The sequence below is a fragment of the Podarcis raffonei genome, chromosome 13 (genome assembly GCF_027172205.1).
Source record: "Podarcis raffonei isolate rPodRaf1 chromosome 13, rPodRaf1.pri, whole genome shotgun sequence".
Lineage (NCBI taxonomy): Eukaryota > Metazoa > Chordata > Lepidosauria > Squamata > Lacertidae > Podarcis > Podarcis raffonei.
Window position 1 is genome coordinate 9,476,818 of NC_070614.1, and position 142,678 is coordinate 9,619,495.

Sequence of the window (142,678 nt, forward strand, 5' to 3'; positions counted from 1 at the left end):
GATGGTGCTTTGGGTCCCTTCCAACTCTTCTGTTTCAGTGATTCACCCGCTAACTAATAGGTTCAAATAGGTATGCCAAAGGGCAGGTGCTGAGGATAATCTGAGACCTCATGAAAGTCAGGCGATTTCAGCAGAGAATTTACATTTATGATTTCACCAGCTGAAGGTTTGAAGTCATTCTCGGAATATAAAAGGCTGAAAGGTGAGAGAGGAGCAGCTGGTTTGATCTATGGTATAAAGGGGAACAATAAGTAAAGCAATTAAACAGCATCAAAGGGGAGCAATCAATGTGAATTTCCCCAGAAGTGAAGTTTGCTTTTTTTCCTCTCCCCGCTGTGTGGTTATATATATATTTTAATTAGACACTGTGATATACCTCTTCTATCTGTTAAGAACTGGACCACCACCCAGATTTCGTAGGTGGGGCGAAATAGAAGCAAATCCTTTAATCTGCTAAAATGGATAATTTCTAGAAGATCAAACAATGGGCTCTCCCGCAACTGAGCTACTGAACCAGAGTTTAGACCTTTCTCTAATTGAAAACCTCGCAATGGTGTCTTCACCTCAAGCACTCATGGCAAATAGTCCATATCAGCTGATCATGATCTCTGATATCCTAATTGGCTTTAAAAAAAAACACAAAAAACACGCCCAGAGGGTGAACATCCACAGAAGATTAATCCAGAGATTGTCTTGACAAATACTGGCGTTCCTGAAGAATGGTCTTTCTTCAGTTTCAACCAAGAGCTTGTTATCTTTTAATAAATTCAATAGCTTGCAAACTTTTCTGCTTGCCCACTTTGGAAAAAAAGTTCATAGCCAAGATAATAATAATAATAATAATAATAATAATAATAATAATAATAAATTTTTATTTATATCCCGCCCTCCCCAGCCGAAGCCGGGCTCAGGGCGGCTAACAACAATAAAATAATACAACATTCTAAAATCATTTCATTATAAAATTAATTCAACTCAAAATGATGGCAACCATTAGGCTAACGTTCTGTGAGGATTGCCAAAGGAGGGAGTCAGGCTGTGCCCTGGCCAAAGGCCTGGGGGAACAGCTCTGTCTTGCAGGCCCTTCAGAAGGTGTCAAGTCCCGCAGGGCCCTCGTCTCTTGTGACAGAGCGTTCCCCCAGATTGGGGCCACGGCCGAAAAAGCCCTGGCTCTGGTCGAGGCCAGCCTAACCTCTCTGTGGCCCCAGAGATGTTTTTATTTGAAGACCGTAAGTTCCTCCGTGGGACATACCAGGAGAGGCGGTCCCGTAGGTACGAGGGTCCTAAGCCGTGTAGGGCTTTAAAGGTTAAAACCAGCACCTTAAACCTGATCCTGTACTCCACCGGGAGCCAGTGCAGCTGGTATAGCACCGGGTGAATGTGATCCCGTAAGGGACCCCGTAAGGAGTCTCGCTGCGGCATTCTGCACCCGCTGGAGTTTCTGGGTCAGTCTCAAGGGCAGCCCCACGTAGAGCGAGTTACAATAATCCAGTCTGGAGGTGACCGTCGTGTGGATCACAGTGGCTAGGTCAGGGCGAGAGAGGTAAGGAGCCAACTGCTTAGCTTGGCGGAGATGTGTGTGTGTGTGCATGGTCTAATACTTATCTGTGAAGATTCAGCTATGTAGCCGTGTTGGTCTGACACAGTCGAAATAAAAATTAAAAAATTGTCCAGTAACACCAAATAAATTTGTTCTGAGTATAAGCTTTCGTGTGCATGCACACTTCTTCAGATACCCTTAGTTGGTCTCTAAGGTGCTACTGGACACTTTTTAAATTTTTTATCTGTCAAGGATCGCCTCTACCCGGGCTTGTTAGCTGTTTTTTGTATCCTTGCCTTTAATACATCTGATATGCATAGCTTAAGCAGGTGGAATTCCACCACACACACCCCCCTCATCTTCAAGCCAGGAAGCAGCTGCATCTGAATACCAGGCTACTGTAAAAGGTAGAGGGGTGGGGGTCTGTTAAAAATAACGATCAGGCATCCTAATTTTACCTGCAGGCACAATTCCCAGCCACTCCATTGGTATATAATCTACTATCAGAGACAGTCAGCAATCAGAGTCTCTTGAGCCAAATCCACCCCAGGGATATCTGTTTCTCTGCTACCACTTAAGATGCAAAAGAGGCCGTAGATTTGCAGAGGGGCAGCTGCAGAAACAGGAGTTTCCTGCAGGGATTTTGCAGGGGGAGGGCAGAGGTAAGGATAGCCCACATGGGATTCACCATCCCCCTTTCTCCCCAAAGTGCCCCAGAGCAAAAAGTTCGCTGCTGACCTGTTTTACTTATTTATTTTCCCCTCCAAAAATGAAGGGGAAATGTGTGTGCGTCCTGTGGGGCGAATGCAGGCTTTCGCTTAAGCCTGAAGAGCGAGAGGGGTCAGTGCGCACCGACCCCTCTCGCTCTCCAGGCTTCAGGAGGCTATCCGCATGCCTTGGGAGCCCGCCGGGAGTTCCCGCCGGGGTCCCAAGGCTTGCGAACAGCAGACTGCAGCCCGAAACCCGGGGAGCGCAGTGGAGCACACCCCAGGCTTTGGGCAGCTCTCCGCAAGCCTTGGGAGCCCAGCGCGACTGCCCCCCGGGCTCCCAAGGTTTGCGGACAGCAGCCTGCAGCCCAAAACCCGGTGAGTGCAGCGGGGCGCACCCCGGGCTTTGGGCAGCTCTCCGCAAGCCTTGGGAGCCCACGGGAGTTCCCGCCGGGCTCCCAAGGTTTGCGGATAGCAGCCTGTTCTGGGGGCTGGGGTCGGGGGAAGCTCAGGCTTCCCCTGCCCCAACCCCGTGCCTGGGGGGGAAATAATTTTTTTTCTTTATTTCCCCCCCAAAAAACTAGGTGCGCTCTATGGGCCGGTGTGCCCTATAGGGCAAAAAATACGATATATCATTCTGGCTCCAACTGAAGGATCACTCTGCTTTTGAATTTCTGGGCCATGGCAGGTCTCAGGGTAAATACCGTATTTTGTGCTCCATAAGAAGCACTTTTTTCCTCCTAAAAAGTAAGGGGCGAAAAGCAGATCATGCTTTTTTTTTCTTTTTAGAAACAGGGAAGGGAGTGTTGAAACGAAGCCGCTGAGCAGCTGATTGGTAAGTGATCAGGAGGGAGATAAGGGACACTAGTGATAAAGGAGGCTGCCTGGGAGGGGGAAGGTAAAAGCACATGGATCCTCGGGATTTTTGCATTGGGTCACCCCAAATTCACCATCAGATCACATAGCATGTCCATGGCTACAGCCTGCACCAAAAAAACCACGCATCCACTGTTTCATGGGGCCGCAATGGCATAAAAACGTGGTTACAAAGCACAGATTCACATGGATCGGATCCTCAGGAATTTTGCACTGGGTCACCCCAAATTCACTATCAGATCACATAGCATGTCGACGTCCAGATATTACTTTGGCTTCCTTGCCACTGCTGCAGCTGATACCTCTTGCCGATTCTGCCTCTTGGTGCGAGATGGAGAGGGCAGTAGTGCAGAGTGGAACAAGATGTGTTTACGGGCAGTTTGCAGAACAATGAATATGCTTTAATTCTACAACTGCCAAGTTAAGGCAAGGATAGGTAAGTGGAATACCTAACCTTGTTTTAAAGGTAAAGGTAAAGGGACCCCTGACCATTAGGTCTAGTCGTGACCGACTCTGGGGTTGTGGCGCTCATCTCGCTTTACTGGCCGAGGGAGCCGGCATACAGCTTCCGGGTCCTGTGGCCAGCATGACTAAGCTGCTTCTGGCGAACCAGAGCAGTGCGTGGAAACACCGTTTACCTTCCTGCTGGAGCGGTACCTATTTATCTACTTGCACTTTAACATGCTTTCAAACTGCTAGGTTGGCAGGGGAAGGGACAGAGCAACAGGAGCTCACCCTGTCGTGGGGATTCGAACCGCCAACCTTCTGATCGGCAAGTCCTAGACCCAATTCAGCCACCATATGAAGAACAGCTGCCACCTTCTGAGTGAGCTCAGCCTACAGTCAGGTAGACCTTTCAGTTTTGGCTTTTGATCAGTTTCTAATTTTTCCAAAGTTAAATTCACTTATTTCTGTACCAGTTCGCACCTGTTGTGCCTCAGTGACACAGGAGATTGTCTTCATTAATATGGCCGGCTGCTCCAGGCAAATATCTCACCACATAGAAACATCCCTGTCATAGGTCCCAAATCTCTGGGGCCCTGGGGGCCTGAGCACCCACAAAATTCCTCATAAAAAGTGGCCAGGCACCCACAAATTTCAGTGCCAGGTCCTTGCACACTGCATGGCACTCATGACCCCTGTGGCACTTCTGATGCTTGTGAAGTCTGATTTAAAGTAAGCAGCTATGACAGATGTTACTGCTCTTTGCTAGCCATCATTGTTGCTGTATACAGTTGTACCTTGGATCTCTAATGCCTTGCGACTCAAACGTTTTGGCTCCCAAAACCAGTGTGATGTAGTGGTTAAGAGCAGTGGACTCGTAATCTGGTGAACCGGGTTCGCTTCCCCGCTCCTCCACATGCAGCTGCTGGGTGACCTTGGGCTAGTCACACTTCTCTGAAGTCTCTCAGCCCCACTCACCTCACAGAGTGTTTGTTGTGGGGGAGGAAGGGAAAGGAGATTGTTAGCTGCTTTGAGACTCCTTAGGGTAGTGATAAAGCAGGATATCAAATCCAAACTCTTCTTCTTCTTCCCAAATGCCGCAGACCCGGAAGTGAGTGTTCCGGTTTGTGAACGTTCTTTGGAACCCAAACATCTGACACAGCTTCCGATTGAGTGCAGGAACCTCCTGCAGCCAATTGGAAGCCATGCTTTAGTTTTTGAACGTTTTCGGAAGTCGAACACACTTCCGGAACGGTTTCTGTCTGAGAACCAAGGTACGACTGTATAGTGGTACCTTGGGTTAAGTACTTAATTCGTTCCGGAGGTCCGTTCTTAACCTGAAACTGTTCTTAACCTGAAGAACCACTTTAGCTAATGGGGCCTCCTGAGGAGATTTCACCCCTCCCATATCCAAGAATCTCCTGATGAGTCTGCTGATTCTCCAGAGAGGAGGGGCAGTGTTCTGCTCTCTACTTATTCTGCTCCAGCACCACATCAAAGAGCCAGTCAGTCAGTCAGTCAGTCAGTGTGTCGGAGAGAGAGAGACTGAGTGTTAGAGACAGATCGTGTGTAGAGATAAGGTTGCTGCTAAGAGCAGCTGCAGACACTCAGTGCAGTGCAGCATTCATTTATGCTTAGACCTATTTAGCTCTGTATATAGTTGTGCATAATAGTTGTAGATAGAATAAAGAAGATATTCTACAGAGCTGCTCTCCGAGTCGTTCATACTCTGCTAGACTCTGCTATACTCTGCTGTGCGACGACTGTCTTCTTGTTGGAGTGAATCCGGTGCTCACAGCTCTAAGCTGTGAGTCCACAGCACTTTGACCTGTTCCTGTGCAGAAGGTGGTCTCTGGAAGTGCTACCCAGCTTGCCTAGCCCAGTCGGGGCTGAGTGGATGAGTCCAGTTGGTGGCACTGGCTCAAGGGCGATGCTGACACCTCGTGCTGCCGCCGCGCCACCGCTGCTCAATTTCTGTTCTCATCCTGAAGCAAAGTTCTTAGCCCAAGGTACTATTTCTGGGTTAGCGGAGTCTGTAACCTGAAGCGTATGTAACCTGAGGTACCACTCTATTGGGAAATGGAATCCAATTGGCCCTCCTCGCTCATATGAAACAGAAGGAGCCCACAACTCTGACATTCAATAGTGCTGTTGCCTAGTGTGAAATGCATATAGTCCCCTCCTTCAACTGGTGGTCTCAATGGATAAAAGACGGCGTATAAATCAAGCTCCCTGGCATCTGATACATATCCTATGAGTGTAATCGAGGTGCTGATGTAAAAGTGATGCTGGGCGTGGGGGGGACGACAAAAGACACACCTGAACCTTTGTTGTGTTCCACATGGTCGGTGTCTCATTTAAACCAGCTTTCCTTGTCTGCATCAGACGGTCAGGGATCCGTGGCTTGTGAATGCACCACCCTTGAATCAGAACCCAGTTTAAGCAAGATGACAGCAGGGGACATTTTATCATATGTGATGGGATTGTAAGGTAATTTTAAAAAATTGGGAAATGATATATAACGAATTGAAGAAAATGTTCCATTTAACATTTGTTTAAAAACCTGAAGCATTTTTATTAGGGATAGTAGGAAAAGATCTGCCAAAAAAGCTCAAAACATCTTCATGTATGCGACAACGGCAGCGAGAGTTTTAATAGCACAAGGATGGAAGACTGAAGAAACCCCAACTAAAGAATCACGGCAAGAAAAATTGATGGACTATGCAGGACTGGCAAAACTGACATACAAGCTACGGGATAAGGATAACTGACTGGGAACCCTTTACAAAGTATTTGAAGAAGCAACAAAGCGAACTGGACTCCTTGGTTGGTTTTGAATAAACATTCACAAACTTTAATTATTACTTAAATAGTTTGAGGATCTATACAACTGTGTAACATGCAGAAAACAGCATTTTTAGAGAAATCAAAGACTGGAACTGAGGGAAGTCTGGGGGTGGGGGTGGGTGGGTTCTGTTGCGGGGAGGGAGGAAAAAAGGGGGAAAATAAGGATGATATGTTTCTGGATAATATGCCTTGTTTTAATTTTGAATAAAAAAGTAATTAAAAAAAAAGCAAGACGACAGCTGCACAGAGTGCTGCATGGACAACTTTTCACAAAACAGTTGGAGGCAACGAGGGGATCAATGGGGAAAGCTGAACGCAACGCAAGGAGCCACCTGGACTCGGCTGAGATTGCTCTTTGCTATGGGCGCCCAAACCCGATGCTTAGAATGTTCAGACAGGAATTATAGGTGATTTTCTGCCCGCCTTAAAACTCCTGTTCACACACCTGAATCATAAGTGACTAATGCTCTTTGATCTAGGCTGGCAGGGACTGACTCCTCTTTTTAAATTAAGGTATTCTAGCGTAAGAACATAAAAAAAATATAGCCTGCTGGTTTAGGCTGATGGCCCGTCTGGTCCAGCATGCACTTCTCACGGAGGCCACCCAGTTCCCTGTGGGAAACCCGCAAGTGGGATTCGAACACAAGAGCACACTCCCTTCCATTAACTGGTAGTCAGAAGCATCAATGCCTCCCACTGTGAAGTCAGAGCACAGCCATCACAGCAAGTACCATATTTTTCCATCTATAAGATGCCTCCATGTATAAGGCGCCCCCAATTTGGGGGGAGTCAATTTTAAGACAAAATGTGCTCAATGGGGTCTGTGTGACTCAGTAACCAGGGCCGTCTTAAGCATATCCAGCGCCATGGTGCAAAGATCCCTCCGGCGCCTGCCATCCCCCTTTCCCAGAGTTGCCAACCTTTTGCAGGGAGGATGGCGCTGCCGGCGACGCGCCCAGCTTTGCGGGACTGGAGGAGGCTGGCAGCAGCTGGAGGGCAGCCCCTCTGGCCGGGAAGAGGTGGAGGCTGGTGAGGGCTGCAAGCTGATGACATTGCCTGTGCCTCTTCCCTGGCACCCTCCAGAACTTGGCGCCCTGGCGCCCTGCAACACTTGCCTCTATGGGTAAGACACCCCTGTCGGTAACTCTGTGTAAGCTCTGAAGCTAGTTTAATTTTCTGTTCACTATCCTGTTATTTGCAAACAAATTTATTGTAACCCAGAACAGTCGTACCTCGGGATGAATAGGCTTAAGCATTTTCGGCTTGTGCTCCGCGGTGACCCGGAAGTAACGGAGCGCGTTACTACCGGGTTTCGCCGTGCGTGCATGCGCAGACGCTCAAAATGACATCACGTGCATGTGCAGAAACGCAGAAACGTGGCCCGCAGACGCGCAGGCATGGGTTACTGTCAGAGCTGCCCGAGGTCCCAGCTCACAAAGGACCAACGCTGCTTCGTTGTTAAGTACAAAAGTCTTTATTGAAGTTCAGTTTCACTTCCAGAGCCGCAGCGCGCAGCTCTACGTCTCAACTGTTAGACCACTGATGCTCCGTCTGAGTCTCCTCCCCCTTGACACCAATTTAAGATTCTAGCCTTGCTCCACCTTTTCCGCTGCTCTTTCCTCCTCTGGGTCCGCCTGCCCGCCGGGGTCTCGCCCTTTCTAGCCTCTTCTGACGCTGATTCCCCTGAGCCTTCTCCCTCCCTCGGGCGGGCTTTAGGAGCTGGTTCCCTATCCGGGTCTCCTGCTGTCCCGCGCGCCTGCACATTTGAACTTGGCGCGCGCGCCCAGCCAGCAGCTTTCCTCCTGACCGTTTCACTGCTGCTGTCACTGCTTCCCCCTTCGGGGGGGCTAGCTGCAACTGACCTCCCTTCCGTTCCCCCACTCTCCGATGGAGGCGTGGTCAGCCCTGACTCCCTCTCTGGAGGAGACGCTGGCCCTGACACATGTGACTCTTCCCCCCCCACTACGCTCTGGTGGGGAAACTGGTCCCGATCCTCCACTGCTGCTTTGGGTTTCCCCTCTGGCTCCTTGTTTCTGGTGCGTCCCCCCTGGGACCCCCTTGCCCTGACCATCGGCGCCCCCTTCTGGGAATCTTCTGATTCGCTGGAGAAGCTCATGGAATCTCTCGGGCCACTGTCATACTCCCCTACGCTGCCCTCGGATTCTTCCCCTTCGCTCTCCACTTCCTCTCTCCCCAGTGCTCCTGCTCCTGATTCCCTGACAGTTACGTTTGCTTCAGGATGCAAATGAGGGCTCCAGAACGGATCCCATTCGCATCCCGAGGTACCACTGTAAAGCTTTTATTCTTTCACTGAAGAAGACTCTGCATTATTAATTTACGCTGTGCGTCAAATGGGTAAGGCTGGGCAATTACGTGAAATGATAGGAACATAATGAAATATTGTTGAAGCAGAAAAACATGGAAGTGTGAAGCTGGAAGGGACACCCCCCCCCAGGTCATTTTTCTATTTTTTTAAAAAAGAAATATTTATTGAAGTTTTACAAAAACATAAATACAAGAACACATAATAAAAGAAAAAAGAAAAATAAAGATACAACATATAAAAGCACAGAAAAAATAAGAAAAATTAAAAACAATTCCATTTTTCATAACTTAAAACTCATTTGCTTGTTTCTTTGACCTCCTCACACCTCCCCTTCTTGTATTCCCATTTAAATAATCAAATCAGCAAATCCTTACCCTCTTTCATTTATCTTAACTCTATATCTTAACATTTTATAACTCTGTATTTTCATCCATTATCAATTCATTTTTGCATATTCTTATTTCCAATCCAACATCATTTTAACATTCATTAATTTTACAATGTTTCTGCAAATAATCTTTAAATTTCTTCCAGTCTTCCTCCACCAACTCTTCTCCCGAGTCTCGGATTCTGCCAGTCATTTCCGCCAATTCCATAAAGTCCATCACTTTCATCTGCCACTCTTCCAGGGTGGGTAGATCTTGTGTCTTCCATCCCAGGTCATTTTTCTAGTGCAACCCCCTACAATGCGGGAAACTCAGCTAAAGTTGAATATATCTGAAGGAGCGTCTCCACCCCCATCGTTCTTGTTGTTGCGGCCGCCAGTGCTGGGCCCGGTGACAGCATAGGCCTGACTCTGCAAGGTGCAGGGTGCAATTCACCCCAGCGCCTAGTGGATCAGGGCCTTCAGATGTTGCCAAGGGGCGCAGGACCGTAGGCAACATCAGCCTGGCTCTGCAAGATGTGAGGTGAAATCCACCCCAGCACCTAGCCGAGAGGGGTCGTCTGGTGCTGCTAGTAAATAACTAAGTGTCTACTCAGAAGAAAGCCGTACTGAGTTCAGTAGGCCTTACTCCCAGGTAAGGGTGTGGGGGGCTATAGTGTTTAATCTAGGCAGCCAGGGCTCCTTCGGATGACAAGATCTTTTTGCACCAGGCACTGGAGGAGGAAGAGGCGTGCGGGGGGGAGCACACCGCCCCCAGCAGAGTGATCCCAGCGGGGTGCCATCATGGCTCCCCCCCCACTTGTGCTGGGCACCACGCCCCTATGGGCGGCACACCACGCTCCTGTGGGCGGCGTGCCACACCCCCAGGACGTGCGCCAGCCCTGCCCCCCCTGCTCTCCGCCCCCCCCAAGTGCCAGAGCATGAAGCTCCACCACTGGCACCAAGTCAGTGAGGACCACTTGCGTTTTAAAATTCTCCCAAATATACAGAACTCCCTGTTTGTCTTTTGGCCTGTATCTGTAGGTTTCCCCCTCTGTGTCCAATAACTGGGGTCAAATAAGTGTTGTTCACTTGTTATAATACATGGATGGTTGATGTCCCTCCAGAGGTTCTGGATTCTCCTTCCTTGGAGGTTTTTAAGCAGAGGTTGGATGTCCATCTGTCATGGATGCTTAATAATAATAATAATAATAATAATAATAATAATAATAATAATAATTTATTATTTATACCCCAGCCACCCTGGGCAGCTTCCAACAAAATATCATAATACCATAATACATCAAACATTAAAAGCTTCCCTAAACAGGGCTGCCTTCAGAGGTCTTCTAAAAGTTTGGTAGTTATTTTTCTCTTTGACATCTGGTGGGAGGGCGTTCCATAGGGCGGGTGCCACTACCGAGAAGGCCCTCTGCCTGGTTCCCTGTAGCTTTGCTTCCCGCAGTGAGGAAACCGCCAGAAGGCCCTCGGCACTGGACCTCAGTGTCCGGGCAGAACGATGGGGGTGGAGACGCTCCTTCAGATATACTCAGCTTTAGCTGAGTTTCCCGCATTGTAGGGGGTTGCACTAGAAAAATGACCTGGGGGGGGGGGTGTCCCTTCCAGCTTCACACTTCCATGTTTTTTGGCTTCAACAATATTTCATTATGTTCCTATCATTTTACGTAATTGTATTTTGAATAATTACAAAAAATAATAATAATACATGTTCTATTTACAAACAAAAACATTTAAATAGCTACCTTTCTACCGGTAGGACGGGGTGAGGGCATGGGCGTAGCCAGGATTTTTTCGGGGGGGCAGGCTTTTGTTAGGGGGCAGATGTGTATTGATTTTTACTTATGGGGGGTCAGCTGCCCCCTGCCTACACCCATGGGGGGCACATGAGGGAAACCAGGTCGGAAGGGGGCCACAATCAGAAAAGCATTGTGAAACAGTGCTCTATATGACTCTGGGCCAGTTTGACCCATCCGTCTTCCTCTAAACGTTTCGGTAGCTGCCTCGCCAAAACTGTAAATAAAACAGCAAGTTGGCGTTCCCTCCCCCTTGATCCCTTCAGCTGAAATAAGTCTGAATTTAATCCTGATGCATAGCTCTTCTTTGCCCTGTTCCTTCCTTCACCTGTTGACAGGTACTTGCCAGGTTACCTTTGATATCACTGTAACAGCATCTCAGTACTTTGGGCGCCTCTTGGCCTATAATCCTCTCAGAAGCCTCCTTCAGTTTGTAGAGTAACCAGAGAAGGATTTCTTCCTTCCCCACGGTGTCATTTATTGTTCACACAACAAACAAAGCACAGAGCAGCAGCAGCAATCACATGGAGTCTACTTCCTCAAAATTCTTGAGAATTTATTCGAACCAAATATCTGAAGAGGTTTGGTTAGAGGCTGGCAGTTTGGCATGCAACTAGTCAAGTGGTTTCAATAGAGGACGGCGAAAGTATGCCGAGTTGAAGCAATATTATGTCTGGCCTATTCAATAGTTAGTGGTTTGCTAAATGCTTCACTGGGACGCGGGTGGCGCTGTGGGTTAAACCACAGAGCCTAGGACTTGCCGATCAGAAGGTCGGCGGTTCGAATCCCTGCGACGGGGTGAGCTCTTGTTGCTCGGTCCCAGCTCCTGCCAACCTAGCAGTTCGAAAGCACGTCAAAGTGCAAGCAGATAAATAGGTACCGCTCCAGCGGTAAGGTAAACAGCATTTCCGTGCGCTGCTCTGGTTCGCCAGAAGCGGCTTAGTCATGCTGGCCACATGACCCGGAAGCTGTACGCTGGCTCCCTCGGCTAGTAAAGCGAGATGAGCGCCGCAACCCCAGAGTTGGTCACGACTGGACTTAATGGTCAGGGTCCCTTTACCTTTTTTAAATGCTTCACTAACGCAAACAAACCGACCCATTTCTAGGGATTAACAGTATGACAGGCAAACGCGATAATAGACAATATGCGACAACAGAGTTATTGAAAGTACCTGAGCTGTATTCCTCTCAGCCTGGACAACTCTAGTTTTGCAGTTCAGTCAAGCAATGCGTTCAGAACACCATCTAGTCTTATTTTTATGAGATGAAGTTCAGCGACCGCTGCTTGAAGATGTGGAGAGATGCGGTCTTTCTCTGTCCCCTTTTATAACATCCAACAGAAGCAGACTTCTGTCCCAGAAGTTAATAGGTGCCTCACAGCACAAAGGAACAGTTTGAGACTTGCTCCTAGGATGATAAACTTTGTTGGACCCCAAGGGTTACAAGAACTATTAGCTGCTTGCAAATATACAATTGTTGGGCAAGGCGCTTGAGCAGGTGCTTGCACAAAACATTTAGACCAGGGGTCAGCAAGGTTTATCTCGCCTGGGCCAGTTCACTCCAGCAGAGATCCCTCCATGGGCCGGAGGGCAATTTCCAGAGTCTGCGTCTGCACAGACATGATTTCTGGCGCCACAGAAACGAGTCCTCATGCCACACTGTACTGGTTTAGCGCCGTGCGCAGGGACTCGCCAAGTGGGCGGCTCGGTTTGGGGGCGGCTCGTGGGCTGGTCAAACGACCCCCATGGGCTACTTGTGGCCCATGGGCCTTAGGTTGCAGACCCCTGCATTAGACACTCTTGAATGAGACCAGTTATCTGGTCCATTTCAAACCAGTTTCAGCCCTGGGCTTGGCAAATAAACTGCCTTGTTCAGATCCTACATAAAAAACTGATGATGGGGGGTGTCATCTTGGTCCTGTAGTAGCATTAGAATAATACAGTGGTATAATAATAATAATAATAATAATAATAATAATAATAATAATAATTTATTATTTATACCCCGCCCATCTGGCTGGGCCTCCCCAGCCACTCTGGGCGGCTTCCATAAAAACCAAAAATACAGTAAAATATCACACGTTAAAAACTTCCCTGAACAGGGCTGCCTTAAGATGTCTTCTGAATGTCAGGTAGTTGTTTATCGCTTTGACATCTGCTGGAAGGGCGTTCCACAGGGCGGGCGCCACTACCGAGAAGGCCCTCTGCCTGGTTCCCTGTAACTTGGCTTCTCGCAGTGAGGGAACTGCCAGAAGGCCCTCGGCGCTGGACCTCAGCATCCGGGCAGAATGATGGGGGTGGAGACGCTCCTTCAAGTATACTGGACCGAGGCCGTTTAGGGCTTTAAAGGTCAGCACCAACACTTTGAATTGTGCTCGGAAACGTACTGGGAGCCAATGTAGGTCTTTCAAGACTGGTGTTATATGGTCTCGGCGGCCGCCCCCAGTCACCAGTCTAGCTGCCGCATTCTGGATTAGTTGTAGTGTACCTCGGGTTAAGAACTTAATTTGTTCTGGAGGTCCATTCTTAACCTGAAACTGTTCTTAACCTTTAAAGGTACCACTTTAGCTAATGGGGCCCTAATCCGGCCCAATCACTTTCTAAATCTGGCCCATGGACGGTCCGGGAATCGGCGTGTTTTTACATGAGCAGAATGTGTCCTTTTATTTAAAATGCATCTCTGGGTTATTTGTGGGGCATAGGAATTTGTTCACCCCCCCCCAAAAAAAATAGTCTGGCCCCCCACAAGGTCTGAGGGACAGTGGACCGGCCCCCTGCTGAAAAAGTTTGCTGACCTCTGGATTTCTAAAAGGGGGTGGACCTTAGGGGAGATGGTCTCCAGTCAGAAGCTGAAAGGGTCTCAGTTCACTTCTGTGGCGATCACACACAGGGCCCCCAGACGTTTGATGGTCTATTGACCCTGTGCCGCCACTGCGATTGCTTTTTCCGTTGCCGCCACCCCGTATCTCACGGGGACACACGGAGTCCAGTCAGTTGTTAACATAAACAAATAATCAAGTTTCTTTTTAAATACAGGAACAAGCTTACGGTTACAGTTAATTTTACTTGGCAGTTTCTTATTCTTAGTTCCTAACAACTCCAAACTGATTATCCCCAACTCTCTATCTGACTCCACCTAACAATTCCTCTCACTCTCTCACAATACAACTCCACCAACCCACTCCTAAACCTCCCTCTTCCTTCTTCAACTCCCAAACCTCAACTCTCAACTCAACTCAACTCCACTCAATTGACTTTCAAAACCTCCCACTCTAACTTTTATTCCCCCCATGCATTCTCACTGGCCAATCACATCACATCTATTTTAACCCTTTCCTTATGACCCATCCTAGGAGGCCACAACTTCCAACCTTGTTTCTCACCAGGAGCTCTCCATGGTGCTGCAACAACTAAGCAACTTGGCCATCTTTCTCCGTGGTTTCCTCTATGGGACCAGAGTAGGGCAAATAGCCCCATATACAAGTGTGCCTCAGTTCTCCTGTAAAAAGAGGTCAGCCATCATGATTTGGTATGCTGCCTTAAGATAGCTAGCTGTCGAATAAATCTTCGTTTGCTAGACACCTGTATGCTGTCTAACACACCTCTGTTCCAGTTCTGTTTGATGCCACAGTCCTAATAACTGTTATGTCGCTTTATAATTATAGAGTGCGTCTGAAGTGCTTCTCATACATTACAGTGGTACCTCGGGTTACATCCGCTTCAGGTTATATACACTTCAGGTTACAGACTTTGCTAACCCAGAAATAGTACCTTGGGTTAAGAACTTTGCTTCAGGATGAGAACAGAAATCGTGCTCCAGCGGCACAGCAGCAGCAGGAGGCCCCATTAGCTAAAGTGGTGCTTCAGGTTAAGAACAGTTTCAGGTTAAGAACGGACCTCCGGAACGAATTAAGTACATAACCAGAGGTACCACTGTATCTCAAAACAAAAAATTTTTTTTCCTTCCAGTAGCACCTTAAAGACCAACTAAGTTAGTTCTTGGTATGAGCTTTCGTGTGCATGCACACTTCTTCAGATACCGTATCTGAAGAATTGTGCATGCACACGAAAGCTCATACCAAGAACTAACTTAGTTGGTCTTTAAGGTGCTACTGGAAGGAAAAATTTTTGTTTTGTTTTGACTATGGCAGACCAACACGGCTACCTATCTGTCACTGTATCTCAATAATTCTTAGGACAGGCCTGTAAAGGAGGCCAGCATTATTATTCGAATACAGGGAATGAAGAGGTTGGGGCTAAGAGACAGTGACTAGCCAGAAGCCATCTCATGAAGTTATAGCCACTGGCGGAGGAAGATGGGGGCGGGGGGAGTGTAACCATGGTTCCCCCCCCCTGCACACTGGGCCACGCCCCTGCAGGCGGTGCACCACACTCCCAGGATGCGCACCACGCCCCTGTAGGCAGCGTGCCACACCCCCGGGACACCCCCCAGCCACACCCCACCTGCTCTCTGCCCCCCGGTGCATGAAGCTCCGCCACTGGTTATAGCTGAGATTAAAATTAAAACAGGGAACCCCGGTTTACAGTCCCTAGTCTTGGTGATTTCATTGCACCAGTGAAGAAGGCCCAAACTTAGTGCTGTGAAATAATTATACCGAAATCAGAGAAGTATAGAAAGCTTAATTAAACACACACACATGCCTTTTTGCAAATGTTTTTTTAATATATGAAAACTCAACAAAAACTAACACTCATATAGTGTATTTATTTTAAAAATGCTCAAGGTGGTAGATAAGATAAAGGAAACCGGGGGACTTGGGTTTGCAGTGAGGAAATGAGGGAAAGGTGACCTTTCTAGAGAGAAGACAAACATTTCAGAATTCATGGCAGAGTCGGACTAAGATGGTTGGTTCCCCTGATATTCCTAAAACACCCTCAGCCATACAATCCTTCACTGAAGCAAATACCAGAGGAAAGGAAAGCCTATTGCAAGTGACATTGCTCATCCCGTTGGTCAAATTCTCAGCCCTCATGGGAATTCGATCACATCCGGCTTCTTCTGTCATTGAAAAACAGGGTGGTTTGCTGCTTGCTTCATATTCTCTGGCCCATTAAAAACAGCTGGGCCACTGCTTGAGCTGTGAAGAAATGTGGCAAACTGGTATGCAGGATTATTTATTCACCACTTCAATGGGAAATACAGTGGTACCTCGGTTTAAGAACAGCCCTGTTTACGAACGATTTGGTTTACGAACTCTGCAAAACCGGAAGTAGCGTCCCGGTTAGCGAACTTTACCTCGGTCTAAGAACAGAAGCCAGTGGTGGGAGGCCCCATCAGGGAAAGTGCCCCTCGGTTTAAGAACAGTTTCGGTTTAAGAATGGACTTCCGGGGATTGTAGGAAAAGACTTGCCAAGCAAGCTGAAAAATATCTTTATGTATGCGACAACGGCGGCAAGAGTCTTAATAGCAGAAGGTTGGAAAAATGAAGAAATCCTGACCAAAGAACCGTAGCAAGGGAAACTGATGGACTAAGCAGAACTGGCAAAACTGACACATAAATTACATGACAAGGATAACTGTGACTTTATTAATTTTTTTTGTAAGATATTTATTAGCATTTTCCATTTTTTACAAACAATAAAAAGAAAAAATTAAAAAGGAAAAATAATAAAAAAAACACATAACATTCAAAACTTATTTTTCAATCACATCTTTCACTGACCTCCTCATACCTCCCCTTCTTGTATTCCAGTTCAAATTGTTTATCCAGCAAATCCTTGTCTCCCAGCATTACAGATAAACCCCTTATTTTCTAACCATCCTCTTATATTATTATATCTTAAACTCTTGATTATATACCAAGAAAAAAGGGACCATTTTTTCATAATCTTATTACCATTACAGCTAGAAACCAATTAATTTCAATCCTGCATCATTCAACATTCATTAATATTGCAATATTTTTGTAGATAGTCCTTAAATTTCTTTCATTCTTCTTCTGCCGACTCTTCTCCCTGGTCACGGATTCTGCCAGTCATTTCTGCCAATCCCATAAAGTCAATCAACTTCGTTTGCCATTCTTCCAGAGTGGGTAGATCTTGCGTCTTCCAATACTTTGCAATAAGTATTCTTGCTGCTGTTGTGGCATACATAAAGAAAGTTCTATCCTTTTTCGACACCAATTGGCTGACCATGCCCAAGAGAAAGGCCTCTGGTTTCTTCACGAAGGTATATTTAAATACCTTTTTCAATTCATTATAAATCATTTCCCAGAAAGCCTTAATCTTAGGGCACGTCCAGATAACTGTGACTTTAAAGATGAATGGGAACCCTTTACAAAATACTTAAAGAAGCAACAAAATGAATTGGACTCCTTGGCAGGTTTTAAATAAACATACACAAACTTTTTTATTGATAACATTTAGATAGATAAATTAAGGATCTGTACAATTTTGTAACATGCAGAGAATAACAAATGCTGAAAATATTTCATTATTTTTTTTTAAAAAAAGAATGGACTTCCGGAACGGATTAAGTTCGTAAACCAAGGTACCACTGTAGAGTAAGCCTGCAACTTACATGGGGGTTACGTTCTGGGGATCACACCCAAAGCCAAACTTTTGTATAGTCAAAACGCATTGGGTTCAGTAGTGGGTGGGGTTGCCAAACTCTTTCCCCCCAGATGCCCACCCCCTTTCTGCCCCTATTTATTTATTTCGCTGAATGCATGCAAGTTAAATGTGCATAAGTTACAGGCTTAATGTATAATAAACACAGATTCTTTGGAACAGGGGGATCACAATACTGTCACTGAAAGGTAGACCCTTTGCAAATCCTGTAAGAAAGTTCTACCCCCAGAAAGTATCACCACATTTGCCCCCCACAAAAGGACAGTGAATTGGAGGAGAGCTTTTCTGGCCTTAATCAGTACGGTGTTGATCAAGTAAGCTAACCAGTTTTTAGTAAATCCAGCCAGTTTCTCATAGCTCGTCGCAGGGCATTGAATTGTGGCTGATTGAGCTGAAATGAATGGGGTGGAAGCAGATCTCTTCATCAGAAGCAGAATCAATCAGACCAAAGTAAAGATGTTGTTGTTGTTGTTGTTTAGTCGTTTAGTCGTTTAGTCGTTTAGTCGTGTCCGACCCTTCGTGACCCCATGGACCAGAGCACGCCAGGCACTCCTGTCTTCCACTGCCTCCCACAGTTTGGTCAGACTCGTGTTGGTCACTTCAAGAATACTGTCCAACCACCTCGTCCTTTGTCGTCCCCTTCTCCTTGTGCCCTCCATCTTTCCCAACATCAGGGTCTTTTCCAGGGAGTCTTCTCTTCTCATGAGGTGGCCAAAGTATTGGAGCCTCAGCTTCACGATCTGTCCTTCCAATGAGCACTCAGGGCTGATTTCCTAAAGAATGGAGAGGTTTGATCTTCTTGCAGTCCATGAGACTCTCAAGAGTCTCCTCCAGCACCATAATTCAAAAGCATCAATTCTTCGGCGATCAGCTTTCTTTATGGTCCAGCTCTCACTTCCATACATCACTGCTGGGAAAACCCTAGCTTTAACTATACGGACCTTTGTTGGCAAGGTGATGTCTCTGCTTTTTAAGATGCTGTAAAGATGATGAGAAAAATTGTGTAGATTCTGTGTTTCTGCTCTTGAAGAGCTCTGGTAAATGAAATAAAATAAATCTCTGAGAGTCCCTGCAGACTGATCTTCCATTACGACTACAGAGATAGCTTGTCTGATTTGTTCTGTTTGCTGTGATCCACTTAACCAAGGCACTTCGGCCTCCAGCCATATTACACTGATACCCATTTCTTCTTCCTTCCAATATCCACTTTCCTCCTTTTGTATCGTGTCTATTCTATTCAATCATAAGCCATTCCGGAAGTGGCTGCGGTTGCATCCTATTAGGTCTACTTTGTGAAGTTTGTTCCATTATCTTTCTCTCCCCACCCCCACCCCGCATTTGTTAATCAAATTTTAAAAATTGATTTTCCACATTTAACAAATATAACATATAAAACACACAAAAGAAAACACATTACAATACTAAAAGAAAAAAGAAAGAAAAATATAAACACATTACTTGTAAAACCCATTTTAACTTTCATTTTTATCTGACTTCCTCAAATCCCCCCTAACTGAATTTCATTATATCCCCTTGTAACAGTTCTCCAAAATCATCTTTCTAATAAAATTAACTCCTTCAATTTACTATCTTCTTCTCTTTTCTTATTAGTCTAAATCCATAATACTTTACAACTCATTCTTATTCTAAGCCTAAGCCTATTTGATACTTTCAAGTGACTTCTAATTATCTTATATTACAATATTTAGCTAGATAATCTTCAAATTTCTTCCAGTCTTCTTAGTATTCCTCTTCTTTCTGATCGTGTATTCTCCCAGTCAGGTCGGTCAGCTCCAAAAAGTCCAACATCTTCATCTGCCATTCTTCCACAGTTGGTATTTCTTGAGATTTCCAGTTTTTAGCTAATAGCAATCTTGCCGCTGTAGTGGCATACAAAAATAATCTAACATCTTTTTTGGGCAATTCCAATCCTATTATTCCAAGTAAAAAGGCTTCTGGTTTCTTAACAAATGTATTTTTCAACACTTTTCCCAACTCATTATAAATCTTTTCCCAGAAGTCCTTAGCCTTGGGACACTTCCACCACATATGATAACAGGTACCTTTTTTTCCTTTACACTTCCAACATAAGTTATCAGTTGTGTGATAAATCTTTGCTAATTTTACCGGGGTTAAGTACCACCTATACATCATTTTCATAATGTTTTCTTTTAATACCGTACGTGCAGTAAACATAACCCCTTTCTTCCACCACCTTTCCCAATCAAAGTTTGTTCCATTATCATCATCCTCTGAACATATCTGCTTGGAAAACAAACACCCGAAGCAGGGACAAAATCACGATTAGGCTTTTCAAGATGCTCAGGGAGAAAGAGCAGAAGGAAAGGAGAAAGGCAGACGAACGAGCAGTGTGGGTGCTATAAAAGAGCATGAATTTGGCGTGCATGCTTTTTTTGTGCATTTCAGATGCTTTCTAGTGTCTTCTGAGAGATGACGTGAGATCACATCTCTGAGCCTTCATCACCTCAGAAGTTAACCACGACGGAATGGATACCTCAAGTCTTTAGACTCTTAACAAAGCCTTGGATATTTGATACGAAGAAGCACTGGGCCACGGGTATGTTTACCTTAGACTGAGTGACTGAAAACGTTTTCAAGAGAATATGTTTCCTCTCCAAGGTAATGAGGGGGGGAAGAGGCCATTAACAGCAGGTGTGAAACCCCCCCCCCAATTTAAATATTTTTAACTTTTCACGTAGCTTTTCTAAATAAACCTTTAGGTGTGCTTTACAATCACTCTTACACTACACCTTTGATTTTAATATTAAGCATAAGGAAGTAAATATACGGCTTTGCTCGAAATGAGGCAATGTGTTCCTCCATTTGAAACTAATGCCTATCTGATAGGCGTGTTTGCTGCTGAAATTTGATGAAATATTATTATTCTGTTTGCTGTTTTCGAGTTAGTCACTTGTGTGTTATTTGGTTATCCCTTCCAGGCCTTCATGACAGAGTGGCTCCTCTATATGAATGAATGATCTTTCTACACAGGAAAGCAAATGGTTCCAGTAGTAACATGAAATAGGTTCTTTTTGGAGGAAGCATGGGGTATAAATTTAATGAATAAAAGGAAGAGATATGAACACAACCAACCATTGTTCGAGGACTCTTCACTTTTTATGTTTTTTAAGCATATTTCTTAGTCGTCGTCCCCCGCCATACTCACATTTTATAATCACTTGGTAACTGCATGTTATTTTATTTTATTTATAAAAGTAGTTGTGTACCGTCAGTTCATACAATACAACACGGTTCACAAAATATATACAGGGGGAAAAGAACACCATAAAAACAGTATAAATGATTGCTAAAAGACCTGTTTGGAAACCACCAAGAAGACTGCAGAATGACAGGATGATACCACATGCTAGAACAACCTGAGTGCTGGGCGGTGAAAGAATAGCTATACTGCATATGTGACCATGCAGGCACATATATTTGCATGATAAATAAAACATCATGCATGGAGACAAAACATACAACAAAAAGGGGATTTTTAAAAATCCTCTAGCCGTGTGGCCACAAAACTGCAGTGTATGATAATATAAAGGTAAAGGTAAAGGGACCCCTGACCATTAGGTCCAGTCGTGGCCGACTCTGGGGTTGCGGCACTCATCTCGCTTTATTGGCCGAGGGAGCCGGCGTAAAGCTTCCGGGTCATGTGGCCAGCATGACTAAGCCGCTTCTGGTGAACCAGAGGAGCACACGGAAACGCCGTTTACCTTCCCGCCGGAGCGGTACCTATTCATCTACTTGCACTTTGACGTGCTTTCGAACTGCTAGGTTGGCAGGAGCAGGGACCGAGCAATGGGAGCCCACCCCATCATGGGGATTCGAACCGCCGACCTTCTGATTGGCAAGCCTAGGCTCTGTGGTTTAACCCACAGCACCACCTGTGTCCCTGTATGAAAATATACCCACAAACAAAATGCAATGTGAGCTATGCTCATACCACCTGTAAATGTATTGTGACTGAGTACAAGGCCTAATATGTTTAGTGTACATTGCAGGCACATGTCTCATGTACATACGTTCATTGGGACTGATAGTGGCACCCAGCTGAATGTAATTTCACTGGCAAACTGGAGCTTGCTATCGTGTAACGGCCCTGTTAGTGCAACACAGCAAGCCATAAACCATAAAGAACAAACCTTGGCTTAACGCCATTGTTTACTAGGAGAGCAACAAACCATGAGTGCTGATTCCCATGTCTTGGTAGACCACTGACTCGCTGGATCATCACCTTGTCGTGGTGAGTGGGCTTGCACATTCCTATGACCCTTGTGAGCAAAGCCATCGGGAATCTCGTACTCCCAGTAGGGTCACCCAAGGCAGTAAGGTCCAAGGGAAGGAGCTAGACAAAGAATGATCCAAGAAGTCCTCAACGACAGAACAGGCAGATGATAACAAGCGGTATGTTACAATGGCTGTGAAGGCGGATGAAGGCTACAGCAGATAAGAATCTACCAGTTGTTGTCACTACTCATGCCATCGGAACAGAGCCTTACTGCAAAGACTGTGCGCTGGTCAGCGTGCACTGATCTACACACATAAAACAAATTCACGCACAGGCGTCTTCCAAAAACCCACCCCAAACCCAAACCCCCAAAGTCCCATGGCGATCGGCAAATGGTAACGGAATCAGGATCGTGAAATCTGGAAGCCCCTAGTCATGAACCGGCACATGGGCGGTGGATACAGATTCAGTCGTTCTGACTCAAGGAACAAGGCAGTTGAATTGATGGCCCAGAAATGGAAGCAATAGGAGCTACCTACGTTAGAAGAATGGAGAATGAAGATGATGGACTATGCAGAACTTGATAGATTGACAGGAAGGATCCGAAATCGACGAGATCAGAGATTTACAGAAGATTGGGAAAAGTTTATAGAATATATGCATAAATTAAGTGATAATCAAATAACGTTTGTAAGTTTTAGTGAAGCTCTGTGAGAAGAAACGTTAGACTGTGAGCAAAAATAAGAACCAATTTATAAAAAACAATGGAAGTAAGATTTTAGAAATGTGTAAGAAATTAAGAAGGGAAGGAGTATCAGTCAAGTTGAGGTAAGTCAAAAAGAGAATGGAGTTAAAAAAAAGATGTATGAATTGTATAAATTTTGTTTTGGAAAAATGAATAAAAATATTATATATATATATAAAAAAGGAATGAGGCAGTTGAGCAGCTCGGTAGCTGTATCCATGACTGAGCAGCCCTTTTTAGGATCCACTCTGCTCACCCCACTGTGGGTTAAACCACAGAGCCTAGGACTTGCTGATCAGAAGGTCGGCGGTTCGAATCCCCACAACAGGGTGAGCTCCCGTTGCTCGGTCCCTGCTCCTGCCAACCTAGCAGTTCGAAAGCACGTCAAAGTGCAAGTAGATAAATAGGTACCACTCCGGCGGGAAGGTAAACAGCGTTTCCGTGCACTGCTCTGGTTCGCCAGAAGCGGCTTAGTCATGCTGGCCACATGACCCGAAAGCTGTACGCCAGCTCCCTCAGCCAGTAAAGCGAGATGAGCGCCGCAACCCCAGAGTCGGCCACAACTGGACCTAATGGTCAGGGGTCCCTTTACCTTTACCTGCTCACCCTGAAAAGGGGGCGGGGCTAGAAAAGGTGCCCTAAACATAGCCTGCCTGCCTTTTCCCCTGACTGGATTACTGCGCACAGTGGGGTCACCACCCAGCGGTCATAAAAGACAATTAAACATGGTAGACCACAACCGTGGTTTGCTGCTTCCGGCCTGACAAAGCGAGGAAAACAACAGGAGCGGTTCAGCATTCTTTCTTGTTAACACCAACATACCGCTTGTTCATGGCAAGCCATGGTTTATGTTGCATACTGGACAAAAGTGTGAAAAGGCCCTCAAGCCAGCAAGGCTTTAACTAAATAAGCATTAAGAGTGCTCAGAATCCATCAGCTCAGCAATGCTCATGCTAACCCCTTGAAACTAAGAAATAAATACAACACATACATTTGCCAGTAGGGGGTGGGGGAAAAAGGACACAAGCCATCACATTGAGCGCATCCCTAAGAGTTTCTGTTATTAAATCGTAATCGGGGTTTGACCTCGTACTGCCCAAATAATCTGTCAACACTTAAACAGATTTTCTCTTCTCAAATTCTTCTCCCTGGGTGCCCTGTTAACACAAGTAGAGATCGCTCCACAGATTACGTGTGTTGTATGGTCTTATTGCTCAGAATCGGGGTATTGCTTGCTCTCTTTTTTAGCTTTCAGCATTTTTAAAAAGCCATTAGGATAACAAGCTATTATTTCCATCTGGATGGAAATTTGTTTACCAAAAGGTGGTGGAGGTTTTTAACACCTCTAATGTCTTCGAGTTGTCTTCAGTCTCAAAAAGCAGCAGTAAAAGCAGTTTTTAAAAAAGTACGGAAGGACAAGAGAGATGCCTGGGCAAAGTTACTTGAGCCGTAGCCATGGAACAGCCTGCAGACGAAGGCTCTTCAAAAAATATCCCAGGTCCTTTCCCAGATTTTCAATTTGGCCTTCTTTATTTCAACATCCAGATGTTTGTATGTGTGCGTGACATTTAAAAATCTACAGGCTGGGGAAAAAATAAGTCAAAAACTGAAGGACTCGGAACAATTTTGAGAGAGATGAGTAATATATAATTATTACTCAACCTCCAGCCCTTTTGCTCACAGAGACAAGGGAAAATATGTGGGCAGGATTCTACCCAGTTTGTTCAGGAAACCTCTCTGTGCTTTCCATTGTTCTGATACTCCATAAATGCAAAGGGTGAAGAACAAACAGACTTTGGTACTTCTAACTCAACATTGAGCTATTGCCTTTCTTCTTCATCAGCAGATATGGGCCGTCTGAAGGCAGCAGTCTGAAAGACTGCCTCCTGCCAACAGTCCCTATCAGGTGTTAAGATGGGCAAAAGGGACCCTCTTGCGAATTCTGCCATCCTCAGAAGCTCTGGGTGGCAGTGGCCCAGGAGAAGGCAGCTCCTAAGCTGTGGAAGTCCCTCTCCAAAGAGGTTCATCTTCATTATACAATGGTACCTCGGGTTAAGAACTTTATTCGTTCTGGAGGTCCGTTCTTAACCTGGAACTGTTCTTAACCTGAGGTACCACTTTAGCTAATGGGGCCTCCCGCTGCTGCCGCGCTGCCGCCACATGATTTCTGTTCTCATCCTGAAGCAAAGTTCTTAACCTGAAGCACTGTTTCTGGGTTAGCGGAGTCTGTAACCTGAAGCGTCTGTAACCTGAAGTATCTGTAACCCGAGGTACCACTGTACAGTTTTTAGCAGATGATGATATACCTCTTCACCCTTGCCAATGACAACTGCGATGAACATTTTTGTGGACCAACCCTACTTTTTGGTTGCATTTTCCCTTCTGTTGTAAGCTTTGGAAACTGTTTTATTGATGTATTTTAGATGGTTGTAACTCACACTAGGACCTTAACACGAAGGGCGGGTCATGCTTATTAAAATAATAACGATGATAAAACAACAACAGCTTTTGTGCATTTATGTATTTGTTGTACCTAATGGGCTGTATGCCCCCAACTTTGTTTGATGTTCAGCTCTACACAGAAATGGGTAACTTAAGCCAATTTGAATGAGACCCACCAAGGAAATTGAAGAACATTTTCATGTATGCGACAATGCACAAGGATGGAAGAGCGAAGAAATCCCGACCAAAAAACCGTGGCAAGAGAAACTAATGGACTATGCAGAATTGGCGCAATTGACACACAAACTGCATGATAAGGACAACTGTGACTTTAAAGAAGAATGGGAACCTTTTACAAAATACTTGAAGAAACAACAAACCGAATTGGACTCCTTGGCAGGTTTTGAATAAACATACACAAACTTATTATTGGTAACATATAGATAGATAAATTAAGGATCTTTACAATTTTATAATATGCAGAGATTAACATGTGCTGAGAAACCAAAGAGAGGAGCTGAGGGAAATCTGGGGGGTGGGAGGGTGGGTTTCCGGTTTGGGAAGGGGGGAGGGAAAAATAGGAGGGGGGATGAGGATGATATGTTTTTGATAAATTGTTATGTTATCTGAAATGTGTATGTTTGTATGTATTGGTTTCTGCATGTGCTGTAGAGGGAAGTGAGGGACAGATGGGACTTGTCAATCTGAGAAGGTAAGTCATCTAGGAGAAGGAAAACGCTTATCCCCAACCTCTGCTGCCTTGTGGAACATCTTCAGCAGAAGAAAAGGCTAAGGAATAAATCCTACACAAATCTGGAGTCGAGTCCCTAAGATGGTTGGATGGCACCTTATATGGCCTCCTTCCTGCAGCTATCTAGCTGTGGTTGCCTGAAGGAGTTTTCAGTTGTAGTGCCTAACACCTATCGTATCTTCCATTTTAACAACTGGTATTCAAGGAATTCTGCAAAGAAAGGAGGAAAATTCCGTTTTGTTGACGTGGGAATTTAAGTAGTACTCTTGGGGTCAAGAGGAAGAGAACCTGCTTCCTTATAGGGTGTTTTTGGTTTATGGCAGGGGTTGGTTCCTAATTAATTGAGCGAACGCTTAAATCCCAGGCCTGGGGGGTTTCCCATCAGGGGCCTTAGCCAGATTAGGAAGGAAGTAGATTGTAATCCCTTTAATGCGAGCTGAGATCTTTCTCCTGTTGTTTTGGGCAATCCTAGGCAGCCGGCAGGATCCCAGGTTTCAGAAAAATGCTACTTTGTTGTTGGAACTGTAATATTAAGTAAAGAACACTGCAAAGTGTCATTCATCGAAGTTCTGCGGTGCTAAATTTTCACTTGGGAGGAAGTTCTGCCGGCACCAGTGAAATTTACTTCCCAGTAAACACCATGGAGTTTCCACAAATTAAAGATTGAAAGTACAGTGGTACCTTGGGTTAAGTACTTAATTCGTTCCGGAGGTCCGTTCTTAACCTAAAACTGTTCTTAACCTGAAGCACCACTTTAGCTAATGGGGCCTCCTGCTGCTGCCGCACCGCCGGAGCCCGATTTCTGTTCTTATCCTGAAGCAAAGTTCTTAACCTGAAGCACTATTTCTGGGTTAGCGGAGTGTGTAACCTGAAGCGTATGTAACCTGAAGCGTATGTAACCTGAGGTACCACTGTATGGGATATATTGTATAGGATAAAGTTAATACACTCCAGGCATTAGTCAGAAAAACTGTTACTCAGAGGAGACCCATTTAAATTAATGCACCTGGTTCCTAATTTTTATGGGTTTACTCTGAGTAAAACTTAGCTGAATGCCACCCAACGTGAGCTTCTGATAAAGCCGTAAAGGAATTATTACTATTACAAGCTTGAACTGTTTGGGGGTTCCAAGCAGTAAAAAAAATTTTAAAAATCAAAATCAAAGGCGGAAAGCCAAAATTTTTATTAGGCATAGCAAGCCTTCAACCAGGGCCGGCCCACCCATGAGGCAAGGTGACGCGATCACCTCAGGTGGTAGGATCCACAGGGGCAGCAGATCTGATCTCCAAGGAATGCATGGCAGCCATCCCCAGTGCTGCCTCTACAGTGACCTCTTGGGGAATAGGAATCACTGCTGGAATCACTTGGGGAATAGGAATCCTTTTCCCCTCAGAGATCTTCACTCACCCCTTCTTCCCAGGTGGAGGGTGGGGCGCCATTTTGTGGTTTGCCTCAGGTGCCAAAATGTCTTGGTCCGGCCCTGCCCTTGGCTATGCCAAAAGTACAGGTGAAACTCGGAAAATTAGAATATCGTGGGAAAGTTCATTGACCCTGGACTTAATGAAGCACAGTGGACCAACACCAGCCGATGACATGGCTCCCCAAATCTCTTTTCTGGTGAGAGCAGCTTTTGCATCTCATTTGGAAACCAAGGACCCAGAGTCTGGAGGAAGAATGGGGAGGCACACAATGCCAGTGTGAAGTTTCCACAGTCTGTGTTGATTTGGGGAGCCATGTCATCAGCTGGTGTTGGTCCACTGTGCTTCATTGAGTCCAGGGTCAACGCAGCCGTCTACCAGGAGATTTTGGAGCACTTCATGCTTCCTTCCGCAGACGAGCTTTATGGGGATGCTGACTTCATTTTCCAGCAGGACTTTGGCACCTGCCCACATTGCCAAAAGTACCAAAAACTGGTACAATGCCCATGGGATTACTGTGCTTGATTGGCCAGCAAACTCGCCTGACCTGAACCCCATAGAGAATCTATGGGGCATTGCCAAGAGACAGATGAGAGAGATGAGACCAAGCAATACAGAAGAGCTGAAGTCTGCTATTGAAGCATCCTGGTCTTCCATAAGACCTCAGCAGTGCCACAGGCTGATAGCATCCATGCCACACCGCATTGAGGCAGTAATTGATGCAAAAGGGGCCCAAACCAAGTACTGAGTACATATGCATGCTTCTACTTCTCAGAGGTCCAATATTGCTCTATTTTCAGTCCTTGTTTTGCTGCTTTCATTTAATATTCTAATTTTCTGAGATTGTTAATTTGGGGTAGGCTTGACATATCTCGCTTTGCATGTCATGAGTCTATCTCATATCTTAGTTTCACCTTTTAATTTGAATTAATGAAATAAATGAACTTTTCCACGATATTCTCATTTTCCGAGTTTCATCTGTATTTTGTAGCATACCATTTGTAACATACCAAACACATGTTTAAATCCGAACTGTCTCAAAACTAAGCCTCGCCTATTCCTTCAAATACCATCAGGAGGAGAATTTTTGACTTTTGTCATTGGGTGGTGTCTCTTCTGGCCTGAGGAACCATGGAGAAGGAAAGAGGCAGGGCCATTTTGTTTCCGTGGCATCAGATTGCTCTGGAACGTGCTAAGAGCTCCAATACCTCATAAAGGGTGAACATTCTTCTGCCTCTTCAGAAAGAGCCCAGCCTTATACTCTTGGCCTAGCAAAGCCCGGTCAAGCAATACCACCACAATGCCAGAACAGCAGCAGTCAAGACCCCAGCTCAGAGGTAACAGCTCTTTCGCTTCCTTAGGGTGCGAGGGCTGGCTAGCAACAAGGTGCTGAAGTGTCCCCAAAGCCCTCTTAGCTATAGTGTGAAGTCACTGGTGGTGACTCTCCATCGCCATACGCTCGACCATAGTCAACTTCTTTGTGGTGCCAAAGCTCACCTGGCCATAGAAGACGTGCAAGTGTTAGGCCTAGGAGGAATTCTGAAAGGGCTTTTCAGTTGAGGGTAGTAGACACCAAGAAGGGACGCGGGTGGCACTGTGGTCTAAACCACAGAGCCTCTTGGCTTGCTGATCAGAAGGTTGGCGGTTCAAATCCTCACACCAGAATGAGCTCCTGTTGCTCAGTCCCTGCTCCTGCCAACCTAGCAGTTCGAAAGCATGCCAGTGCAAGTAGATAAATAGGTACCGTTGCAGCAGTAAAGTAAACAGCGTTCCTATGCGCTCTGGTTTCCATAAGTTGTTCCATTGCACCAGAAGCGGTTTAGTCCTGCTGGCCACATGACCTGGAAAGCTGTCTGTGGACAAATGCTGGCTCCCTCAGCCTGAAAGCGAGATGAATGCCACAACCCCATAGTCGCCTTTGACTGGACTTAACCGTCCAGGGGTCCTTTACCTTTACCTTAGTAGACACCACTCTTACCACTACCACTCCCCTCCGGGAGGTGCCACATCCAGCCTCCACCTCTTCCCTGGCGCCCTTCAGAACTTGGCGCCCTGGCGCCCCGTGGCACTAGCCTCTATGGGTAAGACGCCCCTGCCAAGAGCTCTCATCTAATCCAACAGCGGCTAAAGAAAGCGCACATTCCAACATCAGCAAAGTTCTGCAAACCATCACCAGGCACATTTTGAACTGTGGTAAGTCATACAACAGGGGGCGGAAATCCCTTAATGGCTCCGTTGCCGTTTTTCTTTGTTCCAGAGAACCAGTGCAACATGACGGACATAATGCAAAGAATTGCCCTTTCCAAGGTAAGACATACCAGTAAATCGGTGTTTTTACACCTTGTCCCCAAGGTTGAAGGTTCAATCTCTGTATGGGACAGGTGCATATTCCTGCATTGCGGGGCGTGATTCTCGGGGTCCCTTCCAACTCTATGATTCTGTGATGCTAAAACAGGCCAAATTTTCAAAACCTACTTTAGGGAGATTAAAGGTAAAACGCTTGCTAGGCATATTTAAAACAGGGAATCTCTCTCCTGGGTTGTTTCTACCCAATTTGCCATGGTGCTGCAGATGTCCAAGGCATAGCTGCGCTGCCAACTTTTCCCTTTTCTTGCGAGGAATCCTATTCGGAATAAGGGAATTTCCCTTTAAAAAAGGGAAATGTTGACAGCTACGGTCCAAGGTGCGGGGAGGCTCAGTCACATTTTCCCCCCATGTGCAAAATACGACACACCACCCCACCCCCCAGATTTCGCCAAAATTGCTGTTTTCATGCACTTGTTGCATTGCACACTCCTGTACATCAACCCCTGCTTTTGATTATAGGAGGTAGGATAATGCAATGCTATATTAGGGGGGATAGGTGAATACTAAGGGGAAAATGGCTCAGTAATCTTATGCTGTTTGTTTACACTAGGGACCCCAATAGTTTGGCACCCTTGCTTTAGAAGCAGACAGCAGAAAATAGGGAAAATGCAAAATCCGTCACTTGTGTCTTAGGAATCTTTAACACAAGCTTACCTGGCTTAAAATAATCGGGAAAATCGAGTGGTTTGGAATATGTGGCTTTCCCTTCCTATAGACTTGGACTGACATGGCTGCTACTGTTACAAGCGTCGCTCTTTTTCTCCATGGCTGCTCCTCCCACACCAGTCTAGGCATGTGGAAAAAGGCTTCTTTTACCTCGGTGGTTTGCCTTCCTTGCAAACCTTCCTTCCTATTCTTTTTTTGCAATGTGTTTAGGGGGGAAAGGGGGGAAATTTGTGTGTCATGGAAGAACTTAGAACCTCTCCTTTCTGCTGCAGCTTTACTGAGCAATAATGGAAACCATAATAATTTGAATGATCCCTTTCTCCCCCCCCCTTCTCCCCCAATGCTCAGCCACCTGTGAACAAGGATATGTACAACACCTTGTACACTAAGGACTACATACACTATGATGACTATCACTACCAGGTGCCGACAATGGATGCTTCACAGGTAGGCAACGTTCTTCTCAACCGTTTTCTGATTTGATCCCAGAATGTCCCGCTTCTCCTTATAGTAAAGGTAAAGGTACCCCTGCCCGTACGGGCCAGTCTTGCCAGACTCTGGGGTTGTGCGCCCATCTCACTCAAGAGGCCGGGGGCCAGCGCTGTCCGGAGACACTTCCGGGTCACGTGGCCAGCATGACATCGCTGCTCTGGCGAGCCAGAGCCACACACGGAAATGCCGTTTACCTTCCCGCTAGTAAGCGGTCCCTATTTATCTACTTGCACTTTGACGTGCTTTCGAACTGCTAGGTTGGCAGGCGCTGGGACCGAGCAACGGGAGCGCACCCCGCTGCGGGGATTCGAACCGCCGACCTTTCGATCGGCAAGTCCTAGGCGCTGAGGCTTTTAACCACAGCGCCACCCGCGTCCCATCGCTTCTCCTTAGGACGTCCCTATTTTCATCAGAGAAATGTTGGAGGGTATGGAGTTATGTGACCCCCGGATCAAGGAGATATGTAACTACACAACCTTTGGAAGACATCTGAAGGCAGCCCTGTACAGTGGTACCTCGGTTTACAAACAGTCCTGTTTATGAACTATTCGGTTTACGAACTCTGCAAAACCAGAAGTAGTGTCCCGGTTTGCGAACTTTACCTCGGTCTACGAACGGAAGCCGAACGGTGGAAGGGCACCGGTGGCGGGAGGCCTCATTAGGGAAAGCACGCCTCGGTTTAAGAATGGATTTGGTTTAAGAATGGACTTCAGGAACAGATTAAGTTCATAAACCGAGGTACCACTGTACAGGGAAGCTTTTTAATGTTTTGTTATGTTTTTCTGTATGTTGGAATCCACCCAGAGTGGCTGGGGCAACCCAGTCAGATAGGGCATGCCTATATTCTTCAGAGAAATGGTGGACACTGAGCATTGTGCTTGCAGGAAGTTTCTAATGAAACTTCCCCGCCAGATCCACAGCTTGTGTGAATTGTTTGTGCAGATGCTGAAACTGGAAGCCCAGTTGAAGGCCAAGGAGTTCCATACACCTGTTGAGCCTGAACCTGTGAAATACGTTGAAGCAGCTGGCTGCCAAGAAGTTCGACCACCTTATCCTATGGACCTGGGCCGGAGGCTGACCACAAGCCAAGCGGCTCCACCACCATTTCAGCAGGTCCAAGAAGATCCACAGGTTTGCCACCTTCTTCCCAAACAAAGCGCAGTACAGAAGATGGAGGCGGAGAGACTAGCTCAACAGGCAGATGCATGTATTCCACCAGGTAAAGAGTCCTGCAGTTCTTTGCGGTGTGAGTAAGGAGATCACTGTGAGATCCAGCCAAAGCCACATCTAAACCAGCATTCTGTTCCCACAGTGGCCAGCAAGCATGACCTGAGCGGTTGGAGGGTGGATGGCGGCTAACAGATTGAGGTTGAATCCTGACAAGACAGAAGTACTGTTTTTGGGGGACAGGAGGCGGGCAGGTGTGGAGGATTCCCTGGTCCTGAATGGGGTAACTGTGCCCCTGAAGGACCAGGTGCGCAGCCTGGGAGTCATTCTGGACTCACAGCTGTCCATGGAGGCACAGGTCAAATCTGTGTCCAGGGCAGCTGTTTACCAGCTCCATCTGGTACGCAGGCTGAGACCCTACCTGCCTGCAGACTGTCTCGCCAGAGTGGTGCATGCTCTGGTTATCTCCCGCTTGGACTAGTGCAATACGCTTTACGTGGGGCTACCTTTGAAGGTGACTCGGAAACTACAACTAATCCAGAATGCGGCAGCTAGACTGGTGACTGGGGGCGGCCGCCAAGACCATATAACACCGGTCTTGAAAGACCTACATTGGCTCCCAGTACGTTTCCGAGCACAATTCAAAGTGTTGGTGCTGACCTTTAAAGCCCTAAACAGCCTTTGTCCAGTATACCTGAAGGAGCGTCTCCACCCCCATCATTCTGCCCGGACGCTGAGGTCCAGCGCTGAGGGCCTTCTGGCAGTTCCCTCATTGCGAGAAGCAAAGCTACAGGGAACCAGGCAGAGGGCCTTCTCGGTAGTGGCGCCCGCCCTGTGGAACACCCTTCCAGCAGATGTCAAAGCGATAAACAACTACCTGACATTCAGAAGACATCTTAAGGCAGCCCTGTTCAGGGAAGTTTTTAACGTGTGATATTTTACTGTATTTTTGGTTTTTATGGAAGCCGCCCAGAGTGGCTGGGGAGGCCCAGCCAGATGGGCAGGGTGTAAATAATAAATTATTATTATGATGAGCACTGTAGCATGCATTCTCACATTCATGATCTCCAGCGACTGCCTGTAATACTGGAGGCTATATCATTATGTATTATAATATTCATTTCATTTCTATACCACTTCATATTTTTAAGGAAAACCTTTTTAAATAAATAATAATAATTTTAATTGTTAAGTGGGGAGGGGACCAACACAATATATTTCTCCATTTATAGCCTCCATAAATTTGTCTACCGTAATTCTGTTTTCAACCTGTCCAAGTTGGTAGCCGTGACTACATCTTATACAGTGGTACCTCGGGTTACAGACTCCGCTAACCTGGAAGTAGTACCTCGGGTTAAGAACTTTGCCTCAGGATGAGAACAGAAATCGTGTGGCAGTGGCGCGGCGGCAGCAGGAGGCCCCATTAGCTAAAGTGGTACCTCAGGTTAAGAATGGTTTCAGGTTAAGAACGGACCTCTGGAAGAAATTAAGTATGTAACCAGAGGTACCACTGTATTTTGATTATCCAAACCAAAGGGCAGATATTCTTTCCATTCTTTACCCACTCAGCTTTTGCAACTAAGGGACCCAACACTGTTAGCAAACCTTTCTTTTCTAGCATTTATTTTTTTTAAAGAGAAAGCTGTGGTTGTTTTCCCATCACCTAGCAAAACCTACAATAGCCTCTTAGCACAGGTCATTGTTGTAGTAGAGAATTCCATAGTTTAAATATGTTTCTTGCAAGAAGGATAGGGTAAGTGAGATATAGGGTGGATCTACACACAGAAAAAATACTGTAAATAAGTCAAAAATTAAATTGCTGTAACAAAAGAAAAAAAAAACCCTATATAGAAATCGCATAGAAAAATTGTTTGCTCTCTGGCGCCATCTGGTGCTGCATGTTTATAATGCATTCAAAGCGTTGTTTTTTGACTAACGTAGCCGAGTCCGTAGAAATGAAGTCTTCCTGGGGAGCTAAACCTTTCCTCTGAGTATGACTGATTCTTTGGTGACTAACAGGCAATATAGTCGGCCTTTTGGGCATGAGTGAAGAACAACTAATTTTGCAGTGTCTTTCAAGACAACAATGCCCATTTACACCACAAAGAACTCATAACCCACCTACTTTCAGCAGCCAGAAACACCATAACCAGACACTGGAGAGACCTGTCAGGAGTAAGCATGGACCAATGGTACCAAATAGTATGGGAAACAGCCCTACTAGAAAAATTAACCAATAAACTGAAACTGACACGAGGACAAACAGAAGAAGACGCCTTTACCCCGGTATGGCTCCCCTTTATCACATACACAGCCCAACAAGACAAGGACAAAACTCCACCAACGGCATACAAATCAATATGGCTAAAGGTAAAGGTAAAGGTACCCCTGCCCGTACGGGCCAGTCTTGACAGACTCTGGGGTTGTGCGCCCATCTCACTCAAGAGGCCGGGGGCCAGCGCTGTCCGGAGACACTTCCGGGTCACGTGGCCAGCGTGACAAAGCTGCATCTGGCGAGCCAGCGCAGCACACGGAACGCCGTTTACTTTCCCGCTGGTAAGCGGTCCCTATTTATCTACTTGCACCCGGAGGTGCTTTCGAACTGCTAGGTTGGCAGGCGCTGGGACCGAGCAGCGGGAGCGCACCCCGCCGCGGGGATTCGAACCGCCGACCTTTCGATCAGCAAGTCCTAGGTGCTGAGGCTTTTACCCACAGCACCACCCGCATCCCTCAATATGGCTAACCTGATCCAAAAACACCCACCCACCCCACTCACGCACGAAAACAAAGATCACCACAGCCAACCACAAATGAACAGCCACACCCTAGGCCAACCCCAACCTCTCTCACCACCAAAGGAACACAAATGAACAACACGAGCAACGCTGACACCAAACCCTACATACATTAAGCAAAATAGAAACATCGCCACCCGACCCCCCCACCTTCCCTCCCTCCCCCCCCCTCCCCCCCAACGTCTCAACAAATGAAACTGATTTGTAAAAATGTTAAATGGAAAAAATACGAGAGACATTACACATACTTCTGTAAAACAAGAAAATCTTTAATACAAACAAACAAACAAAACTAATTTTGCAGTGCCCGTCTTACAAATGTGGTCTTGCCCCTTCCCCAGATCAAGTACCGTCTTCTTGCGTCTGCCCAGAACAGGGCCAGAACTGGAGCGACTATCAACAGTTTCTCTTGGAAACGCAGCGAGCTACTCAGATGCAACTTCGTGAAATTAAGAAATCACATGTGGGATCTACTGTGTTTCAGCCAGGTCAGTTGAGTTAAATTAAACACACACGACCGCTTGAGGATATTTTGGTAAATATTCCCAAAGAAATACAAGATGATGTATAATACTCTTAATGACAGCAGAAGACATACAAACTGTGCCAACTCCAGTTGGTGGCTGAATATTCTCTCTTTTCATAGAAGTTTATCCCAGGACTGAACCAAGTACTTACCAAAGAGATTATGTACCCTGGCCCAGACTACGAAGTGGATTTTGTAGCGCAAATAGGAATTTCTCCAATCTTGTCTTTGATGATGGCTACTACACTGAGTAAGAGTCTTTGCAAATACTTTATGGGGTGGGAGGACTAAGGGAAGCAACAGAACAGTAACATTTACACTCATACATTACATTATGGGTCTCAGGATCAGTTCAATGCAAGGTCTCTTTTGTTGGCAGTTTGCGTGTCCAAAAGGATATCCAAAGGAGATGGACAATTATAAGATGTACAGTGGTACCTCGGAAGCCAAATGTTTTGCTGATAACCTGGAAGTAAATGCTTCCATTTTCAAATGCGCCTCAGAAGTCAAACAGCTTCCACTGTGTGTTTTTCAATTTTCTCAATAGAACCTGCAGCCAGACCTTTGGGCCTCGGTTTTCGAATGTTTCGGAAGTCGAACGGTCTTCCGGAATGGATTACATTTGAGAACCGAGGTACCACTGTCCTTTAAAATGCAGTAAATTCTTTAAACCACTGCATCATGAATGGTGGGCGTTTGTTCTTCCAAACTCAAATCAGCGCTGTGTTGCCAGAATCTGCCTGAACTAGTCCATCAATTTGGCCTTAAAGCTCCACCAAAAGACTGCAGAAATTAAATAGCCCACTTCCAGAAGTTACTGGTGCTGGAGCCATTTTCTTCATGCAATGGGATTCCCACGAACAACAGTGCAACTGAGCAGAAGGCTACAAAGTTATCTGACTTAGTTGAAATATACTCAGAGTCAAGAGTGGATTTCATGCTCTTTATTCAGCTCATAGTGGTGAGGAGGAATGAATGTCCCCCTCAAAGTATCTGCTTTATATACATTATTTACACAATGGGCTGCACGTGATTGGCTAATTCCAGAATTCTCTTGTAGGCCAATTAGGTTGTGGATTCACTTCCATCTGGAGCTGGATTGGGTGGCTCCTGCAGACCAATCATACTGCTGCATTGTTCTCGGACTAATCAGAATGCTGCATTCTGAATCCTATTGTTCTAGGACCAATCAGTCTGCTGCATTTTGGATGCTATTCAAGTCAGTACATAACATTAGCCATATGGCTTCTAAAGTTAAGAGGACACACACACACACACACACACACACACCCCGGATTCTCCATTTTATTCTGCCATGACTCTCCCTCACTCTTTCTCTCTCCTCCCTCCCCCCAATATAGGAACCCTTGGGTATCAGAGTACATGGACAACTACAATATTTTCTTGAAGAAGCTGAACTGGAAGAATCGGAACCCTGTGTCATCTTTCTGCTCAGCAGTGAAGCCTGTAACCAATTTCTGTCACCGGATGCCATCTCAAACACCAACAGCACCTTGAAAGTGTACAGCGATAGTTATTATGGTATGTTCTAAATTGGACCCTGTGATATCAGGGGTGCCATTGCCAACAGTAATTGAATGTGGGGGCCCAGTCCACGGTGTGTGGATTTGGCTGTCGGCTCTACTTACAAAAGAGGGCACACACTTGCATAAAATGCTTGTGTTCTTTGCGTCTTGTGCAAATTTGTGTCCTCTTTTGCAAGCAGGGTGAAGGGCTACCCCCACCCCCCACCCGTGCCGGATTTACGTACTGTATAAGCTAAACAAGCTATAGTTTAGGGCTCCGCTCTCTTGGGGCCCCCCCAAAAAAATTAAAGGGGAAAAAACTGGACGTACATTTCCAAAATATAAGATAAAAAACAAGTAAAATGGCTTTAGATCAGGTCCATAAATTACCATATAGCATATATTCAACACAAAAAACAGCAGCAATTTGTTGTTGACAAAGGACAGCTGGACATATAAAGGGCCCCATTACCTTCAGTAGCTTAAAGGTAAAGGTACCCCTGATTGTTAGGTCCAGTCGTGGATGACTCAGGGGTTGCAGCGCTCATCTCGCTTTATTGGCCAAGGGAGCCGGCGTACAGCTTCCAGGTCATGTGGCCAGCATGACTAAGCCACTTCTGGTGAGCCACAGGAGCACACGGAAACGCCGTATACCTTCCCGCTGGAGTGGTACCTATTTATCTACTTGCACTTCGTGCTTTCGAACTGCTAGGTTGGCAGGAGCAGGGACCGAGCAATGGGAGCTCAGTCCATCGTGGGGATTCGAACCACTGACCTTCTGATCAGCAAGCTTAGGACCTCATCAAACCTAAATCCAGCCCTTCCCCATGCCCAACTAATCAGTGGCCACATCCAAGTTATAAAACATCGAACAGACAGTGTGTCACCAGGTGAAGCTTTTTCTAGAATTATTTCCATACTAGAAAAAGGCTATTGTGTCAAATTTCTGCCTGTTTAAAGACATAATATCCCTGCTTTCTCTCTTTGCCAACCCTAAATCATGTAAAGAATTCTAGAAGTGGTAAAACAGTTGTGATATTGTAGATCAGGGGTGGGAAACCATTTTTTGGCTTTGCAGGTTGGGCAAGACTATCCACCTGTCAGTTATCTGGCACCACAATCATGTGATTGGGTGCTTTGAAGTCCCAAAGTCAGAGCTTCAAATCACCACACACAGCCCAGTTTGCCCTATACGAACTGAAATGCAGCTAGCCTTTGAAATCCGCACGTCTCCAAATTTTGCAATGCAGTTCTCCAAACAATAACATGTGGAAAAAAATCTGTGAAACTGCATCTAAAAATGAACATATCAGTGAAAGTAACATGCAAAACATGGCACTTAAGGCTGGAAAAATCAGAAACAGAAAGAAAAGGGAGTGGACAAATCTATCCATCTCTGCTCCCAAGTGAAACTTGCATAGGAGAATTTTGTAGTGAAACGTTCACAGAAGGTATGAGGATTTCTTATCTGGAAATGATCCAGCTGTACTAAGATCATTTAAACTATTGATGGGTCAAAAGAAGTCTCAGCAGTTCTTGACACTTCAGTCTGTTGGCTTTGATTGTGAGGAGATACAGCAAGCAGATTCTTTTATATTTAAGCATGTATGCCTTATGGGACGTGGGTGGTGCTGTGGGTTAAACCACAGAGCCTAGGACTTGCTGATCAGAAGGTCAGTGGTTCGAATCCCCGCGATAGACTGAGCTCCCATTGCTCAGTCCCTGCTCCTGCCAACCTAGCAGTTCGAAAGCACGAAGTGCAAGTAGATAAATAGGTACCGCTCCAGCGGGAAGGTAAACGGCGTTTCTGTGTGCTCCTCTGGCTCACCAGAAGCGGCTTAGTCAAGCTGACCACATCACCTGGAAGCTGTACGCTGGCTCCCTCGGCCAATAAAGCGAGATGAGCACTGCAACCCCAGAGTCGTCTGCGACTGGACCTAATGGTCAGGGTTCCCTTTACCTTTACCTATGTATGCCTTGCTGGTTCATTCTACATGCTAAAGTGACACAGAAAGAGATGGATTCATTAATCCCTGGCTCAATTTAGCTAGCACGAATTTGTCGAATACTGTATTGAAGCCCTCTATGCCAGTGATGTCACATCTTGTGGCAGTGGGTTCCATAAGTTAATTATGTAATCGGTGAAGAAGAACTCCCTCTCTTTCCTGCATAGAGTTCTGCATTTATTCCCATTGTGAAAGTTATTGTTTTAGCTTCTGGAAGTATCCATCCCTGAAATGCACCTTAGATATATTTATTTTATTTTATTTTTCTTTCTGGTTATAGTTCCGCAAGCAACACAGGATACCAGCCATGGACATTTGGACACAGGACCTTGGAGGCCTGAAGACCTGTTATATACCAGAGACAGTTGTTTATATTTAGTGTATTTATACATTTGTGTATATCATAGCAGGGATATGATATATCTGCTTACCAAAGTAAAACCAGAGCCCTAATTTGAACTGTGTATTGAAATGGACAGTACCACTGTGCAATGCATGTATCTTAGAATCAATAATCAAAGATAGAATTGTTCAGGTCACTGTGCCTTTTAAATAAACAACAAATGGACAAAACAAACTGGGATGGCTTGCTGCACTCATTTTGCATAAGACTGTGTTTGGCCACCTGAATGGTTCTTCGTGGCTGGCTTGGGGTTTTTTAAAATAAAATTGTTCTGTTCTTATTTTTTTTAAAAAAATAATATTTATTAAAAATTTAATAATTACAAAAAGAAGAAAAAGAGTTAAACAAAGCAAAACAATACAATACAATACATAAAAAGCAAAAAAAGAAAAACACTGCTTATCTTAACAAAACAAAAACAAATACAAAGACAGAAACAATTAAAAACACATCCAATATTTTCATATCTTATCTTTCATTTACTTGTTTCGACGACCTCCTCACACCTCCCTTTTTTGTATTCTAGTTCAATTAGCTATTTCAGCAAATACTTTCCATCTTTCCCAGTTTTTGTCCTATAGTTTATCTTAACACAATCTAACCTTATTTTTTTCCCCTTTGACCCATTAACAGTCTATTTTTACTTAATTCTTTATAACATTTCTGCTAAAGCCATATAACTTCATTCCAGCATCCTTCTAACATTCATTAATTTTACAGTGTTTCTGCAAATAGTCTTTAAATTTTTTCCAATCTTCTTCCACCGACTCTTCTCCCTGGTCTTGGATTCTGCCAGTCATTTCCGCCAGTTCCATGCAGTCCATCAACTTCATCTGCCATTCTTCCTGGGTGGGTAAATCTTGTGTCTTCCAACACTTTGCGATAAGTATTTTTGCTGCTGTTGTAGCATACTGTTCCGTTCTTATTTTTAGCTGTAAGTCACCTTGAGTCCTGGTCAGGGGAAAAGGTGGGGTAATACTAATACTAATATTAATACTACTACTAATAATAATAATAGTTCCCCCTCCCCATTCAGCATGCTTCTAGGAGTTCTCTGAACCTTGCATGTTGGACTCTCAAAATTCATTTGGAATAAACATCCTGAGCAGTTTTGAGAATTAGATTCAGGTAGGTAGCCGTGTTGGTCTGACGCAGTTGAAATATATAAGAAAATTGTCCAGTAGCACCTTAGAGACCAACTAAGTTTGTTCTTGGTATAAATGCATGCACATGAAAGCTTATACCAAGAACAAACTTAGTTGGTCTCTAAGGTGCTAAAGGTAAAGGTAAAGTGACCCCTGACCATTAGATCCAGTCGTGGATGACTCTGGGGTTGCGGCGCTCATCTCGCTTTATTGGCCGAGGGAGCTGGCGTACAGCTTCTGGGTCATGTGGCCAGCATGACTAAGCCGCTTCTGGCGAACCAGAGCAGCGCACAGAAATGCCATTTACCTTCCCACCGGAGTGGTACCTATTTATCTACTTGCACTTTGACGTGCTTTCGAACTGCTAGGTTGGCAGGAGCAGGGACCGAGCAACGGGCGCTCACCCCGTTGCGGGGATTCGAACCGCCGACCTTCTGATCAGCAAGCCCTAGGCTCTGTGGTTTAACCCACAGCGCCACCCATGTCCCTCCTCTCTAAGGTGCTACTGGACAATTTTTTTATAAGCTTTGAGAATTCTTAGCTAGGGTGGGGTGGAGGGATCAGGCCTTTACATTCATCTTAGATTTCAAACAGAAAGACCTGGCGCTGTTCCAAATGCTCCGTCTCAGCCTTCCAAAATCCCAGCTTTAACTGCTGCCCTTGTCTAGCAACAGAGTCACAGAGGAGCCAAACCAGGTGTACAATTTCTAGAATTGTATATGCTGCCTTCCTTCCTGCAGGTGGTGCTGTTTCCATGCTGATCTTTATATAACCAATACTAAAAGTGTTCAGAGAGGATAATTTCAATACAGTGGTACCTCTGGTTATGAACGCTCTGGTTACAAATGCTTCAGGTTATGAGCTCTGCTAACCCGGAAGTAGCTGCTCCTGGTTGCAAACTTTGCCCCAGGTTGCGAACAGAAATCGCGCACCAGAGGCCCCATTAGTGAAAGCGCGCCTCAGGATAAGAATGGTTTCAGCTTAAGAACGAACCTCCAGAACGAATTAAGTTCATAACCAGAGGTTGTTGTTGCTATTGTTTAGTCATTTAGTCGTGTCCGACTCTTCGTGACCCCATGGACCAGAACACGCCAGGTACTTCTGTCTTCCACTGCCTCTCGCAGTTTGGTCAAACTCATGCTGGTAGCTTTGAGAACACTGTCCAACCATCTTGTCCTCTGTCGTCCCCTTCTCTTTGTGCCCTCCATCTTTCCCAACATCAGGGTCTTTTCCAGGGAGTATTCTCTTCTCATGAGGTGGCCAAAGTATTGGAGCCTCAGCTTCAGGATCTGTCCTTCCAGTGAGCACTCCGGGCTGATTTCCTTAAGAATCGATAAGTCTGATCTTCTTGCAGTCCATGGGACTCTCAAGAGTCTCCTCCAGTACCATAACCAGAGGTAACCAGAGGTACCACTGTATAAATAACCGATATTGCATAAGCCTTGGCTGCATCCCATACACCAATCTGCCTCCTCAGTGGACTTACATGAGAGGAGAAAGACAAATACAGTGGTACCTCGGGTTACATAAGCTTCAGGTTACACACAACCACTCCCCTCTCTTGGAGGGAGGAGAGTCTTTATCCAACCGCATCTTAAAAAAACATCTTTGGACCTGGCCACTATGGCCAACCATCGCTCCGTCTCAAATTTGTGAAGGGAGCTCTGTGGTGTGGCAAAGGTTCAAAGCTCTCATGCAGGGGGAGAGGGAGAAATCATTTCGTTTGAGAAGGAAAGGGAAGGACTAAGCTAAACAACAACAGAAGCCACAATTACACTAGGAAGGCCAGGTCTGTTTTCAGTATTACTACTATCTCAGCAGGGGAGAACATTCAGGCCATCACCTTTTAAACACGGGACTATTTTCAGATGTCAGCATTCGGCCATACAGGTGAAACTCGGAAAATTAGAATATCGTGGAAAAGCTCTTCTGCATTGCTCGGTCTCATGTCTCTCATCTGTCTCTTGGCAAATCTCTTTTCTGATGAGAGCAGCTTTTGCATCTCATTTGGAAACCAAGGACCCAGAGTCTGGAGGAAGAATGGGGAGGCAACACAATGCCAGATGCTTGAAGTCCAGTGTGAAGTTTCCACAGTCTGGGTTGATTTGGGGAGCCATGTCATCAGCTGGTGTTGGTCCACTGTGCTTCATTGAGTCCAGGGTCAACGCAGCCGTCTACCAGGAGATTTTGGAGCACTTCATGCTTCCTTCCGCAGACGAGCTTTATGGGGATGCTGACTTCATTTTCCAGCAGGACTTTGGCACCTGCCCACACTGCCCAAAGTACCAAAACCTGGTTCAATGTCCATGGGATTACTGTGCTTGATTGGCCAGCAAATTCACCTGACCTTGCCAAGAGAAAGATGTGAGACATGAGACCGAGCAGCGCAGAAGAGCTGAAGGCTGCTATTGAAGCTTCCTGGTCTTCCATAACACCTCAGCAGTGCCACAGGCTGATCGCATCCATGCCACGCCGCATTGAGGCAGTAATTGATGCAAAAGGGGCCCAAACCAAGTACTGAGTACATATGCATGCTTCTACTTCTCAGAGGTCCAATATTGCTCTATTTGCAGTCCTTGTTTTGCTGATTTCATTTAATATTCTAATTTTCTGAGATTGTTAATTTGGGGTTTTCATCAGCTGTACACCATGACCATCACAATTATTACAAATAAAGGCTTGACATATTTCGCTTTGCATGTCATGAGTCTATCTCATATATTAGTGTCACCTTGTAAGTTGAATTACTGAAATAAATGAAGTTTTCCACGATATTCTAATTTTCCGAGTTTCACCTGTAATCAGCTCCGACATCACAAAAGAACATCGTGATTTAATTTTGCCGACAACTAAGCTGCAGCAACACGATAGCCCCCATCTTGCCATGTTTACCAGGACGGAAGTCCCACTATGGTTTTTTAATGCTACTTCTGGCAGAAATGTGCTTAGGATGGACCTATGCCAAGTGTGTTTAGGAAGAGACCACCCTTCAGAAATCATAGAATTGCAGAGTTGAAAGGGATCTGTTATGTACTAAGCCTGGATCCCAGAACAATAGGCAAGTAGGATCCTAGAATGCAACAACTGATTGGCCTGCAGGAAAAGACCAATCAGGCTCCAGGAGGGAATCAGCCAATCAGATGGGACTCATTGTGTAAATAATGTATATAAAAGTTTGGGGGGCAATTCAATCACCATTTTACAAGCTGCAATAAAGAGTATGAAATCACTACAAGACTCCGAGTATATTTCAGGATCCCAAGAATCATCTAGTCCAACTCCTTGCAATGCAGCAATCAAAGAGGGGAAAAATATTTTGCCTTTTAAAACCCCATCATGGTTTCTGGTTCATTCTGCACTGCCAGATGCGCTCAGCTTTCATCTTTGAAAATTATGAACCTTGAGAGAAATCAGGTTTGGAAGCCGTTCTATTAGATTTCTTCTGCTCCAAACATCCTGTCTTGCCTGCTTTATTTCAATTTCCTGTTGCATCGCTTTCGAGTTCATGCTATTATTCCTCAGACATGCTGGCATTTGTGCTATTCTTGGTTCTGTGAAGGTTTTTCTCCTCCACGATGCCCCTATTTCTGTTCCTGCCGCTTCAAAGTGGCCTTTAAATTATTGTGCTACAGTTTACGAAAGCTCTGTGCCAAGCTAACAGCTTTCTTCCTTTAGTTCTTCCTTCCACACCAGGGGTAGCTAACTTGCAAATTTCCAAGTAATGTTGGCTCCCCATTTCCCATCATTCCCGGAGCGTGGCCAGCTATGATGGGAGTTGTAGTCCAACAATACCCCTGTTCTACATAGAGTTCATGCAGTTCAACAAACAAACCCAAGTCTCCAATATTATCTCCATGGAGATTTATGTGGGATTTATTTCTGTCATGCTCGTTTATAAGCCCTGCTTTCCTTTAATGCAAAGGTCGACGACATGTCATCTTCCAAGCTTTGTTGGACTACAATTCCCATCATCCTTGGTTAGGACTGATGGGAGCTGAAGTCTGCAATATCTGGAGTATATCATGCTGGCTTCCCCTGCTCCATTCACCCATTGCCAAAACAGCTAATTCAATTTCTTTTTTAAAAATGTATTTTATTGGCTATATTAAGAAGGTTGATTGCCAAAGAATTGAAGCGTTTCAATTATGGTGCTGGAAGAGACTCTTGAGAGTCCCATGGACTGCAAGATGCTATTACTATCCTAGCTGCGGTGACCTCATTTCAGAAAATTCTTTTTTCGATTTCGGTATTTCTTTTCCTAAAAGGCCCAGTAGGTAAGCCTCTGAGATTTTAAGCATTTTTTTCAACTCCTCAGCATCAGGTGTTTCTATGAGGTGTGATCTGATAGATCCTCTGATCCATGGGACCTGATCCCAGGGAGCCATACAAGTGCAGCTAAAAGCATTCTGTTTGAAGTTCCCAATGAAAATTTCTGCATTCTATCATTTCTGACAGCTTTGCAGACCTTGATTTCTTTCTCTGTGATGATCTTTACATATGCAGTTGCAGTCTATCCCTGAATGAACCATGATGACCATATTTTAAAGTAAAAGATCCCTGTGCACTCAGTTTACAAACCGTCTCACGGACCATTCAGCTGCCCTGGTGCATCAATAGCAATTGGCCAGGTGCCACAACAAAGGATGGCATTGCAATTCAGTTGGGAAATGGCCACAAACTGGGTCTTTTTTCCAAATTTTTTTGAAGAGGACAGCAAACCCATTGCCAGAACAAATGAGTGTGAGGAGAAGCCAGATGGAGAACAGTCTGTTAAATAGGGAAGAGAACAGTTATGTAAATTATAAAAAGAAATGGTTTGCTTGATTTTATACTAGTTGGGTTTCCAGTAACAGGATGAAAGTAGGTAGTTTTAGGATTCTAAATTATCGATTGTGTTCAGTGGGTCTTTCTTCCAGATAACTGCAAAGGACTGGAGCATCACCAGCTTATTTCCTAGTAGTGGGTTTAGTTTAAATTTGTTATAAGAAACAGACATTAAAGGCAGCAAATATGAAGATGGCATTCTTCTCATATTTTCCCAATTTGCAAGGAGTGTCTCAGTAAGTGGGCACATTTTTCCATTATATTTTTCACACACACACCCAAAAAAACCCCAGAATCATGCCCCCTCCTTATGGAAGTAAAGGTAAAGGTAAAGGGACCATTAGGTCCAGTCGTGGCCAACTCTGGGGTTGCAGCGCTCATCTCGCTTTATTGGCTGAGGTAGCCGGCGTACAGCTTCCGGGTCATGTGGCCAGCAGGACTAAACCGCTTCTGGCGAACCAGAGCAGCACACAGAAACGCCGTTTACCTTCCCGCCGGAGAGGAACCTATTTATCTACTTGCACTTTTGAGGCACTTTCGAACTGCTAGGTTGGCAGGAGCAGGGACCGGGCAATGGGAGCTCACCCCGTCGCGGGGATTCAAACCGCCGACCTTCTGATCGGCAAGCCCTAGGCTCTGTGGTTTAACCCACAGCGCCACCTGCGTCCCCCTTATGGAAGTGGTCTATATTCAAGGGCCAAACTACATGCTATATACTAACAGTGCTGTGTGCAGCTTTGCCTCCCAGTTTCCTTGAATTTCTAGAGGAACAGGGGCATTTGGGAAGGTGCAACAGAGAAATGGGATTTATTCCTTCCCATCAACAGCTCCTCTCCGAAATGTCCAGGCACCCCAGGCTACAAGTGATGGGGAGGAGGCCCTGTTCTTGCTTGCTCCAGGTCTGACTCCAGTATCTATTGGAGTGGACAGGATACGGCCTTCAGGAGAGATCTCCAGACTCAGTAACAGAAAGTCAGCACACAAATTTCATAATTTCCTTCTCCCCCCATTCTTTTTAGATATATAGTCTGTTAAAAGTGGGATGCGGGTGGTGCTGTGGGTTAAACCACAGAGCCTAGGACTTGCCGATCAGAAGGTCAGTGGTTCGAATCCCTGCAATGGGGTGAGCTCCTGTTGCTCGGTCCCTGCTCCTGCCAACCTAGCAGTTCGAAAGCATGTCAAAATGCAAGTAGATAAATAGGTACCGCTCCGGCGGGAAGGTAAACGGCGTTTCCGTGCGCTACTCTGGTTTGCCAGAAGCGGCTTAGTCATGCTGGCCACATGACCCGGAAACTGTACGCCGGCTCCCTCAGCCAATAAAGCAAGATGAGCGCCGCAACCCCAAAGTCAGTCACGACTGGACCTAATGGTCTGGGGTCCCTTTACCTTTTACTGTTAAAAGTATGAGCCATTGTTTTAAACTAAACTTCCGATGTATGGAAGTGAAAGCTGGACCATCAAGTAGGCTGATTGCCGAAAAATTGATGCTTTTGAATTATGGTGCTGGAGGAGACTCTTGAGAGTCCCATGGACTGCAAGAAGATCAAACCTATCCATTCTGAAGGAAATCAGCCCTGAGTGCTCACTGGAAGGACAGATCCTGAAGCTGAGGCTCCAATGCTTTGGCCACCTCATGAGAAGAGAAGACTCCCTGGAAAAGACCCTGATGTTGGGAAAGATGGAGGGCACAAGGAGAAGGGGACGACAGAGGACGAGATGGTTGGACAGTGTTCTCGAAGCTACAAACATGAGTTTGACCAAACTGCGGGAGGCAGTGGAAGACAGGAGTGCCTGGCGTGCTCTGGTCCATGGGGTCACGAAGAGTTGGAAACGACTAAACCACTAAACAACAACAAAACTTCAGATGTTGACAGAAAGACAGTGTTTGTGCGTGTGAATTCAGGGAAACCTTTTGTGGCAAGAGGTTGTACCTTTGAGGGTAACAGGCCCTCTTGTGATGATCTGGTGTGAGTCACTTGAAAAAGATGCTTGTATTTATACCTCCCAACCGCCCGACTCTTCATCTCTTCGATTCAGCTGCCGGCATAGAAGTGGAAGTTTTCCCCCCATCCTTTTTTCAAATGAGCGTTGGGAGAAATATCAGATTACAACCAACTCTGTTGCAGAGGAGGTGGATTAATCATGCACACTCGCTGAAAGAGACTCTGCTTTTTCCGGCAAGCCAGAGAACAGCCTAGTGCTGAAATCAGATTTTAAAAAATGTAATACCATCATTACCAAAGAGAGACGAGAGAAAGGTGAGTCCCTTTAGCATCAGACTTCCTTCATTGTCATTGCATTTCTGCATTTAGTTTCCTATCCAGTGCTGATTTTATCTGGGAGTGTATTGTGGATGTGTGTTTTCCTTCTTTCAAATTCCATCTGATTTTTACCATACAGCTTTAATGGCAAAGGAGGAAGCCAGTTTGTAACAGGAACGTTGTACATCGCAGAAATTCGTGTATATGTTGTTTCGATGTATGTACTGAAAAACAGAAGGTGAGCAGAGCTGTGCATTTTTTAATCAAATATCCAAAAATATTGGGCATTTTGACCGCTTCTAAAGTATATGGAAGTTTTGCAAACATGCAACTTCAAAGGCTGTCGTATGAGTCAGAAAAGAAGAACAAAAAAGAGCAAAGCTTAGAAGCATACACACTCTCAAAAGTCCAGCAGGTTTGGTGATTGGTTATTTTGGGGGGGGGGGGGTTTGCATTGCTCTCAGTCACTAATGTATCCAGCAGTATTTCATTCGAAGGACAGAATCGTGTCTTTCTTTTCCATCCAAATCTTGGAGCCAGTCCTCCACGCTCTCCTGATCTGGAGGATAATCAACCATCTACAGCCTAGAAACACCCATTTTGATAGCCAAATTTTGATTTGGGGGGGGGGGATTTGGTCCTGTTATTATTTTCAAGTATTATTCAGTGTTGTGCCTGCTCTCCCTACTCTGAAGATGCTGTCCTCAAAGAGGACATTCATGGTGCCGTAGGAATCAGAGACGACGGTATTAAAGCACCATCTCCATACCCACTACAATATCAACAAATTGGGAAAACAGGGGTTTCCTGGCTCATTGTGGCCGGTTCCTGCTGAGGAGGTGTGCCACATACAGTTGACTGATTGCTGTAATTTGAAGCTTCTTTTATTTGGCCTTCCTTGCCGACACTGCTAGCTTGCACCTTTAACTAATGGATGAAGTGGCTCATTCACCACAAAAGTCTTTCATCCGTTATCCTGTGCATACTATGAATGTTGTTGTTGTTTAGTTGTTTAGTCGTGTCCGACTCTTCGTGACCCCATGGACCAGAGCACTCCAGGCACTCCTGTCTTCCACTGCCTCCCGCAGTTTGGTCAAATGAATAGATTTCTATGAATAAAAAGGTACAGTGGCACCTCGGGTTAAGAACTTAATTCATTCTGGAGGTCTGTTCTTAACCTGAAACTGTTCTTAACCTGAAGTGCCACTGTAGCTAATGGGGCCTCCTGCTGTTGCGCCGCCGCATGATTTCTGTTCTCATCCTGAAGCAAAGTTCTTAACCCGAGGTACTATTTCTGGGTTAGCGGAGTCTGTAACCTGAAGCATCTGTAACCTGAAGCATATGTAACCCGAGGTACCACTGTAAAGGTAAAAGATCTCTGACAGTTAAATCCAGTCACAGACGGCTCTGGGGTTGTGGTGCTCATCTCGCTTTACAGGCCCAGGGAGCCAGCGTTTGTCTGCAGTTTTCCCAGGTCATGTGGCCAGCATGACTGAGCTGCTTCTGGCGAAACCAGAGCAGCACACAGAAACGCCGTTTACCTTCCTGCCGGAGCAGTACCTATTAAACTACTTCCACTTTGAAGTGCTAGGTTGGCAGGAGCAGGGACCGAGCAACGGGAGCTCACCTCGTCGTGGGGATTTGAACCGCCAGCCTTCTGATCGGCAAGCCCAAGAGGCTCAGTGGTTTAGACCACAGTGCCACCCGTGTCCCCTTTCTATGAATAGATAATGACAAGTTGCTCAATACAGTGGTACCTCGGGTTACATACGCTTCAGGTTACAGACTCCGCTAACCCAGAAATATTACCTCAGGTTAAAAACTTTGCTTCAGGATGGGAACAGAAATTACCCGGCGGCATGGCAGCAGCGGGAGGCCCCATTAGCTAAAGTGGTGCTTCAGGTTAAGAACAGTTTCAGGTTAAGAACGGACCTCCGGAACGAATTAAGTACATAACCAGAGGTTGTTGTTGTTTATTCGTTTAGTCGTGTCCGACTCTTCGTGACCCCATGGACCAGAGCACGCCAGGCACTCCTATCTTCCACTACCTCCCGCGGTACCACTGTATATTGAATCACCTCTGTTAGTGAATAAAACAGTCCCCTTCCCTCTCTTTTCACAGACTTGGCTTCGATGCCCTTGGTTTCTTCGGCTTTAAGCCCAACTAGAAGAGATGGATATAAATATCTCTTTACTATCCAATATCTGTTCAGCCACCTTGTCCTTGGTGAAAGCAGGTGCCAATCAGACAGAAGCAGGCATTGGATTCCAGCAGGTGGCAATCGGACTGATACTCGCTTTTATAGATTTGGCGACTCTTTTGGGAAACACAGTGGTGTTTATCTGTCCCTTGATGGAGAAGAGGCTCCGGACAGTTACCTATATGTTTATCATGTCCTTAGCAATGGCAGATTTTCTTGTGGCTTGCCTGGTGATGCCATTTAGGTAAGAAATCTGACAAAGGTAAGCTGCTTCCTGGGGTTTGGGGTTTAATCTATTTTATTAAAAAAAAAATAATGTTCATTAAATTTTCCATTTTAACAATCCAATCCAACCACATTAAGTATTCCAAATTATACGAATACATATCATATAGTCCAAATATTCTGCCAAATTATAAATTTTTGTTGGGGTTTCCCATGCTTCAGGTTCAGTGGGGTTCTAATCATCTTATGTTTCTACTGCCTTGAGTTTCCAATAGTTCCTTCTTTAAATCTTTCTGTTGTTATCCTTCCTTCTTTCGTAGCCTCTGAGTTGTTTCACAGGTGAGTTGAAGTAAACAATAATGTGCTTCTGTGTGAAATTTGTATGACTCTCCTTTTTTTTTTTTTTGCAGCTGGTATGTTTGTTGTTTGCAGAATGTCCTCACATGCTGGTGTTTATGCCGAATCAATCCAAAAGTCCTTCTCTGGTGGCAGACGCCATCTTCACTCAGTTCCGATGAAATAAAATCTGGGCGTTTGCTCATCAATTTTCTCAGACAGGTTGCATCAAACATTAGTCTTTCAGTGTGGTGTAGTGGTTAAGAGCGGTAGTCACGTAATCTGGGAAACCGGGTTCGCGTCTCTGCTCCTCCACATGCAGCTGCTGGGTGACCTTGGGTCAGTCACACTTCTTTGAAGTCTCTCAGCCCCACTCACCTCACAGAGTGTTTGTTGTGGGGGAGGAAGGGAAAGGAGAATGTTAGCCGCTTTGAGACTCCTGAAGGGGAGTGAAAGGCGGGATATCAAATCCAAACTCTTCTTCTTCTTCTTCTTCTAGGGGAGATTTACCAAATTGGACTTGAAGTACAGATATAATAACAAATTAAGAGCTCACCTCCCCCAAGACTATTTATCTCTGCAACTTGTTCTTCCCCATAATGGCGGATCCCAATTAAAGAACGCATCACATCACCCTTCTCAGAATCCGTCCAAAGTTTTTTGGTGTCTCCCCAGCGGCTAACGGGAGCCTGCTTCTTTCTAATATCAATATTTGGAGAGTCTTTTATCTTCTTCCAAACATTTCAAAAAACAAAAGCTTTAGTTATATAGTATTATTATTTCCAGGGACGCGGGGTGGTGCTGTGGGTTAAATCACAGAGCCTAGGACTTGCCGATCAGCAGGTCAGCAGTTCGAATCCCCGCGATGGGGTGAGTTCCCGCTACTCGGTCCCTGCTCCTGCCAACCTAGCACTTCAAAAGCACGTCAAAGTGCAAGTAGATAAATAGGTACCACTCCGGCGGGAAGGTAAACGGCGTTTCCGTGCGCTGCTCTGGTTCGCCAGAAGCGGCTTAGTCATGCTGGCCACATGACCCGGAAGCTGTATGCCAGCTCCCTCGGCCAATAAAGCGAGATGAGCGCCGCAAGCCCAGAGTCGGTCACGACTGGACCTAATGGTCAGGGGTCCCTTTACCTTACTATTATTATTTCCACACAGTTTATATTTTCCCATCTCACTTGCTGTAAATAATGTAAATGGTTCTTCGGGGGGGGGGAGGTTGTTAGGTATTATCATAGTAGATTGGGGTTTAATCTAGCTGCTCGTTGCTATTCCCTGTGCCATTGATGCTGAAAGCATAGAATAGATGGTTAGAAATAAGCTGGAAATATTTTACCAACACACAGTGTCAGGAAAGAGCTGGGCATCTTCTAGAATGCCTTCAGTTCACACAAGGTCAACAATAAATCTGGCCACGTCCCTGTGTGCCATTGACCATGTTCCAGAATCCACAGCTGGCATGCAAGCCATTTCTATGCAGACAAACAAAGGTGGCATGTTTTCCCTCGAGATGCAAAGCTTGAAAATCAGTCTTGGAAAAAACCCAACTCAATATTTAAGTGATTGTAGAGCGTGCTGAGTGAACTGGCTCAAAAGGAATGCCATTAGAAAGCCCTGATGCTAGTATAACTGAAGGAGCGTCTCCACCCCCATCGTTCAGCCTGGACACTGAGATCCAGCTCTGAGGGCCTTCTGGCGGTTCCCTCACTGTGAGAAGTGAAGTTACAGGGAACCAGGCAGAGGGCCTTCTCGGTAGTGGTGGCCGCCCTGCCCTGTGGAACACCCTCCCACCAGATGTCAAGGAAATACAGTCGTACCTTGGAAGTCTAAAGGAATCTGTTCCGGAAGTCCATTCGACTTTCAAAACGTTGAGAAACCAAAGCGTGGCTTCTGATTGGCTGTAGGAAGTTTCTGCAGCCAATCGGAAGCCACGGAAGCCCCGTTGGATGTTCAGCTTCCAAAAATCATTCGGAAACCAGAACACTCACTTCTGGGTTTTGATTGTTTGGGAGCTAAGGCATTCGAGGTCCAAGGTACAGTGGTGCCTCGCAAGACAAAATTAATCCGTTCCGCGAGTCTCTTCGTCTTGCGGTTTTTTCGTCTTGCGAAGCACGGCTATTAACGGCTTAGCGGCTTAAAGAAAAAGGAAACAAACTCGCAAGAACTCGCAAGACGTTTCGTCTTGCGAAGCAAGCCCATAGGGAAATTCGTCTTGCGGAACGACTAAAAAAACGGAAAACCCTTTCGTCTAGCGAGTTTTTCGTCTTGCGAGGCATTTGTCTTGCGGGGCACCACTGTACAACTGTAAAAAACTATCAGATTTTTATAAGACATCTGAAGGCAGCCCTGTTTAGGGAAGTTTTTAATGTTTGATTAATAATAATAATAACAATAATAATAGTTTATTATTTATACCCCACCCATCTGGCTGGGTTTCCCCAGCCACTCTGGGCGGCTTCCAACAAAACACTATAATACAATAACCTATTAAACATTAAAAGCTTCCCTAAACAGGGCTGCCTTCAGATGTCTTCTAAAAGTTTGGTAGTTGTTGTTCTCTTTGACATCTGGTGGGAGAGCGTTCCACAGGGCGGGCGCCACTACAGAGAAGGCCCTCTGCCTGGTTCCCTGTAACTTGGCTTTATCGTGTTTTTAATATTCTGTTGGGAGCCGCCCTGAGTGGCTGAGGAAACCCAACCAGATGGGCGGAGTATAAATAATAAGTTATTATTAATTATTCTTATTAGACCTATGTTCGGTATTCTCCCCGCATAGTTGTGATGTGAAGGCTGGGAGGAAAACAGCGAAGTGGCCCCAGCCATCAACTTAAGCTTCATCTCTTGGTCTCTCCTTTCAGCATCGTTTATGAAGTGACTGGCATGTGGATGTTTGGGAGAGAGTTCTGCAAAGTCTGGATCTCATTCGACGTCATGTTCTGCACGGCTTCCATAGTCACATTGTGTTTCATCAGCCTGGACAGATACTGTTCTGTCGTAACACCCTATCGTTATTCAAAGAGGATGTCGCGGCAAAGGCAAGTATGTTTGGTCCCCCTTGTTGGAGCAGAGGTGCCGAAGCCTCTTTGGAACACGGACAAAGCTTCTGTTGCAAAACCTGATTTGCAGGTTTGAAGGATTGAGAAATGAAAATGCCATTGTTGCTCTTGCAACTCAGGAGGAAATGAAAACATAGGAGCCATTTTATTAATACCTTTCAGCCTCAAAATATAAGCTGTCATCAAATATACATATATGTAACTGTTTTATGGAGGGACGCAGGTGGCGCTGTGGATTAAACCACAGAGCCTAGGACTTGCTGATCAGAAGGTTGGCAGTTCAAATCCCTGTGACGGGGTGAGCTCCCGTTGCTCAGTCCCAGCTCCTGCCAACCTAGCAGTTCGAAAGCACGTCAAAGTGCAAATAGATAGATAGGTACCATTCCGGCGGGAAGGTAAACGGCGTTTCCATGTGCTGCTCTGGTTCACCAGAAGCGGCTTAGTCATGCTGGCCACATGACCCGGAAGCTGTACGCAGGCTCCCTTGGCCAGTAAAGCGAGATGAGTGCCGCAACCCCAGAGTCGGTCACGACTGGACTAATGGTCAGGGGTCCCTTTACCTGAAGTGCTCCGTTACTTCCGGGTCACTGCGGAGCGCAACCCAAAAATATTTAAGCTGAAGCGTATTCATCCTGAGGTATGACTGTACAGGATAAGCAAAGAGAGTGACAACTGTACTAAGATCATGTGAACATCCTTGAACATTCTAAATCAGTCTGTACATGACAAATATTCTATTGACAATAAAGCAATGTTTTCCTTTTGGCAACCCTGGAGCAGAAGCATGCATCGAAAATCCTGATCTTTCCTCATTTTCCATCCGCAATGTGGCCAAAAGCTTTGGCTCATCTTCAGCACCTGTGCACCAGTTACAGCAAGTGGGATGCAGAAGCAGGTATCCCAATAATTCTTTTCTTTTCATTCACAGGTGCGTCATAATGACCTGCGCTGTCTGGATCTATTCTTCCCTGATTTCCTTTTTGCCCGTCATGAAAGGCTGGAATGAGATACCCGGCGTGGATTTTGACGCTACCAAAGAGTGCGTCTTTGTCACCAACTGGGTTTTCGCCATTGTAGCTTCAGCTCTGGCCTTCTTCATCCCCTTCGCCATCATGTGCAGTATGTACTTCTTCATCTACCGCGCATCCAGACTCAAGGCCTCCCGCATCGTCTCTCAGACCCTCGACCTTCACTACCACCCACAGAGTAAACGCCAGAACAGCCTGCAGCTGGAAAACAAGGCCACTCGCACCATCAGCATCCTCATCTCAGTCTTTATACTGTGTTGGCTGCCATATTTTGTCTTCAACGTATGGTTGGCCACCAAAGGGGCCAATTCCACCAGCAAAGTTCTTGTTGGCACTTTCAAGATCATCACCTGGCTGGGCTATTGCAATTCCACAATCAACCCAATGCTCTATGCTTTCCTCAACTGGGACTTTCAGCGAGCTCTGAAGAAACTGCTGACCTGCAGGCGCGGGTCTCAAGTGGTCATGGGCGAGGATATCGTTTCGATAGTGACGTTCACAAAGACAGCTCAAGACCCCAGAGCGCAAGGGGAAAGAAGATCTATGTTCTGCAACTCTGAATAAGTCTTCACACATGTGGGCAGTAGGAGAGTCACTGGAATCCTTCACCACCCAGTATGGGAACCCTAGATATGAAATGGATTTTGGGCTGAATTTGTATTGCAAAACATAAGCATGGTGAAGTTTTTTCTTCTCCAGCAGGTGAATAGCTACAGGGGGAAATAGCTAGAATATGCAAACAAAAGAAGCCATTGATTATTCTAGCCAGGGCTGGATTCAAGCCCTTTCAGTGCCAAATGTAGCAGAGTACCAGTTAGATCCATTAAGCTACAGACCTGGGTTTTAGCTTTCTATAAAACACAGCCATTCTGAAAGGTTGTCTGCAACAGCCTTTGCCACTACTGTTATTCCCTTTGGCTCAGTTTCTCCACCGCTATTTTCGATGCTGTCTCCAGCTTAAATCACCGCTTGAATCAATGGCTAGGTAGGGTTGATATTCCTTTTGTCTGTTTTTGTTCCTCGCTAGTGTCCTTCTTAAACCTCTGAAGGGACAACTGCAGTAAACTTTGAGAATCAAGACCTTTCTGGTCAACCCCCTGGTCTTAGTAGGCATGTTGGTGTTCAGCAGAGACTATATACCGTATTTTTTGCTCTATAAGACGCACCAGACCACAAGACACACCTAGTTTTTGGAGGAGGAAAACAAGAAAAAAAATATTCTGAATCTCAGAAGCCAGAACAGCAAGAGGAATCACTGCACAGTGAAAGCAGCAATCCCTCTTGTTGTTCTGGCTTCTGGGATAGCTGCGCAGCCTGCATTCACTCCATAAGACGCGCACACATTTCCCCTTACTTTTTAGGAGGGAATAAGTGAGTCTTATAGAGCAAAAAATACGGTAAATTGCATTATACTTTGTAAATGGCAGCAGAAATCAGAATATACTGTCTAGGATCCAAAAGGTCATTTGTGCTACGGGATGTTTTCAGTTCTTCTTCCTGCAAAAGAAAAGGTTAGTATGGCTTGAGTAACCCTCCAGAGTTAGGTACAATGTGAAGGATGCGATCCACCTGTGAGACAGAGAAATATTTGGCAAAGATGCATGGCTCTTTGGATTGCAGCCAATGGAAAACGGCAAAAGGAGTTACACTGGTTATTATTTAAGGGGAGGGGGAAAAAACTGCATCTAAATAAAAAAAGACTTTATTAAATCAGACTTGAAAAAAGTCACAGTAATTAAATGCACCTAACAATTGTTCCAAGTGCATACTGTACACCGCCAACCCAAATGGATTGATCTTGCCATTTTATAAATAAAATTAACATATTTACAGTGAGAAAAGGGTGTTATTAAGCAATAACATCCTGGTAAAGAAATGTGTCAGAATGATTACCACAAGCCTGCAAGATTACAGTGGATGCTACATCCAGGAAATACAAAAAATAATAAAGAATTAATGCTTAATTTGTTATTGTTGTAATTCGAACCCAGGTTCAACCAGATTTTTTATTACTAAATCTTCTTCCATCTTCATCTAAACACTTTTCAATAACTTCTACTGTGTAGAAACAAATCACCATTTGCTCTAGAACTGGCTACCAATAGTAAAACTATTCTTACTTTATCCTCCAGGGACAAAATATAGAGGGTTTTTATTATATATTTTAAGCTTGTTTTAAAGGTCTTCATGTCTTAAATGAATGTAATCAGGACCTAGATGTCAGAGTTAGAGAGACCACTTGGTTCTATAAAAATACAGAATTTAATTCTATTTACATAACAGGCGTCCTTTCCAAATTCCCTAGAAAATATTAGCACAATCCAAACACCAAAGGGTGTATTGCAGCTAAGGTAGGCCAAGTTATGGTGTGAAAGTCATCTGAAAAGCGTTAAACAGAAACGATTAGCTTCGTCCCATGATAATTTTGTGCATAAAACTGAAATGAGAAAATAAAGCTCTGAGCAGGAATATTCCAGTGACATTGCTTGATGCTGGATTACCCTGCTGGGTGACCGCTCTGAGATCTGTCCAGTGTGCTCATAATAATTGTGCCATCTTGTTTACTCAGCTATCTTGAATGTTTCATTCCGGATGTACTCATTGTCCGTGACCTTTGCCTGAGCACTGGCGTTGCTGGGAACTCGACATCTTCAAATAAAGGGTTTTCGATGATGTCTGCAGCCTCTGGTCTTTCCGTAGGGCTTGGAGACAGCATGTGTTTTACCATTGCATACTAAATGGAAAATAGGGGGAATCTGTGAGATTTCAGACAGTGGAGATGTTTTCAGTTATCCTCAGCTCTAGTCTCCTTCCCGACTACAAAAGAAATGCAAAGACTGCCTTTGCACTGCATTTGAGAAGCAATTTGGGCTTCTCAATCTTTTATTTTTAAATTCCAGTGATTAAATACTGTATTTTTCGCTCCATAAGATGCACTTTTTTCCTCCTAAAAAGTAAGGGGAAATGTGTGTTCGTCTTATGAAGCAAATGGTGCTGCGCAGAGAGGGAGAGCGGCGCAGCGCCCCTTCAGCAAAGTGGGAGGAGAAACGGAGTCCCTTCCGTTTCTCTTCCTGCTTCGCTGGAGAGGTGCTGCACAGAGATGGAGAGATTTTTTTTCTTGTTTTCCTTCTCTAAAACTAGATGCGTCTTATGGTCGGGTGCGTCTTATGGAGTGAAAAATATGGCACCTGTTTTATTTATTACCTACCGTATTTTTCGCCCTATAGGACGCACTTTTCCCCCTCCAAAAATGAAGGGGAAATCTGGGTGCGTCCTATGGGGCGAATGCAGGCTTTCGCTGAAGCGGGAGGTCCCGCAGGGCTGTCTAGGCTGCGGATAGCAGCCTGCTTCCCGGAGCGTCGGGCGCCCTGAAAGCAGAGCACCTGGCGCTTCGGGAAGACATCCGCAGCCTCGGCTGTCTAGGCTGCGGATAGCAGCCTGTCGCCCAGCGGGAGGGGCGCCGTGAAGCAGAGCGCCCCTCGCGCCGGGCATACTTCCGCAGCGTGGGGAGCCCTGCAGGAGTTCCCCGCAGGGCTTCCCATGCTGCGGATAGCAGCCAGCCGCCCAGTGGACGGGGCGCCCTGAAGCAGGGCGCCCCTCGCGCCGGGCGGACATCGGCCAGCCCCACAAGCTCGGGGGACAGCGGGGAGGCGCAGCACCGCCATCCTGCTGTTCCCCGACCTGGTTCGGTTTCCCCAACCTGCTTTTGGGGGGGAAATAAAGGAAAAAAATTTTTCCTTTATTTCCCCCCCAAAAAACTAGGTGCATCCTATGGGACGGAGCGTCCTATGGGACGAAAAATACGGTACTTCTCTTGGAGGTCTTAAGACTCCTTTTTTCCTTTGCAAAACTCTAAGGGATTTTTTACAAAAATGAACCATTTGCTCAATGAAATGAATTATAATTAACTTAAGTTTTTGCCCAACGGATGGTAGGGAGGTACCTGATATTTCTATCTCTGAAGCTAAGATAGAAAACTGCTGGTGCAGTTTTGACTACATAAGCATGTGACTGGGAATACTTAAATCGGTAATTAAAAGGACTGGATTGCTTGTGCATAGCAAATAAAAGGGTGGGCAAAATACATTAATTTTAATGCGGTGCCAGTCTTAAATAAATGATTTAACGACACACAGTACTAGTGTTAGGAGAGCAAGCATAAACCAGAAATGAAGCCTAAATAAGATGCAATGGAATCCCTTTCAACATTTATTTCTTAAGGACTTATTTCACTAACATCAATTGACGTCATGATAAAAATCGTTCCCTTTTGAAATCACAATAAGACATGTGAATTTTCTAATGAAGTGATGCACCACCATTATTTATTTCGGCTTGTTAAAATGTTATCCCCCAAGATAAAAAAAAAATCCACAGCTTAAAATTATAATCCAAGCAAAGTTTGAAAATAAACCACACAACCAGACCAAAGTTATATTAAAACTTACCTCCTGTGGATATTTCTGAATGAAGAGTGGAGGGAAAGTCAAATTCCTTACTTCGCTCAATGTCTGTAACAAGAAAAAAAAATTAAGCCTCTGTATTGTCATTTGAAACATTGTTCTTTACAAGCCATACACTTGCTTTAGTGTGAAGCCCTGAACTATACTTCTTTAGATAACAAAAGCAGAAATCACATTTTCCACAGTGCACAGAATCATGCAGATCCTAAACTATGTAAGCTGCCCCGCATTTCTCGCAGTGCCGAGGGCCTTCTGGTGGTTCCCTCCCTGTGAAAAGTGAGGTTACAGGGAACCAGGCAGAGGGCCTTCTCGGTGGTGGCGCCCTCCCATCAGATGACAAGAAAATAAACAACTATCTGACTTTTAGAAGACACCTGAAGGCAGCCTTGTTTAGGGAAGTTTTTAATGTTTGATGTTTTATTGTGTTTTTAATATCCTGTTGGGAGCCGACCAGAGTGGCTGGGGAGGCCCAGCCAGGTATAAGTAATATATTATTATTGTTATTATTGTTATTTATTATTATTGTTATTATTGTTATTTATTAATTGTTGTTGTTGTTGTTGTTGTTGTTTTGTTGTTTTGTTGTTGTTGTTGTTATAGCACTACCTCTGTTATTTATCCCATCACACATTGAGTTTTAGAATGAAAACCAATCACCTTCTCAATCCAGCCTGCGGACGGTGCAGGAATCAGCGTTTTTTTACATGAGTAGAATGTGTGCTTTTATTTAAAATGCATCTCTGGGTTATTTCTGGGGCATAGGAATTCGTTCATTTCTCCTCCCCCGCCCCCAAAATAGAGTCTGGCCCACAGCTGAAAAAGGTTGCTGACCCCTGTCCTGGATACATAAAAATGCAAGGTGCCATCACACTTTGCAGTTCATTTGACTGCCAATAGGTGGTCACAGTAACTGCCATGGATGCTGTAGTTCAGATTCCTGCATTACAAGGGGTTGGACTAGATGATCCCTGGGGTGACCCCCATCTCTACAATTCTATGGATGGCCAACCCAGGAGAGCTGTTTACTGAAGGAGGGGAGCAGGCACTGTGCTGGATCCAGTCTCTCTCTCCCCCCCCCATTTAATGCTTTTGGGTTTAATACACATTTCAGGTTCCATGGAAGCTCGTATCCTTTTTATATGTAACATTTGGGGGTTTCCCTTTAGTGGACAAACATATTTAAAAAAGAAGAATTTACAAAATCAAGACCAGCAATTACCAGAGCAAAGGCCCATTGTTATGCTCCTTATTTTGGGGTGGTGATAGTGGAGAGATCATTAACACAGAAGCATTTAAAATGTACCATGGGGATAATTATGAAAAGTCACATCTTGCTTCTGGTGCAAGAAAGTTTCCCAAAATAGGTATTGCAACCATCATTCCCTTTATATCGTACAAGCTTTCAAAAGTATACAATACAAAAAACTGATATGAAAACCAGCCCCAACTTGGGCTCAGTTTGAGCACTTGGCGTAGTCTACAATCCACATGGCAACAGACTTTGACGGGTGTCCCTGCCTATGGTATCTCCAGAACACCCGAGGTGTATTTAGTTTGCTTCTCCAGCGATATTGTAAACCCACAACTCCATGCCAATGATTCTGTAGTATTCTGCACACCCAACTTTTAGCTTATTGCTAAGTTAAAATCTACTTTCTCACTGGGAAGAGAGAAGGATAGCTTCTAGCAGGAGGTACCTACCCGGACTCTCTCCATTTGAGTGCTGAAAGGGTAAAGGAGCTCAAACAAGATCAGCCCCAAAGAAAAGATATCCACTTTGTGTGAATAAGCGTTTCCATAGACCTAGAGAATTCAAGACAAAAACAGGGGTGGTCAAGCAATTGGATCTTTGGAACTCACACAGGCCACAATTATTCCTTCCTACACCTGTCTCTGACCAAACCCAACAAAATATACAGAATTGGAGCGAACTGTGTATCAGCCGATATCTAATCATCTTTAGCTGGTTTTAATAAACGTTAATGGATAATAATTTCACTGTAAGACACCACAATTACTTGAAGAGCCTGAAAATGGTACAGACTTACTAGGCCTGTAACTCAAAAATCTACTTCATAACAGCAGCCAACTAATACATGCAACAAAACTGAGGAATGTGGGAAACCCCTTCACACATATACACCAAGCCATGGTGTGTATTTTCGAATAAAACGTTATTCGCAACAGTAACTCTCCCTCTAATAAACTGTAACCAAGTGGCACCAACTGAGAAGAGATTGGGATGTTCAGGGGTACCATGAGGCTGCAGAGATAAGCATCTTCAGAAAGAACCCTAAGGGACTCCGGCTCAAAACAGACCAGTGAGGACAGCGCATCCACTAAGAGTCCCTTGAAGGGTGAATGGATAGCAGGGACAGGATGGACTATCAGGCAAGAAGGTATGGCTGGCTGGACAGGAAACAGGGGCACTTCACACTGCAATGTTTTATTGCAGGCCACACTTGCAAATATCTGTTCCTTGACACCCTATACAGTGCTCACTGGAAGGACAGATCCTGAAGCTGAGGCTCCAATACTTTGGCCACCTCATGAGAAGAGAAGACTCCCTGGAAAAGACCCTGATGTTGGGAAAGATGTAGGGCACAAGGAGAAGGGGACCACAGAGGACGATATGGTTGGACAGTGTTTTCGAAGCTACCAGCATGAGTTTGACCAAACTGCGGGAGGCAGTGGAAGACGGGAGTGCCTGGCGTGCTCTGGTCCATGGGGTCACGAAGAGTCGGACACGACTAAACAACAACAACTGTCTGAAAACACGTAATGACACCCAGAAATATTTTAAAACATTATTCTACATTTACAAAAAGTTGAAGTTATATGATTCTCCAGTGTACAGAATTTTTAAAAACCTGCCACCAATGAATGTAATGAAAGCCAATATAATATTTAAAGCCTGAAAAGGTTGCACATACACCACACACACTCTCAGCAATCCTCACTACAACCTTGTAAATGGATCAGAAATATTATTATTTTTATTTATTGAATTTATATACCACCTTATACCCGGAGGTCCCTATTCCCATATTGTAGAGGAGTGCTGAGACTGGCAAAAAAAGAGTTGTTTGTCCAATGTCACTCAGTTAGCTTGTACCCGAGACAAGATTAAAAAAAAAAAAAAACAGCTTCCTGGTTCACAGTTCATATTTACAGTCAATAAGCTGTTTTAGCATCTAGGTTTTAATAATTAAAGTGGCATTTAGCTCTGCTGATTAAAACCAAGGCATAGAGCGCACCTGTTCTGGGCTCATGTAGAGCTTGGTCCCAACTTGCCCCGTGTGCCTGTCATAAGCTGGCATTGGTGTTAGAACAGAGTTGTCTTCTTCGTCTTGGTCCATTTCAGTCACAAGCCCGAAATCCCCAACTTTTACTATGTCATCCATTGTGAAAAATATGTTGGAGGGCTAGAAGAAAAACAGATCCGGTGAGCACGTGGAGGACCAAGTCAATATATTAAGTAAGACCTAGCTTGCTGTCCACCTCTAGCAGGTCCTGTTCAATTGTGTCAATACATTTTCCTAATTTGCTGACCCCTACAACATTTGGGACGCGGGTGGCACTGTGGGTTAAACCACAGAGCCTAGGACTTGCCGATCAGAAGGTCGGCGGTTCGAATCCCCGCGATGGGGTGAGCTCCCGTTGCTCGGTCCCTGCTCCTGCCAACCTAGCAGTTCGAAAGCACGTCAAAGTGCAAGTAGATAAATAGGTACTGCTCCAGCAGGAAAGTAAACGGCGTTTCTGTGCACTGCTCTGGTTCGCCAGAAGTGGCTTAGTCAAAGTGCAAGTAGATAAATAGGTACTGCTACGGTGGGAAGGTAAACAGCGTTTCTGTTTGCTGCTCTGGTTCGCCAGAAGCAGCTTAGTCATGCTGGCCACATGACCCGGAAGCTGTACGCCGGCTCCCTCGGCCAATAAAGCGAGATAAGCGCCACAACCCCAGAGTCAGCCACGACTGGACCTAATGGTGAGGGGTTCTTTACTTAAGTGCATAAGCCAGAAATAAATACTCTAGTGCCCAATAAAATGGGGAACCTGCTATTACAAGTTTTGGGATTGTAGTCAACTTAGTTCTACTCAGAGAAGGCCCACCAAGTAAGGCATGCATTGAATGGGTCGACTCTGAATTTGACTAAGCTCCCTCTTAAATCACACTGCCTTGAAAATACTCCTTCTCAGATACTTTTCAGTTTATAGACATGCTAGAGGATGAAGGGACATGCGAAGATATACAAAGGGGAACAACTGAAAGCTTAAGCTGCACGTGTAACACACATCTACAACTAATGAACAGGAAGGATGCTCTGATGCAGGTAGAATGCACAAGAAGAAATAATCATATGGAGAAAGAAATCTGAATCGATGTAACCAACTGCTTCAGATCCTATCAAGTACATTTCAAAGAGAACAATGGTTTCTTAAGGTCATGTCAGAACAGCAGTTCCTTGAAGCTGTACAGTGGTACCTCGGGTTAAGTACTTAATTCGTTCCGGAGGTCCGTTCTTAACCTGAAACTGTTCTTAACCTGAAGCACCACTTTAGCTAATGGGGTCTCCCGCTGCTGCCGCACTGCTGGAGCACAATTTCTGTTCTCATCCTGAGGCAAAGTTCTTAACCTGAAGCACTATTTCTGGGTTAGCAGAGTCTGTAACCTGAAATGTCTGTAACCTGAAGTGTATGTAACCCGAAGTACCACTGTATCTTAAATCAAACAGAGTGAAGTTGCACAAGGAAGATGTAGCAACTACTGTGGGAGCATTGTGCTACAGTTCCCAGTTTGGACTCTGGGTCAGCCACACTAATCCCTCATTTGATACTCTGCTAAAGGGCAAAGGGACGCGGGTGGCGCTGTGGGTAAAACCTCAGCGACTAGGACTTGCCGATCGCATGGTCGGCGGTTCGAATCCCCGCGGCGGGGTGCGCTCCCGTTGCTTGGTCCCAGCGCCTGCCAACCTAGCAGTTCGAAAGCACCCCTGGGTGCAAGTAGATAAATAGGGACCGCTTTCTAGCAGGAAGGTAAACGGCTTTTCCGTGCGCTGCGCTGGCTCGCCAGAGCAGCTTCGTCACGCTGGCCACGTGACCTGGAAGTGTCTCCGGACAGCGCTGGCTCCCGGCCTCTAGAGTGAGATGAGCGCACAACCCCAGAGTCTGTCAAGACTGGCCCGTACCGGCAGGGGTACCTTTACCTTTAAAGGGCAAAGAGCAATGAACACAATTCATGGGGTTCCCAAGCATGCACATGCAGACTCCTAACCAGCTTGTGCTAAGGAACTGAAAGTTTATAGTCAACGGTGTTGTTTTCCGGTACAAACCTTGAGGTCCCGATGCATTAGCCCTTTCCCATGCAGAAACTGAACAGCTTCTGCTATCTGTAGAAAGATGAGCAGGCAATCTGTCCTGTCTCTCTCCTCTATCGTACATCTTCTGTTCATCCAGTCTTTGAGGTTTTCTTTCCTACAGAGCTGCATCTGAATGTAAAGGTACACTTTTGGAGTGGTCGGCATGGCTTTTTGTGCAGAGTTCTTAGAGAAGTCTAGACTTAAGGTCGTTGGTCTTGGCGGAGAAACAGACAAAGGGCTTGTTGAAGAGGACTTCTTGTTACTAGATCCTTTTGTGCTTGTTGCTTTATCCTCACAGTGGCTATTGTCAAGTGAGCCGTCCGTGTTGCTTTCTTTACTAGAAGTATTATCACAACCGGAGTCTTCAAAGACAATAGACGAAGAGGTCCTCTCCCTCACTCTCACTGTTGGCATGGCTGGAAGACAAAGTTCAAAGGAGTTTCCAGGATCATTTTCATCAACAGTACTACCCTCCATATCACAGTCGGCAAGGAAGCTGTCTTGCATGTTTGACACAGGATCTGCCAACTGGCTCAAGTCTCCGTTATCAATGGCAGAGAATTCCAAAGGGGAGAACTGGCTCTCTGATGAATCCGATTGGCCACAAGGTATCCCAACAGAAAGCAAGGTCTTCCTTTCTACAGATGTAGCAATAACTTCAATGTGTTCCTTTGCAGAGAATGGCTCAGTTCTAATTTTAAATGATGGCACTTCCATTGGGCTGGGAGAACTGAGTGGCCAATCAGTACTTAATTAAAAAAAAAAAAAGAACAGAACATTACAAAACTTTTGGTCATTTAAAAATGCATTACCTAAAGAACAGTATCAGCATAGCTTTGGATTTTCTTTCTCAAAATACTGTAGAAGTATAAACAAGTTAAACTAATATAAAGAAAACTGTCACCAGCTACTGGGAACCACCATCAAATATTTTTTCACCATTATTTTTTCAACCATCAGCGTTTTACCTTTTTTTTACCTATGGACAAAACAAAAATTTTTTTTCCTTCCAGTAGCACCTTAAAGACCAACTAAGTTAGTTCTTGGTATGAGCTTTCGTGTGCATGCTGGAAAGAGAAGCTGCTGAATTGCAACTCATTACCAAACTTAAAACCATGGAGAGACCTGGTCTGAACAAAGACATTGGATTCTTATCTCATTATACATGACAAAGCCATTTTTCACCTTCTCACCCCTTGCTTTTTCCTGTAAGACCTATTGCAGTCGTTAAGAGTCGTCAACAGGCTCATCACAGCTATCTGCCAATCACCCATTCCCACCACCCTTCTGAGTAATACCCCTCCCCACCGTCTCACTATATAGAGGGATCTGGCAACTTCTGTTTCAGTGTATCTGAAGAAGTGTGCATGCACACGAAAGCTCATACCAAGAACTAACTTAGTTGGTCTTTAAGGTGCTACTGGAAGGAAAAAAAATTTTTGTTTTGACTATGGCAGACCAACACGGCTACCTATCTGTAACTTACCTATGGACAGTATAACAAGGAATGTCCCCCTGAACCCTTTTGATACTTCCCTGTGAGGTGGCACTCCTACCACCAAATGTTCCAGAAAACCACATCACTGATTGGACAGGACACAGCATCAGGTTACATCCTCACCCCTTTTCTAATCTCCCCCTATTAAAGAATCTAGGGCAGGTAATTCTTTAAAAAGCAATATAGTCAAAATTTTAACTTACTTTGTGCAAAAACAAATTTGAGATAGCCAATGTTTGCTTATCCCTAACCTTCAATCTGTTCTAGGTTCCCCTGTAAGTCAATTCCTTATAAGCCATTTCTAAGTCTACAGTGTGCCGCAGTCACCTTCTATTGGAAATAAGTGCAGGTTACTTACCTGTAACGCACATTCTTCAAGTGGCCTTCTGCAAAGGTACACATACAGAAATTGCAGCTCCACAGAGCAGCATCCTGGAAACTTCTAAAGCTAAAAATGGTGGGAGATTGTTACCCCTTCCCTGGAGAAAGAAGTTCACTACATTACGCCTGTGCCTTGCTGCGCAGGTGAGTGAGTGCCTTCCCATTCCGAAGTACCCACTTCTGGAGTGTGAAGACCAGCTGAAAAGAGAGCCTGCGGGGGGAAGGAGTAACTGAACAGAAGACAGTCAAAGAATCTTCCTTACAAGTAAGCAACCTGTCTTGCCTTGTTTGAAGTTTCTTACAGGCACACATATGGCAGAGTAGCTGGCTGGCTTACTGGTGGTGAGTGAATACTAATCAGCTGAAAACACTACAGGGACCACCATTCCGAACACATGCATATAGAATGGACCAAAAGGATGCTGTCTTGCCAAATGTTTGAACGTCCAAAATGTGGAATGTCCACTCCACATCATTCCTAGCGTCAGAAAAGAACACAGGAAGGACCAAGTCCCGATTCAAAAGTGATGACTAGTTGCACTTGAGCAAAGAGCCTGCAACATTCTGCCAAAATGATAACAACCCAAAAAAGCAGTTTTGTGAGACATAACTGCGGTTCACAGGTAGCCAGAGGCTAAAACAGGCAGCTGCAAGTTAAGCCCAAGCTCCATAAAGGGATGGACACATAGGCAGGAGAATGGGAGTTACAAAATAATTTCAGAAGATGAGACCACACTGAGTAGTAATAAATTGAACAGCAATAGGCTGATAAGCAGAAAAGTGAAGAGGCAGGGAGGAGATAGCCAGATCCAGGTCATGTTCCAAAATCAACGGGGGCAACTAAAGGCAATGCATCCTATGCAGCCATATATGATTTCTGAGTACCTAGCTTCTACAAGTTCAAAAGTACCATAGATGTAAAGGGACCCCTGACCGTTAGGTCCAGTTGCAAACAACTATGGAGTTACGGCGCTCATCTCACTTTACTGGCCGAGGGAGCTGGCGTACAGCCTCCGGGTCACGTGGCCAGCATGACTAAGCCACTTCTGGCGAACCAGAGCAGCGCACGGAAACACCGTTTACCTTCCCGCCGGAGCGGTACCTATTTATCTACTTGCACTTTGACGTGCTTTCGACCTGCTAGGTTGGCAGGAGCAGGGACCGAGCAACGGGAGCTTACCCTGTTGCGGGGACTCGAACCGCCGACCTTCTGATCGGCAATCCCAAGGCTCTGTGGTTTAACCCACAGCGCCACCCGCATCCCTTCAAAAGTACCATACCCCAAGGTTAAATAGGGTCTGAAAGCTTCTACTGCACAAAGAAGTAGCAGCCCAGGTGCAAATGAGCACCATGAGTCGGCATGCAAAGTTTTGGTGGGCCAAAGATACTAGCATTGTTTTTATACTTCTTGTTATGTGCAAATGATGCCACTCAGTAGCTTTGGAGCACTTTGAGATACTTGGATCCCATGTCCTGGTAACCACAGAAGCCAAAAATGCTCATTGTGCATGAAGGGGTGTATTCTCCCACATTCAGAGGCATGGTGCCCATTGCAGGCATGTCTTAAATATTTTTCATGTCTTCTATTTATTAATCATCACTTCATTTGACATTCATTCAATGTTCTTCTTATCATTCCATCTGCACTCAGGCTCAGATATTCCGTAAGTGGGTTGTGCAACTGACTCAGCTTGCCCTTCTTCCTCTGAGTCAGTGTCCAAGCCACTGTCGGTTGCCTAGGTCACAGCTAAGTCCCTGGGCTTTGACTACATAGTTTTTACAATATTCCTTCAAGCCCAAACAATGCACAGAGCTTACAAGGGTCAATGATGCCGATAGAATCCCATTTGAGAATCCAGGCTGTGCTGAAAGTTGCACTAAAGAAGTCTCAGAACTCGAAGGCCTCAAACCTCAGAAAGCAGAAATGCCAGAATCAGGGTCAGGAGACAATCCCTGTCCAAAAGCCAGCAGATTGGGTCATGCCAGGGTCATGTGACGTTAACATATGAGGGTGCTGGAGGTGAAATAGTTAAACAGGTTACCCAATCAGGACCCAGGGGGGTGGAGTCAGAGGGACTATAAAACCAGTTCTGGGAGGGGCAAAGGGAGGAGTTCGTTGAGGAGTTCATTGGGAGTTGGGTGGCTGGTTAGAGTGGGAGTGAATTGGGATAGAGTTTGTGGGTAGGTTGAGTTATGTAGCGAAATAAACTGAGTCAGGAACAGTTAGGGGCTAGGAAGACAAGTAAATATCTGAGAGGTGGTTTGGTGAGTGAGAGCAGGTAGCGGAAGTTATAGGTCTGGATAGGCACCCCATGAATGTAATTGACCGATACCGTTTATGAAACCGCATGCTTGTTAAACTGCAATAAATAAACAGAAGTTTATGTTCCAATTTAAACCCTGACTGGACTCAGTATTGTACCAGGTAGGGCCTGGGTGGTGGCGGCGAGAAATAGTGGTGGCACAGGGATCAATAGACGGTGAAACGTCCGGGGACCCTTGCCACACAAGGGTCAATGATGCCGATAGAATCCCATTTGAGAATCCAGGCTGTGCTGAAGGTTGTACTAAAGAAGTCTCAGAACTCGAAGGCCTCAAACCTCAGAAAGCAGAAATGCCAGCATCAGGGTCAGGAGACAATCTCTGTCCAAAAGCCATTGCAGGTTTTTAAAGCCCATTCCCACAAAGCAACAAAGTGCAGAGTACTATTTAATCAAGCCTGCTTAGTAAACCTGAGGCAGAAAATGCACAATACCACCCTTTGCTCCTCTCCCAAGAAGAAAGGCTTGTTGTTCCTAGGGACTGGGGACCTTTATCCCACAGCAATGAGAGTTTTAAAAGGTGCCATAGTACATGCAAGGCCAGGCAGTTCTCATGGCTACTGAAGGCCTAAGAAATAACTTACAGGGGGAAAAGCCCACAAAAGCTCAAGAGAAAATTCTCCATGAGGCTCCTCTGAAACTTCTCCTAAAGGGAGGGGGTGTAGTTTCTCCCACCTTTTTAAACTCTAGAAGTGTCTGATTATTTGTTTTAACATCTCACTTTTCTTCCATCATGGATTTCAAAGTGGAGGTTCTCAGGTAAATCTCCCACCCAGGCACTAGCCAGACCAAAGCCTGCTTAGCTTCTACAGCACGGCTGCATAATTTGCCTGAGACCATGTCCTGTTTCCTGTGCAGATGCAGGTCCTGTATGTGTACTTGCATAAAGACCATAAAGAAAAAACAGAAGTTTTGAAACAAAGCAGTAAGATGAGCCAGCCGAGAGGCTGTCCAAGTACATGCATATTATATTTTAAAAGCTAGTGCAAAACAAATCTGGTAGAAGATAGGGACAGCTAAACAAGGACTCATAGAACAATAGACAATTTTTATACAAACTAGAAGTTGCAGTGCAGAAATATAGAGCTTTCTCATTTCTTGCAGTTGGAGTACAATACTTTCCAGGGAAATGTAAAACTTTCCAGAGACTTTCCAGGAACTGAAAGTGATACCTTTCGTCTTTTAGCCACAGTTTGTCCATTCTTTCCTGCCAGCTTTCAGGTGGCGCTTCCAGCCATGCATTGAAATAGCGAACAATACAAGGATGTTCAAGTTTTGCTAATGCTTTGACTTCACGCATCACCTTCTCACGAGCCAATTCCCTAAAATTGAAAGAGTCATAATGTAAATTAAAGAAGAAGTCAGTTCTCTGCGGGGGGATGAACTGGAAAAACTTTTAACTGCCATGGTTATTTTAATTTATGAAAGACAAAATTCTACCTCGAGTCTCATGCTCTGGTGTGTGGACACCACACTAGAGGTACACTTTGTAAACAACAGGTGCAGCAACTTATTATTAACACATTTTTCTTTCTGCTTTGTTGGGATGAGAAAAAGTACCTAAGAAAATGTTCAACAATGCCCCAGGAATTCTTTTGGTGTGCAAGACATGTCCTAGGATGAGACCAAGTAGGACTGACATGTGGACCACAGTGCCACCTAGAGATGCATCACGGAAAGGAAACTAGAAAATAAAAGACATTTACTCACCTATTTGGAAGACGAATTCTTTTAATAGCGTAGTTGCAGTCATCCACTTTATTTCTGGCTTCAAACACTACTCCAAATCCTCCACGACCCAGACACTGAATTGGCTCAAAGTCGGTTAGATATCTGCAAAAGAAAGAAAGGAAAATGCTTGTGATTAAGATTTGATTATTATGATAATGATTAGCAGTTCATCTAAAATACTGTCATATGTCGAGTTGTGTTTGCTTCATGTTGTGTTTTTTCAGGTTACGAACGCGGCAAACCGGGAAGTGTTTACTTCTAGGTTTGCCGCTTTGTGCATGTGTGATCTGTGCGCATGCGCAGGAGTGCTCTATCGCGTCACGCGCATAAGCGACGGTCTACTTACGGACTTTTTGGGGTGCAAACGGCAACCCGGAACGGATCGCGCCCATAAATAGAGGTACCACTGTACTACAGATGTATTTTGGTTTACTTCTGCACACAACAGTGGTTTAAGTACATTCAGCCAAATATTCCTCTTAAAACATAGGAAGATTCCTTACACCGTATCAGCCCATTACTATGACCAGCTGGGTATTGTTGAAGCGAGATGAGCGCCGCACCCCATAGTCACATTTGACTGGACTTAACCGTCCAGGGGTCCTTTACACCTTTACCTGTTGACAATGACTCAGAGCACCTCTCCAGGGTTTCATACAGGAGTCTTCCCCAATCCTAACTGGAGATACCAGGGATTGAATCTGGGACCTTCTGCACACAATGCACGTGCTCTTATCACTGAGCTAAAACCTACCACACTGTACTCCAATGTAACATCTTCTGGCAGCTAGAGCATTTTTAGTTATTTATTTAAGGAAACCCTTTCCACACAAACGGCATCTTTTAAGTAAGTAAGCCTCCAACAGCACCAACTCCATGTTTCAGAGCCACAACAACAGAGAGGCATACACTTTCCACTTAAAGGTAAAGGACCCCTGACCGCTAGGTCCAGTCGTGGCCGACTCTGGGGTTGCGACGCTCATCTGGCTTTATTGGCCGTGGGAGCCGGTGAACAGCTTCTGGGTCATGTGGCCAGCATGACAAAGCCGCTTCTGGCGAACCAGAGCAGCGTACGGAAACGCCGCTTACCTTCCCGCCAGAGCGGTACCTATTTATCTACTTGCACTTTGACATGCTTTCGAACTGCTAGGTTGGCAGGAGCAGGGACCAAGCAATGGGAGCTCACCCCATCGCAGGGATTCGAACCGCTGACCTTCTGATCGGCAAGTCCTAGGCTCTGATCGGCAAGTCCTAGGCGCCACCCGGGTCCCTACACTTTCCACTTATTTCCTCTTTAAAAAAACTGTACCTTGTGCTATGTAGGAGGCTGCTTTTAAAGCTCCCCTGAGTTTGAGGGATGGCTTGTTGAGTTTTACAGAGAAGGAGAATTGCTTTTGGAAAGAGGGACTCAGAAAGAATGCAAGTCCATTACATTCTGAGTGGTGCACAGAAGAAAGGGATAGAAAAGTAATTGCTTTTACCTTGACACATATCCAGAGTTCTGAAAGTCGCCCCAGCTGTTATCCTTAGCCTGTCCAACTGCAGGTTCATATTTACTGTCCGTCTGACATTGAGTTTCAGACTCCTTCCGCTGCTGAGATAGGAACAGATTGTTTATAACTGAAGCAGCTCAATACTAACTTTATTGACAAGGATGGCAGAACAAAATTTAAAAGGTAGCGCTACATCCTGGTCACCACACACAAAAGTTGGGGGAGGGGAGAAAGAAAGGACATGATTTTCATAAGCTAACATTTGGAAGTTGTTTTTGGTAACAGTAACATAGCAGGGAGTTGCTTTGAGGACAAAGCAATAGTTTGCCAACAACATTTTTCCACACCCTTCTAATAGTAGATGAGCTTTTCCACTCTGCAGTGACACAGCAGAGGATTGTTGAAGCCCTGAAAACCTTTAAATAATTAAAACTAACTAAGCTGCAATATGGGATAGGCACCAAGGGAGTGGTGTCATCATTCACAATCTCGGGTAAATCGTAACTGCACATGGCAATTGCCACGTGCTTGACACCTGGAATAACATTATATCATTTATAAACTGCCTCAAACTCTAGATGCTGTACAACCGTTTGTCAGATAATTAGAAAAGAGGAAGGTAAAAAGATCACTACGTCTAGAACTGCGAAAACATGATCATTGCAACTCATGGAAGCTTCAAAGTACAACTTCAAAGGGAAGTTCTTGCTCTAGATATAACTACCTGGTTGTATAAATTTCTATTAAAAGTAATGATCAGGACAAGTGCCTGAGACAATCTAGTAGTCAGTTCTTATGACAACCTACTGATTTATGTGAAACCAAAGCAAGCTCGTATTCAGTTCATAAGCGCTGCATTTCATTACTTGAATAAATGCAATCTAAAACATGAAAAGCCTCAAAAGGGAAAACATGCAGTTACACTTCAAGAATCGATTCACTCTACTTACTCGATTGCGAACATGCGGATGGAAAAGTCTACGCACAATAAAAGTTGTGGCCACAATGCATAATATGATGGTGCTAATGATTTCTTTCCACCAGTGCAGAAGTAGAACTGGATCTTTTTTGCGGATGTTTTGTGGATAGTTCATGTCAGCAAATCTCACGGTGATCTGGGTGCTTCGTCTGTGCCTCTCTCGAGTGTAGTAGGGCAAAAAATAACCGTTATCTATATTTTTTAAAAAATGAACAAAGGGTATAAGAATGTTTTCGTAAATCTACAAACCACCAGGTAGTACTAATCTTTAGATAAATAAAATTTCCCCTTTCAAATGTTGTTGACCAGTGAAAACCCCATGTAGTGGCCAAAGAAACTGGCTAGAATCTAAAGAATATGTTCAACTTTAGGCAAATCCAGTGAGAATTTTGGTATTTTGTCCTTTGAACAGTGGCTCTCTATACCAGGGATGTCCAAGAGGTCGATCGTGATCTACTGGTAAATCCCTACGAGGTTTTGGTAGATCGCGGTCGATCTCTGGCTCCCTTTCCTTAGCGTTGCTAAAACTGACTCCTGCCAAGCCCCCTTGCCCTGCCCTCCATCTCTGTAAGGGAAGATGGAACTTTCTCTCTGCTGCTGTTCTGATCCATAATGATCTTTTTGTGAGTGACTTTGCCCCTTGCCTTTAACCCCCCTAAAAGGTAACTCCCCCCAAAAAAGTGGCTTTTTAAACCCCTTTTAAAAATGGGGTTTTCCTCCTCCCTGAAAAAAGCTGAACAGCTCTGAGCTGCCACCCCCCAAAAAACGGGGCATATCTTACCTTTAAAAAAAGCTGCACATCTTTGAGCTGAACCCCCCCAAAAAAGGGGGTAGATCACTGCCAGTTTTTAATTCTGAAAGTAGATTGCAGTCTCTTGAGAGTTGGCCACCCCTGCTCTATACCATACTAGAAGATTTTTGAAATCTCATAGAAAACTACCAAGTCAAACCATTGGTCCTTTTGGTTCAGTACAGTCTACAGCAAGTGTGGGGAATCTTTGGCCCTCTGTATGTTTCTGAGCTACAACCAGCTAGCATGATGGGAATTGTAGTTCTGCAACATCTGGAGGGCTAACGGTTCCCCACACTTGGTCTATGCTAAATAGCAGCGGCTTTCCTGGATTTTAGGTCTCTCTTAGTCCTAACTGGAGATACCAGGGATTGAACCTGTGGACTTTCCTCGTGGCTCTCCTTCCTTTCAAGATGGGTTTTGCAATGGAGGCTGCTCTTCAAGAATGATGCAGAAAGCCTCCTTGGGCTGAGGTTCTCTATAGGGCTGACAAACTCTTCCAGTACAGTGGTATCTCGGGTTAAGAACTTAATTCATTCTGGAGGTCCGTTCTTAACCTGAAACTGTTCTTAACCTGAAGCACCACTTTAGCTAATGGGGCCACGCCGCTGCTGCACGATTTTTGTTTATATCCTGAAGCAAAGTTCTTAACCCAAAGTACTATTTCTGAGTTAGCGGAGTGTAACCTGAAGCGTCTGTAACCTGAAGCGTATGTAACCTCAAGTACCACTGTATTCAGAAGACAGCCATCTCAATTTATTTAGGGGCTAACAATTAGGGTTCCACAGATACCATGATTTATTTTAACTAGGTTTTGTTACTGTAAGTATAAAAAGGAGCTAGGGGTTTCACCTATCAAAACCATGGATGAAAACAAAGCATAGCTCACACACACACCATAGGGATACTGCAGGACGGAAAGGGCTCCATTACTGTATTCTTCATGAGAAAACTTGTCATTGCTGAGACATTTGTCAAACTCATCTGATCCCACCAGCACAGGAGTTCTAGAAGGAGAATCTAGAAACAAAGCGTAATTTTCAGAGTGAGTCTGTTTCACACATTACATTTGAATGAGCATTCCTGCATGCATAAAACCTTTCAGAAATCCTAAATAGTGCTTCTAGAAATGGCTACCATCATCCAGAGCAGGGGTGAGGAACCTTTTCGGCCTGGTGGGCCAGATCTTCATCTTCCTCCACATTGAGGACCAACTTAATAATAATAATAATAATAATAATAATAATAATAATAATAATAATAAATTTTGTTTATATCCCGCCCTCCCCAGCCGAAGCCGGGCTCAGGGCAGCTTAGAACAATAAAATAGTACAACATACCAAAATCATTCATTATAAAATTAACTCAAATCAAACTGATGGCAACCACTGGAACAGAGCTCTGCGAAGATTGCCAAAGGAGGGAGTCAGGCTGTGCCCTGACCAAAGGCCTGGTGGAACAGCTCTGTCTTGCAGGCCCTGAGGAAAGATGTCAAGTCCCGCAGGGCCCTAGTCTCTTGTGACAGAGTGTTCCACCAGGTCGGAGCCACAGCCAAAAAGGCCCTGGCTCTGGTTGAGGCCAGCCTAACCTCTCTGTGGCCTGGGATCTTCAAGATGTTTTTATTTGAAGACCGTAAATTCTTCTGTGGGACATACCAGGAGAGGCAGTCCCGTAGGTATGAGGGTCCTATGCCGTATAGGGTTTTAAAAGTTAAAACCAGCACCTTAAACCTGATCCTGTACTCCACCGGGAGCCAGTGCAGCTGGTATAGCACCAGGTGAATGTGATCTCGCAGCGAGGACCCCGTAAGGAGTCTCGCCGCAGCATTCTGCACCCGCTGGAGTTTCTGGGTCAGTCTCAAGGGCAGCCCCACGTAGAGCGAGTTACAATAATCCAGTCTGGAGGTGACCGTCACATGGATCACAGTGGCTAGGTCAGGGCGAGAGAGGTAAGGAGCCATGGAAAGGGAGGTGTCAAAGATTACACCCAAACTCTTAACAGACGGTGCTGGCATTAATTGCACCCCCGCAAGAGATGGGAGTTGCCCCCCCATTAGACAGGTACCACATCATGATGACAGGTAACTGACAAGTGGGTGGTCCTGCCCACCCGGGAAAGTTGACCTGATGGTGGAGAGAGACAGTCAGCTTTGCTAGCACATTCCCCACTGGGAAAATACTAGTAAAGCAGCACCAAGCAGGACTGAACCTCACCAGTCAGCTGACTGATTGACAGGTGGGTGTAATTGGGGGCTTTTTTGGGGGGGGGTTGCCTTGCAGGCCAAATTTGGATCACCTGGCAGACACCTGGCCTGCAGGCTGAAGGTTCCTTACTCCTGTTCTATGAATTTCAAGTTTTCCTATTGCCAGAAAAAATGTACACCTGACAATCGTTAAAACGCCTCAGCTGGAAAGCTCAATAAGCAGTGATAGTTTTTCTGTGGAAAATCCTCCATTTTTAGAAATGCCTTATGTACTGAAATTAGTAACCTAATGAATAAATATAATGCCAGCTAAGTTGGCTCTTTGGAATGAGCAATATACAGTCTAATATAAGGAATTAAAGTTGAAATTAACTTTTTTCAGATGGCTATCCTTAGAATCAATTAACAAATAAATGCAAAGCACAGCTTTGCAGGCATGCTAAAATTCCCAGCACTTTTTCAGTGCTTTCACTCCCTCCCACCACTCAAAATGTAAACAAGGTTAGAAAATAATATGCCATGCTGTGTTATGTCTTAAAATATTTACAAGTATTCTGGCAAATGTAGCTTCTATGTAAAGCAAGTGTGGGGAGCGTGTGAACCTCTAGATGTTACTGGACTACAACTCCCATCATTCTTGGCCATTGGCCAAGCTTGCTGGGGCTGATGGGAATTGTTGTAGTAGAGCAATGTCTGGAGAGCCAAAGGTTCCCACACTTGATGTAAAGCTTTGAATTAGTTTCAACGAAACACTTGAATCCACTCGGAGTGCAGTTTCGTGACACCCCACCATCAGTAATCAGACATCTCGTGTCAACTATGTTCAAGATATACTTTCGAAAACAATAATACAACTCTCTATCAATTTTATGGCCTATCAACTTTCAATCTGAAAAAAAGCTAAGGAACATCACTTACGAATCAATGGTTTCCACTTGATTACAGGCAAAGGGATAACAGCATTATCATTTCTGGACTCCAAAGCTTTAGGGTTGGTTGGGAACTTATCAGAAATTCTGACTGATGACTGAAGGTACAGCTGGCCTTTGTACATTCCTGCATAATAAACCACAGATCATTATTTATCTCAGGGATTATCATTTTACTTGTGTGCACCTTTAAGAATAGAGGGAAAGAGAATACAAACGCCTAAGCCGTGAATTCTAGAGCAATGCAAAAGATGCACTGCCTACATTGTAAGATGATATTATTACATGTATCTACCGTATTTTTCCGCCTATAAGACGCCCCCATGTATAAGATACCCCCCCTATTTTGTGGGACTCAAATTTAATAAAAGAGGGGGAGATGGTCAAAAGTATAAGACGCCCCCTAATTATTGACATTATTTTAAAGGAAAAAACCCTAGTCTTATCCACGGAAAAATACGGTACCTAGGAATCTGAAACATGTACTGTGCAATAAACTAATTAAGAAATGAAATCATTTTCATAACCTAGCAACTATTTAACATTCTTGCTCTATGCAGCTTTTAAGCAAGAAAATCTGCAGAAGTATAAAACTGAAGTAACCTCTGGAGATTCCACTTAGTTGTTAAATCCCCCCAAAACCCAATGGAAAGAATCACCCTATCCAGGATGTCATCCTCTTCTAAAGAAGGACAATCAGTGAGCTCACAACTTCATGACTCATGAGCTCTGAGGATTGGTTCATTAATTATAAGAAAAGCCAGAGACAAAAACTTTAAAATACAAGTAAACGCTACTGCAATACTCCATGCTTCAGCCCAAGGCCAAATGAATTTTGACCGAAGGTCAAGAAGTTAGTTACAACAAAATCTAGCAGTCTCATTTATTAATTTTCAGGAATGTGCACATAGTAGTAGAAGGTTGGAATCACAGACAAATATTTCTGAATTTCAATTCACTAGAAAGAATGAAAGCCACCCACTGTAGGAGTAGGGGAAACTCTGGAAAATAAGAGCGAGTGAAGGACAGATACTTTATAAGACGTCATGTCTATGGCAAACATTAAGTCTTATCAGCAATTCACCGACAACAGAGAAAAGGCCTACTGTAATCGAACTACTCTCTATTTGTGGATTTAGTTAAAATCGTACTATTTGTGTATGTAATGGGACAGTACTTTACATTGCTTAGTAACTCCAGCTGAAATAATAAGCTAAGGTCGTACTTAACCCCCAACACTTACTAGAAATGAGATCCCACTGAATTAAACAGAATTTACTTCTGAGTAAACATGCACAGTATCAGGATGAAAATGCACAGTTCATATTGATGCATGGCTTTTGTGTCAAGAACAATGCACTGATGCAACAAATATTCCACTGCCAAAGCAAAACACACAATACTTTGGATTTCTACCATGTTGTTCTTTGGCTTTTGCTGAAACGCTTAAATTAATTATACCCACCTAAAAAGAAAAGAAAAAGAAAAAATCTGTCTACTAAGGGTTTGGACAATGCAAAGATTATGTCTTGTTTGAAAGTTGGTGCTGTACCTAAATAGACACTGGACTCTGTAGCTCCTCGCGCAGCTTCCACTATGTCTTCTTCATCTTCTAAGACATCACTATTGGAGGTGTGGCTCGTGTCATCAAAGAGGCTAATGGGAATTACCTTGCCATCCTTAACTAGCCAGGCAGAAGCAACAGGTGTGCAAAACTGCAGATAAAGTATGAATATTTGAAAATCAGTTCAATGCATTTTCTCGGTAATACCAAATCTTTTAAGAGCACAGCTTTTAATGAACCCACAGAGAAACTTACGGTCTTCAAATAAAAACATCTTGAAGGTCCCAGGCCATAGAGAAGTTAGGCTGGCCTCAACTAGAGCCAGGGCTTTTTCGGCTGTGGCTCCGACCTGGTGGAACGCTCTGTCACAAGAGACTAGGGCCCTGCGGGACTTGACATCTTTCCGCAGGGCCTGCAAGACAGAGCTGTTCCGCCAGGCCTTTGGCCAGGGCACAGCCTGACTCCCTCCCTCGGCAATCTTCGCGGAGCTCTGGCCCAATGGTGGCCAGTGGCTTGAATTTAATTAATTTTATAATGAATGATTTTAGAGTGTTGTTTGTGTTGTACTTTTGTACTGTTTTATTGTTGTTAGCCGCCCTGAGCCCGACTTCGGCTGGGGAGGGCAGGATATAAATAAAATTTATTATTATTATTATTATTATTATTATTATTAACTCAAAAAATGAACATATTACAAAAGAAAAACATTTTTAAAAGCCTCAAATTCCAGAAAGATGCAAGGTATTTTTGGCAATGCTGTAGTATTTCTAGAAATTGTCAAGATGTTACCGTCTTTAGTACCTGGTATTCCCATTCTAGATGTCCTCCCTGCTTATTAAATGCCATCACCTTCCAGTCGGCTACTGAGACCTTTATCACCGTATCCTTCATTACAGCCTCCTGCTCTTCCACATCTGAAATTATTTTAGAATCTTCTTTGTTTGGATTTGGTTTTAAATTGCCTTCAAGAAATCCCATTCTCTTTTCAGTGTCTGGAACATAGCGCAGTTCAAAGTGACCAACACTAAAATTCCACCTTTAAGTTAAAAAAAGAGAAGATGACGACTGTGACTGCAAATCAATCCAGTTTTTGTAATATGTAAAAGGAGACAACATGGTATTTCTAAAGTAATGTAAGCCTATTTTCCACTGTAGTAATAAAGCATGTTATCTTCTAACACAGTACACAAGCTTTTGACTTCACACACATCTTTTCCACAGACCGGGTGGTTGATAAAGGAAGAAGGGAAAAGCAGTACTTTTGCGCCAAAGAACCCCTGACAGTTAAGTCCAGTTGCAAACGACTCTGGGGTTGCGGCACTCATCTCGCTTTACTGGCTGAGGGAGCCGGCATTTGTCCGCAGACAGTTTTTCCGGGTCATGTGGCCAGCAGGACTAAGCTGCTACTGACAAAACCAGAGCAGCGCACAGAAACGCCATTTACCTTCCCGCCAGAGTGGTACCTATTTATCTACTTGCACTTTGATGTGCTTTCGAACTGCTAGGTTGACAGGAGCTGGGACTGAGCAACGGGAACTCACCCCATCACGGGGATTGGAACCTTCTGATTGGCAAGCCCAAGGCCAAAGCACGTTTGAAAACAAACAGCTTCTCTGCGTCTTCAAAGGAGGTTGCTATAATGTGAATACAGTTACAGCAACCTCCTTTGAACTTTGACAAGTGTCAGTCACCTGACATCATCATCAAGATTCAGTCCCCCACCCCTTCCTTAGGGCATCAATGCAGGCAGCATATCCCTCCAGTTCCTCCCAGCTGGTACCTGCAAAATACATCAGGACACTGGGCAAACCTTTTCCTAGTTACTACATTGTTGTGAAAATAGTAAAATCTATCAGAATTCAATGTCTTCTGGGTAAAGGAAAGAGAGAGCAAATTCAAGCATCTTCATAAAAACTAGATGTGTCAGATTCCTTCTAAATTGTTGGAGTAAGAAAGAACATGAACTCTTCAAAGGGCAACAATCTGACAATGCACCTTCTGTTGCAGAAATTATGTACAAATCTCATATACTATGCGTGTCCGTACTTCTCATTGCCGCTGCGGGGCCCAACAGCACGAACAGTTTTCTGAGTTCGATGTAAAAGAAGAATATCTTCCTGCTCCATCTCGTCTTCATCCCAGCGACGACAGCCCATGGCAGAGCAGATGTACTTCACCTGAACATGAAAGAGAAGCCTTAAAGGATCAGACATAGTTTTTTCAGTATATCCTTCTATTTACTAATCATGCAAAAAGTGTGACTCCACTCCATTTTGCTCTCGCCTTCCCATTATATTTGTACCCAGAGATGTAAAAATGGATTCCATGCACAAAACAATACTGAGGAAAAGTTGCCAGCTAATATAAAAATTCACTAAAATAATACTTAGCATTAAAAACAGGCTATGCCCATCACATAGGCAATTATTGTTGCTATGTTTATATGCACGGAAGTTGGAGAGATCTACGATTTTAATGCTATCATTGGGTTTCCATTGTACTGGATGTGCAATGTGCTCTACATGGGGCTGCCCTTGAAGGCAACTCAGAAATTTCAATTGGTCCAAATTGCAACAGCCAATTCCTGGCTGGGGTTCCTTTAGATTGCACATAATCCTGTTTTAAAACAGCTGCATTGGTTGCCAGCACAATTCAAGGCGCTCAAGCTACCTTTTAAAAGCCCTAAATAATTTAGGCCCCAAATATTTGAAAAACTGCCTTCTTTTGCTGCAGACCCCTCTTGGCCAGTGATGGCCAAATTAGGCCCTCCAGCTGTTTTGGGACTACAACTCCCACCATCCCTAGCTAACAGGACCAGTGGCCAGGGATGATGGGAATTGTAGTCCCAAAACAGCTGAAGGGCCAAGTTTGGCCATCACTGCTCTTGGCTGTTAAGATTGGCAGTGGGTGGCTGTAGTCTGGGAGACTGCATTCTGTGTGGCAGCCCCAAGTTTGTGGAGCACCCTCTCGACAGTGGTGTGTCTGGCAACTTCACTGTACAGTTTTCGGTGAATGCTGAAGACATACCCCTTTTCCCTTGCCTTTGAAACCAGTGATGTCAATTTTAAGGAGTCACTCTATTTTTCTGGCTGTAGGTCACTTTAAGCTGCTTTTAATGTTGTATTTTAAATTGTTGTAACCTGTCCTGAGGCTCAAGGATGAAAGGCAAGTAATACATTTAAACAACCACCCTGCCCCCTGGTGGCTTACAGAATTAAAGGGCTGAAAAAAAGTAAAGTAAAGTAAAGTAAAGTAAAGTAAAGTAAAGTAAAATACAGCTTGGAAGCAGAATAGAAATTGGTAAAAATAAGCCAACCTCTGTAAGACCTAGAAAACTTGCAAGGTGGGCCAACGTTATTACTCAGTATTACACATAGCGCTGAAATTCAGAGAATAGCTTGCCTAAATCCACCTTGTATGTGAGATTAAAAATGAGGCCTTATGTGAAATATGAAAAATGTTGGATCCAGACATCTGCTAGCAAAAGGAGCAGGTGTAAGCTGGCTTTCCCACCTCCTCTTGCCTTCTCCCTCAACTCCTGCTGAGCGGAGTGAGCTGTGGTACAGGGAAACTGTTCAGTCCCACTTCCTTGTGCAAGATCCCTGAGCAAGATCCAGCCACTCAGCCCTGCTCAGAGGATTCTGGTGGAAGCCCTGCCTGGTATGATACTAGGGAAGCACAAAGGCAAGAAATGCTTCTGCAATAACCCTGGTTCCATATGGGTTATTCCATAAGAAATTATATAATAAATCATCTTTAAGCAGTAGCTAAGCAAGTGCATAGGGACGCGGGTGGCGCTGTGGGTTAAACCACAGAGCCTAGGACTTGCCAATCAGAAGGTCGGCGGTTTGAATCCCCGCGACGGGGTGAGCTCCCGTTACTCGGTCCCTGCTCCTGCCAACCTAGCAGTTCTAAAGCACGTCAAAGTGCAAGTAGATAAATAGGTACCGCTCCAGCGGGAAGGTAAACGGCGTTTCCGTGCGCTGCTCTGGTTCACCAGAAGTGGCTTAGTCATGCTGGCCACATGACCCGGAAGCTGTACGCCGGCTCCCTCGGCCAATAAAGCAAGATGAGCGCTGCAACCCCAGAGTCAGTCACGACTGGACCTAACGGTCAGGGGTCACTTTACCTTTACCCTAAGTAAGTGCATAAGTAGCCTCATCAATTTCAGTGAAGCTTACCTTTCTCCATCTGGGCTAAGTGAGAATGTCTTTCTGGGAAATTGGTAAATTTCCATATACATACAGCTTCTATTAAGAGTATGCAGCTGACAGCCAGATGTAAAATGGGCCAGTGCTATCTGGCGTTGAGCACATGATGTATTTTGATGTGCTCTCTTGGAAATATGTAAGAAAAAGTCTACCATCAGTAAGAACCTTTTTACCTTTCCTGAATATGAGCTCAGCCCATATGTTGTCAAGGACTTTCCTCCAACCAGGACAACATCATCTCCAAATTTGTATGATGATTCGAGAAGAGATTCCACAGTGAAAGGGACAGCTTCCATGCTTTCTCTGTCACGATCCCATTGAAAAAGGTCCCCATCCAAGGAAGGAATTATCATCTTATTCCCAAATACCTACAAAGCATTAGAACAGAAATACATATAATGGCAACCAGGACACAAACATATTTTTTATCAATTTTGGGGCACAATGCAATAATAATTTGCAGGTTAATCTTCATAGTTTGTCCTTTACATGTCTACTATACATTTTACATGTCTACTGTAAATTGTGAATATTCATTTTTAGCTACTTCCTCCACCTTTAGCTTGGCATGGATGGAAATGTCAGTTTGTGTGTTGTGTATTGGAATCTGCAATAGCTTTTATATGCATAGACATTCTCAATATTTATTTACATACCACTCAACAAGTGTTCTTTAGGCAGTTTACAGTAACAGTTAACACTATTTAGCAAACAAATAAAGCAAACATAAAATTTAAAGCAGAATAAATAAAAAAGCAGCAAAATAAAACCAAAGTAAAACTAGAAATGGAAAAAAAAACAATAGTGCAGAATCACAATGCCCTAAACATCTTTTAGGACTGAAAAGCCCACCCACAAGACAAAGCCACTTCTGAGCTGAAGAGGAGGTGGGGTTGTGGGCCCATGCCCTCCTCACGCCCTCAGGGGCTGATTCCCAGCCCCCCCCCCGCAAGAATGAGGGAATCCTCGGGTGCATCATCTCCCTGTTCAGCCAATCAGCTGGCCAGGGAGGTGTGGCCTAGGCTATTTATGGCCAGCAGGCCTGAGGAACGCCCTCTCTTTCCCCTTCCAGCTGACTCGGTTTCCCACCCCGCCCACCCTTAGTTTCTGCTCTGACCTTGCAATGGACTTCGGTTGGTCACCGTCAAGGGGCCTGGTAGGAATTTTTTCCACTTGGCAAATTGGCACCAGCCATTTGGTTTTTCGCCTACCTCGTAGCAAATCGTCACAACTTCTCGGCATTGGCGGTTAGGCATTGGTAGGGGTAGTGTTATGCAAATGGGGGGAGGAAGCGCCATCACCTTCCCCCAAAGCAAAGGGTAGCCCGGTAAAGGATTTGGGGGGGGGCGGGGTTGCCCTGTCCGAAGCCTATGGAGGTGTGGGCCTAAGGCACGCCCCCGAGCGGTGACCCTGGGGGAGCTCCTAGTTGATGTACATCAGCAAGAACCCCCCCCCTTTGGTGGTTAACCCTTACCGGCCTTCATGCAATTGGGCTGAAGCCGGTTAGCCGATAGGACCAATGCCTAAGCCAATACCGCTCAATTCCTGCAATCAATAAAGTTGTGGCCTTTTCCGCCCATTAACCTTAAACACTGTGTCCTGTGTCTTTATTTCCAAGGGGGGAGGGGGACTTGCCACGCAAAATAGCTGCTAGGTGAGCCTCTCTGACACCATTCATTTTGCAGAGGCACCCAGAGGAGGGAATATTTATTCATATTTCACCTCTCCCCATGTTGTTCAACATCTTTATAAATGACACTGATGAATGTATTGAGAGGATGCTTGTCAAATTTGCAGATGGCACCAAACTGGGAGGGGTAGTCAATGCTACTGAAGACAGAATCAGGATTCAATATGACCATAACAGATTGGAGAACTGCTCTCAAACTAACAAAACAAATTCAAATAGGGACAAATATAGGGTTCTACACATAGGGAATAAGAACCTGCTGCACAAATTTAACATGGAGGACACCTGGCTTGCCAGTAGTTCATGTGAAAAGGATCTAGGGAGTCTTAGTAGACAACAAGCTTAAAACAAGTTTAACAGTGTGATGCAGTAGCAAACAAGAACCCAACAAAACAAAACAAAACTAATGCTATTCTAGGCTGCATCAACAGAGGTATAGTGTATTGAACAAGGAAAGTAATAGTCCTGCTCTACTCTGCCATGGTCAGACCACACCTGGAGCGCTGTGTCCAGTTCTGGGCAGCACTATTTAAGAAGGGTATTGACAAGCTAGAATGTGTGCAAAGCAGAGCAGCCAAGATGATCAAGGGTCTGGAAATCAAGCCTTATGAGGAACGGTTGAGGGAAAAGAAGAGACTGAGCAGAGATAAGATAGTCATCAAATATCTAAAGGGCTGTCACATGGAGGATGGAACATACTTGTTTTCTCCTGCTCTGGAGGCTAGCTGGGTTAAGGGACTGTGACTAGCCCAACGTCACCCTATGATCTTCCTGAGTGAGTGGGGATTTGAATGCTGATCTGCCAAGTTCTAGTCTGACACACTAACCACTACACCACACTGCCTTCCTGGAGTCCTTCTGCTATGGGCAGCTTAGAGAAGCATCTGAAATATTTTCCTTGAAGCTTGAATTTGTTCTGCATTGTTTTATTTGATGTTTTAATGTGTTGTAAACCGCTTTGAGATTTAATAATAAAGTTTGCTGCAGTAAAGGCACCTGGACATTCCATTGTAGCGACTGTAACCTAGGTTTAAGGCACCATTTGCCAATTAGCTTATATATCTGATGCTGATCTTGGCCTCTTCCAGCAATTGTTCCCTAGGGGAGAGAGTTGTTAACAGTGTCTAAAGCAGGGGTAGCCAAGGTGGAGCCCTCTTCAAGTTGCTGGACTACAGCTTCCATCATCCCTCTAAACTGGCCATGCTGCTTGGGACTGATGGGAGTTGGCTACCCCGGTCTAAAGGAACTGGGAAGTTCCGTCTATCTTAGATAGTGGTGTGAGTGACTTCCTTTTAAAAATCTCTGCTTAAACTGCCATCTACATTCTTGGATGTTCAGATTTTAAAAAACAGAAACGAACGTTTATCATTGCGCATGCACAAAGTATGAGTATGTAGAACAGCTTTCTTATTTTGGGGCAGCCTCATTTCATATCAAAACAGAAAGGCACTTGACTATATGAATTAAATATAAGACAGAATTATAATGATTTCTGTTCAGTGAAGTTGAACAAATGAGGACTTAAATTGACAGTTCACAAGGCATATGTAAGTACCTTGTGATACCCTACATCCTTTGTATCAAGATAATTGGACATGACTGCCTGGATGACTCATTCTTGCATTAGATGAGATAATGCTTTAAGCAAAAAGGAAGAAGGGGGTGATGTCATTTCTTTACCTAACTTACATGCCTTTGCTGATTCTTACTGCCTCCCATGAAATCCCTTTCTACTTCCACATGATAGTACACATTATTTGAGCCTCTTCTTAATTCCACTGGGAGCCCATGCTCCCAATCTTTCTGGAGCATGTGGTGATCTCATCACTTGACTTATGCATACATCAACCAGAAGAGTCTGGTTTTAACTTCACTTTACTTCCCGAACTCTGAATTGTCTCCACTGGCATTGATTTCTGCTATCACAATCCTTCCTCAAGACCTTTGAGCCCTCCAATTTATAGTCTGGGTTTTCACCTGGGAGATTCCAGGTGAACTTTTTTTAATTATACATGGCAGGAATATCCCTATTTAGAATGTTCTAAAGCAGTATACAGTGGTACCTCAGGTTAAGTACTTAATTTGTTCCGGAGGTCCGTTCTTAACCTGAAACTGTTCTTAACCTGAAGCACGACTATAGCTAATGGGGCCTCCTGCTGTTGCCGTGCCGCCAGAAGCAAAGTTTTTAACCTGAAGCATGATTTCTGGGTTAGCGGAGTCTGTAACCTGAAGCGTATGTAACCTGAAGCGTATGTAACCCGAGGTACCACTGTAACCAGTTTTTTATTTCTATGTTCTCAAAAATTGTTGGTTCTTTGTTCTCATGCATAATGTGATTTTTCACTAATTTCTATTTATATAATCTTAGCTGTAATATCTGTTCAGCTGTTTTGTATTGGCCATCCCAGAATACCATACAGGTGCACTTTCTCTTACTGAGTGCTACAGGAAGCTTTGAACATGATCTGCAGTGGCAACTATAAGCAGACTGCTGTCTTTATGTGCAGGCTATGCATAGGCAGCCTAACATGGAATATGTATAATCTGTGTGTCCTTGACTGCTTTTAGGGATAAACCCTATAAATAGTGCAAGATAGGCATATCCCAACTGAAACTCATTGGCTTCTTTCTTGGTTTCATCTACAGACTTCCAGTTCTCCTACACTGCTTCTTTAGAAGATCTTGGTTTTTCCCCTTAGATATAAACTTTGTCTAGTGCTGGAATGTTGATTTAGTTGGTTAATGTACACCTGCTGATTCATTGGTTTGTGGCCAAAAATACCAAATAAGTAGATCACCTGATTACCTAGTTTGCAAAGGTACGGAAGACAAGAGGTCAGAACAACCCTAACTCCTGCTACCTTAGATTTTGAAAATTTAACCCTGTCTTGCCCACAGAGTACTCTGGTGAATTTGGTCACTTTTCTGTATAGTTATTTGCAGTTATTTGTAATCTACAAATTTAACTGTAATTAGGGTTCGCTCGTAAGGGACGCGGGTGGGTAAGGGACGCGGGTGGCGCTGTGGGTAAAAGCCTCAGCGCCTAGGACTTGCCGATCGAAAGGTGGGCGGTTCGAATCCCCACGGCGGGGTGCGCTCCCGTCGCTCGGTCCCAGCGCCTGCCAACCTAGCAGTTCGAAAGCACCCCCGGGTGCAAGTAGATAAATAGGGACCGCTTACTAGCGGGAAGGTAAACGGCGTTCCATGTGCTGCGCTGGCTTGCCAGATGCAGCTTGTCACGCTGGCCACGTGACCCGGAAGTGTCTGCGGACAGCGCTGGCTCCTGGCCTATAGAGTGAGATGAGCGCACAACCCTAGAGTCTGGCGAGACTGGCCTGTTCGGGCAAGGGTACCTTTACCTTTACCTTTTAGGGTTCGCTCTTCCTGTCCACTGTCTACGTGTTAGCCTGTGATTTCACTTAGGCTTGTTTTTTGCAGCGCTGCGCTTATGTTTGTGGGGAAGGAAGTGAGAGAAGAGTGATTCCTTCCTTTAGGGAAAAGGCAGGCTGGTCATTCGCCTTTCAAAAGCTGCATGATATGAGATTGGACTCTGATGTTCCTGAGAAAATCTTTAGGGATTCTTCTTAAGCTGCCCGTTGAGTCCCATCATGGGTCTCTGCAGGACCCCATGTGACACATATTCCCCAGGATGATGAGGAACTGTTACTGAGCATTCTTTGGGTTTGGTCAGTCAACCAGCTACAAATCCACTTACGAGTTATCTCATCCAGTCCACATTTTACCAGCTTCTCCACAAGAATAATACCCCACTCCCCAGTTTAAAAGGCCTGTTTAATTTGCCAAAGGCCTGGGAGAAGAGGAATGTTTTCCTCTGGTGCCTAAAGATATGTAAGGAAGGCGCCAGGTGAGCCTCCCTGGGGAGAATATGCTACAAATAGAGAGCCACCACAGAAAAGGAGCAGCAACAAATGGCAGAAACGCATATAGAAAACAAGTAACACAATCCCAGTGAACCAGGGTCTACAATAACGCTTTATCAGAAATATATTAAAAGCACTTGCAACCGTCTTTCACCTTTACTCCAGCTGGAGTAAATAAAACAATGGACAGAAAGAGGTGTGGCAATACAGGAAGATGAAATAGTCAGTAGCTATAGTATCTATGATAACAGGTCTGAGCAAGCAAGGATTCAGAATTAAAAACAAGGTTTGGAAGGTGAGAACGCAACTCAGTTCCCTACTTTGATCTGCAAAATGTTGTAATCACTAATTAAAGGTATTTTACCTCAGTATCAACTCATCTTAACTGAAAGATTAAGAATTAAGTAATTAAGATTAAGTACAAGAATTATTAATAATTTTTAAGGTGTGGGAATATGAATTAAGCAAAGGATAAATACTTCTCTTTCTTTCTTTTTCTTTCTTTCTTTCTCTCTCTCTCTCTCTCTCTCTCTCTCTCCAAGTTCAGACCAGCTGTTATAACCTTGGGTAATTATTTTGATATAGTACAACTTCATATTACTGCATTTCTAATTAAAAGTTAAACTCAAGTTACATTTCAGCTGAATGAACAATCTTTAAGAAAATGTTCAGTGTGTTCTACAAGATGGAAAATAGATTTTTACTCTGAGGGAAATACCACTGATTTCAATACAACTTCCATGTAAATATATACGGTCATGCAAGAATATTTTATAGTCAAATTTCGAAGACATGAAGTGTTTTAGAAGTGCATATTTCGATTGTTTCTTTGCTGCCAAATGGGTATAGGAATGCAGCCTAAATATATTTTCTTCCATAGGGTTATGGACTCTCAATGCTATTCAAAATTAAGATACTAACTAGCTTATTGGAGGATTGTCAACCAGTGTGACATTCAGTTCTGACAGTCTCTTAATGTTCAGGTCCCTAGAGAGGCACAGGGAAAAGCACTTTGACCTTTTTAATGCTGCCATGAATGGCCCTATTTGTTCTATTAATGGTCAGAAAAGGGAAGATTTGCAAAAGCAACTGAAGGAACTGCCAAAATGGCATTCTATGATAAGTAAGAAAAGTATTCATTTATACGCTGCCTTTTGGCCGAGAAACCCAATAGATTTACAATTTAAAGTATCAGAGTCAACAAATAATATCCCCCCCATGCCAACTTTAGGAATTGATGGAACAGGCTCTCTCCCCTGGCGTTCCTCACAGTCTTACTCAGAAGTAAGTCCAACACATTTCATTGGTGCTTACTTCCATGTATTTTTGTAATAAATTTATTGGATAGAAAATAAAAGAGTCAGATTAGGACAGGATCAAAGCCATAATTTCCCCACATTTTGTGTTTGGTACCAGAATGTTTAATATATGAGTGTTTGGTGTGTTTGGTACCAGAATATTTAATATATGAGTTTATATGGACACATTTGTGTGGTAAAGAGTAGTTTTAAAAATTAGAACACTGATATCCAAGTAAATACTAGTGAAGTTGATAACGTTTTTTCTGGTCCTTACAACAGATGCAAGAGTCAAGAGAGCTTTTTGCAAATCTTAACTTAAATGAAAACAGAAAAAGATATTAAACTAGTAATAAACGAACTAATATTTCAGAACAATGCAATAATGTATTTATCTTACCTCTGGTTTACTGAGGCTAGAGGAGACAAGAGAACCTGACCCCACATCCAGATCCCACTGCTTTCTACCTCTGTTCTCTGGGTCTAGAGCAGCAATCCGTCCATCCAAAGTGCTTATGATTATTAATGATCTGTAAATGGAAGACACATCCATAAGTCAGAACTAGAAATCACACTATTCCAGGGTTCATGTTTTTAAGACCCAAGACCCACTTAATGCCAACTTTTGACAGGAAACCAACATCAACCCCCCCCCCAAAAAGAAGAACCCAAAATAGTTTGACCCACTCTTAATAGAGGCATAACACATGTGGGATCATTTTCACATCATGCAGCCTGGTGATGTGCCCATCCGTGTGTTCCCTTGACACTTCCCCTCTTGGCTTATTAAAACATGCTGGTAATGGCTAGTTCGGTCCTATGTGGGATCAATGTGTTCTTGTGCGAGGGACTGGTCCCAGGCATCTTGAACAGGCAGCAATATGACTACTACTGAAAAAACCGACCTTGGAGCCCTTGCTTTGTGGCAATTATTGCCCAGTCATAAACACCCAATTTGAGGGGAAGATAATGAACAGCGTCATGGCAGGAAAGTTACAAGCACGATAAAACAGATTACCCAGACCAATTTAAGTCTGGGTTGAAGTCTGGTTATGGAACTGTATCAGGTTTGGTCTCTCTGAGAGATGTCCTTTATCAGGACGACAGCAGGAATGTGACTCTATTATGTCATCTTGGCTGCAAGTCCTTGAAGATCTGCTTCCTGTCTTGCTAGCCTTTCCCCACCTAACCTGGGAGGGTGGAGCCCTGACTGACTCCAGCTACAAAAGCTGTTGGACACTCTTGGGCTGGTTTAGAGTGTTTTGCTGAGGGGATGTTGAGTGTTGTTGTTGATATTAATTTTTGTATCTTTACATCTTCTTACGATTTATGTGGAAAATGTTTCAATTTGGTTGTCTACTTTTTAATGTGTTTTATCTATTGCCTGTGGCTTTTGCTATGTTTACAGTTAGGTAACCATTGTCATGTTGAAAGCATGGTTTTAACCATGGAAAGAGAGCGTACAAATAAAATTATTATTATGATAGCTCAGCCACTTTTGATACCACTGCCCATGGTATCTTGATGAACCAGCTCTGTGATGGGCACCAAGGGCACAGCATTACCATGATTTCAACCCTATCTTCAGGGTTGGTGTAATAGAATATCACTAGGTATTCAGCCCCCTAACAGTTGTGCTGTTGGGTGCCAATTTAGTACCTAAATAAAACCACTGGGATGAATAATTAGATTTCCATTTTTCTGTAGCAAGGAGAGGAACTGGGCCAGTTTCTGAAGCCTGATGACTAGATGAAGGCCAATGCAGTTTGAATCATAGCAAGACATAGGAGTTGTGGATGAGCAGTTTCTTTATCTATTCTCAATAATTTGTCAAGTCCCTGCTTCAGATGGGGTCATACTCCCACTGAAGGAGCCGGCTGGTAGTCTGGGGGTTCCCATGGTTTCATTTCTATCACTACAGTCCCTGGTGATGTGAGTGCCTTGGAGTGCCCTTTTCAGCTCTGCCTGGGTCATTTCTGGACTGTAATAGCCTGGACACTGCAATATGCTTCATGGGGTGTTCCCTCCAAAGCTTGCCTGGAAGCAGCAGTTCAACTGTTCACTGGGGAAGATATTGCCATCACGTTATGCTGCTGCTGAAAGAACTCCGCTGGCTGCCAATTAGCTAACAGACCTCCTACAGATACTCTTACATCAGGAGGTTTATTCCATGTACCATGCAGAACTTGGGATGTTTAATGTGGCAGCACCTATCCTTTGGAACTCTCTTCTGTTGCATATCAGGCAGCTGCTGTCTCTACTGACTTTTCAGCAGCTGTTGCAGAACTTTTTCTAACAAGATTTTTAAGTTGAGATTTTTATCCTGGCCTGCACAAGCACTGGATTAGAAATTGTTTTTCTTGTTAAATTGCCATAGGAAGCAATTCTTAAATGAAGTCAAATAATAAATAAACATTTCCTTCCCCATTTGCCACATATTTGTATTGGCACTGGATAATCTCTTGTCTTTTCAACCCCTTGGGGAGCGGGAACAAGAGCAAAGGCACAGCAAGATTAGTAGCAGGGCTGCAACCAAAGTAGGATATACTGTACTTTCACAGTACAATGCAAGTGGAACTGCAGTAGATCTAGATCCTCACAATTGTTAAGCAGTTGCATTGTACCTTACGCAAAGCACGTCCTGAATCTCATTGCTGCATGACATCCCTTCAACAAATGAGCCCTACTCACAAGCAGAGATTCGTCTCAGCAAAATTTTATAGTTTTAGACAAAGTTTCTTATTTTTAAAGATAACTCTTAATTATATCCCTGAACTCCAGTATGTTCAGAGTCCTCTTGAGCATCTCTTTGGAAAACCCTCAGTAGTCTAATACAGTGGTACCTCGGGTTACATACGCTTCAGGTTACATACGCTTCAAGTTACAGACTCCTCTAACCTCTCGGGTTAAGAACTTTGCTTCAGGATGAGAACAGAAATCATGCTCCGGCATCGTGGCAGCAGCAGGAGGCCCCATTAGCTAAAGTGGTGCTTCAGGTTAAGAACAGTTTCAGGTTAAGTACGGACCTCCGGAACAAAATAAGTACTTAACCCAAGGTACCACTGTAATAGTGGAATTTCTTTCATAAGCCATACCTTTAGACAAACAATTCTTTCCAGAGCCAAAAGGTAGTGCTTTTGTTTGAACAATTATAGTCACAAGACAAGTCCAGCCTTATCATGTTCAGGGCTGATGCCATGTTTATTTAGAACAGAAATAACTACCTCAAGCAGGAGTTAATTACTGCTATGTACTCTGGTTTCATATTAAGAATGTCAAACAGATATAGGAAGCTGGAACACATTAATAGCTGTATTATAGTGATTCTACACCACAACCCCATAATACTAAAAAATTACTAAATTGTGTGTTGTGTACAGTCGTACCTTGGTTCTCGAATGGAATCCATTCCAGAAGGCTGTTTGACTTCCGAAAACGTTCAGAAACCAAGGTGCGGCTTCCAATTGGCTGCAGAAATTTCCTGCACTCAATCGGAAGCCGTGTCAGATGTTCAGCTTCCAAAGAACGTTCACAAACCAAAACACTCACTTCCAGGTTTGTGGCATTCGGGAGCCAAAACGTTCCGAGTAACAAGGCGTTCGAGAACCAAGACACGACTGTACACATCTCAGATGTTAACAAACACTTAGGGTGAGTGAAGTATTTCTGATTTGACAATATATAATCTTAATTACTGATTCCAAATACTTGCAGATATTTGCCTACTTGGATGTCAGGACTTTATAAGGCATTTGACATTTGTTACCAACCAGTTTTCAGACATTTTTTTCCTAATATCATCACTGTACTATTACATTTTTTACTATTTGTACACCACTTTGTATTTCTTATGTAAGTGCCATTTATAAATATTTAAATATATTACACATATCCAATGTGCATTTCTGCACCTACAGGGTACTGCCATCTTCATTTATTATGAACCCCAGCCTGCCCCCTTTCTATGACCTCTCATGCAATTAAGAGATACTGACCTGTAAGTCCCATTGCCTTCAAAAAGGCTTACTGTATGTGTATGAGGTTGCAGCCTAAGCCTTTCATACGGTTGAGGCTGCAATCCTATGCTAACTTACCCAAGAGTAAGCTCCACTAAACAAAGGATATAATAATTATGAGTAAACATGCACAGGATTCCATGAAGCAAGCTGATGTGGGGCGTCACTCTGAAAGGAGAAGCTAGCAGCAATACAAGCGAGGTCGGTTGGGGGCTGCATCTCCTGCTGCCTGACCCCCAACAGCAGCCACCACTCACCACACCATCATGCCTCCCCACACACAGGTGGAGCTGGTGCCCCCGCAGCCACTTCCTGCTCAGCACCCAGCCGTCCCCACTGCCGGGGGCTTACTGCTCACCACTGCCGGACACTTGCTGCCTCCTGCTCCTCAATCCCAGCAGCTGCAGCAGAGCACTTATGGGTGGTGGTTCACTCCCCTACTCACCCCCTGGGTCATCTTCCTCCTCCTTGCCCTCTTCAGGGCAGCCCAGGCGTGAGTAAAGGAGTGTGCCACTGCAGACAGGGCTGAGGAGCAGGAGGCAGCAAGCACCAGCAACAGTGAGTGCCTGGCAGTGATGAGTGCCAGGTGCCAAGCAGCAGCAAGGGGCAGGAGGTGGTGGGCAGTGCCAGGGGTTTTGCCAATAGGATTGTTTCATAAGATTCATGAATATGCAATATGGTACAGTTTTATTTGTTAAGCTATAAATAATTTTAATGCTGTTAAAAGCCATAAAATAAGGGGCTGGCAGAAATGACTGGCAGAATCCGAGACCAGGGGAGAGAGACAGCGGAAGAAGATTGGAAGAAATTCAAGGACTATCTTAAGAAATATTGTAAAATTAATGAATGTTAGAATGACGTTGGCTTAGAAACTATATGGTTTCTAGCTGTAATGGATAAGTAAAAAGAAAAGAGAGACTAAAAATTAATTGAAAAATAAGGGATAGGATTTGCTGAACTAATAAATTAGAAATTGGAATACAGAAAGGGGAGGTATGAGGAAGTCGGGGAAGTAAGTTATAAGAAAATAAGGGATTGAAATTATACTTGTTTTTATTTTTGTTTGTTTGTATTATTGTATTGTTATGTTTTGTTTTTATAAAATGTTTGAAACTTTAATAAAAAAAATTTTAAAAGCCATAAAATAAGATTAAGTCTAACCAGCAAATAGTTTGTACAGTACTTTGATTTTTCACAAACCACTTTTTCTGCAGCTTCATATTTTATAAAAATGTCGTATCTCTAGCCTTAACTGGCTTGTGGAGCCAGCAGAGTCAACAGGCTACTACTGAAGCCCAGGGGATGTCGCTGACCCAGAGTTCAGGCTGGGGGTACAGAAGCTAATGCATAGGAGACTGAGGCCCTTGGGTTGAGACATCTCAAGTACCTTAAAATCAATTATAGCACTGGGGGCAGGGTGTGTGTGTCAGGCCTCCAGAATACTCATTTCCCCTTGTCCCTTTAAACCTCTCTCAATCACCCTATTGCTTTCGCCACATCTGCTTTTGGTCTGTCCCACTGTCCTATCTTCTGGCCACTGAATTCACTTTCAAAGGTGTGGAAAGAAAAAGAGTGCTTTGTGGGTGTTCAATGGTGTGGATGGTGATGTTGTACAAATATAAGGAAATGAGAGCTTTGGGATGGGAAAAGGGTAAATTTGATTTTTGGACATAACAGTACTGAACTTAAGACAAAGAAGAATCCAAGCAGATCAAAAGAAGCAGATGCAAGTGTCAGATTGTACAGTATGAATAATAATCTGAGACAGAGAGGTGGATAGCATATAGGCTGTACTGAAAGCAGGTGGATGACTATTTAACGGTAGTTGCTTCAAAAGTAAGTCTGCATAGGAATGAGCTATAAGGACTTTTTAGTGGCTGTGCAGTGGCTTGCATACACAAGATTCTTCAAATCATACCACTACCAGAGGCATGCAAATATTACAGTCGCAAAGTACTGTGATCATGGTTTAAACATTTTAATGCCTCTGGAGGTTTCAGCACAAGCATGGACTTTCCAAAATCTACCTTTGGGCTAAGTGATGACTAAAGTAACATTATCTTCAACTTCAACATACAGTGCAGTACTCATTTGCCATCACCCTCAATGGATCTACTGGGAAACTATTCACTTAACACTTTCGTTACTGGTGTGATCAAATGTATAGTTTGCCAAATATAACATACAACATAAGGAATGTACCAATACAGGGCACGAAGGAACAATCTCACTAAACTATACAAGTTCTCAGAAACAGGAAGACAGTGCATTGAATGCTGTAAGCATCACACATACTTTTGTATCTTTGCAAATAGGTCCACATAAGAAGGCAGATTTGTCTCCTAACACACACAGAGGTAGGTAGGAAAGATGAAAAATACCACCCTTTGAGATTACAATGCTTAGAGAAAATTATATCCATCCCTGAACACAACATGTGGGCAAGTAACAGCCCATGCAGGGACCCAAGCTGCCCCAACTGCCAAAATTTTGCGTGACTGCAATAAAGAAAGTGCATTCAAAGGGCACTTCTTTTCCTGCTGGAGAGGCCACAGGCCTGCTAGTCTCCACCCCAGCAAGGAAAAACCATGTTTGTGTGTATATGAGCAATCATGCACATGTCCAAGGCACGCTCACCATCACCTCAGGCCACACCCACTGGGCATGCAACCCCAAGCACCTATCCCACAGCTCAAGGGCCAAAGAAAAGCCCACCTGTGGCTTTTCCAGCAGTCTGGTTTGCACAAACACAAGGCTCTCCCGTCAACTCGCACGGAAATGGCCACCAACAGAAGTGGGGCGACGAAGCCCCCAAACCCTATCAAGTTGTAGCGCAGTGAGAACAGGATGGTGGAGTTTTGATGTGTTGTGTTTCAACTTGAAACAAATAAATAATAAAAAGGATGGTGGACCAGAAGCAGGTTGTTCTTATACTCAGGGTATTGCTGGTGAGTCAGGTGAGCATTTCAAACCAGGGAAGGGTTACTGAGATGAATACCTTGAGCCAGTCAATTTCACACTTAGCCCACCTCAATGCTGTGTTAACTGCAGGAACACAAAAACGAAGTTGGGGGGGCAAGGTTGCAGAAGAACCATGTGTGGGAGGGGCAGGGGGGGTTCTTGCTTCCTTTTGTTCTTGTTATTAATCTGATTTGAACTGATTTTATAATGAAATGATTTTAGAATGTTGTATCATTTTACTGTTGTTAGCCGCTCTGAGCCCGGCTTCGGGTGGGGAGGGCGGGATATAAATGTTTAAAAATTATTATTATTATTATTATGCATTTCATTTTTTATACTGCATTGTTATGCTGTGAACCGCCCTGAGGTCTGCGGATGAAGGGCTGCGTACAAATTTAATAAATAATAATAATAATAATAATTCTTGGGAGAAGCAAATAAGAAAAACCCAAGACATTATAAAGCCCCTCTTCTAGTTGTATTCCTGCATCATGAAGGGCACTTGGGACAAGAGCGAGATGATTGTCAACAACAACAACAAGCAAGAAGAAATACCGACAAAAGAAGAATGGAGGATGAAACTGATGGACTCTGCAGAATTAGACAAATTAACAGGAAGAATTCGAAACCTGCGGGACCAGATTCACAGAAGACTGGCATAAATTTACAGACTATTTCCCCCCCCCCATTAATTTGTTTTTATTAAATATTTTCTTGTTTTACAGAAGTATGTGTAATGTCTCTCGTATTTTTTCCATGTAACATTTTTACAAATCAGTTTCATTTCTTGAGACATTGGGGGGGAAGGAATTTACGGACTTTGAAAAGTAATTATGACGATCAGATTACGCTCGCAGGTTTGCAAGAAGTTTTGTAAGGTGAATTATAGCAAAAATGGCAAAGAGGAGAATTATTAGTTAAGATAACTAAAGGCAATATGAATTTAAGAAATGCAGAAGAAGCGGTAAGAATGGTGGATCATCAGAGGTGCTGATGGAAGGCCAAAAAGATTGTATAAGAAGTGAAGTTTTGTTGTATGTATGTATTGATCTTTATTACGGCCATTGGCCCATCACACGACAGTTTCCCATACCAACATAATGTACTTCAACCTCCAAATTTAAAACCGCCAAGACTTACAAAAAACAGACAAGAACCAAAGCAAAACAAAACAAAAGACCAACATCATACATTACAATAAATTTGTAACATAAACATCGCCCTCTACTCATAAATTAGTAGAAGACATCAATGGTGATATCACCTAATTACATCCTAAAACATAGATCATAGTTTAAAGAGATTATCCCAGCCGCACAGGAGTCCGTTTCTCTTCTTTAGGGATAGGGCGCTGATCAAGAATCTGGCAACCATGAGTGATCTTAGGGGGTCATCATCATTTAATAGATATCTCAGTTTGGCTTCATTCGTATCATCGGCAATTCCCTTTAGATATTGAGCAAGAAACTTGCTCCTGGCCGATGAGTGAAAAGCACAATCAAAAATTATGTGATGCAACGATTCCGGTGCCCCACAATTACAATCACATAAGAGCGTTGTATGTATGATAATATGTTAAAATTAATAAAAAATTATTAAAAAACAACAGGAGACTGGCAACAACAACAACAGGAGCCTGGCCCGTGGCTAGCGATGGAGGAGAGAGCAGGGATCGCGGAAGCAAGGCAACCGGATCCAGGCCTCTGCCGAGGTCTCCGCCGCGCTCCGGTGCCTCACCTGCAGCTGCCGCCCCGCGCGGGCGTTTCCGCGCCTTCCTCCTCCTGCTCCCCGGAGGTGAAGGCCGCCGTTTGGGCCACTTCGCCGCCGGCCTCATCGTCCTCCACCGTCACGTCGGCCGCCAAGGGGAGCGCGGCGGCGGCGGCCCCGCCGAGCCCTAGCCCGGGCCGGCTGTCCTCATCCAGGAACGCCGCCGCCGCTGCCGACCCCCTCACGGGGACGCAGAGCGGCAGCAGCCACAGGAGCACCAGGGCGGCGGCGGCGGGAAGAAGAGGCCGAGCGCTCGGGCCTCGCGGCCCTGGCATGGAGCGGCCCTCCCCGCTCCGGTCGCCTCAGCAACACCGTTACGCTCCGGGCATAGGAAGCCAGACCCGCCGCCGAAAAGGGCTCGGTCGGTTTTACCTCAGAAGCCGGAGCTCGCCACTGCGCACGCGCGAGCGACGCAACGCAACTTGCCTACACACACACGCATACCACCCGCCAGCCCGCCTTTAACCAATCCCCGCCTCTTCCTCGGCCACGTTACCAGAGCGCTTTGTTTCACAGAAACCGAGCTCGCTGTTTTTTCCCCCCTTCAGCCTTCGGTTTCATTAGTGAGGAAAGCTGTCGTTTTTGCGCGACCATCCAATCGGAGGTGCGGACGCCTTTTGTTCCCGCCCCCAGAGCGGAAAAGGAGAAGCGACGCGCGATGTTTTGTCAACACGGTTCGATCCGAGCCAATGGCAGGGACAACGACACAAATCTCTCCCGCCAATTAAAAGAGCTCACTTTCCCATGTTTCCCTATGGTTGGTTTAAGTAACATGACCGCCCCGCCCCCTCTGCTATTGGCTTTCCGCGCTCTGATTGGAGTGCGGTGGCGGTTGGTGGAGCTCAGCGACTGGCTGCTGCTTTTTTCCCGCCCCTTCCTGATTGGGCAACGCCAATGCTTCCTACGTGGCCGATTCTGAATGTGGACCACGCTCCCCAGTGCCCCAGGGCGTCAAGGGAGTTCGCGTCTTAAAGGGGCCGCAGCAGTAGAGCGCTTAGCCATGCTGGTTTTTGCAAAGGGGAAAAGCATCGCGAATGTGCCTTGTGGAATCTGAAGGCTTCTTTCGCACACGCCCAAGGCAGCAGCTGAGAATATATAATAAATAATAACAATGATGATGTGCTACATTACATGAACATTAATCCCAGCAGCAAAAATAAAAAATTAACTGCCCTGTTTTATCATTAGGCCAGGTAGAATGAGACTTTGGGGACTCCTGAATGCACAGTGTGGTGGTGGCCTACACTTTGGAACTCCCTGCGTGTTATGTACTGAGTTGAATAGGATCCAAAATGCAGCAGTCTGATTGGTCCTACAACAAGAGGATCAAGAATGCAGCAGTCTGGTAGGTCTACAACAAGAGGATCAAGAATGCAGCAGTCTGATTGGTCCTACAACAAGAGGATTCAGAATGCAGCAGTCTGATTGGTCCTAGAACAATAGGATCAAGAATGCAGCAGTCTGATTGGTCCGAGAACAATAGGATCAAGAATGCAGCAGTCTGATTGGTCCGCAGGAGCCACCCAATCCAGCTCCTGGGGGAAGTGAATCCGCAACCTGATTGGTCTACAGGAGAATTCTGGAATTAGCCGATCACGTGGGGCCTATTGTGTTAATAATGTATATACAGCTGACACTTTGGGGGAACTTGCATTCCTCACTTGTATGAGCTGAATAAAGAGCATGAAATCCACACTCGACTCTGAGTATATTTCACTGCCTATTGAGATCAAGCAGGCATTTTGCTGAAAACAATCCTGATTAGACAAGCACACCCAGATACTTAGGTAACTTTAATCCGTTTTAGTATTTTAACTTGTGTATGTTTTAAAGTACTGCTGATTCCCCCCCCCCTAATTTTTATTGGGGGTTTTTGTAAATCATTTTAAGATATATATAAATATCAGTATTACAACTGAGGAATTTTATTAAATAAATAAATAAATAAATAAATGGCGATGACTACCACTTCAAGAGCTACATTCACATTTTTGATAGACACTGGAACATTTCCTGGAATTGGGGGGGGGGGGGGATTGCAGAGAATGGGGTAGAGCAAGAACCTTTCTCTCCATTGCATTTGACAAGAAAGAATAAAGTGTTATGTATGTTGCGGGAGCGGGGCAGTCAAAAAATAAAACTGAAAACCCAGCAACTGCTGCCTCGAGTTGCACAGTCGGCTCTATACCGCCTTAATATTCCGCTGCAGTCAAATGTATAAAATCAGTCCTGCACTCCTAAGTTTCCACAGGTCGCTTTGTTCTGCTCTCATCTGCTTAAAGGTAAAGGGACCCGTGAACATTAGGTCCAGTCGTGGCCGACTCTGGGGTTGTGGCACTCATCTCGCTTTACTGGCTGAGGGAGCCGGCGTACAGCTTCCGGGTCATGTGGCCAGCATGACTAAGCCGCTTCTGGGAAACCAGAGCAGCACATGGAAATGCCGTTTACCTTCCCGCCGGAGCGGTTCCTATTTATCTACTTGCACTTTGACGTGCTTTCGAACTGCTAGGTTGGCAGGAGCAGGGACCGAGCAACAGGAGCTCACCCTGTTGCAGGGATTCGAACCGCAGACCTTCTGATCGGCAAGTCCTAGGCTCTGTGGTTTAACCCACAGCGCCACCTGCATCCCTAAAGTTGCAGGTAGGTAAAGGTAATGGTACCCCTGCCTGTACGGGCCAGTCTTGCCAGACTCTAGGGTTGTGCGCTCATCTCACTCTATAGGCCGGGAGCCAGCGCTGTCCGCAGACACTTCCGGGTCACGTGGCCAGCGTGACAAGCTGCATCTGGCGAACCAGAGCAGCACACGGAACGCCGTTTATCTTCCCGCTGGTAAGCGGTCCCTATTTATCTACTTGCACCCAAAGATGCTTTTGAACTGCTAGGTTGGCAGGCGCTGGGACCGAACGACGGGAGCGCACCCCGCCGCGGGGATTCGAACCGCCGAACTTTCGATCGGCAAGTCCTAGGCGCTGAGGCTTTAACCCACAGCCAGCAATTCAGAAGTGTGCATGTACATGAAAGCTCATACCAAGAACAAACTTAGTTGGTTTCTAAGGTGCTACTGGACATTATGTAGGAACAGCCTCTGTATAAGGAAGTTCCATTGAAAAACTGCCCCAAGACGTAAAATAATAAATAACAAATAAAGTAAAACAATTTTTTTAAAAACCTGAATAACCAACACAAAACTTCTATCTAGCACGTCTGAATCATACGGGCGTTGTCATGGGAGGGGTGTTTCAATTATCAAGGCTAAACTGTCAAGCCCCACCCCACCCCACCCCGCCCCGCTGCTATTTTGCTATTGCCAGGAGGAGCAAAATTGTAAGTCTAATGAAAGGCAGTATATATAATTGGAATATTGTTTTTGAATAATGATATTGGAAAACTGCTACATTTAGTTACAAGGAAATTCAGATGGGAGGGACTGGAGGAAGTCAAGTAATATGTTTATAAGGTTGGAAGTTTAATTAATTATCAATTTGTATTGCATTTGTGTATTTGTTGTTATATCTTTTGTTGTTATTTGTTTCTCTTTCTATTTTTTCTTTCTTTATTTTTTTAGTTTGTGTTATATTTGTAAGAAACTTAATAAACATTATGGGGGGGAATGAAAGGTGGTATAGAACTTTAAATTAAATTAAGACATGACATGACAATAATATAATATAATATAATATAATATAATATAATATAATAAATATAATATAATATAATATAATATAATATAATATAATATAATATAATATAATATAATTAATATAAAGGTAAAGGTACCCCTGCCCGTACGGGCCAGTCTTGCCAGACTCTGGGGTTGTGCGCCCATCTCACTCAAGAGGCCGGGGGCCAGCGCTGTCCGGAGACACTTCCGGGTCACGTGGCCAGCGTGACAAGCTGCATCTGGCGAGCCAGCGCAGCACACGGAACGCCGTTTACCTTCCCGCCAGTAAGCGGTCCCTATTTATCTACTTGCACCCGGGGGTGCTTTCAAACTGCTAGGTGGGCAGGCGCTGGGACCGAATGGCGGGAGCGCACCCCGCCGCGGGGGTTTCAACCGCCGACCTTTCATTCGGCAAGTCCTAGGCGCTGAGGCTTTAACCCACAGCGCCACCCGCGTCCCATAATATAATATAATATAATATAATATAATATAATTAATTTAATATAATATAATATAATAATAATATAATATAATAATAATATAATGCAATGCAATAAATACAATACAATAAATATAACATAATATAACATAACAACATAACATAACAACATAACATAACATAACAACATAACATAACATAACATAACATAACATAACATAACATAATATAACATAATATAATATAATATAATATAATATAATATAATATAATATAATATAATAATAATTCAATTCGGCCACTGCAAGGACAGGCTACTGGACTAGACGGGCCTTCGACCTGAGGTAGCAGGCTGTTCTCCTGTCCTTCCCATGAGGCCCTCTTGCGCCGCGGTGCATTGTGGGTGCTGTAGTTCCCCGCCCGCCTGGATCAGGCTCTCTGCGTGTCGGCGGCACTACAAGCCCCATGCGGCCGCGGGGTGGCGAGGCGGCTCAGGTGAGGAGGGAGAGGCCGGCTTCCCTCAGCCGCGGAGCAGCCAGCGCCGAGGCGGCTTCCATGGGGCCGGCGGCGGGCCGAGGCAGGCGGAGCTGAAAGGGGGCGGAGGAGGGCGGGCGATGCGGAGCCGGGGGCAGCGCGCCGCCCTTCTCTGCCGGAGGCTCGTGGCGGAGGGGACGAGGCGCGTGCACCGGCGCGCCCCGCGTTGCAGCAGCCAAAGCATTAGCAGCAGAAGCCGCGCGATGACGGAGGAGGCGAAGAAGCGGGCCGCCTGGGCTGCGGTGAACAACCACGTGCAGGTGGGGAACCTCCTTTCGCCTTCGGCTTTTTGCAAAGTTCCCGAGGTTAACAGCAGGCTGCGGGAGCCGGGCGCGTCTGCTTCCACCAGAAATGCAGGATGCCGTCTCAAATGTTGGGGGTGTGGATTTTGTGCACGTTTCCTCGGCTGGGGTTTTGGAGGACAGCGGTTTGTAGGACTACTGCGAATAGAGTGTGTGTGTGTATAAATATATATATATACACACACACGCACATGTATGTATATATAGTTAAATACACACATATATACAGAGAGAGATACGCACGCTCAAAAGTTTCACCCAAGAATTCATAGAATTTCATCCTATAGAATTGTTTTTATATATATACTGTACTGTGTATGTGTGTGTATACATATATATATATATATATATATATATATGTATTCATCCTATAGAACTGTTTTTATATATATACTGTACTGTGTGTGTGTGTGTGTACTTTGCTTCAGGATGAGAACGGAAATCGTGTGGCAGCAGTGGGAGGCTCCATTAGCTAAAGTGGTGCTTCAGGTTAAGAACAGTTACAGGTTAAGAACGGACCTCCAGAACGAATTAAGTACTTAACCCAAGGTACCACTGTATGTATGTATGTGTGTGTGTGTATATATATATATATATATATATATATATATATTTCATTTTAATCCATAACACACACAAAAGAAATATAGAAGTAAACAAATATCCATCACCTCCTAGCAACTAAAAAGGAAAGGTAAAAAAGAAAAGAAAAATAACAACAATAATACATTAAATAGTTCTCACAATAAGGGAAGCGGGTGGCGCTGTGGGTTAAACCACAGAGCCTAGGACTTGCTGATAAGAAGGTCGGCAGTTCGAATCCCCCGCGACGGGGTGAGCTCCCGTTGCTTGGTCCCAGCTCCTGCCAACCTAGCAGTCCAAAAGCACGTCAAAGTGCAAGTAGATAAATAGGTACCACTCCAGCAGGAAGGTAAACGGCATTTCCGTGTACTGGTCTGGTTTGCCAGAATCGGCTTAGTCCTGCTGGCCACATGACCCGGAAGCTGGATGCCGGCTCCCTTGGCCAATAAAGCGAGATGAGCGCCACAACCCCAGAGTCGGCCATGACTGGACCTAATGGTCAGGGGTCCCTTTACCTTTATCTAGTTCTCACAATACATTTAACATAAAATGACTTTTTTCTATATCCTATAGAATTGTTGAGTTGGAAGGGACTCTGAGGGTCATATGCATGCCCTTGTATTTCACAAAATTTATTCCCCACTTAATTATGGTTCTGTTCAGTTTGTAGAGCTCAAGACTCTGAGCCCCACGTTGGGCGAAAAGATTCCTTCATTGCAGCAGGTTGGGCTAGATGACCATGGGGGGTCCCTTCCAACTCTACAATTCTCTGATTCTGTTATTGGAACAAATCAATCCAACAAAACCCTCCAAGCGGTTTATGAAAAGATGCAGCAAGAAAACTGAGAAAAATCCCCAACCACGCTTTAAAGAGTTCAAAAGTTAAAATGCTGAAACGGATTAAAACACACCTCGGCTTTCTAAGTATCTGTGAAAACAAGAGTGTTTTAGAAAGTGCTTAAAAGAATGCAGTGACTGAGGGCATTTGCTTGATCTCAATCTTGTTAATATCCCAGGAATTGTATGTTTGGCTTGGACCTAAAGCAGTAAAGCACTCAAAAGTTTTGTTTGTTCACAGCTAGGAACTTTTGCAATGCATGTTTGCTAAGTCCCGCTGAACTTCATGGGTTATTCTTTCAGGTATTTCATAATGTTGTTAAATACACACTTGAAACAGGAAATTCAAAATATATACCATAGAGACAGTCATCAGAGAAGTAGCAGAGTTCTGTATTAAATACAATGGTGAAGTACAGCATTTAACTGTACATGTTAGTTTTTAATGTAAGGAAATTAATAAATATGACCTCATACTTTTTTCCATCTGTTTAGTTTTTAACATAGAAGCGTGCTTTTTAGCTTTTAAATCAAAGCATGTCTTATTTTACTGGGCCCTATCTTACATGGGAAGGGACGCGGGTGGCGCTGTGGGTTAAACCACAGACCCTAGGGCTTGCTGATCAGAAGGTCGGCGGTTCGAATCCCCGCGACGGGGTGAGCTCCCGTTGCTCGGTCCCAGCTCCTGCCAACCTAGCAGTTCGAAAGCACACCCAAAAGTGCAGGTAGATAAATAGGTACCACTCTGGCAGGAAGGTAAACGGCATTTCCGTGCGCTGCTCTGGTTCGCCAGAAGCGGCTTAGTCATGCTGGCCACATGACCCGGAAGCTGTACGCCGGCTCCCTCGGCCAGTAAAGCGAGATGAGCGCCACAACCCCAGAGTCGGTCACGACTGGACCTAATGTTCACGGGTCCCTTTACCTTTACCTTATCTTACATGGGATGTCTTTCTGCCTCATTAAAACTAATACCGTGGTTCAAGGATTGGGAACCTCTGGAACTCTGTACATGGCCCTGCTACTCAGTTTGATGGGAGTTGTAAGTCCAACTGTACCTGGAAGGGTACAGGGTCCACACCTGTGCCATAGATTATCAAGTTTTCTAGAAGTTGCCACTTTTTGCGTATGCTAAATACTCTCCAGTAGAATCAATCCATGTGGTTTCTAAGTTGACTAAGTGAGAACAAAATGTTTCTGTCTTTTTTCTTCAGAATAATCAAGTCCTTGGAATCGGAAGTGGGTCTACAATTGTTCACGCTGTGCAGAAATTGGGTATGCATTTCCGCTGTTCTTTTTGTCAGAAATCATGTTTCACTTATTTAAACATCTAGAGTCTGTTCTAAACAAGTGTACCTGGTTCTACTTGCCAAACAGCTAGCCCAGTGTGTGGAGTCTGTGTCAGGCCAAGGGCCGAGATATCTCTTATCTTGGACGTAATCTTTGTACAGTGACTCCATGGATTAAATCCAACACATGTAGGCCAAAACATACAGTTACTTTGTGGTTATCATGTGTGTAGCACAGTTTTCTTCAGTCTGCTGATCTCCAGAGGCTTGAGTTATTTATTAAATTTGTATACCGCCCTTCATCTGAAGATCACAACACAAAATAAGAGCACAAAATACATAATAAAATAAACCAATAACTGATCGCTGAAACCTGGAGAGCGAGAGGCATCGGTGCGCACCGACCCCTCTTGCATTCCAGGCTTCAGGAAGCTATCCGCAAGCCTCGCGCGCCTGGCGGGAGTTCCCGCGGGCTCACAAGGCTTGCGGGCAGCAGCCTGCAGCCTGAAGCACTGGGCGCCCTCTGGAGGATGCCCCATGCTTCGGGCAGGTGTGTGCAAGGCTTGGGGCGGCAGCCGCGGCTGGGGGGGAAATAATTTTTTTTTATTCATTTCCCCCCCAAAAAACGAGGTGCGTCCTATGGACCGGTGTGCCCTATAGGACGAAAAATACGGTATGTTAAACTTTCTGAAGTTTTCTCTGACCACCATCTTGAAGAGTTATTCAGAATCTAATTTCCAAAGGTGCCTCCAGCTACAGTTTCACGTGATAACAGACCACTCTCCTCTTTAGCACGGTTATCGTAGCGTTTTCATGTGAAGCAGTTGCCAAGCTGCAAGTTGCACGGTTGTGACTTGAATCAAATCTCTGTGTTGTCTGCTGAGGCCTCCGAGTTGTGCTCCTGGAGAGAAGCCAGTTGAATCTTGTGATATGGTACGCTTCCTGATATTTCTCTGGTTACTGGAACATGCTAAGAGCTGGAGATATGTAGCCTTCAAGGAAACTGCTCAGGCATGCTTGGAACAGATGTATGATTCTGAGAGGCTGGAGGGCTCAAAATGCTGCAGTCCCATCCCCACCAATGAATGCAGTGCCCTTGTGTTGCCCTCATGACAACAGGAAGGGAGCAGGAACCTGCACAATTGGGGCTAAATAGCCAGCAGTCCTAATTAAAGTGGTACATGGCTTTTCTGCCCAAGCATGCATGGTGCACAGGGACACGGGTGGCACTGTTGGTTAAACCACAGAGCCTAGGACTTGCCGCTCAGAAGGTCGGCGGTTCAAATCCCCTTAATGGGGTGAGCTCCCGTTGCTCGGTCCCCGCTCCTGCCAACCTAGCAGTTTGAAAGCACGCCAGTGCAAGTAGATAAATAGGTACCACTCTGGTGGGAAGGTAAACGGCGTTTCCGCGCGCTGCTCTGGTTCGCCAGAAGCGGCTTAGTCATGCTGGCCACATGATCCGGAGGCCATACGCCGGCTCCCTCGGCCAATAAAGCAAGATGAGCGCCGCAACCCCAGAGTCGGCCACGACTGGACCTAATGGTCAGGGGTCCCTTTACCTTTATGCATGGGCGGAGTCTCCTCTGACAGGTCCAGTTCCTCAGTTCTTTTAAGTAAAGCAATACCTCTAGATTGGGATTGGCTGAGCAGGACAGAGCGCTGATTGGCAGAAATATCTCCAGAACTTCTCTCGAGTTCAAATGGAAGTACAGTGGTACCTTGGGTTACATACGCTTCAGGTTACAGACTCCACTAACCCAGAAATAGTACCTCAGGTTAAGAACTTTGCTTCAGGATGAGACCAGAAATCGTGCTACAGCGGTGCGGCGGCAGTGAGAAGCCCCATTAGCTAAAGTGGTGCTTCAGGTTAAGAACAGTTTCAGGTTAAGAACAGACCTCCGGAATGAATTAAGTACTTAACCTGAGGTACCACTGTATAACATGTATGTGGGACAGGGAAGAGTATGTGGCCTTGAACTTTGGGTTTGTTTTGTCCTTGGGATTGCTGTTCCCCAGTAGCCCTGGTTGGAAGAGTCCCAACCATTGCTTTAGCTGAGTAGTGACGAATGTTAACACCAAATGACAAAGCTCATGGATGAGAAAAGGGCCATCTTTAGAAGGACAGCAATGCTAGCTATTCCATGATAGCTGCTAACCAGAATGGACATAAATTTTCTTATTTGTTAACGGCTATCCTCCATCAGTTGTATCACCTTCAAGATGGTTTCCTCAATCTGTAGCAAGTAGTTTGAAGAGTCTTTTCTGAACTTGTAAGGTAACAGCTTGCAGTTTTTTCGAGGTAGGAGCTGTAAAAGCTGGTATGTTCAGTAAATTTTGCGGCATTAGCTTTTGCTTCATTTGCTGCGCAGAAATGACGCGGATAATTAGCTAACTGCTAATGTGCTGCTAACTGGACATACCTTTTGCTTCATTTGCCGCACAGAAATGACAGAGATTGAAAGTGGTAATTTTTCTCCGTTCGGCAGAAACCGCTAACTGCACCAGCAATGGGCATTTCCTTCCTGTTTCCTTTTGCAAGCGGAATGAAGCCCAATATAGTCGCACCTTGGAAGTGGAACGGAATCCGTTCCGGAAGTACGTTCGACTTCCAAAACGTTCCAAAAATAGCTTGCAAACCGGAACAGTCACTTCTGGGTTTGCGGCATTCGGGAACCAAACCGTTCGAGATCTAAGCTGTTCGAAAACCAAGGTACGATTGTAACTGAAAAATAAATAAATGAATAAACTAGTTTAAGCAGGAATATTTTAATATGGGTGCATGACTCTTTCTGGTCTGAGTATGTATTTAACAAAGCAATTTCCCCCCACAGCTGAGAGAGTGAAACAAGAGGATCTCAACATAGTCTGTATACCTTCGTCTTTCCAGGTAAAATCTTCCCCTTGACATCTCCATTTTTTAAAGAGCCAGATCTTCTGTTTACATCTTGATCAGCCACTCAACAGCTACGAGGCTGTTTTCCAGTATGTAAGCAGCTAAATTAAGGTTATTTGTAGGATAGCTTTCTGAACTGATCTCGTGTGGACCCCTTTCCCATTAGGACTCCACTTCTGACTTCCTTACGAAAATCTATATGCCATCACAGAGGTGTTAACAATACCCCTTGTGGTGTCTAGACCATGGGGAAACTCTCTTCCAACAGTGAGTCGTACTTGTCAGTCGTCAAGGCAGCACACTGGAAAGGCATTGCTAATTTGCCTTGTTTCTTTTTTCCATTCATTGTTTTCTTAATGCTCCTCCCGAGATTAGAGCTCTGAACATGACAGCAGTGCTACTTGCAACCCTGTCCATTTTTGAACTGTGTGCTGAACTCACCTGAGGTCACAGCCTAGCAACTCTTTGTTTCCTAGCAACTAACACCGAATTGCCTTCGTGTCTGGAGTCTGAATTTCCAGATCATTAGACCGTTGGTGCAGTAAGGCTACATTCAGCTGGGCATCATAATAATGTTCTTTAATGTTCATTCCCACAATAATGTTCATTTTCATGTGTGCGTAGGATGTTTGAATGGCCACCTTAGGTGTTCTTTTTGGGACTGGAAGGTGGGGTTTGAGTAAATATCCAAGTTCTATTCATTCAGAAGATCTAGCATGCTTTTACATGCTTCGTTATCCTGTTGAAACAGGTAATCTGACAGGTGAGACCTGCAAGGTGGCTAAACACTGGAAAAGTCAGTTTTGAAATGTGGCTGTGCCTCTAGTACAGAGCAGACTTTCTTGGTTTGTGGGGTATATGGCTGTAGTTGTAAGAATCAACTGACAATATTTGGTTCTCCAACAATATTAAGCAATTTCTTACTGGGAAAGGTAGCCTGTAAAAATACCTTTCAACTGCATTAGGCCTTGATTTTACAAGAGTGTTTCCTGGGACTGGAGTTACTAGAAGCAACAGGTAGCACCGCACACCCTCCAGATATTTTTGGGACTACAATTCCCATCATCCCTGACCACTGGTCCTGTTAGCTAGGGATGATGGGAGTTGTAGTCCCAAAAACAGCTGGAGGGCCAAGTTTGGCCATGCCTGGATTAGGTGGTGCCCAGGTTGCTTTTGTTAAATATAGCATAGCTGTCAAAAAGGATGTGCTCAGAGGCGCATCAACTGTTGCTTATATCACTCAAAATGTACTGCTGGTATGCAGCGTTACAGGTAAACATGCCGCAGTGCGTTAATATCAGAGTCCAGCAAATCATTTTAAGAAATCCCAGCCTTTTCTAATCCTCATGGAATATGATCTTGCTTGCAGAGGGCGTCAGGCCACACCTAATAAGTACACAGGTTTAGGATTGCAGCCGCCATTCAGTTGTATCGATGTGAACCTTGTGTAGCGTTTTTAATGCGAGTATCTTTCATAGTCTGTTGAAATACTAAATGGGTGTTCCAAGTCAGACCATTAGTCTGTCTAGATCAGTATTGCCTGCACTGGTTTGGCAGCATCCCTCCAGGGTTTCAGGCAAAGTTACGACAGATTAAATTTGGGACATTTTGCATGCAACACATGTGCTCTGCTATTAAGTTTGTGCTGTTTTGACATCAGAGATTACATGTTGCTTCTGAGAGGTCCATTCCTACCTCTTACAGAAGACGATGGATTTTATATCTGCCTGGCTTGTTAATGAAGAGGAGAACTTAAATATGCAAAGGCTTTAACACTCCTTCATTGTGGGATAAATGAGTCATTTCTTGGTTGAAAACCCGCTTTCATTGGATCAAAATAGCATGCTTCTGAAAGATTAACATTCACTCCATTATAGTGCAGTTTCTTAACCACTAATTTGTATTACCGCTGCTAATAAACATGTCGAAATGACTCTGATTTCTCCCCTGTAAACTCTGGGAAACAATTTTGGCTTTTCCTTTCCGTTTAGGCACGTCAGTTGATTCTGCAGAACGGCTTAACCTTAAGTGACTTGGATCGACACCCTGAGGTAAAAGATTTGGGTTTTTCTTGTGCTCTTCAGCAACTGTTCAGTTCCCATGCAACACTGCTCTTAGTTTTCTCAGTACAGTGGAACCTTGGTTCTCAAACTTAATCCATTCCGGAACTCTGTTTGACTCCCGAAACTGTTCAAAAACCAAGGCGCAGCTTCCGATTGGCTGCAGGAGCTTCCTGCACTCAAACGGAAGCTGCGTTGGACGTTCGGCTTCCAAAAAAGATTGAAAACCAGAACACTTAATTCCGCGTTTTTGGCATCCGGGAGCCAATTTGTTCTTCAACTAAGCCGTTTGAGAACCAAGGTTTCCACTGTATAAATGATTCTAATGATTCTAATAATTGCAGATGATACAGTGGAACTCCCGCCGAGCTCCGCAGGCTTGCGGAGAGCTTCCTGAAGCCTGGAATGCAAGAGGGGTCGGTGCGCACTGACCCCTCTCGCTCTCCAGGCTTCAGCGAAAGCCTGCATTCGCTCCATAGGACGCACACACATTTTCCCTTCATTTTTGGAGGGGAAAAAGTGTGTCCTATAGAGCGAAAAATATGGTACGTTCAAAGAAGATTGGAAAACATTTATTGAATATATGGGGGGAAGTTGTGTACACCTGAAAACGCTGGCAGCGTTAAGATAAATTCAACAGTGTAAATAATTTTGGATGGATGGAAAACTGATTTGTATAGTTTTTGTAAAACATGCAGAGATATAAGATATGCAAAATGAACCATGGAACGAGAAGGGAAGTCATTGATTTCTTAAGCATGTAAAATGTTGATCTGAAATTGGAAAACAGAAAAATTAATAAAAATCATATTTTTAAAAAAACTCTTTTCTTTCCTGAAGTTGAATGTTGCCATTGATGGCGCCGATGAAGTCGACTTGGACCTCAATCTTATCAAAGGAGGAGGGTAAGAAATAATGCCTAATTATTTTACTTGCAGATGAAAGTACTGAGAACAAGTGTGGAAAGCTCACTGGAAGCTGCTGGACCCTGTAGCTGGTAGGCCGGTGACCAGGCAAGGCTATGGAAAGCAATCATTCCCCTCCAGCTTTTATTTTTCTAGGCCTGCTTTTCAGAAAACAGAAACACTAGAATACCAGTTGCTGGGAAAACCGCAGGAGGCTGATTTGCACAGAAGCAGGGCTGGGCATTCCCAGAACAGAAAAATAATTCGAATTGGCTTGCTAAATTGCCAAGGCCTTGGGGTCCCAGACATTTTGGGAATGTTTATTTCGGATGCCTGCTAATTTCTATGCCCAGATTGGCCGGATTGCCTATACAGATGCAGGTGGAGATTTTAAAAATGAACGAACAAACAGCAAAAATGCCTGGGTGGGTGGGTGCCCTGGCGTTTGCTATGGGAATGTGTTTTTCTGCCTGGAGGTGATTGAGAGAGACCTTCAGGCCACAACAATAATTTTGGCTTGGGGTAATAATAATAATAATAATAATAATAATTATTATTATTATTATTATTTATTTGTACCCCACCCATCTGGCTGGGTTTCCCCAGCCACTCTGGGCGGCTTCCACCAAGACCAAAAATAAACTAAGATGTCACACATAAAAAGCTTCCCTGAACAGGGCTGCCTTAAGATGTCTTCTGAATGTCAGGTAGTTGTTTATCTCTTTGACATCTGATGGCAGGGCGTTCCACGGGGCAGGCGCCACTACCGAGAAGGCCCTCTGCCTGGTTCCCTGTAGCTTTGTTTCTCGCAATGAGGAAACCGCCAGAAGGCCCTCGGCGCTGGACCTCAGCCTCCGGGCAGAACAATGGGGGTGGAGACGCTCCTTCAGGTATACTGGGCCGAGGCCATTTAGGGCTTTCAAGATCAACACCAACACTTTGAATTGTGCTCGGAAACGTACTGGGAGCCAGTGTAGGTCTTTCAAGACCGGTGTTATATGGTCTCGGCGGCCGCTCCCAGTCACCAGTCTAGCTGCCGCATTCTGGATTAGTTGTAGTTTCCGGGTCATCTTCAAAGGTAGCCCCACGTAGAGCGCATTGCAGTAGTCCAAGCGGGAGATAACTAGAGCATGCACCACTCTGGCGAGACTGGGGTTGGCTAAGCAGTGGAAAGAGCTGATCGACAGAAATGGCTACAGCAGTTATAATGAAAGACTAGGGAGTGCTCAGGGACAGCAGGAAATAGTATGGTTTTCTTGGCGGGGTGGGGGTTATATTTGCGGGAATTTTGCGATGGGGCAGTGCCCCAGTTGTCCTAAGCCATGGGTAGGCAAACTAAGGCCCGGGGGCCGGATACGACCCAATTGCCTTCTAAATCCGGCCCACGGACGGTCCAGGAATCAGCGTGTTTTTACATGAGTAGAATGTGTGCTTTTATTTAAAATGCATCTCTGGGTTATTTGTGGGGCCTGCCTGATGTTTTTAAATGAGTAAAATGTGTCCTTTTATTTGAAATGCATCTCTGGGTTATTTGTGGGGCATAGGAATTCGTTCATTTCCCCCAAAAAAATATAGACCGGCCCCCCTCAACGTCTTGAGGGACAGTAGACCGGCCCCCTGCTGAAAATGTTTGCTGACCCCTGTCCTAAGCTGACCAGTCTCCACTGGCCTGGATTAAATAGCTGCATTGATATCCAGGGCTCCGAGATTCTATAGATAGACTTCCTTCCTAAGCCTTTAGTTGCTAAATCCTTAGTTGACTTCTGATCTGTCTGGGCAACAGGGTTAATATTCAGCTGTCTTTCCTCCTCCAGGGGCTGCCTGACTCAGGAGAAGATAGTCGCTGGCTATGCGAAAAGCTTCATTGTCATTGCTGATTATAGGTAAAATACGCTGTTTGGTGCTTTTTCCAGAAGAGAGAGGGAGCTATATCCAGTCCTAACATACCTGAAAGACGATCTCACTCAATCGACCATTGCACATTGTAGGAGAAGACCTCCGACAAGTTTATCAATAAGGCCCATTCGGTAACATATTGGAATCGGGGATGTTAGTGTTGTGACGCCTGCCCTTTTGTATAGGTAAAGGGACCTCTGACCATTAGGTCCAGTCGCAGACGACTCTGGGGTTGCGGCACTCATCTCGCTTTACTGGCTGAGGGAGCCGGCGTACAGCCTCCGGGTCATGTGGCCAGCATGACTAAGCCGCTTCTGGCGAACCAGAGCAGCACACGGAAACGCCATTTACCTTCCCGCCGGAGCGGTACCTATTTATCTGCTTGTACTGGCGTGCTTTTGAACTGCTAGGTTGGGAGGAACAGGGACTGAGCAATGGGAGCTCATCCTGTCACAGGGATTTGAACCGCCAACCTTTTGATCGGCAAGTCCTAGGCTCTGTGGTTTAACCCACAGCGCCACCCGCGTCCCTTTTGTATACCGCCCCATTAAATATTATAGGGGCACTGTCTCCTGTCCCTTTTGCACTGTACTTTTAAAGCAGTGTCATACCACTTTAAGAAGTCATGGCTCGCCCACACCATAAAAAAAAGGAACCCTGGAACTGTAGTTTAAGGTCACTAAGAGTTGTTGTTTTAAAATTTTTATTCATTTTTAGTTTTCATTCATTACATGCATCTCAAATTCTTAACGTTTACTATATATTCTTCCAAGACTTCTCCCAACTTGCGTTTCTGGTTTGTTTCTATTTTCATCCGCTTTGCTATCTCTCAACAGAAAAGGTTATTAATAACATAACATCAAACCTATGAACATAGAAATAAAATTAACTACATCCTCTTATTTCACTATCTTCTAAATATTTCCTGATGCTAATAATGTGAATGTTTATTTAAATCCTGCCATCAAGTCTATTGCTTTTCCTTGCTTCTGCAAATATAATACGAATGGTTCCCAATCTTTTTCAAAGTCTCTGTTGTCTTTTCCTCTTAGTCTTTCTGTCATTTTTGCCAGTTCTGCATAGAAGGGCACTGAGAGTTGTAGAGAGAGCCCTATTCCCTTCGCAGAGCTACAATTCCCAGAGTGGTTCATCAACCAGTCCCTCTTCTCAGGAAACTCTTGCAAGCATCTGCAAAAGAAGGGTGCATTTGTGCAATGTGTTAATTCCGGTTTTGCTTTTAAACAATGTCCCTGTAGGAAAAAGTCTGAAAGCCTCGGAGAGCAGTGGAAGAAAGGTATTCCTATTGAAGTTATCCCAATGGCCTATGTGCCAATTTCCAGAGCTCTGGCCAAGAGGTTTGGGGGTGTTGCTGAGCTGAGGATGGCTGTGAATAAGGCGGTAAGTTTTGATTTCTGGGCAGAAATGCGCCTTCTAGAAGGTATAGAATTTATTTCAGCTTGGGCCTGTATGATTTTTCTCTTTGATCAACTTGTAGGATTGTCGCTTGAGACAATATCGCCCTGTAGGTAATACTGTGCTTGCAATATGCTTTACAGTGGTGCCTCGCAAGACGAAATTAATCTGTTCCGCGAGTCTCTTCGTCTTGCGGTGTTTTCGTCTTGCGAAGCACGGCTATTAGCAGCTTAGCGGCTATTAACGGCTTAGCGGCTTTAAGAAAAAGGAAACAAACTCGCAAGAACTCGCAAGACGTTTCGTCTTGTGAAGCAAGCCCATAGGGAAATTCGTCTTGCGGAACGACTCAAAAAACGGAAAACCCTTTCGTCTTGCGAGGCATTCGTCTTGCGGGGCACCACTGTACTGAGTATCTTTCATCGTCCAATCCTTTTTCCCCCCCCAAATTTTTTTTACTGATTTTCACAAAATTAAAAACACACTAACAAATAAACAAGACAAACATAAATCATAACCTTATTAAAACTAATCTTCTTAACATTGTTAAGTGACTTCCTCGTATCCCCCTAGTTGAATTTCAATGCATATCATTTTAATGGTTTCCCAAATCAAAGTTCTTAAGATAATCTTAACTTAATCACTTAACATCACTCTTTTTCCCCAATTCAGCATTAAACATAATAATTCATCACATTACTTATTTAAATCCTAAGCCTAACTGGTAATTGCAAGCTTTTTCCAATTAATTTAACTTAATGTATTTAACTAAATATTAAATTTCGTCCATTCTTCCTGGTACTCCTCCTCGTTCTGGTCGCAGACTCTTCCGGTCAGGTCAGCTAGCTCCAAAAAGTCCATCATCTTCATCTGCCATTCTTCCACAGTTGGTACTTATTGCGTTTTTCACTTCTTAGCTAGTAAAATTCGAGCAGCAGTTGTGGCATACAAAAATAATTTAACATCTTTCTTAGGCAATTCCAAACCTGTTATTCCAAGAAGAAAGGCCTCTGGTTTCTTTATAAATGTATATTTCAACATTTTTTTCAATTCATTATAAATCTTTTCCCAGAAGTCTTTCACCTTGGGGCAGGTCCACCACATGCATGTGATAAAAAGTTCCTTTTTTTTCTTTACAGTTCCAACATAGATTATCACAGTTATGATAAATCTTTGCTAATTTAACAGGAGTCAAATACCATCTATATATCATTTTCATTGTATTTTCCTTTAACATTGTACATGCAGTGAACTTGACCCCTCTCTTCCACAATCTTTCCCAATCCTCAAACATTATGTTATGACATTGTCCAATTCTAGGTATCATCACACTGTTGAATCTGTTCTGCAGTACAGTGGCGTAGCGTGGGGGGTGCATTGGGGGCCGGCCGCACCGGGCGCAACATCTGGGGGTTAGGGTTAGGGGGCACAAATCCACGGGTTAGGGGGCGCAAATTACTTGCCTTGCCCCGGGTGCTGACAACCCACGCTACGCCACTGCTGCAGTATTCATCCAGGGGTATACAGTATAACACACATTCGCCCCCATTTGTGCTTTGATTTGCGTTAAATTAGGGAGTCGTTATCACATGTGAATATGGTGACTTTTCTTCTTTCAGTCCAGCAGTCCATAATTCCATATACAGTGGTGCCTCGCAAGACGAAATTAATTCGTTCCGCAAGTTTTTTCTTCTTGCGAGTTTTTCGTCTTGCGAAGCACGGTTTCCCATAGGAATGCATTGAAAATCAATTAATGTGTTCCTATGGAGACCGCTTGCCAGGCTGGCGGTGCGGAGAAGGGCTTTTCTCCCCACCGCAAGCCTTCAGGACAGGTACGGGAACAGAGGGGAAGGAGCGCAGCGCTTCTCCTCTGTTCCCGGGGCTTGCGGTGGGAGGAGGGTTTTTCCTCCCCACCGCCAACATTCAGAACAGCATTCTGAATGTTGGCGGTGGGAAGGAAAACCCTCCTCCCACCGCAAGTCTTCAGGACAGCCTTCCGAAGGCTGGCGGCGGGATGAGGTCTCTCCGCCCCACCACCAGCCTTCGGAGGAGGTCCGAGGACAGTGGGGAAGACGCGCTGCGCTTCCCCGCTGTCCCGGAGATTTCCCTATGGGCTTTCGTCTTGCGAAGGAAGCCCATAGGGAAATTCGTTTTGCGAAGCGCCTCCAAAACGGAAAACCCTTTCGTCTAGCGGGTTTTTCGTCTTGCGAGGCGTTCGTCTTGCGGGGCACCACTGTATGATGATTCTGTTCTAGAGTGCTTAAGTTTTCACTTGGAAGTTGGGGCTTGTTTTGTTTCTGTTTCACCTGTTTTGATTTTTGTTTCTTAAAAAACGAGTCTCTACCTATTCTCTTCGTTGCTAGGGCCCTGTCGTCACTGACAATGGGAACTTCTTATTGGACTGGAAATTTGATAAAGTCCATAACTGGCGTGAAGCGAATGTGGCAATCAAGATGATACCAGGTAGGTAGTCTTGCGACAGAAGCGTATTTCATGAGGGTTTTTTAAAAAATCCCTTGTAGCTGGCGTATTAACAGCTGTACAACTGTGAAATTAAAAATTCTAAAAAGTTATTAATTAGTGAGTCCAGTCCTCTTCTTTATAAATAGAGGGAAATATATGCCTAATGCCTGAATAACACAAGAGAAGAATTAAGTGCTTTGGAACTTATTTTTGCCCCTGACTGTACATTGTCTTACTACAGTGATAAATATGAATTCTTAGTATTATTTCTTTTACTGAAAGCCTAGTGGAGCCGTTACTGCTGTATTTGCAACTGCTAGACAGCAGGTGGCGCCATTGGTGTAGATTGCTCTATATGTGGTTATCTCAGATCACCTGTGTTAGGATATATTGTAGCATCATTTATTTTATTTTACTTTTTGTGACTTTATTAAGAGTTTCAAAATGAATATTTTGTAAATACAGTAACAGGAAAAACAAACTTGAGGTGTAGGACAGTGGCACATGTTGATAACATTGTTCTACCATGATATAAATTAGTGGTTCTCAAACTTATTTCTCTGGACCACACTTCCAGGAAAAAAATTTGCTCCTGCCACACCATTTATTATTATTATTATTATTATTATTATTATTATTATTATTATTATTATTGATAGGAAATACATTGGAAAACAGAAAGAAGCAGCTCCTAGCAGTGCTTGCTTCATAACTGCTTTATAATATGAAGACGAGTCATCCAGAAAGTGTAAAACATAAATCATTCCCAAAATATAATTATGAATGAGCCTGTTACATATATCTAAGTATGTATATGCACCTTAAGTATGCAAACTCAACAAAAGTTGTGAGCTCGCAGTATCGCCTGACGCTCATTCCCTCATTTTCAAAAGATATCTATCTATATTCTGCAAATAATAAAAAATATTTTGACGCTGTTCTACACTATACTGCACTGAAATGTTTTAAATGTTCCTGTTTTTTATTATTAATTTTTATTGAAGTTTTTATCTCTACAAAATAACAGAAACAAACGTTTACACATATGTACATGTTAGTAACACAAAGCACCCCACCAACTCACACAAACCCCCCCCCATTGGTTCGACATAACTCGAAATGTGAGTTAAAATCTGACTTGCTTCCATCGTTGCTTGACCTTGATTTTATAACTTATCTTTACAGTTGTGTTGTTATATTGTATTTGACAAATACAGTGGTGCCTCGCAAGACGAAATTAATTCGTTCCGCAAGTTTTTTCTTCTTGCGAGTTTTTCGTCTTGCGAAGCACGGTTTCCCATAGGAATGCACTGAAAATCAATCAATGCGTTCCTATGGAAACCGCCTTCAGACCAGGTCCGGGGACAGTCTGTCCCCCGACCTCTTCTGAAGGCTGGGGGGGGGGGGACAAGGGCTGTTCTGAAGGCTGGCGGTGGGAAGAAAAGCCCTTCTCCCCACCTCCCGCCCCGCAAGCTCCGGGGACAGGAGGGCTTTCCTCCCGACTGCCAGCATTTTCAGATCGCCCCGGGACAGCGGAGAAGTCTCTGTTGTTCCGGGGGCTTTTAAAATGCTGGCGGGCGGCAGCGAAGGCTTCGCTGCCCCCCGCCAGCATTTTAAGATCGCCCCGGGACAGCGGAGAAATCTCCGCTGTCCCGGGAAGGCAGGCGGGGGGGAGCAAAGACTTTTGCCCCCCGCCGGCCTTCAGAAGAGGTCCAGGACCTCTTCTGAAGGCCGGCGGTGGGCGAAAGTCTTTGCTCCCGATGGCCAGCATTTAAAAGAGGTCCCCAGGGATTTCCCTATGGGCTTTCTTCTTGCGAAGCAAGCCCATAGGGAAATTCGTCTTGCGAAACGACTCAAAAACGGAAACCTCTTTCGTCTTGCGAGTTTTTCGTTTTGCGAGGCGTTCGTCTTGCGAGGCACCACTGTATTCTGATTTTACTAGCATTTGTAACCTTCCCCCCTTACAAACTTCGTTCTTCACATATCAATATTTCTGTACCGGAGCAGTGTTTTTTCGTATATTCATTCACGCAGCTCCATTCTTTTATTAAATTTTTATTTGTTTGACCTCTGATAGCTGCCGTCATTTTGGCCAGTTCAGCAAAACACCCACAATAATAGATTGGCAAATCAAACTTATTGAATTTGTTGAATTGGTTAAATGTTCCTTTGGTTGTTCTTGAATCTTCCTGCCACGCTTGCCACCCTCTCATGCCATACCCTTTGAGAACCACCAATATAAAGGATCAGTATGATAAACCAGAGGGACGTGGGTGGCACTGTGGGTTAAACCACAGAGCCTAGGACTTGCCGATCAGAAGGTCGGCGGTTCGAATCCCCGTGACAGGGTGAGCTCCCGTTGCTCGGTCCCTTCTCCTGCCCACCTAGCAGTTCGAAAGCACATCAAAGTGCAAGTAGATAAATAGGTACCGCTCCGCCGGGAAGGTAAACGGTGTTTCCGTGTGCTGCTCTGGTTTGCCAGAAGCAGCTTAGTCATGCTGGCCACATGACCTGGAAGCTGTACGCCGGCTCCCTCGGCCAATAAAGCGAGATGAGCACCGCAACCCCAGAGTCGGTCACGACTGGACCTAATGGTCAGGGGTCCCTTTACCTTTACCTATGATAAACCGGCATTTAGCAAAACGTGCATTTCTGGTCTCTCTTTAATTTATTTTTAAATTAAAATGTAAACAGGCCCAAAGATAGCACAGGTCAGAAATTCATTCTTCCCCCAGTGGGATGAAATTACAAACCTATGACTTGTATCTTATGAGTACAGTATTTTCAGTGGTTATTAATACTTCTTTTGCATTCAGACGTGATTTTGCTTTTCTGTTCTAGGAGTGGTGGAGACAGGCCTGTTTATCGACATGGCGGAGCGGGTTTACTTTGGCATGGAAGATGGTTCTGTCAGCATCCGAGAGAAGCCAGTCCACTGACCACCATCCAGCCCCCAAATCTACTCTGCCTTCAGCCCATTGCATACAGTTTTATCACTTTGGTGCCAATTTGACATCTTGCCTTAAAGCCTGTTTGTCCCGATCTTGGTGAATGTAACCAAAGGTCCAGCAGTTCTCACTAATACTGGAAATGAATGTTGTTTTAAATTATATTTTTTACTATTTCTTCATGTAAATCATTTTTTTAAAAAAAGCAAAATGTGATCAATCATTTTGAGCATTTTAAACTTTTTTTTCACTTTGGTTTTTATACAAAACATTGTACCAAAAAGGATATTTTATACAGTACTTGAACCATCTGGTTGCTTGGAGTGTGTCTAGTGGGGGGAGAAAATAGAAGTTGCATTTTGTGGTATTTGCAATAACACCCCCCCAAAATGCATTGACGCAGAAGGGTTTGTGCCCAGTTGGTACTCACAGATGCCTTATTAGAATCTTTTTTGGTTCTATAATTTATGCCTTTCAATGATTTTTACCATAACTGTTTTTAACAGGGAATGTTTAGTCTCAGTATAGATAATTTGCTGATAATTTGTGCTGTTGGCCTCCATGGAATTTGTATGGCATGGGATTAGCCACAACACCCATTCCACGCAAGGAATTCATACCTTTAAAATAATATATGAAATAATAAAATAATATACTTTGGAAATGTTTCAGGCCCCCCCCAACTTCCCCAATGATGGATGGCTGAAATTCGAGGCTGCCTAGCCATCTGTACAGGTGAAGATGCACTGGGTTAATGCCCAGTTTAACAATTTTGGGCCCAGTTGGAGTTTCAAAGAGTTCCTGGTCCTTCCTTTGCATGACGAAATTTTCACAGAATGCTGCCTCGAAACACGTCCAAAGAACGAGCCTTACTGGGAGGATTGTATTAATGTAGCAAGAGCAAGGCACTTTTTTAAAAACAAAAAACCTGTTGTCTCTCATCTCTTAAGTGCTTTGCATGATAACCGTGTCAGAAATGTACGACTCGTCGTTTTTGTTTTAGGCACCGAAATTAAAGAGCTGTAACGCCAGCCATTTGTGTGTTGGTGTTTGTTCTTAAACGCCTTCCTGATCTGCCCTTTGGTCCCCGGATTGGGTCAAAGTGCCCCGTGCCTCATCTGCCCCAAATTGGTGCCTGAAACAATTCGGGGACAGGGCTATGGGTTTTTCAAAATCCTGTTTTAGAAACGCAGTCAGTAGTGGTGAACCGGCATCATGCAAGATTGGATCCTGACGCTTAACAGGATCCAATCCTGCGCCCGGTTGCTTCAGGGAAACAACATCAAACCTAGCATTACGTAAAATACATTCAACAGACCCACAAAACGTAACTGGCTGTGCATTCACATAAACAATGCTCTTCTGTATTTATGACAGTATCAAATATTTCTCTTGCTCGTAATCAACACATAAAGTACAACAAAGTAAACGGAAATCCCAATAGACCAGTTCATTCAGAGAGTCCAAATATTTGCTAGTTTCTGTTCCACGTATGTCTTCGTATGTTCATAAAATCCAAATGGGAGCTTGCTGCAGTTCCACAAAATCTTGACAAGGATTTCCAGAATAATGCCTTGTTTTGACTTTCTGGGCTTCATCAGTTGTTTCTGCAGAAACCACCATGTCATACCTTATTTTTCGCTCTATAGGACGCACCTGACCATAGGGCGCACCTTGTTTTAGAGGGGGAGAACAAGGGGAAAAAATTCTCCCCCTCTCTGCTCAGCGCCCCTTCAGCAAAGCGGCAGGAGAAATGGAGCCCCTTCCATTTCTCCTCCCGCTTGGCTGAAGGGGCGCTGCGCAGCTCTCCCTCTCTGCTGAAGCCAGGAGAGTCTTTTTCTCCTGGCTTCAGCAAAAGGAACCCAAAGCCTCTGGAGCGCAGCAGGAGCTCCCGCTGCACTCCGGAGGCTTCAGGCGGCTATCCCTGAAGCCTGGAGAGCGAGAGGGGCCGGTGCGCACCTACGCCTCTCGCTCTCCAGGCTTCAGCGAAAGCAACGCGAAGCCTCCGGAGCACGGAGGGAGCGCTCCCTCTGCGCTTCGGAGGCTTCGCGTTGCTATCGCTGAAGCCAAGGATCCTGCATTCGCTCCATAGGACACACACACATTTCCCCTTAATTTTTGAGGGGGAAAAGTGCGTCTTACAGAGCGAAAAATACGGTAAGTTCCATTATCTTGATATACTACATACAAACATGTACAATTGATGAAGGTAAACGGCGTTTCCGTGCTCTGCTCTGGTTTGCCAGAAGCGGCTTAGTCATGCTGGCCACATGACCCGGAAGCTGTACACCGGCTCCCTTGGTCAGTAAAGCGAGATGAGCGCCGCAACCCCAGAGTCGGCCACGACTGGACCTAATGGTCAGGGGTCCCTTCACCTTTACCTTTACCTTTTCCCCCTGGGTTATGTCAGTCTGGCTCCTGACCCTTTGATAATCTCCAAAGACCACAAGAGGGAGCTCCAAGCTAACCCAGTCCAAAATCCTGCAACAGCTTAGTGACTGGGCAGATCATTTCTTTCTCCACATTCTCGTTTTTAAGGAAAAGGAGGGTGCTCTTCCAGAGTGATGCCGTTTGAAATGAAAACTCGCAGCTGGTCCTGCTCCTCCCAAAACTTACTAATCTGAATTCCCACGAATGCAGAGTAATAATGCTTTTGAAAAACAACACAGTTTTTCATTTGAATTTATGTTGAAAGGTAATTGTGTGTATGTGGTTGTAACCAAGATGACTGGTTACTTCAAAGAACCCTGTGTTCTGCAGACTTGTGAAATACGTTCTCTGAGCAAAGAGTGGGGTTTCGCTTTATCTTTTCAACGTCTGACAAGGCTACTGCCGCTAGCAAACTCTCTTTACCTTGCAGGGTGATAAAACTATTTTTAATTCTGTTGTTTGTGGGTGGTTAATTCTGTTGTTTGTGCTCTCTGTTGTGTGAGCTGGCTAAGCGTTGGTTACCACAGTGCTTGAATACAATGGACCTCCTGCACACAAACTCCCCACTTCCTCAGTACACGCTGTGCGGCTTCATTGCCGGTTTTGAACATATTGTACCTTCTTTATAGACAAACAATGCTTCGAGAAAGATGTTTTAACATAATTGAAGAGTACGAGAACCATAAAGTTAACTTTCTGTGTGAAAATGCGCTTTTTTAAAAAATGAATGAAATAAGCCGAAGATAAAGAGCATAAAGGAATACTACCATATAGCAAGTTGGGAGATGCACCTTTTATCATTACTTACCTAGAAGCTGAACCTGATGATGATGATGATGATGATGATGATGATGATAATAATAATAATAAATACCCCGCCCATCTGGCTGGGTTGTCGCAGCCACTCTGGACAGCTTCCAACACACATAAAGACATCATAAAACATCAATCATCAAAAGATTCCTGAAACACAGCTACCTTCAGATGTCTGCAAAAAGTCATATAGTTGTTTATCTGTTTGACATCTGATAGGAGGGCATTCCACAGGGCGGGCGCCACTACCAAAAAGGCCCTCCGCCTGGTTCCCTGCAGCTTCATATCTCAAAATGAGGGAACCTCCAGAAGGCCCTTGGTGCTGGATCTCAGTGCTGAATGATAGGGGTGGATATGCTCCTTCAGGTATACAGGGTGAGGCCATTTAGGGCAGGGGTAGGCAAACTAAGGCCCATGGGCCGGATGCGGCCCAATCACCTTCTAAATCCGGCCTGCGGACAGTCTGGGAATCAGCGTGTTTTTACATGAGAAGAATGAGTCCTTTTATTTAAAATGCATCTCTGGGTTATTTGTGGGACATAGGAATTCGTTCATTATTGTTTTTAAATATAGTCCGGCCCACCACATCGTCTGAGGGATGATGGACCGGTTCACAGCTGAAAAAGGTTGCTGACTCCTGGTTTAGGGGGTCAGCACCAACACTTTGAATTGTGCTCAGAAACGTACACTTGTGGTGCTGAGTCAAACCCGCAGTGAAGGCAGCTGAATGGATAGACTCCTGATATTCCAGTGTGCTTCATATACAGTTGTACCTCGGATTACATACACTTCAGGTTACAGACACTTCAGGTTATAGACTCCGCTAACCCAGAAATAGTACCTCAGCTTAAGAACTTTGCTTCAGGATGTGAACAGAAATCACGCAGCACTGGCGCGGCGGCAACAGGAGGCCCCATTAGCTAAAGTGGTGCTTCAGGTTAAGAACAGTTTCAGGTTAAGAACAGACCTCCGGAACGAATTAAGTACATAACCAGAGGCGGTTGTTGTTTAGTCTTTTAGTCGGGTCCAACTTTTCGTGACCCCGTGGACCAAAGCACACCAGGCACTCCTGTCTTCCACTGCCTCCCACAGTTTGGTCCAACTCATGCTGGTAGCTTTGAGAACACTATCCAGCCATCTCGTCCTCTGTCGTCCCAGGGAGTCTTCTCTTCTCATGAGGTGGCCAAAGTATTGGAGCCTCAGCTTCAGGATCTGTCCTTCCAGTGAGCACCCAGGGCTGATTTCCTTCAGAATGGATAGGTTTGATCTTCTTGCAGTCCATGGGACTCTCAAGAGTCTCCTCCAGCACCATAATTCAAAAGCATCAATTCTTTGGCGATGAGCCTTCTTTATGGTCCAGCTCTCACTTCCATACATCACTGCTGGGAAAACCATAGCTTTAACTCTACGGACCTTTGTTGGCAAGGTGGTGCCTCTGCTTTTTAAGATGCTGTCTAGGTTTGTCATTGCTTTTCTCCCAAGAAATAACCACTGTACCACTGTACCAATAAGACCGCAGTTGCCCTCTCTTACAGGGTAGTAAACATCGTGTCTGCCAGATCTTGCTAGGCTGCAGCAGGTATGGGGAACCGTTGGCCCTCCAGATGTTGTTAAACTACACCTCCCATCATCCCTAGTCCCTAGCTGTGCTCCTGGGAGTCATAGTCTATCAGCATTGAGGGCCACAGAGACCCCGTGCCTGGCTTAAACTATGGTACTTGCATTCACAGTAACTTAGCGCCATTGGCCTCAGTGGGACAAAGTGTCTGTTCATGCCATCCATAAATTGCATATCAATGAGGAATAACAATGTGGTAGTAATGAGCAGCTTTGCAAGATTATTGTAAAGGTAAACGGTAAAGGGACCCCTGACCGTTAGGTCCAGTCGTGACCAACTTTGGGGTTGCGGCGCTCATCTCGCTTTATTGGCCGAGGGAGCTGGCGTACAGCTTCCGGGTCATGTGGCCAGTATGACTAACCCAGGAGTTCCCCGCAGGGCTCCCCATGCTGCGGATAGCGGCCTGCCGCCCGGCGCGCGGGGCACCCTGAAGCAGAGCGCCCCACATGCCGGACAGACATCCGCAGCGTGGGGAGCCCTGCAGGAGTTCCCCGCAGGGCTCCCCATGCTGCGGATAGCAGCCTGCCGCACGGGGCACCCTGAAGCAGAGCGTCCCACATGCCGGGCAGACATCAGCCAGCCCCACAAGCTCGGGGGACAGCAGGGAGGCGCAGCGCCGCCATCCAGCTGTTCCTCGACCTGGTTTGGTTTCCCCGACCTGGTTTTGGGGGGAAATAAAGGGGAAAAAATTATTAAAAGGAAAAACTAGGGCGCACCTAGTTTTTTTTGGGGGGGGAAATAAAGAAAAAAAATTTCCCCCCCCCAGTCGCAGGGCTGGGGCGGGGGAAGCCCGAGCTTCCCCCGACCCCAGCCCCCAGAACAGGCTGCTATCCGCAAGCCTAGGGAGCCCGGTTGGAAGTCGCGTTGGTCTCCCCAGGCTTGCGGATATCTGCCCAAAGTCACGCAGCTCTCCCACGGCTTGCGGAGAGCTACGCGAAGCTCGAAGCCTGGGGTGCGCTGAGCTCAGCGCGCCCCAGGCTTCAGGATGCAGGCAGCTCTCCGCAAGCCGTGGGAGAGCTGCGCGACTTCGCGCCGGGCTCCCACGGCTTGCGGATAGCTTCCTGAAGCCTGGAGAGCGAGAGGGGTCGGTGCGCACCGACCCCTCTCGCTCTCCAGGCTTCAGCGAAAGCCTGCATTCACCCCATAAGACGCACACACATTTCCCCTTCATTTTTGGAGGGGGAAAAGTGCGTCCTATAGCGCGAAAAATACGGTAGTTTGCCCCCCCCCACAAGGTCTGAGGGACAGTGGACCGGCCCCCTGCTGAAAAAGTTTGCTGACCCCTGCAAGTTTAGTTCCTGAATCCAGGTCACAGGCTCACCCTATTCATGCGCAAATAGGCCCTTAAGACAGGATTTGTAAGTGAAAAGACATACCCCATTTGCCTCCCTTACCGCAGAGGAATATTTGAGGTCACTGGGTGAGTCCAAATGGCTTCAGGATTGCTCTCCTTTCAGACACATAGTTTATATATTTAGATATGCGAGCATTTATGAATATTTATTCTATATTTGAGACCTTAGAACAGTGCTGGTCCTGCAACCTTTAATGGCAATGGCTCCACGTTCACCTTTAGTTGATGGTGCAAGGAATTTGGCTGAGATGATGAGTATGGCACAGTGGTACAGTTCAGCACAAAAACCTATCTGGCAGGCCTCGTAATGCTAGCCATCTTTATCGGAACCTATCAAGTCACAAAGAATTTATTTATGTACGCTACAACAGCGGCAAGAGTCTTGATAGCACAAGGAGGGAAGAAGGAGGAAATCCCAACAAAAGAACAGTGGCAAGGAAAATTGATGAGCTACGCAGAGTTGGCTAAATTGACATACATATTGCGGGACAAGGACAATTGTGACTTTAAGGAAGAATGGGAGCTTTTTACAATTTATTTAAAAGGACAACCAAATGAATTGGACTCCTTGGCAGGTTTTGAATAAACATACACAAATTTATTGGTTGATAACATGAAAGATAGATAAGGCAAGGATAAGTATAATTTTATAACATGCAGAGAATAATATGTGCTGAGAAATCAGAGAGAGGAGCTGAGGGAAGTCTCTGAGGGGGGAGGGAGGGTTTGAAGGGGGTGGAAAAAAGGGGGAAAATAATGATTATGATAAGTTTTGATAATTTGTTATGTTGAAATTGTTAATAAAAACTTTTAAAAAGAACCTATCCGGTCATGCTTAAGAGGAAGTATCATAATGATAATAATAATAATAATAATAATAATAATAATAATAATAATAATCACTCCCCTTTCTGAACCCCATACGCTTATTTATCAAGGTATGCACTCCCCTTTCTCTTTATATCCTGAGAACAGTGTCTTCTACTGTGTTCTGAAAAGAAATTACCAATATTTGCACTAGAAAAAAATTGTTTCAGCACCGTGTGCGTGTATGCAAATTTCAGACCAGCTGGGTATTAAAGTGCCCAATCAAATAGCCAATGTTTCACAGAACAAAGAATGGCCAATTTTGGTTTCATGCTTTGTGGACCTGAAATGTGCACACATTTTCTCTCTTTGCCACTCAGACAGACACACAGACCAAAACTGTTGGTTTTTCCTTTATCTTAAAGTGGTCAATAATGCTACTCAGGACCCAGGTTGGTTTCAGAGATGTATCGTATTTTTCGCTCTATAAGACGCACCAGACCACAAGACGCACCTAGTTTTTGGAGGAGGAAAACAAGGGGAAAAAATATTCTGAATCTCAGAAGCCAGAACAGCAAGAGGGATCGCTGCGCAGTGAAGGCAGCAATCCCTCTTGCTGTTCTGGCTTCTGGGATAGCTGCGCAGCCTGCATTCGCTCCATAAGACGCACACACATTTCCCCTTACTTTTTAGGAGGGAAAAAGTGAGTCTTATAGAGCAAAAAATACGGTATGTTTGCAGTTTGACCTGCTTAGCTGCTGGTGAGGAGGAGTGATGGCTTGCAACATTTGGTTGTTATGTTTTCAAAAATAAAACTAAGAAAAAGTAGTGTGGACAACTCTTTATTCCTACGCGCCATTCGCTGCGCATACTCTGTGTTGATGAAGAAGTTCAACAAAAACTACCCCGCTTCCTGTTTGTTTCCTTGAAAAACCAGTCAAGAAACACATGAGAAATCATTTGGGTCACCCATTTGGCTTGCTAGGTCCCTTCAGCACCCCATAACTTCAGGCTTCTGTGGTGGGGCCTGGTGAAGTCCACAACCAATCAGTGGGGCCTGGACATGTTGCTCATGGTTGTGTTGTTAATGAATTAACTGCTCTTGAACAAAGTGTGCCTTTCACTTTACATTGGGGAAAACCATATTCTGTGTGTTTCTTAATACCTTTTTGGTGTTTTGAAACCTTTTGAGTGACACAGAAGAAGTTCCAAAGGAAGAGGTTGCAGGAGATCACAATGAGTGGTTCACCTAATGAATTTTATCGGTAAGCCGTATTTTCTCCAAAAAAGGAGAGATATGTCCCTTATTTTGCTATGTGCAGATTTTCTATGTTCTGATGCCTGGCAAATATTTTACATTTGTGCCATTGAATTTGGCATTGTGCCTTCGTTTCTAATTGAGACAGTTAAGAAATCTGTGATGGCGCGGTTATCTGTTTTTTGGACATGATTGAGGATTGCAGAGCCAGAGGCAAAAAGGTCTGGAGAGATAAAATCAGATATGGAAATATGAAAATATTGTGAGAGGCAGGACTGAGATATTGATACGTTTTGAGGTTCAGACTGTGGGAAGTTGTAAAAACAAATTACAATTCGGAAGACAATTTGATCTTTTTTAATTTTATTTTTATATTTTTATGGGATTATGATTTGATATGTTAATTGGATGTTTTTTATTGGAAAATTAATAAACGCTCTAACAAACAAACAAGCAAAAATATCTGTAATGTGGAAAGCTGGGACTGAAAAGATCCCTAGGTAATAATTACTTGTTGAAAAAAAACCCAAACGTATCTTGTGATTCATGACGTGAGACCTTCTGAGTAAGTCTGCAGTCTAGATCATTTGCATAGATTTCCATCCCTGGCACTTAATAACTCCCCCAATTTTATCCCCATCATTCGGAAGCTGGGCTGCTTGGGGGTGATAATATTTGGGAGACAAGCGTTCCGCCAACGGCAACATCATGCTACAGATCTGTTTGATTTGGCTCATCTTGAGTTTCTTTGAGGGTAACTTTTCACAGAGATGTCATTACTTGCAAATTTCTCCGGCAGGCGTTATGGATTCAGTAACCTATTGCTGTTTTTTTCTCCTCTCCTCCCAGAAGCCAGAGGGCAGATTGTCGTCACCCAGACCCCAGCTTCTTTACAGGCGAATCCTGGGGACAGAGTCACCTTCCAGTGCAAAGCTTCCTCTTCCATGGGTGATGATATGGCCTTATATCAGTTTAAACCAGGACAGATACCCAAGCTACTTATTCATGATGCTACGAGCCGTTTTGAAGGGACCCCAGATCGCTTCAGTGGTACCTACAGTAACACTGACTTCTCCTTCACTATCAATGGTGTCCATGCCAAGGACGAAGCAGTCTATTTCTGTGGCCAAGACAACAGCTTTCCTCTACACAGTGATACACTTCAGTACAAAAACCACCTCAGTGAATTAAGGCAGGGGAGAGAAATGGAACTGGTGTTTTGCAGCAGAAGCAGCAGCACCCTTCTAGCTTGCTAGAATGGAGGGTGAGAGAACAACTGAAAGCCCATGCAGATCAACCAAAAGAAAGCCAGGTTTTTGGATTCTCTAAGAACTTTGCTTCCAGGGAAGCTGCGCACAATGTTAAAGAGGCGGTAGCTTCACCTCAGCCTCAGTCCAAGGCACAGGTGCATCAGAAGCTGCGTTGCACTGAGTCAAACTATTGGTCCACCCAGCCCAGGGCTGGATTAGCCACTAAGCAAGATGAGGACACAGGTGGCGCTGTGGTCTAAACCACTGAGCCTAGGGCTTGCCGATCGGAAGGTCGGCGGTTCGAATCCCTGTGACGGGGTGAGCTCCTTTTGCTCGGTCCCAGCTCCTGCCAACCTAGCAGTTCGAAAGTAGATAAATAGGTACCGCTCCGGCGGGAAGGTAAACTCTGGGGTTGTGGTGTTCATCTCGCTTTATTGGCCGAGGGAGCCGGCGTACAGCTTCCGGGTCATGTGGCCAGCATGGCTAAGCCGCTTCTGGCGAACCAGAGCAACGCACGGAAACGCCGTTTACCTTCCCACCGGAGCAGTACTCCTCCTCTCCACAGTGATACACTTCAGTACAAAAACCAGCTCAGTAGCCTAAGGCAGAAGGATGAAATGGCAGCAGGTGTCTTGCATCAGCACCCTCATTTCAGCTTGCAGAATGGGAGAAGACTGGAAGAGAGAATAGAAAAGGGGGTGAGGACCAATGGCCTCTGAAGTTCAACCAGGAGGAAGGCTGCTTGGACATGGCTGTTGAAGAAGACCACACTTTCTTCTCTGTTGAAGGCACATGAACTGCCTTATAGTGAGTCAGACATGGCGTCCAGAACTCTGTATTTTCTACACTGACTGGCAGTGGTTGTCCAGGATCTCAGTCTTGAGTTTTTCCCACCATACTTGGAGAGGTCAGGAACCCGGGACCTTTTGTATGCAATGCAGATCATGTGGGCCCTTCCAAATGACAGAAGGCAAATTGGCAAGGAGTGGAACAGCATGAGGGCTTGATGTGTACCAGGTCGGAAGGCCACCTCTCACTTCTTTCAGGACTTGGGACAGAGAGCCATGGCACAAAGGTGCTGTTCCGAGAATTAAGATTTCACGTGGCTGGCCCATTGCAGTCCAGTATATCCAGCGACCTTGTAAGAAAAAGTTTTTTTTTAAAAAATGGTTTAAAAGAGTGAAGCTGAGGCTCCAATACTTTGGCCACCTCATGAGAAGAGAAGACTCCCTGGAAAAGACCCTGATGTTGGGAAAGATGGAGGGCACAAGGAGAAGGGGCGAGAGAGGATGAGATGGTTGGGCAGTGTTCTCGAAGCTATGAACATGAGTTTGACCAAACTGCAGGAGGCAGTGGAAGACAGGAGTACCTGGCGTGCTCTGGTCCAGGGGGTCATGAAGAGTTGGACACGACTAAACAACAACAACAAAAAGAGTGGGGGGAGGACAGGACAAGCTCTGTGGCCCAGTGCAAAAGTCCTGGGGCCTGGACCTCATGGACCATTCCGTGACAACAACTTTCCTTGCCTACCTGAGCAACTGGTGAAATGAGTGGAGTTGGCAGTGATGGTCTTGGTCTCTGCATGGTGGAGAGTACGAAGGGTCAAAGCTCAAGGGTAGAACCTCTGCTTTGCATGCATAAGGTTCCAGGTTCAATCCTTGGCATTTTTAGGTATGGCTGGGGAAGAGAACCCTGTCTGAAACCTGGAGACCTGTTGATGATCAGTGTTGACACTTCTTAGCTAGATACACCAATGGTTCAAACTTGGTCAAAAGCATCTTCCCTATCTTTCTACTACAGAGTCCACTGGAATGACGTTAGGCCAAGAGGTGGCCCTCTCTGCCTAGTGAAGGTGCTACAAGCGTGGGCATCTGTTATGTACTGAAGTTCTCACCCTGGGCCAGCAGGGGGATACTGTAGATAGTTTTCACTCAGGTCCACGTCAGTTATTTTAGGCGGGAAACCCTGGGTTGTTGTTGCTACAATGTTGACAGCCGGCTGCCTATAAAAGCAGGCCGGCTGAGCTGTTTGCTGTTCAGTTCTGTCCAGCTTACAAGTAAAGAGCTGCTCTGGAGAAATCGCTGTGTCGTCTGCTATGTTCGCCCACAACTTAACAGCATCAAACAAGAGCATTCGGAAACAAGGGCCTGAAAGCTCATTGAGACAGATCTTGGGAATGGAGCACTGAGATGAAGCCAACCAGCCTGGGCTATTGTGGGGCCTCTACTTTTGGAATACGAAGTCAATGCATAACTGGTGCTTTTTTCTGGGGGGACACAGGGGTATGCATACCCCTAAACATTTTGTGAATCTAACTTTGGCCTCATTGAGGGGCAATATATCAACATGAGTAGGAACATGAGAAGGGTTGCGGGTGGCACTGTGGGTTAAACCACAGAGCCTAGGACTTGCCGATCAGAAGGTCGGTGGTTCAAATCCCCGCGATGGGGTGAGCTCCCGTTGCTCGGTCCCTGCTCCTGCCAACCTAGCAGTTCAAAAGTACGTCAAAGTGCAAGTAGATAAATAGGTACCGCTCCGGTGGGAAGGTATACGGCATTTCCGTGCGCTGCTCTGGTTCGCCAGAAGTGGCTTAGTCATGCTGGCCACATGACCCGGAAGCTGTCTGCGGACAAACACTGGCTCCCTCGGCCTATAGAGCGAGATGAGCACGCAACCCCAGAGTCGGTCATGACTGGACCTAATGGTCAGTGGTCCCTTTACCTTTACTTTAGGAAAATGAGAGTACCCCTAAACATTTTTTTCGGCGGAAAAGAGCACTCATGTTCAGCTGCAACTGACACTATTCTGTTTTGTTGTGTTTGCGGCCAATAAAGGCTCTGTAACCATGTCAGTACACGTAACTGACCACTTCATTTCTGGTTTGCATGAAATCATTTCCAAATAAGGAATATGATTTGTAAGGATCACATTTCTGGAGTGGGGTGGAGGAAGTCAATACATCGATAACTGTTGCGACTAAGTGTCTGCAAGTGCTGTGTGGGATGCATGAAACAAGAACAATGGCGTACCCATGGATTTGGGCTGTGTTTTGCACTCTGATTTCACAATAAAATCATTTGGGAAGAAAGAAGCAACCAAATCAATTTTATTGGAGGGAGGGAAAGACATGACATGGTAAATCACCACAGAACTGTCACTCTGATTGGTTAAATCCAAAATTGTATCGTTTTCCAACACTGTTAAGAAAACTGGAAGCAAAGAAGTATTAACCGTAAACAAAGGGCCCTGAGTTGACATTGGCCTATCATATTCCAACATACACAGTTATTTTATATTCCACATTAGAGCTTTCCGTAATTCCCACTCAGCCTTACTAACAACATATCCTCCAATGTTTACCTTCTTCATATTGGGCTTTTTGAAGACAATGTGCATTTAAATTGGAAATGCCCATTCAGTGCTTATTCGAGTTCATAACACTGACAAAGTTACTTGAGCCAACAGCTCATGAATCCCACACCATACAAAAAATTCTTACATCTCTATTCAACAATAGGTAAAGGTAAACGTACCCCTGACAGTTAACTCCAGTCACGAACAATTCTGGGGTTGTGGCGCTCATTTCGTTTTAGTGGCCGAGGGAGCCGGCGTTTGCCTGCTTCCACAGGCAGTTTTTCCGGGTCATGTGGCCAGCATGACTAAGCCGCTTCTGGCGAAGCCAGAGCAGTGCACAGAAACGCCGTTTACTTTCCTGCCGGAGCAGTACCTATTTATCTACTTGCACTTTTGATGTGCTTTCGAACTGCTAGGTTGGCAGGAGCAGGGACCGAGCAACAGGAGCTCACCCCATTGCAGGGATTCGAACCGCTGACCTTCTGATTGGCAAGTCCAAGTGACGCAGTGGTTTAAACCATAGCTCCACCCACATCCCTCTATTCAACAATAGCTCATCTTAAAAAGAGTTTCAGAAGGTCATGCTACTTCAAGTTACCTCTTGACTTCAGGAATGATTCCAGCTCACCCTTGTTCCTGTTCTGTACATGGAATATGAAGAGTGGAGTTCTGGGATGATGATTCTATATCCATGTCATTGGCATGAAGAACAACTCCCTTCCTCCTCCAAGACAACATGTAACAACACTTTAATTCTGTCCATGTCAAACAGCATAATATTTAGGTTCTAGGTATGTAGCTGCAAGTATCACTTCATATTCAAACTGCTGCTTTTCATATATATTTTTCCTCATGCTGCCTACCAACGTGCTAGAAAACTGTATTGACTGCACTTTAGCAATTGCCAGCTGGCACCTCGACCATGCCCCACTGAAATCCCCTGTGGCCACCTGCTCAGATGGCAGAATTATCGTTGCCACTTGGGCAGGTGCTGGTGCAGCTGTCAAGTTTCTGAACTGATATTCAGTCCTCGTCACAGGTTCCCGTGGCCCCAAATTGCTATGTCTTGACACAACTCCCATCGTTCCAACAGTCTCTCCAACATGGCACAGCTTCGGCGCCATCTTGGAGGGCAATTCAAGTTGTGATTCTACCATTCTCTCTCTCTCTCTCTCTCTCTCTCTCTCTCTCTCTCTCTCTCACACACACACACACACACACACACACACACACACACACCCCACTCTCCCAATGCCCAAGTCGACCCACTGAACCCCCTTCCTAAGTGGGATCCAAACCTTGCTCCACCATCAAGAGTATATTCAGAAGCTGGCTGAGCTCTGCAGTGTGTGTGGGAATTAGATCAACTGATGGATCAATAGATCCGTCTATCAATCAATGCCACCTTTGCTCCAAGGAGCTCAGGCTGGCTTACATAATTCTCCCTTTCCCATTGTATTGTTACAGCAACCCTGTGAGGTATGTTAGGGTATGAGAGGGTGTGGTTAGTTCAAGCTCATCCTGAGAACTTCTTGACTGAGTGGTATTTGGACCCGGGTTGGGTTGTGCCGTTCCAACTGCTACAGTGCCCAGGCTCTCTGAGTATCAATTCAAGAGATGAGATACAGCTCTAATGGAGAAATCCACACATTATTTGAGATTTCAACAACAACAAAAAATCAATTAATGAAAGACCTAAGCTGAGAACTAAGGACCTGAAAAGACAGAAGAGGGGTAACTTTGTGAGATGCTTGGGTTGCCAAGACAGCTCACTGCTTCTCTCAAGGGCACCAGAGGGGATTACAGAGGATTACAGTTCATCATAGGGATGCGGGTGGCGCTGTGGGTTAAACCACAGAGCCTAGGACTTCCCGATCAGAAGGTTGGCGGTTCGAATCCCCGCGACGGGGTGAGCTCCTGCTGCTCAGTCCCTGCTCCTGCCAACCTAGCAGTTCGAAAGCACGCCAGTGCAAGTAGATAAATAGGTACTGCTCCGGCGGGGAGGCAAACAGGGTTTCCGTGCGCTTCTCTGGTTCGCCAGAAGGGGCTTAGTCATGCTGGCCACATGACCCGGAAGCTGTACGCCGGCTCCCTCAGCCAATAAAGCGAGATGAGCGCCGCAACCCCAGAGTCGGTCACGACTGGACCTAATGGTCAGGGGTCCCTTTACCTTTACCTTTATAGTTCATCATGTTTGAACAAGCAACAACCTTTAATCAAGATCCACTGAACTGAGAGGAGAGAGCCATTGAGGGGTTAATGTACTCTCCACTACAGGACAGCATTCCTGAACTGTGAATTTAGTTTCTCCTCCCCTTTATCTCCTTGCTTCTGCTATAACAACTGATGGCTGATACAGTGGTACCTTGGGGTACATACGCTTCAGGTTACAAACTCCGCTAACCCAGAAATAGTGCTTCAGGTTAAGAACTTTGCTTCAGAATGTGAACAGAAATCGTGCTCTGACGGCGCAGCGGCAGCGGGAGGCCCCATTAGCTAAAGCGGTGCTTCAGGTTAAGAACAGTTTCAGGTTAAGAACAGACCTCCAGAACGAATTAAGTACTTAACCCGAGGTACCACTGTATTGTTAAGCAAAATACCCAGTTCAAACCTTAAAGTGTGTCTGTGTTCCTTCTGGTGAGACAAAAACCATGCTCTGCCTCAAGGAATACTACCAACCCATATTTTCCTCCTGTAGTATTTCCATATAAATATGCTGCCTTTTATATACCAGGTGCAAATTTTCTCCATTCTGGTGTTCCTTTGCATTCATGTAAGTGAATTTGGGATAGTGTCCTTTACTTCTAATGGAGTGAGATATAAGGTGGAATATCTATTATGCAGGAAACTGGAGCGGAAAATGATCTCTGCAGAACGTTTTCTTTCCAGATAGGCAAAACTATTTTGTAATTCAGGAACTCAGATCTTCACATTCATGTTTCTCACGGATTGCTGTCTGTATCTTCCTTGGGTTCCGTCTGTCTTAAAGCACAATCCCCACAGGAAGGGACTCTCATCCCTTGAACCCCTTCAAGTCATTTGCATAGATTTCCATCCCTGACACTTAATAACTCCCCCAATTTTATCCCCGTCATTCTGAAGCTGGGCTGCCTGGTGCTGATAATATCTGGGAGCCAAGAAAGTGTGTCATCCACAGCAGCAGCAACTTGTTACGGCTTTGTTTGATTTGGCTGGTCTCCAGTTTCTTTGCGGGTAACTTTGAAGAGTTGCGTTCTTCTCTCTGATTTTTTAAGGCAAATGTTGCAGATCCACTAACTTGTTTTATGCCTCTCCTTCCAGAATCCAGTGGGCAGATTGTCATCACTCAGACACCGGCTTCCTTACAGGCAAGTCCCAGGGACAGAGTGACAATCCAGTGCAAAGCTGCCTCTTCTGTCGGCCGTTATATGGCCTTATATCTGTTTAAATCAGGTCAGAACCCCAAGCTACTGATTCATTCGGGTTCAACCCGCTTTGAAGGGACCCCTGATCGCTTCAGTGGCAGCTACAGCGGCAACGACTTCTCCTTCACTATCAACGGTGTCCATGCCAAGGACGAAGGGGTTTATTACTGTGGCCAGCACAACATCACACCTTTCCACAGTGATACACTTCAGTACAAAAACCAGCTCAGTGGCCTAAGACAGCAGGAAGGAATGGCAGTGGGTGTGTTGCAGCAGCACCGCCCTTGCAGTTTGCTGAATGAGAGGGGCCTGGAATGGAGTATGACAAAGGGGGTGAGGACCAATGGCTCTGCAGATCAACCAATAGGAAGACAGCCTGGGCCTGACTGTTCCAGGTGATCACACCTTTTCCTCAGACTCCTCCTCCTGTTATTATTATTATTATTAACTGAATTTATATATGTCCATATGACATATATATGACATATAATTTTTATATGTCAGACCATGTCTGAGCCACAAGAAGATGGCCCATGTTTTTTTATTCTGATTTTGTCATAAAATTATTTGGGAAGGGGAAAAGAAGCAAGCAAAGACATTTTAAAGAGGAAGGGGGGGAAAGAACTTGGTAAATCACCACAAGACCATTGTTTTTTTCTAAAATAATGTTTAGGGGTACTCTCATTTTCCTACTCATATTGAAATACTGCCCTTCAATCTTCATTCACAAAATGTTTAGGGGTATGCGTCTCCCTATGTCCCCCCAGAAAAAAGCACTGCGTGACAAGACTGACCCAGGACAGAGTATATTGTTTTCCAACTAATTTATGAAAACTGAGGAAACAAAGGATTATCAACCATAAACAAGTGTACCTGAGTTGATATTGGCCTATCACATTCCTGGCATGCATTGTTGTTTTGTACTCAGTATTGGAGCTTCCTGTAATTTCTGTTCAGTCTTACCTCAGACCTTTTCCTTCATGTCGAGCTTTTAGATCACAATATGCATGATGCCATGATTCTAAATTGTAAATATACATTCAGGGAATACTTGAGTCAAAGTAAGCCAACAGGCACTCTCACATCCAGATTATTTCCTGAACTCCCCCAGTATTTCAAATATTTACATCTCATCCTTGTCGCTTTTATGTTCATGGACTTTGCAAAGTAGAGTCCAGGGGTGACCATCTTATACTCATGTCATTGGCATGAAGAATAATTTCCATCCTCTTGCGTGGCAACATGGGATGGCACTTGGCTTTAATTCCGTCCATGTCACATAACCAGGATATTTAGGTTCTAGGCATATAGCTGCAAGAATGATTACTCCATATTAAAAAAATGATTTTTCCTATATTTTTCTCATGCTGCCTACCAATGTGCTAGAAACCTGAATTGGCAGGACTTTAGAGATTGCCAGCTGACGCCTCAACTGTGTCTCATAGAAATCCCCTGTGGCCACCTGCTCAGATTGCAGCGTTTTTGTTGCCACTTTGGCAGGTGACAAAGCAGCTGTCAGTTTCTGAACTGATATCCAGTCCTCGTCGCTCATCATCACGGCTGTGTGTTGCCATGTCTTGACAAGATGGCTTTCTTCCATTTCAACACACACCACCTTTCCTCCAAAGCGTTCAGGCTAGCACACATAATTCTCACTCTCCCCGTTGTATCTTCACAACAACCCTGTGAGGTCAGCCACTTTAGCTGAGTGGGATTTGAAGTCCAGTCCCCAGCTCCTAGGCTGATATTGTAACTGCTACGCTGCACTGTCTCTCCGGACATCAGTTCAGGAACTGACAGCTGCTCTGCCAATCAGCCAAATTCTCAACTAAAACACTGGACTCTGAATATGTTGTGGGCGAAGACCTACTTACTACAGATGCATTCACAGTACACCCAACACCAACATTGGGAAGCTGTCTGAGCAATTCAACCTAGGACAGTTATTACGCAGAAAAGAGCAGTGATGTTCTCTCAGCTATTATGTCACCAAAAGGTCTTTGACAGAACCTTATTTCAAAATTTGTATTCTCAGCATGCTTCCTTATTGACTTGGCTGAGGGTTCCTATGGGCTTTTTGGCCATGACAATGCCTGCTGTACCTTCCAACATTTCTCCGATCAAAATAGGGACATCCTATTCCATAGTAGTCGTTGTCGTTGTTGGAATATTTATATCCCCGCCATCTGACTGTGTTGCCACAGCCACCCTGGCTGACTTCCAACAGTGGAACCTCGGTTTTCGAACGTCTTGGCTGCTGAACGTCTTGGAAGCTGAATGCCGAAAACCCGGAAGTGAATGCTTCTGTTTTCGAACACGCCTCAGAAGTCAAACAGCTTCCGAGGCACATTTCTCTATTTTTTCAATTGATTCTCCGACCGCCCATTGAGCGTTGGTTATTGAACATTTTGGAAGTCGAACTGTCTTCTGGAACGGATTACGTTCGACAACCGAGGTTCCACTGTATATAAAAACATAATAAGACATTAAAAATTAAAAACCTTTCCTATACAGTGGTACCTCAGGTTAAGTACTTCATTCATTCCGGAGGTCCATACTTAACCTGAAACTGTTCTTAACCTGAAGCACCACTTTAGCAAATGGGGGTTCCTGCTGCCGCCGCACCGCCAGAGCACGATTTCTGTTCTCATCCTGAAGCAAAGTTCTTAACCTGAAGCACTATTTCTGGGTTAGTGGAGTCTGTAACCTGAAGCGTATGTAACCCGAGGTACCACTGTACAGGGCTGCCTTCAGGTGTCTTCTAAAGCTTGTATAGTTACTTACCGTATTTTTCGCTCTATAAGACGCACCAGACCACAAGACGCACCTAGTTTTTGGAGGAGGAAAACAAGGGAAAAAATATTCTGAATCTCAGAAGCCAGAACAGCAAGAGGGATCACTGCGCAGTGAAAGCAGCAATCCCTCTTGCTGTTCTGGCTTCTGGGATAGCTGCACAGCCTGCATTCGCTCCATAAGACGCACACACATTTCCCCTTACTTTTTAGGAGGGAAAAAGTGAGTCTTATAGAGCAAAAAATACGGTATGTCCTTGACTCTGGGGATCACATAACCGCCAAAATTCCTCTGATGGAAACAGGGACATCCTAAGGAAAAGTGGGACCTGCCAGCATCAAATCAGAAACTGGGATGGTTTCTGGAAATCCAGGACTGTCCCTGGAAAGCAAGGGACCCTTGGAGGGTCTGTGTTGCCTCACCTTTCTGGTTCCCCAGGCCTGTTCTAGACTTCACAATGGTTCATATTTGCAGAGCACATATGAGAAAGCTAATCTCTTGGCATGCACATAGAACAAAGGTTTCACACTTAGTTGTGTATATTTACAATGCATGCGCTTAATGGACGGCAACATGAAAGAATGAAGAGAGGCAACAGAGACTAAGCGTGGTTTTGGCATGATCGATCCTACATATGAGCGTAAGTATGCTATAGACAGTGCTAGACAATTCTTGGACCAAAAATTATCCATTAATGAAGATGATTGTATCTGAGGAGGTGAGGACTTCTCTTTGTTTCATTAAGTTTGCTTGAAATCTCCCTTGATTTCCTTCTGCTTCATGCCTTGCAACATCTACCACAGACATTTATTCTGCCCTGAAGCACGATCCCACAGGGAGGGACGTTCTTCTACTCATTTGCATACATTTCCATCCTTGACACTTCATAACTCCCCCAGTTTTATCCCCGGCGTTCTGGAGGGGTTGTCTGGTGGGGAGAATATCCCAGAGGGAAAGGGAAAGGTTTCGTGAACAGCAGCATCATGTTTCAGATTTGTTTGATTTGGCTGGTCTCAAGTTTATTTGAGGGTAGGTTTTAAGGCAGGGGTAGGCAACCTAACTTCTCAATCCGGCCTGCGGACGGTCAAGGAATCAGCGTGTTTTTACATGAGTAGAATGTGTGCTTTTATTTAAAATGCATCTCTGGGTTATTTGTGGGGCATAGGAATTCGTTCATTCCCGCCCCCCAAAAAATAAAAAAAAAAATAGTCTGGTCCACCACATGGTCTGAGGGACGGTGGACCATCCCACGGCTGAAAAAGGTTGCTGACCCCTGATTTAAGGGAAGTGTTCTTCCTGAGTTTCTCTGGGAAATGGGCTGCCTTCACCATCTTCTTTTCTCTCCTCCTAGAATCCAGGGGGCAGATTGTCATCACTCAGACACCAGCTTCCCTACAGGCAAGTCCTGGGGACAGAGTCACCATCCTGTGCAGGGCTTCCTCTTCTGTCAACAGTAATATGGACTTCTATCAGTTTAAACCAGGGCAGAAACCCAAGGTGCTGATTTATTCAGGTTCAAGCCGTTTTGGAGAGACTCCGGATCGTTTCAGTGGCAGCCACAGCAACACTGACTTCTCCTTTACAATCAACGGTGTCCATGCTGAGGACGAGGCAGAATACTACTGTTTTCAACGCCAAAAGTTCCCTCTCCACAGTGATACAATTCAGTACAAAAACCAGCTCGGTGGCCTAAGAAGGCAGGAAGGAATGACAGTGGGTGTTCTGCAGCAGCAACATTCATTGGCAGAGCATCTTTTTTGAAGTCAGAAGGTGTGGCAATCACACAGGGTCCCCGGACGTTTGACGGTCTATTGATCCCTGTGCCACCACTGTGCTCGCTTCCCCGCTGCCACCAACCTGTTACTCTCTGGTAGAACACTGAGTCCAGTCAGTTGTTAAAAGTGAACCAAAAAACCAAGTTTATTTTACAAACATTAACAAGTTTATGGTTTCTCAGATAATATTCCTGTTAGTATCTTAACTTTAGTTTCTTTACCGGCCTATACCTTCCCAATACCTTCTGACTGATTATCTCAGTGGTTTGACTGACTCCTCTTAACAAATTCTCTTACTCTCTCACACCAGACTAGCCCAACCCACAGACTTATCTTCTGTGTCTCTTCTAACTCCAGACTGTCTTCTCAACAACTCTAACTCCCTAAAAACCTCTGTGCTTAAAACTTTTACACAGTTAACTCTGCCCCCCGGGTTCCCGTTGCTTAGTAATTTTACAATTAGTTAACCCTTTCCCTATGAACCCAGTATGATGCTACACACAGAGGAGGGCAAACGCCACAGAAGGTTCCAGCTTAAATCCCTGATATTTCCAGCTACAGCACAAGGATGTGATCCCTGATCTAAAATCCTGGAGAGTCCTTTCAGGCTTGGAGTACATGGACGGGGGGTGTGTGTGTGTGTGTGTGTGTGTTAAAAACCTCACCTGCCGGATCCAGTTCCTCACTCCTAACCTAGTTTGAAGAACATTTCTGGAGCACTCAAAAGCTTGCATGTTATGTGTTGACATTTGGGGCTGCCTAATTGCCCCGATTCATATTGAGAAAGCTATTTTTCTTCTACTGTCTATATTGTTATGCTGCCTGCTAACATGATTTTTTTACAAAACCTGTACAGATGGTACTTCTGAGCTGTCCAGCTGACATTTCAAGCATGTCCCACAGAAATCCCCTGTGGCCAGTTGTTCAGATTTCAGCGTGTTCGCTGCCACTTTGACAGGTGGCAAAGCAGGCGTCAGTTTCTGAACTGATTCCCAGTCATTGCCATGGGGCAGGAGGGGGCATACATTAGATTTGGTTCGCATTTAAAGGTGAACCTACCAGATTAGCACTTTCCCAAACTGCATGAGAACCGAAACACAAGTATGCTTAAGAATCTGCACTTACCTGAATTTTCCATAAATTTCCCCCACCAAACCACATATACAAAAAAAATCAATATACTAGTGAGAATAACATAAAAAAGCACATTCTGCTTAGGGGAAATTGCCAGAAAAATGATGTACATTAGCTGAAACTCTCTAACGGCTTTACCACACTGGCTCTCAGAATATTAGTTCAGCAACTGACATCTGTTTTGCCAATCTCACCTCAATGCCACAAACTGAATAGTATCCAGTTACACTTGGAGTATGCAGTCGTACCCTGGTTGCCAAATGCCTTGGAACTCATACAGTTTGGCTCCCAATCGAAAACCGGAAGTGAATGTTACAGTTTCCCAACGATTTATGGAAGCCGAACGTCTGGTGTGGCTTCCGATTGGCTGCAGGAGTCCACTGCAGCCAATCAGACACCGTGCTTGGGTTTCCAAACATTTTGGAAGTCGAATGGACTCCTGGAACGGATTCCGTTCGACTTCCAAGGTACGACTGTACTAGAAGACTGTACTAGAAGACTGTATTGCCAGTTGACACCTCAACCACGTCCCATAGAAATCCCCTGTGGCCGGCTACTCAGACTGCAGGTTTTCATTTATACTTGGGCAGGTGTCAGAGCAGCTGTCAGTTTCTGAGCTGATATCCAGTCCTTGTCACAGGTTACCATAGCTACCTGTTGCCATGTCTTGACAACACTTGCGTAGTTCCAACAGTCGCTCCAACCTACCATAGGTTCAATTCCATCTTGAAGAACTATCCAAGATGGATTTCTTCCATTCTAACGCCCACACACCACATTTCCTCCGAAGAGATG

At 44.8% G+C, this 142,678-nt stretch overlaps 5 protein-coding genes, 1 long non-coding RNA gene and 1 gene segment (V, D, J or C); 6 read left to right on the plus strand and 1 right to left on the minus strand.

Annotated features, from left to right (window-relative positions):
- Positions 1-28,355: 28,355 nt before the first annotated feature.
- Positions 28,356-36,653, plus strand: LOC128400288 (uncharacterized). Its single transcript, XM_053362444.1, has 7 exons — positions 28,356-28,459; positions 29,380-29,429; positions 30,504-30,602; positions 31,590-31,866; positions 34,951-35,097; positions 35,256-35,385; positions 36,497-36,653. Exons 1-7 carry the CDS (start codon positions 28,423-28,425, stop codon positions 36,651-36,653), a joined length of 897 nt encoding a protein of 298 aa, XP_053218419.1. The 5' UTR covers positions 28,356-28,422.
- Positions 36,642-39,244, plus strand: LOC128400674 (uncharacterized). The gene is made up of 2 exons (XR_008327355.1): positions 36,642-36,677; positions 38,948-39,244. It is a non-coding gene; the product is annotated as an uncharacterized LOC128400674 (long non-coding RNA).
- A 7,851-nt stretch (positions 39,245-47,095) lies between these two features.
- LOC128400668 (octopamine receptor-like) lies at positions 47,096-55,214 on the plus strand. 2 transcript variants are annotated; one of them, XM_053363071.1, is made up of 4 exons: positions 47,096-47,297; positions 49,423-49,763; positions 52,919-53,095; positions 54,045-55,214. In XM_053363071.1, exons 3-4 carry the CDS (start codon positions 52,941-52,943, stop codon positions 54,706-54,708), a joined length of 819 nt encoding a protein of 272 aa, XP_053219046.1. In that variant the 5' UTR covers positions 47,096-47,297; positions 49,423-49,763; positions 52,919-52,940; the 3' UTR covers positions 54,709-55,214. The 2 variants fall into 2 exon arrangements, with proteins under 2 accessions (XP_053219046.1, XP_053219045.1); XM_053363070.1 differs by having other exon boundaries at positions 49,423-49,745.
- Positions 55,215-55,830: 616 nt separating this feature from the next.
- On the minus strand, positions 55,831-98,111 carry EIF2AK3 (eukaryotic translation initiation factor 2 alpha kinase 3). 2 transcript variants are annotated; one of them, XM_053363034.1, is made up of 17 exons: positions 97,648-98,111; positions 89,334-89,463; positions 82,238-82,432; positions 79,900-80,030; positions 78,655-78,889; positions 77,842-78,004; positions 76,279-76,416; positions 74,055-74,177; positions 72,339-72,559; positions 71,377-71,486; positions 69,875-69,997; positions 69,337-69,486; positions 63,938-64,712; positions 61,865-62,032; positions 60,309-60,410; positions 58,593-58,655; positions 55,831-56,878 (listed from the first exon to the last, which is right to left on the minus strand). In XM_053363034.1, the coding sequence occupies exons 1-17, from the start codon at positions 97,950-97,952 to the stop codon at positions 56,714-56,716; spliced, it is 3,297 nt and encodes a 1,098-aa protein (XP_053219009.1). In that variant the 5' UTR covers positions 97,953-98,111; the 3' UTR covers positions 55,831-56,713. The 2 variants fall into 2 exon arrangements, with proteins under 2 accessions (XP_053219009.1, XP_053219008.1); XM_053363033.1 differs by having other exon boundaries at positions 71,377-71,489; positions 97,648-98,109.
- A 4,177-nt stretch (positions 98,112-102,288) lies between these two features.
- RPIA (ribose 5-phosphate isomerase A) lies at positions 102,289-120,924 on the plus strand. Of its 2 annotated transcripts, XM_053362150.1 has the most exons (9): positions 102,291-102,571; positions 105,244-105,304; positions 108,150-108,205; positions 110,203-110,262; positions 111,112-111,176; positions 112,991-113,059; positions 114,329-114,470; positions 116,846-116,945; positions 119,787-120,924. In XM_053362150.1, exons 1-9 carry the CDS (start codon positions 102,392-102,394, stop codon positions 119,882-119,884), a joined length of 831 nt encoding a protein of 276 aa, XP_053218125.1. In that variant the 5' UTR covers positions 102,291-102,391; the 3' UTR covers positions 119,885-120,924. The 2 variants fall into 2 exon arrangements, with proteins under 2 accessions (XP_053218126.1, XP_053218125.1); XM_053362151.1 differs by lacking the exon at positions 112,991-113,059 and having other exon boundaries at positions 102,289-102,571.
- Positions 120,925-128,803: 7,879 nt separating this feature from the next.
- On the plus strand, positions 128,804-129,658 carry LOC128400125 (immunoglobulin kappa variable 3-15-like). The segment is given in 2 exon segments: positions 128,804-128,927; positions 129,023-129,658. Coding segments are annotated over 2 exon segments (453 nt in total).
- Positions 129,659-133,629: 3,971 nt separating this feature from the next.
- On the plus strand, positions 133,630-136,580 carry LOC128400289 (uncharacterized). The gene is made up of 3 exons (XM_053362445.1): positions 133,630-133,765; positions 135,880-135,990; positions 136,078-136,580. Exons 1-3 carry the CDS (start codon positions 133,630-133,632, stop codon positions 136,578-136,580), a joined length of 750 nt encoding a protein of 249 aa, XP_053218420.1.
- The last annotated feature ends 6,098 nt before the right edge of the window (positions 136,581-142,678 follow it).

Coding starts and splice junctions, on each gene's coding strand:
- LOC128400288 (XM_053362444.1), top strand. CDS start 28,423: ATGCCAGAACAGCAGCAGTCAAGACCCCAGCTCAGAG. Junction 29,430..30,503: donor AAAGAATTGCCCTTTCCAAG/GTAAGACATACC, acceptor CCCAATGCTCAG/CCACCTGTGAACAAGGATAT. Junction 35,098..35,255: donor ATCTACTGTGTTTCAGCCAG/GTCAGTTGAGTT, acceptor CTCTTTTCATAG/AAGTTTATCCCAGGACTGAA.
- LOC128400668 (XM_053363070.1), top strand. CDS start 49,474: ATGGATATAAATATCTCTTTACTATCCAATATCTGTTCAGCCACCTTG. Junction 49,746..52,918: donor TGCCTGGTGATGCCATTTAG/GTAAGAAATCTG, acceptor CTCTCCTTTCAG/CATCGTTTATGAAGTGACTG. Junction 53,096..54,044: donor AAGAGGATGTCGCGGCAAAG/GCAAGTATGTTT, acceptor TTTCATTCACAG/GTGCGTCATAATGACCTGCG.
- EIF2AK3 (XM_053363033.1), bottom strand. CDS start 97,952: ATGCCAGGGCCGCGAGGCCCGAGCGCTCGGCCTCTTCTTCCCGCCGCC. Junction 89,464..97,647: donor GCGCGGGGCGGCAGCTGCAG/GTGAGGCACCGG, acceptor TTCCATTTACAG/ATCATTAATAATCATAAGCA. Junction 71,490..72,338: donor ATCCGCATGTTCGCAATCGA/GTAAGTAGAGTG, acceptor TTCCTATCTCAG/CAGCGGAAGGAGTCTGAAAC.
- RPIA (XM_053362150.1), top strand. CDS start 102,392: ATGCGGAGCCGGGGGCAGCGCGCCGCCCTTCTCTGCCGGAGGCTCGTG. Junction 113,060..114,328: donor ATTGTCATTGCTGATTATAG/GTAAAATACGCT, acceptor ATGTCCCTGTAG/GAAAAAGTCTGAAAGCCTCG. Junction 116,946..119,786: donor GGCAATCAAGATGATACCAG/GTAGGTAGTCTT, acceptor TTTCTGTTCTAG/GAGTGGTGGAGACAGGCCTG.
- LOC128400289 (XM_053362445.1), top strand. CDS start 133,630: ATGCTGCCTACCAACGTGCTAGAAAACTGTATTGACTGCACTTTAGCA. Junction 133,766..135,879: donor TATCGTTGCCACTTGGGCAG/GTGCTGGTGCAG, acceptor GTCATTCTGAAG/CTGGGCTGCCTGGTGCTGAT. Junction 135,991..136,077: donor GGTCTCCAGTTTCTTTGCGG/GTAACTTTGAAG, acceptor CTCTCCTTCCAG/AATCCAGTGGGCAGATTGTC.